This window comes from Coenobita brevimanus, chromosome 69 (assembly GCF_032717465.1).
Source record: "Coenobita brevimanus isolate Jiangsu-jjx chromosome 69, ASM3271746v2, whole genome shotgun sequence".
NCBI classification, from domain to species: Eukaryota; Metazoa; Arthropoda; class Malacostraca; order Decapoda; family Coenobitidae; genus Coenobita; species Coenobita brevimanus.
Window position 1 is genome coordinate 30,296,842 of NC_137022.1, and position 127,764 is coordinate 30,424,605.

The 127,764-nt window shown below is 40.8% G+C and overlaps 3 protein-coding genes and 1 long non-coding RNA gene across 8 annotated transcripts in view; 1 reads left to right on the forward strand and 3 right to left on the reverse strand.

Moving 5' to 3' along the window:
• Window positions 1–304, forward strand: part of LOC145406101 (SPRY domain-containing protein 3-like) — a 5,835-nt gene extending 5,531 nt beyond the window's left edge. The window contains exon 9 of the mRNA XM_080277299.1: window positions 170–304. Within this exon, the coding sequence (XP_080133425.1) occupies window positions 170–304 (135 nt within the window). The remainder of the gene's footprint in view (window positions 1–169) is intronic.
• Window positions 305–28,398: 28,094 nt separating this feature from the next.
• LOC145406203 (calcineurin subunit B type 2) lies at window positions 28,399–86,033 on the reverse strand. 5 transcript variants are annotated; one of them, XM_080277406.1, is made up of 6 exons: window positions 86,022–86,033; window positions 70,399–70,438; window positions 50,750–50,776; window positions 35,103–35,279; window positions 33,440–33,561; window positions 28,399–33,231 (listed from the first exon to the last, which is right to left on the reverse strand). In XM_080277406.1, exons 2-6 carry the CDS (start codon window positions 70,415–70,417, stop codon window positions 33,061–33,063), a joined length of 516 nt encoding a protein of 171 aa, XP_080133532.1. In that variant the 5' UTR covers window positions 70,418–70,438; window positions 86,022–86,033; the 3' UTR covers window positions 28,399–33,060. The 5 variants fall into 5 exon arrangements, with proteins under 5 accessions (XP_080133532.1, XP_080133529.1, XP_080133530.1 ...); XM_080277403.1 differs by lacking the exon at window positions 86,022–86,033 and adding an exon at window positions 74,335–74,438; XM_080277404.1 differs by lacking the exon at window positions 86,022–86,033 and adding an exon at window positions 73,022–73,105.
• A 4,407-nt stretch (window positions 86,034–90,440) lies between these two features.
• On the reverse strand, window positions 90,441–91,770 carry LOC145406074 (uncharacterized). The gene is made up of 2 exons (XR_013898499.1): window positions 91,216–91,770; window positions 90,441–90,837 (listed from the first exon to the last, which is right to left on the reverse strand). It is a non-coding gene; the product is annotated as an uncharacterized LOC145406074 (long non-coding RNA).
• A 1,324-nt stretch (window positions 91,771–93,094) lies between these two features.
• LOC145406179 (uncharacterized) lies at window positions 93,095–97,422 on the reverse strand. The gene is made up of 6 exons (XM_080277376.1): window positions 97,324–97,422; window positions 95,966–96,073; window positions 95,336–95,450; window positions 94,181–94,646; window positions 93,397–93,581; window positions 93,095–93,249 (listed from the first exon to the last, which is right to left on the reverse strand). The coding sequence occupies exons 1-6, from the start codon at window positions 97,420–97,422 to the stop codon at window positions 93,095–93,097; spliced, it is 1,128 nt and encodes a 375-aa protein (XP_080133502.1).
• Between the last annotated feature and the right edge of the window lie 30,342 nt (window positions 97,423–127,764).

The following is a 127,764-nucleotide window of genomic DNA, read 5'->3' on the forward strand; positions in this document are numbered from 1 at the left end:
TTGTTTGTGTGTAACACCACATGCCAGTGTTAATCTGTTGTTATGACTCGGCATTCAAGATTAAGAGATGGTAGTTTTAGGTCAGGTTTGAGTACAAAGAATACAGTTTGAAGAAAATACCCAAGTGAGCCAGCCTCAGCAAAAGAGTAAAAAAATTTTAAACCTGCAGGTATTCTTCACGCGGAATGGGCAAATGATTGGTCGGCGTGAGATTGACTTGCCACGTGGTGGGCTTTTCCCGAGCATCAGCATGGGCAGCATCAACGAGAGAGTCCGTGTTGACCTCAGACCCCTCTCAGGCTAGAACCTTCATAATCATATAGATCCACCCATTTCTTTGCCTATTTCTTTATCTCTTTCATTCACTCACCCACTAAAGTACATGGCTTTTTAGATTCGCCCATTCTCTTTGCCCATCTTTGTATCTCTGCCAGTCACTCCTTCCTCTTCATGATCCTATATATTTACCCATTTCTTTACGAGCCACACCCACTACAGTATGTGGTTCTGTAGATTCATCCACTTTTTTTGAGCAGTTCTTCATTTCTACCAGTCACTTACCACCATCTGCTTCTCTAGACTCACCCTCAACCTTGGCCCATTCTCTACCTCTGCTACTTACCCCCTGCTGCATAGTCCTGTGAATGCACCCTTAATTTTGACCCATTCTTTATCTCTGCAACTCACTTTCCTCTTACATTGTCCTTTAAGCTCACGTCCGCTATTAAGCTTTTCTTTTCCTCTTCCAGTCACTCCCGTCATGTACTGTAAATTCATCCAGTCTCGTAATGTATTTTTTTACCAGTCACTCACCCACTACGTGGTCCAGCATGTTCACCCACTCTCTTGTCCATTCAGTTCTTCTCCCAGTCACTCACCAGCTGTCTGGTTTTGTATACTCACCCTCTTCTTTGACCCATTCATTGTCTCTACCAGTTATGTTCTCTCTGTCACGGCCCTCTACCTCTGCTAGTCACTCACCCATTGCTTGGGCTTTGAGATGGATGCACTTTGTTGACCTGTTCCTTCTGCCAGTCACATACTGTTTGTCCATTCTTTACTTTCACCAGTTACCTTCCATCTGATGCTTTGGACTTATGCACTCTCTTGATTCATCCTTTATCTCTACCAGTTACTTGCCAAACGTCTCTGCATACCGGTATTTCTGTACTTATCACTCCTCTGGTTTACTAATTCATGTTGAGTGAGTGAGGGTTGAGGGGCTGAATTTCTAGTGTTCATTGTGTTGCCACTATTCTTTGGCCCATGGAATCCAGATGATGTCTCTCTGCCGCCCCCTCTTTTTTTTTTTTTTTTTTTCATGAATTTTGCTGGTACCATGTGATTGTATTCAACATGGGAAAAGTCCTTCTCACTGAACAGGTTGATGGATGTCAAGTGTAGCCTATCCAGTTTGAAAAAGTCCTCAGTGCTGACTGAATTCATCGGGAGGTGGCAAGCATCAGTTGAAAAAGATGTCTCTGTGCTTTGTGGGTTAATGTACATAGATGTACAGTGTTTCATATATACACACATATGGTATATAGTTTTACTACATGTACTGTATGCCCACCTACCCAGTCATATGTACTGTACAGAAGTGTATTGTATTCATACATTATACACTGCATCAGTTATATAAGAGTACACTAATGATATGCAGATAGATGTACCTATCAGTATATATGAAGTCTTATGCATTTGTTATAAATTATGTGCATAACCTACCTGCATATTACACTTGTATTAATGCTGTCCTGGTGTTTTGCATGGCCACACTAACACCCCAGCTGTATAGACAGTGTGGTGGTGACAGGCCATTCCATACAGTATGCGTTTCCTACTTAACATTATAAATCTGTGCCGTCATTGGTTCTTAAGTACTGTATTATATCATTTTGTGCATTACCTGTACTGTCTTCTGGAGGTTTTGTGGTTAAAATGCTCCATTCAGTGAGACATCCTTCCATAGGTTTGATTCACAAGAGATGAAGAGTTTTCTGTCCTATAATGTCACCAAGGGAACCTAGGCTGGTCATCTACCCTTAAATGTACTGAACTTTAGTAGCCTAGCTTCAGGCTCCCTATGCTTTTTTTTTTTTTTTTTTTTTTTTTTTTTTTTAAATCCTGTTTCCCCATGAGGAGCGGAGGAGCCTGGGGTTAGAAAAGTTGGTCATGACATTTAAGATGAGACTGACCAGCCTCACTTATCCCTGAGTGGCATTACATGAGCAGTAAACCCCAACCTTCCCGTGGATATAATCCCACACAGGCTTAGTCTGATTGGAGCACCTTAATTACCCACCAAACCACCAGTTGCCCTAATTTGGTTATATGGTTACCACCTAGCATGGTAAATGGTTTCCTGGTGCACAGGAAACCATTTGGCTTGTCACTCTGTGTAGAGTCACTCATAGGCAGAAAGATGGGGGAAGAATGAAGGAAAGAAAGAAAGAAATGGGAGTGTAGATGAATATTGCAAAAAAAAAAAAAAAAGTAAACTGGTTAGCATTACATATGAATGTATGTTCTGCCACAGTATGGTACATCTCTGTTTACAGAATAATTGTAGTTTTATCTGAATGTCTTTGAGATTCAGCTAGTCATCTACCCATATATATACAGTACTGAACTATGGTAGTCGATCCTTAAGCTCCCAAACCTTGAAGGGTGTAATATGAAATGTGACATTACTAGGACTGATACCACTTTATCTGTATGTACAATTGGAAACAAAAGTTCCATCACCTCTCTTGCATCCTTCTCCATGGACTTCGACAGTCACTCTCATGACCCCACATGTGGTAACAGATACCGATGACTGTTGGGCCACGGATCATGTAATCATTGTCATTCGCTTTGGATTCGCCACACTAATTTTCAAAGTCCTTGGAAAGAAAAGCAGGAGAGGTAGCACAATTTTTTTCAGATAGTACATTGTAAGTGTGGGTCATGAAATTATGTCATCATTGCAGGAAGTTGTTCATGTACTGGTCGAGGAATTCCATGCAACAAGGACAAGCCTCTTAGTTTGTGATATTTTTCTTTTCCCTTTGCCAACATAGGATCTTCATTCTTAATATACCACACTCTGTTTTCATCCGTTGTACTTGTATTCGACACCTTGAACATGAAAATTTTTTTTTAAAGTTATCAAAATTTTTGATAATATTCATTCATTCATCATCTTCATAAATCAGAGAATAAAGGAAACTTCAGATGTGCATAATCATCTCTTTCATACTGTACCATGTGTGAGGCTGCATTACAAGTTCTGGGAGAGAGAGGTTTGCACAGACAGTACTTACATCAGTACAGAGAGGAGGGTTTCTGTTCCCAGTATATCACCCTTTGTAGTTGCTTTTATAAAACAGGCAACACATGGGTAATAGTCTCTTTGCAGCCCCATTTATAATTACAGTACTGTATTATTAATAATAATGCTGTTCTGGGATTTTCCTTTTGTTTTAACCACAGCTGTCATCTAATGCACAATACAGCACCTTCAGAATAAAACAAAACTGATAATAATTACAGACAGTTCTTGAACTGGATTAAAGGGCTGTTTTAAGTGTTCAAACTTTGGCACATTTTCTGATAATTTAACTCAGGCTCTGGTGACCCATGTTTAGCTGAAGAAAATAGTCTGGTCTTGGTTGGAATAAAATACTGTACTAGAGTTGTCCCAATGATGCTAGGGTTGATGGTGACAATATTAACTCTCAGGCTGTTATACCATGTAGCTGAATAAAAAAGATTATTTGCTATCGCTGGAATAGGGAGTTATATATCGTGTGCTTACTCTTGTTGCATGGAGCACTCCTATGAACTCATAGCTTTACATAATGCTTGATTTCTTTGTATAGCTGTATTATTTTATGATTGCTGACTGTAGCAAAATATTAAGCCCTATACTCCACTGACATATGTTTGTTATTCTTGCTACCAGCAACTTATTTTATTCAAATTGGGGGATAAGTAGTGAACCACTTTATGAAGTATATAGCAATCATTTCAGTCCAAAATGTCTTCCAAGCTGAATAAAGTCTTCTGGTGGTAGGAGGAATAAATTACAATATATGCCATCACAGTGAAGAGGTCGGCAGATATTAATCCCTGTATACAGTATAAGGTAAGATGTAACCTGCAGATACGTGAAATTTCTCTATGGTACAAAGAGTTCCTCAAACTAGCGACAATATTGCCTCAGCGATAGGAGGCAGTGTCCAGATATTTGGTGGTTGTGCTTGATAGAAAATATGACTTAGGAGAAGGCACACATGCTTATTCATTAGTTTTCATTGCACTGAGCTTTATCATGAGTGGGAATATATGTGTGTACAGTTGTTGAGAAGGTGGAAAGATATAGTGGTGAGGTATATGATGTGGGTAGTGAGTTGCATAGAGGTTGTGCTTGATGGAAATATGATGTTGTATTTGGCACACATGCTTAATCATTAGTTTTCATTGCACAGAGTTATATTTTGATAGGAAATGTACACGGTGTCTCAGGACTTGATACACTAACTTCAGGATGTGATTCTTAGGCTGGCTTTGAGTAGAAAATGCTCTATCAACATGGGTCCAGTTTTCATCCATTGCGGAGCTACAGTTACTGATGACCATATAGGCGAAAATGGTTTCCTTCATGATTTACCCATAAGGTCATCAGTATCTAGTTCTGTAACTGTTAAGAATTTGACCCCTTGTTTTTAAAATCAAAATCATCCCAATATTCACCTCCTAGAGTTACGCCATCAAATCCTTGGATGCCCTTTATATGTGTAGAATTGTGGATGAGGTGGAATGATGGGGTAGACAGGTTTATGAATGAGAGTGATGTGAGTAGGAGAAAGGACAGCCAGATGGTAGAGGATAGGATGAGATGGAAGCAATTTGTTTGTTACCATCCCTTCCGGGATTAAGGCACCTGACTGGTTATTTAGATGCAGGCAATAGTGGTACAGTATATATTTTTTAGTTTCTTTAGCATAAAGTTAGGGTTTATAGGTAAGTAGAAAATTTACATTTTTTAAGTTAGTGAATTGTATTTTTTTTCTTTTTCCTTTATGGTTGCAAGAAGTAATCTCCTGTTATCACTACTGAATCACTGATACTGTTCTCTATTGACTCCATGTGTAAGTTTTAAGTCTGTCAATTGACTGTATCCATTGACCTCTTGAATCTGAGTGATGTACTAGTTTATTCTTACTGCTACCAAATTATTTTATTTGTCTCTTATTGTAGGAGTTTATTATGGCTGAATCTAACCTATACAAGTGCTGGAGAGGGACTCCTTCACATCGTGGCATCAGTATAATGGGGTGGCTCCACTGCCCAGTTACACAAACATCCATTATTTTCCTCCATGTCTCTGAAGAGGAGGAATTTGGACTGCATGAGGAGGGGAACTTCAGCCTGCAATCCACTGAGTTGACATTTCAGATGAACTTGGAGCAGCAACTACTGCTACTGTTACTCATAACCTCTTCACTTAGAAATGTGTATCCCAAGCAGAATAAAATCGTCATGAAATAATAAGAATAAAGGAGACATCCCCAGGCTCAGTGGTTAGTTAATTAGATGATATAAGGAGAACCAAGCATACCCATAGCATCAGCTATATCCTTCTGTATACTACATAGCTCTTTCAGTCTGAGGGTGTATTTTCCAGTCTACTCTTACTACATATAGATGATTTTATTCAGCTTAGGAGAGACTTTTTGAACAGTAATAATAGTAGTAGTTGCAGTCCCAGGCTCATATGAATGTGAACTCATTGGACTGCAGGCTGAAGTTGCTCTCCTCTCTCTAGTCCACCATTCTCATCTGCAGGGTCAGGGTGAGAGTAGAGCTGACTGGTTATATCAGTGCCACCACAAGAAGGTGTCCATCTCCAGCACCATTTTTTGAACAGGAGTTAGTTATCTCTCTCACTACACATGCTGTCTCTGAAAACAAGAACAAAATAATATCACGATGTTGGACTAAAGAGATTAGAGTGTTGCCTTCCCTGCTAAGCTGTTCAGTATGTTAGTCTGCTAATCTGTAATTGGTCAAGACATCAGAGTAATATTGGTCAACATTTGTACCAGTACTTATTAAATCAAAAAGGTTATAAATTGTTGTAATTTTAATAAACTTGTGCATGAACTTCAGAGTTACTAAAGAAGGTTAGGGTTAATATATTTTTTTAAACACGGTACTGTATAGTGCATGTCTGTCAGTGCGCTAGGTCAGTAGACAGTATACATGAGTAGTACGAGTATTTAAAATATCCTGTTCCACATATGAGGTGCTTCATGGAGTAAGTCGGTGTGCCAAAATTAAAATAAAGAAAACGGAGGATATAATACAGAATGTTGCACACTTGGCACCCTCAAAGTTCAACCACGGAACACCTCAAATTATTTTAATGGGACTGCTCTGTTGCCATGGGTAGAAAAATTCATTGTCTAACCTCCATTTTTTTTTTTAGTTTCTTGAGTTTGGCACGAGCCACGGTTGCGGTGGCTTGTATGGTGAATGACTGGGGCCTAGATTAGCCTTGTTCTGGATTACAGTAACTTCACATGGGGCCCCTTCACCTGAAAGGGGGTAACATGGGATTGGATTCTTAATTTCAGTGTAAAAAGCTTTGTTTGCTTGTATGTGTCATCCCTGTTCTCCTGTGGTGACACTCCATGCTACGCAATCTTTAGAAGCATTCTTAATCCCTAGCCTTTGTACAAGCCACAGTTTGTACTAATCAGTACCACCAAGGCAGCCAACTCATCTGCTCTTCCGTAGGCTCGGTTACAATATTTACAAACTATTCAAGACACACCAAGGTTATGTGGAGTTGATTCTTACAGTTCCTATCTCTGAAATTTTTATGTATCCAAACATTAAGCACCATGCATATTGAAACATCCGACCAAAGAATCTGAAAATGGCTCTCCATGTATATACTGTATCCCTGTCAGTAATGAGTACTGCAATAATGTAATGGCTTCAGAGTGTCACTTCATATTTTGGCATACTATCCATTCCAGGATGACATGCTGCATACTGTATTCCTCATTTTAACAATTACTGTGCCCAGGTGTTTGGGCAGTTTTTGGTAAGGGAGTACCATCTTATTCAAAAATTCCAAAAGAAATGAGGTGTTGTGTTACCTGGTGTATTTTTTTATCAATATTGGATACACTTATTCACTCTCATCTTAAATGTCAGGACCAACTTGCCTAACCCCGTACTCCTACACTCCTCATGGGGCAACATAGGACTGGATGATGGATGGATGGATACACTTAAGTTGAGTGGGTGTTTATATATATATATATATATATATTTTTTTTTTTATATACAGATGAACAGAGGAAGGAAAAACAAACTAAAAACAAAGTATATACATTACAGTTAATGAATAATGTCATAGTAACAAAGATGTTCTGTCCTTCTTGACAAGTATGTATATGCAAAGTAATGTTCAGAGTGTACAGTAGGTCACGAGCATCAGTATGTAAAATAATGGAATACTGTATACACAGAGTCTCTGTCGAAGAGACTTTCCACAGTAGTTGGTGTTAAACCTCATAGTAAATGGTGAACAGGAATGTTGGTTTGTGTTCATTATCAGATATTTGTTTTCCCGTTAAGTCCAGGTCTTAAACAGATCATATACTCTACTCGCTTTTACTGATATTATGCCTGTAGCATTATAGAAAGTAAGATGATGATGATGATGATGATGCTAATGACTATTTATATGGTACAGAGAAACTGTATGTAAGATGTATTTTTTTCTTACGAAGTAGAGGAAGCTAAAAAATTTTGTGTACTGTATATTGCCCTTCAAACAATGCTGATCCTGTAACCTGCTGCTGCTCTGTAAAATTCATGAATAATGATGGTAGTCATTACAACACTCATGCATTACAAAATGTGGCGCTAACCAGTTCTTCATCATGTCAGGTGTGGTGCCCAAGCTTTCCAATTTGACTTCTATACTCTTTCATTTGACTGCTAGAAAACTGTGTTATATGGTAAGGTATCTTGTCTGTCATGTTGTAGCACATTCACAGAAAGTTTATATTTTTCTAACCAGTGATGATGAGTTTATAAATGTTAGTAAAGTGTATATAAATATGTATGTATATGTGACTTTTAGTAAGTCATGCATGAGATTCTTTCTTACATGGGCTCCCTATTGCTTGCACAAATATTAGACAAGAGTAACAAGGGTATCTTGGATTCAACATGTTTAGATGGCTGAAAATGTGTTTTTGATTTTCAGGTGGTATTAGTATTTGGAATACTGAAGGTAGCCATCCAGAGACTACTAAAGAGTATACATTTTCACAATGTATATTTGCAGTATTCTTAAGCATTTGATTTAGATATATAAAAAATAAACCCTTAAACAATGACTACTTTGACCTAAGTTAAGCACATAAGGTGGGTGTGTATGATATAAAAATAGGAATTGCAGAATTTGATTAACAAATGCAAGTGGAAGGTGACATGTTCTGATTCTGCCTAAGTCCAGTACAATATATAACTTGTAGTTTTAGGCAAGACATATAGATACATATGCAAAAATCATATGCTGTACTGTAGAAAGCTTTTATTGCCTATTTTATCTCCACATTCATTTTAATTCTTCTTTGACCCCTTCAATCCAGTAATGCAATTTTTGTTTTACTCTTGCTCCTGTAAAATGATTTTGCTCAGTTTAGGGAGAGGTTTCAGGTTGTGAGGACAGTGTTAGTAGAGGCAGACCTTATGTGATATGGAAGGAAGGATTAGAACAGTGTATTGGCGAAAGAGGAGAAAGAGGGGTGTTTGAGAGAGTGAGTGGGATATGTGAGAATAAGGTAGCCTGGAAGCACTTCTTTCACAGCCATCCCCTGCCTAGGGATTTGTGGAAGGGAGCAAGACATTGGAGAAGATGATGATGATGATGGAGACTGTTTCTGACCCCATCACTGCAAATGGTCTGTCCAAAGCCTTATAAATCATCTAGAGATAACAAGAATAAATCAGCAAACCAGTTGACTGGATTGTAGGGGTTAAGAGACAGAAATGACAACTCAGGATGAAATGGTGAATGTCAATCAGATTAGCATACTCACTTAACTAAGGTAGTTAATTTGTGTAGCCATTTTGGCTACTTATGGTACAATTTTTTAAAATCTGTTTATAGTAACATGCATATGCAATATTGTTATCTTGACTGTAAAATTCAGCAACACTGTTGCACAGTGTTCAGTTTATTCCTTTTCTTTTCTTGCCATATTCATGAAAGCAAACCTGAATTATTTTGCTGTTTGAACTGTTAGAAATAATTTATTTGCAAACAAAGTATAGTCAATTCATTTGTTTGCAAAGTAATGAGTTATAAGTTAATATGCAGTGGGGATGAAGTGTACTTGTGAAGTGTACTATAGGAAACATTTTCATCAAAGTTCACATAGTGTGTTTAGTTAACTAATAAAGGGAGGTTAGGATCAGATGTCTATAATCTGATACATACTGTATATTCACTCCCACAGATATAACTATCAGAGCTGCAGTTATACATAAAGGTAAAATTGCCTACCATGTACAGTACTATCCACATCTGCAAGAGTTCAAGGTTTGCTGTTCTAGCTGTCATTGAAATGAATGGTGGTTGAGCCATATGAGTAAATATAGTCTCTTGACATGGAACTGAGATGTGACTACAGTATACCTCTATAATGTACATTGGAAATTGATTCCTATAATAAAGGCTGCACCCAGTTTAATACTGGAGAAATAAGGTTTACTGAGTGATGCTAGTTAAGGAATAGCATAAGGGCAGAACATAATATTAACCTCTTGAATCCAGTGACATAGTTTATTCTTGGCACCCCCAGGCATGAAATATTATATTCTGCCGGAGAGAGACTTTACAATGTAGGTGCGCAATATGCAGTTGGTCTCATTATTTTTCAGTGTGGGAGGCATCTCCTACATTGAATAAAATCATCTGGATAGCAAGAATAATATAAAAACTGTGTCACTGGACTGAAGTTGTTAAGAACTGATTATATAGTGAAGTTCCCAACTCTCAGAAGCAGTCTAATTACTTTTATTGCTACTTGCAGCAGAATGATGGTGGGATTAAAATGAATTTTATTTTGTTTTAGTGTATTTTGCTGTACTTAGCATTCAGTGTTACACTCTTAGATGTAATTGATATGTGACTGGATTTTGTTTTTTTTTTTTTTTTTTTTTTTTTAAGCCATACTGTTGAGTAGTTATTGAATGTTGTCAGCTCTTATTTGTTGATGGCGTGAGATATGAAAGGAATGGCAATGTATTCCATTATTTAATCTGTAGTGTAATGGTCCTGAGAGAGAGTTTCAAGTAATGGAGCCTTAAATCCAAATTATTGTTGCTGATGAATCAGGGCATAGCTGTTGGTGGAAAACAAACCTGTTTGTTGATATACCTGTAAGTCTTGTAAGAAAAAAATTAATGTTACCTGCATATTTTTCCATAACAGTAACTAGTATAGAATTAATAATATATGTTATACTGTAGAAGCATGGTCAGTTGTAACAGACAGATATAAAGTAGTGATTGAGATGGAGGGGAAGACTAAGGATGAGATGGAGGGATGGAGTGGAGAGGTATATGAGGGAGGGGACTTGAGTTGAAGGGAAGGCAGTCAGATGGCAGAGAACAGGGTGTTGTGGAGGTGATTTGTTTGTGGACATCCCTTACAGGATGAAAGTGTCGGGCAATATACACAGTGATAGATAGATAGATAGATAGATTATTAAACTATGTGCTTTACAGTGCACAGGCAAGTGAAAAAATTTAAGGTGTTATGAATGATCTGATATTATTTAACAACTGGAGTTATATACAGTACACAAATTGAGTTCCGTTAACCAGCAATACCATCCATTGTTGTTGGTGTCTGCCTTTTATAAAGATCCCACATTTAGTTTCCATTTAGCTGGACTGTGACAAGTACAGAATTCAAGTAAAGAAAGTAATCAAATGTTAGTCTTTATAGCCGTACAAGTCTCACTAAGTGGCCTGTTTTTTCCCTTACAGCTGCCTTGTGCCATGTTTATTAATTTCTGTGATATAACTTACGTTGTTGTGATATGTAATATAGTAATGTAATTTTCATGAGTATGGGCATTATAAGGGAAGTGCATTATAATTATTTTATTTATTTATTTTTTTATGGTCTTAGTTTTCTCTTAGTATATTGTAGTAGTAGCATTTTTTTTTTTCCTTTTTCTGCAGTAGAGGTTATCAGTTATTCTGTGCAGTGATCTCACTGAGAAGACTTATAACAGTGGTAATAACACAGTACAGTAAAACAGTGTCGTATTCTACAGGTAGGTGACACTGGAGGTGTCTGAACACCTTTTCCTTAGTAATTTATTCTGCACATTACACATTAATATCCATTTTGTAGGTTTATGATCCAGACTATGTTGATACTAAAAAGATGTAATTAAAATATACAAGATGTTAAAGTGTACTGCAATATACTTTTAACAACATACGTGAGAATGTTAAGGCGTAACATGCTAAATAAATTGCTAACTCATATGTGCGCTGGCCCTCCTATGTGTCCTTGAATACAATCCTTACTACCAAGAGAAACTCAGGGCAGTGTGTCTGTTGATGTGAGGTTGGTTTGCATAATGACCTTTGCACTACTTGCACTACTACCTACACTAGAGTACAGGCCTAACCATGTTGCATAAATGCATTTTGAAGCTTTCATTTAGCCATCATTAGCTCAGCATGGCTTTGGTTACATTGTACTCCCATTGAAATTAAGCTGTAAGCACTGTGAGAAAGCATTGCAGGTTGGTAAAAAACTTTGATAACTGCTTTACAATGAACTAAACTACAAAACAGAATACCGTATACAGTAATTAGCAAAATCAGAGTACTGTATCTTCTCACTTCTAGTATACTCTGAAACGTGATTTTTTTTTTTTTTTTTTTTTTTTAGGATTAATTTGGATGGTGTGTGTTTTCTCAGTATTGTTTGTACTGTATATGGAGTTTGTTTTATTAGTTTACGTATTTCATGCAGCACTGAATATCATTGTACAAAATTCTAATACTGATCCTTGAATATAACTAATTGCAGATGATGGCAGCAATGGATCTTTGCCCAGATACCAAGAGGCAAGCAAAATTTATTTTTTCAACATTCATGCAAACTGCTCTCATCAATCAATTCATGCACATGCCCAGCTCTTGTTCAGAATTTTAACTCACCAAAAGTTTGTGTTGTATGTGCTTAATTTATTAACATTTATCTTTTAAAATGTGTATCAGTCTGCAAAGCCTTGAATTTTTTTTTTTTTTTTTAATGCATTTTATTGTTTCAGAATAGTTTTGAAACCACTATAGTAGCTGTTTAAGAGTTTTAATGAGATTTTTGTATTTTTCTATGCAGATATTTTCAATTACAGCATTAGCCTGCCATAGTTGAATTTTCTATTACCCCAGATGTAAGTAGGGATGCTGTATTCTGATGTATAAGAGAGTACTTTGCAACATTCATTCTGTGTTACGTTTAATAGTAAATACAGTATTATGTGTCATTATGTAAGAGGGTAGGTATTATTTGCTGACTGTAAGACCTAGCCATAAGTTTTGTTACCAAAGTATGTTGCTGTACTTGCCTGTGTTCCTGAGCCTTGTCTCACAATAAATACAGTTGCTTTACAGTGACATGCTGTATCTCCCCTTGGCACCAAGTGTCTTCCTGTTTTAATCTATTTTTGGTGCTGCTTGACGAGTTTATTCTGGTTAAAAAAAAGGCCTCTTGTATTTAAACAGTAAACTTAGACTGCATCCAATGCTTCCTTTTCAAAAAGTCTGTGCTGAGCTGAATGTAATCATCATGTGATAGTTCAAGGAAAATGACATTCCCAGATTTGTTGGTTTAAAGCTGGATTTTAAGTGTTCATAAGGAAAACCCAGTAGAGAATCATATATATATATATATATATATATATTACATCTTGCACTTGAACTGCTATAGAAAAACATGTAGCAATGAATACATACAGAATTGGACACATATTGTTGTTGTTGATCAACCCCAGTCTGTCTGGCAGAGCAGACCCAGGCAAGCAAGCAGCTGCCCCTGTAGGGTTGTTCCATGCAGTGAATCGATGTCCCTTTGTGGCTGGCAGCACCTCAACCACAGTGAGGCACAGGGAATAGTGTAGAGGTTTGATTCCTGGATGGACACCTCATTTACATCTCCACCCAGTTAACAGGGGCACCATAGCAAGCTCTGCTTCACCCCTAATTTGGCAATATGGGCTACCACCTGATGTAAATGGTTTCCTGGTGCACAGGAAAACATTGAGTTGATCACTCAGTGTAGAGCCACCTGAAGGAAAAGAAGATTATAGTAAAAGCGACTATGAAATGAGTAGGAAGAGAGGAAGGCAGACAAAGTTAGAATGAGAAAGGGGAAGGAAGTAGACGGCACTACATCAAGTGAGTGGATGATGGGCACCTCCACCTACCACCTAATTGATATACAGTATTTAAGGGAAGAAAATAGAGGAATGCTACCCAACGAAAGCGAAGTGAGAATGAGATGTCAAGAGTACAATATCAGATACTTTATGGTGTAGTTTGTGGAAAAATTTGATTAAGGGAAGAAATGAAAGCTAAGTGATGATAAACACGACTGGATATGATGGTCTGCAGGGAAGGAATATGGACGGGAGCCCGTGCTGGGGAGGCATAGGACATACTGATTTGATATGAGTAGGGAGATTGTTTCTTTTTGTTGCCCTGTAAGTACCCTGAGAGTATGTGAGTGAAATACAAGTAAAGGCTCTTGGTGATTCTCAGTGTAATGTGATGGTAAAAAAGGACGAACTGGGGAGCATTATAAACACCAGTACATTGCGAGAAAAGAGCGAATGTGAAGAGGAAGTGTAAGGTGGCACAGGGAAGGAAGGTGACATGCATTATAATGGCCTTGATACTACACAAAAGTTCTGAGTTTCGAGACTTCAACAGATTTACATGAAGGTGCTTTAATGTGCACATCAACAAATGGGTATGAAACTGGTATAGAGTAAGTCAGAGTAGTGGAATGTGACTCATGATGAATGTACAGCACATGGAGTACGTTGAGTCCACTATCCCATTTTCAGAGAGTCGGGAAGTAGCTGAGTGTTTGAAAAGGACATGTGTGAGTTAGAGTATGGAAAGTGTTCCACACCCAAACTCACTGTTTTCATTGTTTCAGTTACCATAACCATACCTTGTGATTCGTAAACCAAAGAAAACGAATATGGGTAACTATAATATAATAAAAAACAGTATTGGCCTTAACAAACGCAGAAAACTGACTTATACACAAATAATCATGTATGTTTTACTAGTAGTTCGACGATAAATCATAGCAAGAACGTCATGATAACAACATGGTAGCCATATTATCACTATTATAGCCATAATTGCTGAAAAACGAGGACTATCAACCCATATGCCGATTCCCGCCAGCGCCGACCAATCAGGAAGTAGTTGTGACGTCACGACCAATCAGCGAGTAGCACTACTTTTGAGTAAGGAAGGATCTTATGTTGTGCTGTTGACGACTGAGAAAAAGCGGGCACGGAATTGTGAAACGCTCGCTCGGAGACGGACGATGCCGTCCGTAAAAATAATAAAAATTGTCGTTTTTGCCGATTTTTCTTTCAACCTAGAAGACTTTATTAGCTTTATTTTATACTAGTTAAGTATTCTTTTTATTCCTAATTGCATTAAACGAATAATAAGGGCTTTGGGGGTAAAATGAAAACAATCATGCTGAAAGAAGAGTTTTTATTTCCTTCAACGTCTTTTTCCATTTCCTTGCTTACCTACCCATCTCTCTGCACCCCTACCCATCATAGCATCCCTATCCATCTCCTATCATCCCTATCCATCTCCTATCATCCCTATCCATCTCCTATCCATCTCTCAGCATCCCTGCATCCCTACCCATCTTCAACCATCCTTATGAATCTCCCAGCATCCTTTTACCCATCTCATAGCATCCATTTCCATCTCCCAGCATCCCTATCAATTTTCAAGCATCCTCATCCATCTCCCGGCATCCCCACCAATTTCCTAGCATCCCTACCCATCTTCCGGCATCCCTAATCATCCTCTAGCATCCCTACCTATCTGCCAGCATCCCTATCCATCTGCCAGCACTTACCCATCTCCCGGCATCCCCACCCATCTAGCTTCCTTACCCATCCATCTCCCAGCATCCTTACCCATCTTCCAGCATCCTTACCCATCTCCCGGCATCCTTACCCATCTCCCGGCGTCCCTACCCATCTCTACACCCACCAGATCCCGGAAAGAATAAATCTACACCTTCATGGGTCATCTTAGAGAGAATCAGTCATCAATGAGCTGGGAAACACCAAGCCTTTCTCAGCTCAAGAATATCAGCTAGTGAAAGGGAAGTGTCCTGTAGAAGTTGAAACAGAGGAGAACTCCCAACTCCCAGCATTCTTGTTTATCTACCAGCATCCCGTCCCATCTTTATTCTTCTGTACCCATCTCCCACCAACCCTGCAGATCTACCAGCATCCCTACCCAACTCCCAGCATCCCTATCGATCTACCAGCATTCCAACCCACGTCTCAGCATCCCTACCCATCACTCAGCATCCCTACTTATCACCCAACACCTCTTTCGATCACCCAACATCCCCACCAAACTCACAGTATCCCCATAAATCCATCAGCATCATTTTCCTTATCCCTGCTTCCCTACCCATCTCCCAGCATATTACCCATATTCCAGCATCCTACCTCTCTCACATGATCCCTAACCATTTCCCAGCATCCTAACCCATCATCTCCCAGCATCCCAACTCGTCTCCCAGCTCCCAACTCGTCTGCAAGCATCCCAACCCGTCTCCCAGCATCCCAACCCATCTCCCAGAATCCCTACCTATCTCTCAGCATCTTTATCCATCTCCTAGGCCCTAGCATCTCTATCGCCTGGCCTACAGTACATACGCGACCCTTTATTGCTAGTACTGCTACCACCAGGACCACTACTCCAACTACTAGTGTCACATCTACTACTGCTGCACTACTACTGCTGCTGCTGCTACTGCTGCTGCTGCTACTGCTGCTGCTGTTACTGCTACTACTACTATTACTACTACTATTACTGCTGCTGCTGCATAATATCATTATTATCACCATTATTATTTTTATTCTTATTCTTATTATTATTACTATCATTTAACGATAAACGAGTCTCCAGTATAATTATTATATAAGACAATGAATGAATTTGTGTTTCATTTTGCACTTTATTATGCTCCTTTTATCTCATAGGACTGGATGAGCACACCGTATTTGTCTGAGGTTGTTTTTTTGCTTACCCTTACTCTGGGAAACGAACTGGGATGCGGGAAAGAGGTAGGGTGCTGGGAGTGTGGTAAGGGATGTTGCAAGAGAGAGAGGATTCTGGGTGCGTAGTTTAGATGTTACGAGGAAGATGGGGATGCAAGGAGGGGAGTGGGGATGCTGGAAGAGGGTTAAAGATGCTGCAAGAAGGGGTAGTGAGGGTGGGAGACGAATAAGGAGGCTGGCCAAGATTGGCCATGGGATGGGGGATGCAAGAAGAGGGCAGGGATGCTCGGAAAGGTATAAAGATGCTAGGAAAGAGGATGATCCGAAAGGAATGGGGATCTTGGGAGAGGGGTAGGGATGCTGGGAGATGGGTAGGGATGTTTGGAGATGAGTAGGGATGCTGGGAGATGGGTAAGGATGACTGAAGGTGGGTAGGGATGTTGGGAGATGGATAGGGACGCTGGGAGATGGGTAGGGATGCTGGGAGATGGATAGGGATGCTAGAAGATGGATAGGGATACTGGATGATGGGCAGGAATGCTGGGAGATGGATAAGGTTGCTTGGAGATGGGTAAGGATGCTTGGAGATGGGTAGGGATGCTGGAAGATGGGTAGGGATCTTAGGAGTTGGGTAGGGAAGCAAGGGGATGGAAAGGGATGCTGAAAGATTGGTAAGGATGCTGTGAGGGCCATTTTCTTAAAGGTGTCGTTGTCTTTCAGCAAGACATTTTCGTCCTAGCAACCCTGATTATTCATTTATCACTATTAAGAATAAACAACATACTTAACTGGAATAGTATAAAATTAATAAAGTCTTCTGGGTTGATAGAATAGCCGGAAAAACGACAGTTTTTAGCAAATAATTTTCTCAAGCATCGGACGGGGACGGACGGTCTCCCTGGGAGACGGAGCATTTCACGATTCCATGCGCGTTTTGTCTCAATCTTTAATAGGAAAACATAAAACCCTTCCTTAATCAAAAGTAGTGCTCCTCGCTGATTGGTCGTGCTGTCACACCTGGTTGCTGATTGGTCGGCTTTGGCGGGAAATCAGAATGCGAGTTGATAGTCCTCGTTTTTCAGTGATAATGGCCATAATAGTAATAATATGACTACAACATTGTTATCAGAACGTTCTTGCTATGATTTGTCGTTGAACCATCAGTAAAACATTCATGATTATCGGTGTACAAATAATAATTCTGCCTTTGTTTAATCCAGGACTGTCTTCATTATGTTTTAGTTACCCATAACCATGCTTTGTGATTTGTAAACCAAAGAAAATGAATATGGGTAACTATAATATAATAAAAAACAGTCCTGGCCTCAACAAACGCAGAAAACTGACTTATAAATAAATGATCATGTATGTTTTACAGGTGACTCGACGACAAATCATAGCAAGAACGTCATGATAACAACATGGTAGCCATATTATCACTATTATAGCCATAATTACTGAAAAACGAGGACTATCAACCCATATGCCGATTCCCGCCAGCGCCGACCAATCAGGAAGCAGTTGTGACGTCACGACCAATCAGCGAGTAGCACTACTTTTGAGTAAGGAAGGGTCTTATGTTGTGCTGTTGACAACCGAGAAAAAGCGGGCACGGAATTGTGACGTGTTCCATCTCCGCCGATTGATGCCTGCCATCCATAAAAAATAACTAAAATTGTCGTTTTCCGGTTATTCTTTCGACCCAGAAGACTTTATTAGCTTATGTTATCTGGGCTAAGTATACTTTTTATTCCTAATCGCTATCAGGGTTGCTATTTGGCAGTAGGATGAAAAAGAAGACGACGACTGTAATATCCCCACTAATCTTTCAGCATCTTTTTCCAACCCCTTGCTTCCCTACCCATCTCCCTGCATTCCTACCCATCTCTCGGCATCCCTATCCATCTCCCAGCATCCCTTCTATCCATTTCTCATCATCCCTACCCATCTTCAACCATCTTTATCAATTTCCCAGCATCCCTACCCATCTCCCAGCATCTCTACCCATCTCCCAGCATCCTTATCCATCTTCAAGCATTTTCATATATCTCCCGGCATCCCCATCCATCTCTTAGCATCCCTACCCATCTCCCAGCATCCCTACCCATCTTCTAGCATCCCTACATATCTCCCAGCATCCCTACCCATCTCCTAGCATCCTTACCCATCTCCTAGCATCGTTACCCATCTTCCACCATCCCTTTCCATCTCCCAGCATCCCCACCAAACTCACAGCATCCCCACAAATCCATCAGCATCCTTTACCATATATCCCTGTTTCCCTACCCATCTCCAAGCATCTTTACCCATCTTCCAGCATCCTACCTCTCTCCCAGGATCCCTAGCCATCTCCCAGCATCGCAACCCATCATCTCCCAGCATCCCAACCCATCATCTCCCAGCATCCCATCATCTCCCAGCATCTCAACTCGTCTCCCAACATCCCAACTCGTCTCCCAGCATCCCAACTCATCTCCAAGCATCCCAATTCATCTTCCAGCATCCCAACCCATCTTCCAGCATCCCTACCCATCTCCCAGAATCCCTACTTATCTCTCAGCATCTTTATCCACCTCCTAGGCCCTAGTATCTCTGTCTCCTGGCCTACATATGGGACCCTTTATTGCTAGTACTGCTACCACCAGCACCACTACTCCAACTACTAGTGTTACTTATACTACTGCTACGCTACTATTACTATTACTAATGCTGCTACTGCTACCAATACTACTACTATTATTACCACTATTACTGCTACTACTACTACTACTACTGCTGCTGTTACTGCTACAACTATTACAACTACTAGTACTAATACTACTACTATTACTACTGCACATTTTTTTTTATTATTATTATTATTATTATTATTATTATTATTATTATTGGAGATAAACGAGTCTCCAGTAGTTATATGACCATGCATAATTTTGTATTGTATTTTAATTGTACTTTATTGTACTTCTTTTATCTCACAGGACTGGATGAGCACACTGTATTATCTGAGGTTGTTGCTGTTTTGCATACCCTTACTCCGGGAAATGAACTGGGATACTGGGAAACGAACTGGGATGCTGGGAAAGAGGTAGGGTGCTGGGAGTATGATAAGGGATTTTGCGAGAGGGAGAAGGATTCTGGGAGGGTGGTCGAGATCATGAGGTGCTACGAGGAAGATGGGGATGCAAGGAGGGGAGTGGGGATGCTGGAAGAGGGTTAAAGATGCTGCAAGAAGGGTAGTGAGGGTGGGAGAAGAATGAGCAGGCTAGCCAAGGTTGGCCATGGGATGGGGATGCTAGAAGAGGGAAGGGATACTTGGAAAGGAATAAAGATGCTGGGAGAGGGGATGATGCAATAGGAATGGGGATCTTGGAAGAGGGGTAGGGATGCTGAGAGAGGGAATGGAATGGGGATGCTGGGAGATTTTTGTTTTTCAGTCGAGGAAAGACCTGCTAAATTAAAGAAGCTAATGTAAGATTTACTAAGATTTTCAATAAGAAAATTCGAAGACTTGAGACGTTCTACATTCAGGGTTGGTCACAAATTGCCTCCATGTCACCCTGTCCTCCTCTCCCATATATCTCTCAATCTCATCCTCAGTATCCCCTTCCCATTCCTTCCTTTACCTCACTCATGTACACTAATTCTCCATTCTCTTCACATGGCCAAACCAGCTCAGGGTACTTCTAATGCTTTCTTACACTTCCACAGCAGCACCACAGGGTTCCTTCACGTCCTCATTTATCTGTGTGTCTGTCCGAGTAATTCCACATGCTCCTTTCAGATAACTCATTTCCACTGCCCATAATCTTGACCTGTCATTTAAGGAAGGTCCAAGCTTCATATCCATGCATTTCAGTGAGGATCACAATACTGTCATGCATCGACTTATTTCGTGCTCTTTGATCACTTCCCTATTCCGTATCATTGCTCTCACTGAACCTGCAGTTTTTCTTCCCTACTGTGTCCTTTCATGCACTTCATCCTTTTAACTTCCATTGTTGCTCATCGCGTTACCTAGTATCTTAAGGCAACTACATTCTCCACTTCCTGTCCATCCTGCCTAACTATGGATTCAGTGACATCTTTTCTCTCAAGATCATTATTTTACACGTATCAGTAGCTACATTCACATGACTTCGTATCATACTTCCAAGCTAACTCACTAAGCCTTGCAACTCCCATTCATCTTAATACATTATCATCAGAAAACAACAGTACAAGTAATTTCCAAACCCTATCTTCCCACTACAGACATTCCCACTGCCCTGCCTAGTATCTTGGTGGTAGGTGGTAGCAACTATCATCCACCCCCTTGTTGTAGTGGTATCTACTTCTCCCCTCACCTATATCATTCTTTTTCTGTATCTGGCCTCCTCTCTTCCTAGTTCTCCGATCCTTTCTGCCACTCTTATTACTCCTTTCCACCTCAGGTGGCTCTGCACTGACAAGCCTGATGCTTTCATGTAATCCAGGTAACCATTTAACCAAACTATGGGGTGTTACGGAGCCAGTTATGGTGCCCCTGTTAAGTGGGTTGAGAGGCATGAATGTGGCATCCAGCCAGAATTCAATCCTCCACACTCTTCCCCACACCTCGCTGTGATGAGGTGCTATCCGACATCAGTTCATGGCACAGGATGGCCCTCCTGGGGCAACTGCTTGCCTGAGGTTGATGGATCTACTCAGCTAAACAGACTGGGGTTACTCAACAGCAACCTAGTATCTAATGTACTTAGTGTTTCTTTTGTAACACTACCCAGTAGGTTAAATTCTTAAGGAAAGGCAAAACAACAAAGTTCCAATTACAGTATAGCATTTAATGAAAACCTCTCTGATTGAACAAATACATCAAGAAGAATGTAAATATGGCCCAAATTATAGCCATTGTGTTGTATTGGGGCAGGAGTAGTGGGTATCATCCTTTGGGCAAAAGGAGGCAAAGGAATGGGGAGGAAGGGGTTACTCAAATAAACACAGACACTTTAACATTTAACGTTTTCACCCCGTTGTGAGTCTGAGAAGGAATGGGACAGGTGGATAACTAGTCATAAAGTTAGCCTCAACAGCAAGATAGTGCCCTTCTTTATTCCTGGTTCCTCCAGACAATTTTACTCAGCTCAGAGGGGACCTCTGTGGCAAATGGGTTAATGATGGCTTAAGGTAACCCCTCTCAATTCTATGTCATATTTTTCCATCTTACTCTTACTATTTGGACGATTTTATTCAACTAAAGAATGACCTCTCACTCTGGATGGGGTTAATTAAGACTATATCTGACCCTTTAGTTTGAAAAGATTATCCTAAGTTGACTATAATCTGGAAATATCAAGAATATGATAGAAAAGATGCTATTTAGTAAAGGGAGTAAAAGAGAATAAAACAGACCTTTAAATAAGAATGAATCAATGATGAGTACATCTAACCCCTCCAGCTGGAAGAGCCTCTTCTTAAGTGCAACAAAATCATCTGGTGGGAGCAATAGTGGTAAAAGCCAACACCATGCTGCAGAGGTTTTTCAAGTTGGGTTGAGGGGTGTGCTGATTAGAAATAACAATATTCTTAAGACTTGTTGCATCTGGAAAATATATATGTTCCACTGTAGCAATAAGGTTCAAAACTAAATTCTGCATTGGATTAGCTAACTGTCTGATCTATGCATTACTCTTGTCATACAGTCTGATCTGTAGTACTGTATGCATTTGTCTTGTCATTACCCTTCACCAGTGTTCAGAATAGATTTTTAAACTTTCTGCTGCATCACCTCTTAAACCTGAAGGGACAATATTTTTATTTTTGCTACTACTAGATGATTTTATTCAACTCTGGAAAGACCTCTTGTACTGAACTGGTGTAACGAGCCTATTCAACAATGTACTGTACTGTATTTATTATCATTATTCTTGCTATCTCCAAATACCTTACGAGGAGATTTTTCACTCTGGAGGGGGTTACATATAGCATGTCCTAAATTTTCTCTCTTCAGGGGGCTCTCCTAAACTGAAGAAACTCCTCTGGTAGCAGAAGGAATAAAGCAGAATTCATACCCTTAAGCTGAAGAGGTTAATCTCAACAAATAAATACAACCTTGTGACCTGTTTATTAATTCCTTTTAAAACTCCTTCAGACCAGGCATGTCTTTGTAGTCTTCCCACCTTCACATGATCCAGCTTCTGCTTTTCAAACTGGGTTATATAGAGCAATAGTACATGCCATATACTGTAATATGATAGACCTTTCCTGGGATAATTAAAATCATATGGTAGCAGCAAGAACAAAGTAGAATGGACATCACCGGGATTCAGGGATAGATTTTGATCCTTGGTTATATATAATTATTTTTCTTTAATAATATTTTGCCCTAGGCATACAGATTGCACTGCAATACAGGATTCAGTTTTAGTTCTTTGGTGCTGTATAATTACTTTATATATATATATATATATATATATATATATATAGATAGATAGATAGATAGATAGATAGATAGATAGACAGATAGACAGATAGAGAGATAGATAGATATAGATAGATAGATATAAAATATTTTGCCCTAAAAGAACACAATGTACACTGGTAATTCTACCATGTTACAATCTGTTGGCAGATTCACTAACAACTTTCCAAACAATACCCTCTTATAACTCAGATTATCATTACCAAGATTTAACTCCTTGAATCTGGATAAAGTCCATCTGGTTCACTCTTGCTGCTGCCAGATGATTTTATTCGAATTATGAATATGAAGGGGCTTGTTGAGGCTATATCTGACCTCTCAAAAATATAATAATAATAATAATAATAATAATAATAATAATAATAAAATCACATGCTGAATAAAAGTGTCAGATTAAGGCAAGAATAGCATCAGAAAAACATCCCCACACTCTGAGGGATAATCTAGCAGAACAGGGTTATAAGAGGCAGACCAAAAAAGACCTGGGACAAGGTCACGGAGTGTGACTGCAAGGATACGGGACTGAATAGGGAGGCTGCAGGAGATCAAGAAGTGTCAAACCACCATTAAGTGACCATGGCCGATACATGCAGATATGATGGAGCCTTTATAAATTATACAAACAAATTATATGAAGAGGAGACATGGAAAGACTCAGCATTCTTTTCTCACTGCCCTTCTTGTAAATCAAACCCTGTGAGGAAAACTACTGTGTTAAATGAGATTTGCTTTTGCAGGAGGATGAGGGAGGGAGTGCAGGATCTTGCCATGTCTCCTGTCTTCATATGTGGTGGTAATATGTAACCAGGCTGCTCAAATTCCTGGTTATACAATGTGCTTTAGCTACTTCCCTATCCCGCAAAAGGAGGATGGTGAACTGCAAGGGAAGATCAGCTTATGCCTGCAGTCCACTGGGTTCATGTTTCAGATAAACCTGTGGCTAAAACGACTACTACCTGTGTTACTACTCCCTCTCCAGCACCCATAAATGAGTTTTGAGGAAAAAAAATCATTCATCTGAGTTACAGGATGAGAAACAATCGTATAACTAAGTTACAAGATGTGAAACACTTCTAGATCTGAGTTACAAGATGGGAAATGATAGTATGTTTTGTGAATCTGCCCTGTGATTTCTCCACTGGTGACATACAGGCATCTCTTTGATAAATTTTGTACTTACATTCAAAATAAAAGTCTGGAGAACAATAAAACAAATAAGCTCGTAATGAAAGTCTAGTACGGTACGGTAGGATAAGACTTACAAACTCTATGAGGGCGGGAAAACAATACTCAGTGCCTGTTTCACAATGTCTAGGTTCCAAAACAAGCTTAACCCCTTCAATGTGAGAATGGCTTTCTTGCTCTTCTCTTGCTATCATTCTTTCACCTTAAACTGGCTCTAATTTTTGTATTTTTGTAGCTTATTTCACTTAACTCACAGCAGAATATGGCAATGCTGTGGATCTGCAGCACTTCCATGGTACTTCTTTGTGACCAGATTAATATTTCAGTGCTCATCTTTTGTAACGGATCATTAAAGATGTCGTGACAGATAATTCTGGGCCAAGTTAGGGTGAAATGGGTATACAGCACTTCCAGTCAATGTTATTCTGCACAAGAAGATATCTTTCGTACTGACGGGATTAAAGAAGACTACAATATGCCTACCCTCTACATTTCAGTTTCTCCTAAGCTGAATGAAATAATCTCGAGAAAGCATGAACAAAAACCGAAGAGATGCCGATGTGGTGCAGTGCCTAACCCTTTCATTACAAGGACGGTTTTCATTCCTGCTATCTCCAGGCGAGTTTATTCAGCTTGAGATTAAACTTCTGGATATACAGTAGTGTCCATTAACCCCTTACTATGGCACTATCTCCTATAACTGATTTTTCTTTTTTTATTCTTGCTACTTCCAACACAGTCTATTCAGTTTTAGGGGATACTGTACTATTCAAATTGGAGGGGTTAGATAGACTTTAGTAGTCTCAGTAATAACAATAACAACAGCACTAATAAAAATAATAATAATACAATGATACGTCTCCCTAAAACTGGGTACAGTACAATCCTGCCTTTTGCATAATTATAATAATTAAAAAAAGAAAAAAGCCATCCTCACACTGAGTGGATTAAATACAGTGGCTTACAAATTCTAGGCCCAAAAATAAATTCAAAATGCAAGTTTACAAAATGCTAGGCTTCTCAACTGTCTTTAAAAACAGTATCATAGCTCACAAAAATGCATAAAAGTTCAGAAAATGCAGATCCCGCAATGAGGTTCATTTTATACCATAGTATTTTCCTTTCCCTTTCTTCTCTCTCTCTCTCTCTCTCTCTCTTTTTTTTTTTTACAATACCATAGAATACAGTCAGTGAGTGTTATATGTCAATATCCTTTTTTGCTGGTAAGTCCTTGGAAAATAATATAAAAAAGACTGGGTGTATCACTTTTTAGGACAAGAAGAAGTAGAAAAGAAATGTTTTTTGTCCTTTCGTAGCTTATTTCATATAACTCAGTGGCAAAGAAAGATTATGCTATGGCTCTAAGTCCTTTCCACAGCATTTCTTTATGAGTAGTACTATACTCTGATGTTAACTTGTTGTAGTTCAGCATTCAAGAGGGAGAGATGTTATTTTTAGGCCATGATAAAAACGGTCTAGCAAAGGAACTTTAAAACATAAACCCTCTCGGGAACAATGACGCAAATTGTGTCATATCAGCGTTGGGCTGAAGAGTAACCGATGTCGCAATCTATGTCATTTTGGACAAAAATATTCACCAAAAATTGAGTTTTAGCAGGAAGTGTGCCAAACTTGGGTGGGTTACAGGGGAGGGTGTACATAATTCACATACATGTACATAATTTACATATATGTTAGTTACAAGTTCAACAATAATAAATGAACAAATCATACATTTTAGGCAATTTTTAAAGTTTTTGGCGATTTACTCAAAAACTATTATTTTTACCGAAATTTCAAAATCATCAGGAGAAAGCTTGTGAAATTCTGCATCTAGACGTGTGCTTTGCTCTTGCATAATGCAGGCAAAATTTTGTGCTAGGATTCTGGGAAGTTATTTGAAACTATTTTTACTCGAACAAGTTTATTCTCGAAATGGGACTTAGTGTGTACTGACGCCTTGCCTCATGGCTTCCTCAGAATACAATTGCTGAATATACACCATATTTCCTGTATATATAGCAGAATGCAGTGGGTGTATGAGGGGGGGTAGAGGTATTGGTAGTGGGTAGACTGGGTAAGGAATGTGAAGTCCTAGGAGGTACTGGATTACAGATCACATCACAAAGCCGAAGAGAAAGAAACGAAACAAGGGACAGGTGAAGTAGGAGGTCCTTTGGGAGAGGGAAGGAATGTTCGGTAAGGAATGAGATCATGGGGGAAGGGACTGCCAATTCCAGTGTGTGTGTGTGTGTGTGTGTGTGTGTGTGTGTGTGTGTGTGTGTGTGTGTGTGTGTGTGTGTGTGTGTGTGTGTGTGTGTGTGTGTGTGTGTGTGGTGTGGTGTGGTGTGGTGTGGTGTGGTGTGTGTGTGTGTGTGTGTGTGTGTGTGTGTGTGTGTGTGTGTGTGTGTGTGTGTGTGTGTGCATGCCAAGAAACAATTTCCTGAAATTGGCTGAAATGAGCATAAACCATAATTACTTTACTGACACCTTCTACAAGCAAAGTTTTGGAATGGCTAAAGGGTCACCACCAAGTGCTGTGTTAGCTAACCTCTTCATGGAATCATTCAACTCTGGGCCCTACAAGCGGTTCATCCCAAACACCGTCACGTGGCTGCAGTATGTCGATGACAAGTTGGTCATTGCACCCAGACATTTCGACATAAACAATCTTCGGGACAGACTTAATGAAGTGGAACCGTCAATTTAATGTTCCCTTGAAGAAAAAGCTGACAGTTGCTGGCCTTTCCTGGGTACCCTGCTCTATAGGACCGAAAATAACATGTACTGACAATAAATTGGCATTTAGAGTGCATAGGAATGCCACAAAAAGGAATTGCCCTGTTCAATATTATTCCAGCCATACGTTAGGATAAAGAAAAGTGTAAGTGTATTAACAGGGTTCTACCTCATAGCTTTGAGGATTTAGAGTGAAGATCATTTGAAAGAGGAATTCCAGTACATAGATAACACATTTTCTAAACTCAGGCATCCAAAATATATATTATCCAGTGCCAGAAAACATGGCAGGGCTATCCGAGAACGGGCAATGGCTGAGAAATCCAGTGATGTGACACGCATAATCCTGCCCAATTACAATACGAGCAACAACATTGCGTGGTTTTTAAGAAATTCAGGAACTGAGGTAGTTTTTGAGACAGACAGTGGGTGATCTGGTCAGACAAAAGGTACGAACCAGCAACACAGCTGAGAGAGATGTTTACGCCATTCTGTGTGCAGTATGTGATAAGATCAACACAGGACAAGATTTGAAAAAGAGAATAAAAGAACACAAATATGCAATGAGCCGGCACAACACTAACAATGCATCGGCAGCTCACAGATTTAATACAGGTCACGTAATGAAATGGGTAAATGTAAAAATTTTGTACAAGGAAGCAGACTTAAAAAGATCAAGCATCTTGAAGCAGCTTTTACAGCATGTTCCAATACCACTAAACAGAACAGCGGATCTTATCTCCTATCGAATTCTGTGGCCATATACTGTATACTGTCAATAGGAAATATTCCTCCCCCTCCCCCTAAACTCAAAACATCATCCCTCCTTCCTTCCCGTCCATCCCCATCCTCTCTCTCTTCACCCAGCTTCTTACCCACCTATACAACACTTGTGTGAGCATGTACACGCACACGTGTGCACACACACACACACACACACACACACACACACACACACACACACATACACACACACACACACTGGGATCAGCAGTCCCTTTCCCCATGACCTCACTTTCCTTATCCAACATTCCTTCCCTCTCCCAAAGAACTTCCCACTTCACCTGTCACTTGTTTCGTTTCTTTCTCTTCGGCTTTGTGATGTGATCTGTAATCCTTTACCTCCTGGGACCTCACCTTCCTTACCCAACCTACCCCTCTACCAATGCCTCTTCCCCCCACCCCTCATACCCCCACTGCCTTCTGCTATATATACAGGAAATACGGTGTATATTCAACAATTGTATTCTGAGGAAGCCACGAGGCAAAATGTCAATACACACTAAGTCCCACATTGGTGTTTCTTTCTCCAATATATCTATGAACAGTGAATCAAGTTTGTTCTCACTTTATTTCTGTAATTTTACTCATCAGTTTTGTGTGTTTCTATCAGCTTACCTTATAGTATAACCACCAGTGAAGATGATGGTAGACAATTTATATCAATATAATCAATTTCCGGGGGCAAATTTGGCTAAGGAATTGTGCACACTCAGATCATAGCTGGGTTCTCCGCCCTGTTCATGTCCCAAAAATTTATGGAAACCTTACGGTTCCCGAGATGGTTAAAGGTAGGTGGCTCATTTCCATTAGATGATATAAATGGGCTACATTAAATTAATCAAGGAACCTGACCAATTAGCTTTATAGTTAGCACATAAATTTACAAGGCAATTTTTCTACAATTTATCATGGACTCCAGATTGACTGACTGATTATTTAAGAAAGAGCATGGCAGCATAACAACAGACGTCAATAGCAAAAATCATTGTCAGTAAAGTGACTTCAAACAAGAACTTACTAAAATGTTTCTATTGAACTTTAACATTTCTACAGTTGACCCTAAGCTCCAATCTGACTCAAACTCTTGTGGGAATCTGTAGCTCCTGAACACAACTGGGACTGTATGTATGTATATTTTTTAAACAACCATGTACAGCATATGCATATTTATATATATATATATATTTATATTTATATATATATTATGTCAAAGGGGAGAGAGGAATCAATAATAATAAAAAACGGTAATAGCCAATTCCTTATTACCTCCTTGGAGATGTGGGGATCAAAGGCTGGGTTACCGAATAATAATGACAAATCGTCCTTAATATGTATATACAGAGATGCCGAAATGGCCTATGCTTGGCTGTGATACAAAAAGACTGAAAAGAATTATCAGTAGGGGGGCGCTCCATAGACATCACGGCCCTCGGGATGTAATCTACAGAAGCACTTCCTCACCACCTCTCCTTGGATGAAGATGGAGACCTGCGTAGCTTCCATACTGTTCGGAAATATGTGACGTGGTGGTAAACAGACAGTGGTGTGCCTTACTGTTCCATCAGAAGCATCGGTGCTTGGGGTTAGGCTACTCTGCCTGATAACTATGGCAAATGACCAGATGTTGGCCCTAATGGCATCATGTGAGCAATATACCCCAACCGACCTTTATGTGTGAACCTATTTTTGGCCACATCAGGATGGAACACTTAAGCTCACTAGACCACAAGGCATCCCTAACAAGACTGGTATCTGCCACCATGTCAGTTATTTCCTCAGGTCATGGGAAGCCTGTGGAGAGATGGCGGTGATTATCCCTCCATAGTAAGCCTCCTCCCACGCACTTATCGGCTGCGCACATACACACTCGCACACACACATGTAGATCTGAACTTTAGTAACAAGTCAAGTGATTCAACAATAACAAGGTGAAGGCGGTTAAGAGATGAGGGGAGGGGATGTTTTGGGAATGGGAATGGGAATGGAAAACTGGTTAAGAATGAGGAGTATGACAGGGAATGAAGATACAAATGAGGTCTGGGGGGAATGGATATGGGGTCTAATACGTAAGGGAATGGAAATACCAAATGTGATGAAGATGAGGGGCATGGCAGGAAATGGAGAGGAACCTAGGGAGAGTGGATGGTTAAGGAAATGAGCAACAAAGAAGAATGACACTGGGAAGGAAAGCAAAAACCTGCAAAAGAATTATGGAGGCTAAATGCATCAGGTGTTAAGAATATATCAAGGAAAGAAAGTCTAGAATATAAAAACCAGTTATAAGGAGCACAGCAAGGGAAGGAAGGAAATACAGTACAAGATAAATTATAAAGATAATGTATTGAAAAAATTCAAAAGAAAAAAAATTAAGAAATGGTGATATGAGAAAGAGGTACAACAAAAAGGGTACATAACTAAAAAAGAATTGGAAGAGAAAAAGAAGAAATATGGGGAAATACAGAAGAGCAACAAGTGCACCCCAGAAAAACATGAGACAGAAGAGGACTGGGTGAAAAAGATGACAGGGTATAAAGGAAAGGATAGAATATGATGGCACAGGGAGAGGAGAGATGTGGGAACTGGGAGAAAAGAGGACTGAGAGGATGCATGAATGAGAGGGGGATGGGAAGGGGAGAGGAAACGGAAAGAGGTAAGGGATACTCGACAGAAGAGGGAGGGTATAGGACATATGATGAAAGGGGAATTGGCAGGAAAGGGGAAGGGGCTAAGGGTAAGGAGATGGCTTTTGTTGGTGTAATAATGGACAGTGATATACGAACAAGAGTGAAGACTTCAGTCGTCTCCCACCACCACCTTCATCTGCAAATAAACACTCCCCAGAGCCTACATACTTACCTACCTACCTACCTAACTAATTACATGCCTACTTACCTAGCCTCTTTAGAACTTCATTTTATCTGGCTTACTGGTATGGTAGCAAACAATGTGTTTAAGTACATAATGTATGACTGTATTTGTCTGTGTGTATGGGTGTGGCTGTTTAAACAGTATGCAAAGTACTTATTAAAAAACAGCATAATTCAAATAGCAATCACTGGAAAAAACTTACATTCACACCAGAAAGTGTCTGAGGGAGGGAGGGAGGAAGGGAAGAGAAGTGTATATGGCAGGATAGGGATAAAGAGGAGAGGAAAAGAGCAGAGAGGAGGAGGGGAGGAAAGGAAAGGGTTCTGTGAGCACCAATTAAAACAAAACCTGAGAGCCACACACTTGCGTATACTGTATGCAGCTCATCAACACATGAATTATGAGCATTTTTATATCTCTTCAGTGAGATGTTGGTATATTATGACATTTATGAGGTAGGGCTTCAACAAAAAAAAAAATAATAATAATAAAAAAAATAATAATAATAATCGGGGGGAGAAGTCTGCATCGGTTACAAGAACAAACACATAAAACGTAAAGCAACTACCATAGTCTGTGATGATGGGAACATATAAGCAGATGATACCAAGTTGAACATCTGCATTACTACACTATAGGATTATCAGATACGGTTGCGAAATTTTTGCTCGTTTACATATCTGAAATACATTCATTAAATAACCAGACACAGGGCAAAATCTGTGGGCTGCGTGTATATTACAGGTACTCCACTTATTATTAACTGATAAGCACCATACTGTGTCCAGTATCAATATTCACCCCTTGGATGTGGCATGTCAGTTCTGAGGCATTTCCAGTAGCCTGTGGTGTGCCTTTCAGAACTGTGCTTACTCTTTTCAAACGTTCTCCTTTATCTTACGATGAAGTGTATATACAATTCACAAGTGGCCACAAATGGAGTGACACAAGCTTTGTCTCACATGGTGACAGCCAAAACCAACCCAAAACAAGGTGCTTAACATCCACTACTATGCCTGAACAAGGGCACTTAAGAAGTTCAAGATATCTTGAAGTGAATCCGGTCAAATTTCCAAAACTTCCCACACCACTGACCCACTATCTGGCCAGCATACTGTATTCCTGGGGGTTAAGGTGGTGGGTGTGTGTAAGGTCAGAACCAATTTTATTTTTCTATGGCTATTTTTTTAATGTGATTCCCCAAACATTTATTATTTATGATGCCTGATGCAGGGGTTCCTGGACTGTTGATTGTTTTCAGATTCAATCATGGCTGATCCAAACATCATAGTAAAGAGGTTAAACTCCACTGAGAAATACTGTGACAACTGCTCACATAACCAGCATATAACAAAACACATACAGGCTTTAAATAAGGTTAAATTACTGTAAATTTCTTGAATATAATGTTATATAAGTGAATCCATGAGTGGTTATCACCCGACGTTGCATAGAAACTACAGCCCTTCACGTACAAGGTAGAGGGGGGGGGAAAGGGGAGAAAGAGGGGGTAAGGGGGGTCCTGGATCAGACATTCCACAGCCTCCCTCGCCACCCCATGTACACACTAACAAGTACACATGCACATATCGGCCCTACATACTAAGAAGTACATGTGCACACATACACATCTACCCTTCCTCACGCAGAGTACAAAACACACCCTACACCAGAGTATCAAAAAGGGGAGATGAACAATCCCCACAGATGAACTGTCCTTTAAAAGTGATGCGGTGAAAAATCATAACTACCATCTTCCGCACATTTGCTCAGAAAAAAATACAAAATGATATAGGGAGCCTCCTTTGGCAAGCTCTGACAATGAGCCATCACCACTACCATCATCATCATTATGATCACTTCATGCACAAGCACACAGACACACATAAGTTACGTTGCACCTCAGGCCGACAGACAGACACCAGCGGCACCAGGACAGATAGAGTAAGAGACCAGAAGTGACACACATGCCAGCCACAGGGTCAGGCACACACATGGGGATATTAGTACAAATATGGACATAACTACAGGCTGTCCTCAGTGTTAATAATATGCTCTAAAATTCTAAAATATAAACTTTTTTTTCACAAACCTGGTACTGTAAACTGAATTAAATTAACAAATCAGGATTACAAGCACTAATGAAACTTTAGTATTCTGTAGGAAGTTTTTCTGTAATTTACTGGAGGATAATTAGCATGAATGGATGTCCATATGGGAAATTACAATGAGGTCTTATTGTCTAATATCCCTGGTGTGTGTCAGACGAAGTGGCACCAGGGGAAATGCAAGATTTGTCAGACATAACTCTCTCTTCAACTGTGAGCACCAGAACAGACCAAGCAGAGACGTCTAACTCTATACATCCTATACCTGCACAAAGTGGGTCAAGTCAACCCTTTTACAGCCTTGACCTGCCCATCACTGACATCTCAAGGAGTAATGTCAAGCCCTACAAGCCTTGACCTGTCCACTAACGACATACAGTGAATGTGGCCAAGCCAGTCCAGCCTTAACTTTCCCACGAATGGCACACACGACATACAGAGACGCAGACGCACCACCTATCAGCCCCAGAGACAGATGAAGGAAGGTGAGATGACAATGCAGCGGTGACGATGATACAGACACAAGGCCGCTCTATACGTCAACGACCATCTTCTTGTGGACATCAGTGTTGCCCACAACCGAGCAGAACTCGTCAAAGCTGATCTTGCCATCCTCATCCTTGTCAGCAAAGAGGATGGTCTTGTCAACAATCTGTTGCAGTTGTGTGTCTTTCAGGTTGTTGCCCACCATCATCTTCAGTACCTGTGGGAGTTATATCAGGTGTTTGGGCAGCATATACACTCTGTTCACTTAACTACCACAGGTCTAAAATCATCATCTCTCTCAATGGGTTCTGTGTTAAAGTTCAATATCACACCCTTATCATCATCATCACCATCCTGACACTTCCTTTATTTCCCAGCTAAGGATGAGGTGAGGTAGGACCCATCAGTTCACACTAAAAGGTTACCTGGAAGAGTTCCCCATTGGAGATATATCCATCATTGTCCATGTCGTAGATGCGGAAGGCAAAGCGCATCTTGCTCTCCTTGTCTCCCTTCACGCTGAACTGAGACATGCCTTGGATAAATTCTGTGGAGTTGAAGAATTGCTTATAGGCAATCTTGCTGAAATACAGTATATTTTAAGCCTATCTACCTATCTACCAATCTATCTACTGTCAGATGCCTTAACTTCGCAAGGGATGGCCACAAACAAATCACCTCCATGTCGCTTATCCTTTGCCATTTGATTGCCCTCCCTCCAACTCAGATCCCCTTCTTTCATATCTATCTCCACTCCATTCCTCCATCTCATCCTTGGTCTCCTCCTCCTCCTCACTCACATACACTGTTCTAGTCAGCCTCTCATTCTCTGTCCTCTCCACATGCTCAAAACACTTCAAAATATTTCTCTAAACACCTTCAATTACATTTCCATTCATGTTCATAACAACAGGGCTAGCCAGTGAACAATTAAGTTGCCAGCAAATATCCAGCAAGTGCAAGCTGTCTATTATCATTCATTCATGCAGATAAATGTGAACTTAATCTACCAAGAAATAAACTGAAACATTATAAATTTAATCAGTGGCATTTGCATACTTGAACTTGAACTTCAACATCATTCACAGACCTACCACTACTGTATATTCTTTCTACTCTAACTTGGGCCAAAATTTCCATATCCTCATATCAAAGGCTGAGTTGCCACAGTAAATCAATACAAATATATGGTGCTAGTCATAAACTGCAGTGGGAAGGATATACAGCCACAGCATTATCTTTTTCTACCGCTGAGTTGCATGAAATGTTGCAAAAAAAACAAAGAAGAAAATTTGTGTCAACTTACAGTGAAATCAAAATACAGCAGTCAGATTATTTGTTCACTCATATGTTTGAAACTCATTACTGTATGAACATTTTCTTATGCATAAAACAATTACGAGCTCTCTCAACTAACCATACACAACTCCAGCCACACTCGTTCCTTAAAATCCTACCATTTCTCTCAATCATTTTTCACAACTTTCTCATGGGTGAATTATACACATTAAAAGGAAAAATGTAATGGGCATACTATACCGTTATTCCTCACGATTGTTGATGATTTAACTTCAGGCTAACCTGAATGTGAACCCAGGGAACTGCAGCTGAAGATGCCCTTTATTCACAACCTACCATCCTCCTTCTATGGAACAGGGAGGAAGCTGAGGGAAATTTGTAAAGCAGGTCAATGAATTTACCTTATTTCTTTGCCACCATATGAAAGCATCCTTCTCCAGCTCCAACAATTCATGGTATGGCACTGTCCTATAAGGACATATTGCAGGTCAATCTCACTTTATGATCAACTATTATGAGTTCGTTCACTTTCACAATCTTAACATTTCAGCACTTTTTTAATACATGATCACCAATTTTATTTATACAATCATTATAACTTCCTATAAAGTGACATTTTTTGATAAACACCTGCCAGTTTCGTTCATACAATCCTTACGATTCCTACATTCGTTAAACAGTATACAGTTTTGTATGATCGGTCGTCAGCTGATCGGTTTTCCATGAGCACAACCTGATCATATAGTGAGGTTGACCTGTACTCATCCGACCACCCACACGAGACCTTACCCTTGAAGTCCACCTCTCCATTTCCATCGGCATCAAAGATATCTATGACACGTTGCACGAGCGGATTTTGCTGAAGCTCCGGCAGTGACATAAATTCCTCCACTGACAGGGACCCAGAATTGTCCAGGTCAAGCTTGCGGAACCGTTTGCCCAGCCGACGGATTTCATCGGCATCAACTGTGGGGCCGTGCAAGGAAAGACAAGGCAAGGCAAGGTTTGGTAAGGCAAAGTGCAGCAAGGTAAGGTAGGGCAGGGCAAGGTGGGGTTGGGCAGGGAAAGGCAGGGAAGGTTTGGGGTGGGGTAGGCAGGTTAGAGTAAGACAGGGCAGGGTAGGGTAAGGTAGGGTGTGGAAATGGGTTAGGATGAGGTTGGGTTGGGAAAGGTGGGGCAGAGATAGGTACAGAATGTGGCAAGAAGCAGGGTGGGATAGGAAGAGGCAAGGTAGGGCAGGGCATGAGGCAGGATGGGCCAGTATGGCATGGCATATGAGACAGACAGAGAGAGAGAGAGAGAGAGAGGAAAAGCAATGACAAATAAATAAAAGAATCAATTTAGGTTATGGGAAAGGAAAAACAAAATGGTATAAGTTGAGAATTAAGGGTCGTAGTAGGATGTGATAAGGTGATGATGGAGTGGTAGGGTGGGGTAAATTGGAGAAAAGGCAATTAGCAGGAACATTAGAGGTTGGAATTATTTGATGAGTTAGGTGGGGGTGGTGGAAGGCCGGCCCAGTTGACAAAGTCGAAGAACAACAAAACGGCAGGACGAGCCAGCACAGGTTGATGGCAGAGCAGGACGGTGATGGTGGCGGCCCGAGACGTGATGGCGATCCAGCGCACAGCGAGGGGGGGAAAAAAATCCGTGCAGAGATTAGTGAGGATGAGCCATTGGATGAAGCTGGTGTCAATGAGTCTCGGGGGAGAGCAGGGAGGTGAGGCAGGTGGGAAGTGGAAGGCTGCTACTCCCCTCCTCACACCCGCCACGTCCCTCCCCATGCCTGTCACCCCTACTCCTTCCCACATCACTACCGGCAGTGACGCTGGCAGGGGAAGTGAGGCAAGTAAGAGGAGGGGTTGCATATCCCAACCTGATGCTTAACACTCAGCCATGTCCACTCAGTTGGCCTCATAGATACACACAACAATTAAGACAAAAAATATGGTAACCTAAGTTCTAGACTTCCATTGTTTCAAATTATTTTCACAATGGTATTACTACTTCAAACTAAATAAAAACAGAGTAGTTAGCTTTGTTTTACTACATTAGAAAAGAGATTTTGAAAACCCATACTGTATTGCCTCAATACAGTGGAGTCTTCTCTATTTCATTCGTGTATCCCCCGAGACAACAGCTTAGAGGAGATCTCTAGGAATGAATGGGTCATAGACAATCCCAAGCAGCTCCTTCACTGCAGGAATGTCTTCCATATTTTATTTTATTCTTGCTACTTTTTTTTTTTTTTTTTTTTTTTTTGAGGTAACATCTACTAGTGAGGGGCCTTGGAAACAATCTCCATCATAATCAATTAATATGCCTCTATCTTACAGCCTTCTTGATCTTAGGGGAGGCACCAAATAGTGCTGTGGCAAGGCACAGTCTAAAATAACCCCAAAGTATGATAACTCCATATACAGCACTGTATTTACTCCCAGTCAATATTTCTTGGCTTAGGCGAAGCCCCTAGTACTGAAGGCATTTAAAAGGAAATTATGCGGCCTAGATTGGACACAGGAGGCCAACCAAGTGAGCATCAGCTGAGGAACCTATAAACGGGAAGACAGGCAGGCGGACAACAGCGGGCATACCAAGGGAGACTCATTGACGCATCATCCACGGCTCAATGGACTGTTCGGGAAGAGGGGGAGGTGGCGTCGGTTGAGACAGACGCGTATACAGAAAATATTAAAAGTGGCTACATTATTCACAAAAGGGGAAAAAAAAAATTCTTTTTTGTTATTTTTATTTACACTGGTGCAATAATCTCAGGCTCAGCTGCAGTTAAATCTAAGTATCAGCATCATTACCATTATTATTATTATATAGTATTACTATTATTATTATTCTTGTCATCACTATCACCCTACTTCCCATGTAACACATAAAGTTTGATAAAATACATTTGTGTGTCACAGATTCAAAATTATATGAGTGTACTGTATTGTACTTGGTTCTGCATTACTCAAAAACAAATTAGAAACACACTAACAGCAACAGCCACCTCCATACTGCCCCAGAACCATACAAAACAAATCAAACATTATTACCTTCAATTGGATGCTGTATGTTTCGTTTTATTCTTGCTATCTCCAGGCAATTTTAATTTAGCTTTGGATAACCCTTTTGAATGGGAGGGATTTGATATTGTCTTCATTCACCCCTTCACAGCAAGAGGCCTCACTGGAGCTAAATCGCCTGACTACAGAAAGAATAAAAATTAAACACCACCAATCTGAAGGGGTTACAAGGTTATAACTGCAGCTGAGTGATGAGATTCTAATATCTCTATGTTTTGACTGAGAGGAGATAAAATATTCATAGGTGTGGTAAATGTATATATAATAAAAAAAAATCTCTACTGAGGACAAACTGTATCACCAAAACGTAAATCTGACTGTTACCTATCTGGCTAGTTAGAATCATTTAAGAACTCCAATTGGTAGGCTGAATTTCATAACCAATCTTATGTTACTCTAAAATATCATTAGCAATTAACTGTTCCTTAAAATTTTATAACCAATCATGAATTACTTTAAAATTTCTTGTCAAATCAAATGTTATACTGGTACTAAAATTCCAAAAAGAAACGCTAGTTACTCTGAAACCCATTACCAATGACCTGTTACTTTAGAATTCAACAAATGATCATGTTACTTAACAACTCAGCCATTACTTCTAAAATTCCATGGTAGAGGAAGTGTGTCACTTCCGAAATAAAAAAATCAATAAATGTTCACGTTACTTTACTACTCAACTATTACTTCTAAAATCCCATGATAAACGTGTTACTTTTGAAATAAGATGTTTTATTACCCATAAAAACAACACAGTGCTTCTTAGGTTTCAATTCCTACAGTCCAATGACATTTTTATTTCATTCTTGCAATCTCCTGACAATTTTATTCAGCTCTGAGGTTTAGATATAGCCTTCACTTACTCTTTCACTACAAGAGGACTCACAAAAGCTGAATGAAACATATGGAGTTAGAAAGAATAAGTAAAACATCACCAGACTGAGTAGGGTAATGTTACTTGAACCCCCAGTAAAAATTAGTACAGTACTAAGTTTTCAAGTCCCTGTGATTCCTTACTTTACCAGCACCTGCACACACACAAATACTGTACTCTGCTTTGTTCCCTCTCTATGGGTACTAGTGCCGCCCCCATAGGTGCCTTTTACCAGGTGAGCGCTGGAGTCTCGAGCATCAAGTACTTCCGGCTTCTCACCAACAGGCAGCCTATCCTCTGCAATGCAACTTAGCAACATTGTTAGTAGCAACAGTAAGTGATGATACCAAACTGGATGGAAGGGTGGGGGGAGGGTGGGGGCATTGAGGGGATACGACAGGTGATCTGATTAACGGGTATACTGTAATCCAAGTGACTGAATATTTTGCAGCACATCTTCTTTACAATATATTCTGCATATTATGCCTCACTATCCTCTTGCAGGTTAATAATGCAAACTTTGTTATTATGAAAGTATATAGAACATACAAGCAAATGCTAAGGAATAATACACAAAATGAATCGCTTAGGGAAAAGACATTACAGAGACTTCTATGTCACTGAGAATACAATCCCAATGCAGGACAGCTCAGTGAGGTTTGAAGGGGGAAGGAAAAAGGTACAGGCTGAAAAATTTTGATAAACACTGTCCTTAGCATCACGAAGTTTTTGTCGAACTGATAAATGTTTTCCTTACTTAACATCATGAGGTTTTAGTATATAATTTCTGTACAGTACTACATCAGAATTTACCGTATTCTACTTGATGAATATTCTGTACTTAAGATCATGAGGATTTTGTAACTATACTTTACATAATGAGGATTCGGTAACTACTTTACATAACAATTATTTTATAACTGTAATTTACATAATGACGATTCAGTCTACTCGATAATGAAGTACTTTACTTCGCAAGGATCAGGTCAGCAAGTCTACCCAGCCAGATATAACTTTAATCAATATCATACAGATTTTCCTCACACCACAGAACTTGGTGACTTATCAAAAAATAAAAAAATAAAAAATAAATAAATAAGGCAATCTCTCCAGCTTTTTGGCCACACTGTGCTGTATGCTTCAATCTTTATAATGCAAAACCCCTCCACTCCAAGAACAGTTTTATTCTTACTATTTTCTGACATTTTTTCCTCATCTTGGAGGAGATTTTTTTCACTCTGGAGAAGTTAGATATAGCCTTCGTTAACTCCTTCACTATTAAATATCTAACTTGAGTTGAATAAAATCAGCTGGTGGTGGCAGAAATAAATTATACATTATTGGACAAAAACCGCTGATCAATAAGGTTAAATTCTGTATCAAGCCATTACATTTCTACTCACAGCACTGGCAACATTAACTCCTTCAGTAAGGTGACATTCTATATGTATACTCTCACAGCCTCTAAACTATTGCATTCAAGTTTGGTAAGATTTATCACAGTGAATGCATCAATACAGGCAATATCTAATTCTCCCAGTTTGAAAATCATTTCCTTGGCTGAATAAAATTATTAGAAGGTGGTAAGAATAAAATGAATAATACTGGTACATCGTTGGAATAAAGTGGCTAACCCCTTCATTCCATTTATTCACTTTTCATTTCATTTTGGCTAATGAAGAGATGGTTTTATACATCTTAGGAAAGACCTCTAGTACTGAAGGGGTCTATGAAGGCTTTATTTAACCCTTCTGGCTCATAAAAAATCTCTCCTAAGCTGAATAGAATCCTCATGAAGTAACATGAATAAATTATGTCACTGGAATGGAGAGGGTAACCAAATACAGTAAACATTAAATATGTCTATGAAATAAACCAGTTAATAAATATATTCTATAAACAAACCTCATATAAAAGCTGGAGAGAGGCCCATAATATTGCAAAAAGTTACTATAATTATTCAAGAGTAAAAATATATGTACAGTATATGTACAGAGCAAATAGTGAATAAAGATAAATTTGCTAGCACTTAATTGCAAATACTTTACAGTATATACACAACATATAAAGTTAAAAATCCAAAAGGCTGCACATGCAAGGCCAAGCAGTTCTCAAGGCTGTGGATGTTGTGGGAGGAACTCAGAAAATTAAAGGCATCCAATAATCCCTTCTCTCCAATGCCGTACTTTTTCATCTTGCTCTCTCCGTTGATTTTAATCAGCTTAGGAAAGATCTCTCATACTGATGGGGTTACTGAAGGCAATATGTAACCCCTTCTGCTTCAAAGACTCTCCTAAGCAAAATAAAATTGTCTGGGATGGAGAATAAAATAAATACATCATCAGATTTAAGGGATTGATGTTTTCAGTGCTATGATGTCTTTTCCTTATTCCTGCTGTCTCCTGGCAATTTTATTCAGTTTATGAAGAAAGATCCTCTCATATGGAAAACCAAATTTAATATCCTTATGAGAAATCTCTACTTACTTGAATAAAGTCAAACAGAAGTGGCAAGAACAAAATAAACAAGACATCATCATACTGAAGGGCTTGAACAGAACTAATGACACAACCCTGGTGTATGGGCATGATGATCTCAGTCTCAACCATACCCACTAATGTTGGAACAGTGCAGTGCAATTATTAGCTAAATGAAGCTTAGGTTATTTAAGTCAATGCACAAGCAAATCCCATTCTACTTAAATATATATATATATATATATATATATATATATATATATATATAAAATAAAAATCACATAACATCTGGCCCCCTTTGGTAAGTGTCTGTGGGGGTACGATGACAAAAAGACAGCTGAGCAAAATAAACAATCGAGAACTGCTTGTCCCTGGGCATTCAGGGTACCAAATACACTAAGTCCCAGAGGAGGTGGTATGCCCTCATGCCCTCTCTAACCATACACAATATTTAACCATCAACTGCAGACGCTTATAGGAGGGTGATGTGGAAAAACGCGAGTTAAGGACAAGCCTTTATTTCAGACCAGTTCTGCGGATGATTTTTGGCAATACCAGTCAAAATAAAACTTTATCCCAAGCTAGTATCTGTACATCGCCCTCCTGTAGCTGTCCTGGTGTCTCAACAACTGTAGACTGGTTGTAAATACACGGAAAAATGGCATGGGATATACAGTACAGCTCAACCATGCTGTAGGAAGCTCTACACAGCACTCATAAAGCAAGCTGAATAAAGTACACATATTTACAAGAACCATATAAGCCGTAAAACAAGCAAGCATGCAGGCAGGACATGAGACTGGGAAAAGAAAGAGCATAAATAATTCTGAGAGACAGTTGGCGAGGAGAGGGGGAGACTACACACAGGGAAATAAAGATCAGAGGAAATGGGTATGCTTCTCTAGGTTAAAATATGGCAGTACTTTCCCTACACAAAAATAATGAGAATAGGTTACAGGAGATCAGAAAGGAAGAAAAAGAATGCAAAAGTGACAAAGATAAGATTACACAAGTGCTATAAACATTAACAATGGAACAGAGCAATTAGGATCAAAATAGTACTGATGACTGACCAATTTCAGAGATAAAGAGTTAAGCAAAATGAACTCCCTAATCAAGAGGCTTCTGCTTACTCTAAGGTAAAGAAGGAGTTGAGAAAAGCCGCAGCAAAATAAAGACAGGGTTGTTCCTAGGAGAGTACATTAGAGAGACAGAGAAGTACAGATTACAGCGGAGAATAATGAAGTATAAAGGGGTACAGTGCCACCTTTTGATGTTTCAAGAGGAGATAGTAGATTAGGGGAAGATTATGAAGACATCCCCAGGCAAAAACTACCCTCAGAGAAGAATGAAGAGAAAGTTAGTGCCAAATAGAAGCAGAAACGAGAGAGAGGGAGATAGAAGTTACAATAAAATGGAGAAATATAGCAGAGAAAGTAAAAGCACCAGTAAAATCATGGGAGATATGTTACAATACACAACAGAAATTAAAACAGAGATGAAAATTAGAGGAAGAAGCATAAGAGAAAGGAAAGAAAGACAGAAAAATGTTACAAAATACAACTAAAGGGTGAAGTAAGCTGGAAAAAGGGAAAATACAGTAAGAAACAGGGAAAACAAGTCACAAAGACAAGTAAAAGAAATGAAGACACAAGCAACTAGACACTCCCAGACACAAGAAGACAAAAGATAGGAGGGAACATAACAACAATGATAACAACAACAGCAACAACACTGACAGCAAGAACAACGACAACATGAGGAGGGTGTAACCAAAACGAGGGTAGGGCCGGGACGGTGACAACAACAGCTACTGAGGGTTCGTAAATACTCCTGGAAACTCCCAAGTCTTTCAGGCCTATCCAGAAATCTCACAAAACTTGGGCCAGATTCACAAAGCAACTTGCTATACTTCTCCCCTCATAAATAAGATTCTATTCACAAGAAGGACAGAAGGCATGGGATGATTTTTAACCTATCCCTTCCTTCTCATCCTTGCCCCTCCTGCATATCAAATTTCAGTTACGACTGGAGAGTTATCATAAGTTAGTCTGTGAATCAACACCCTTATCTGTATACGTTATTTGGAAAAAAATGGAAAACCATGAAAATAATAATGCGAAAAAAAAAAAAAAAAAAAATCCCAAGAGAGTGAGGGAGGAGGGGGGAAGAGGAATCCCACACACGAACAAATGAATAATCTCTAATACAAATGTATAATCTCTCTGACAATCTGATGGCTTGTAAACATGACCCTAACAATCTACCAAACACAATATTAAAAAACAGATATATATATATATATATTTCTGCAAACTCAGCGCTAGTAAATGTTAACCGCACCCAGTATATACTGTTACAGAGCACCAGAACTGATGACTCAAAGTTAAAAATTTTAGTTCCGAGTGTTTACCTTTGTGGCTGGATTAATCAAACATGAAAAGCACACTGGTAATACACAACACTGAGAGATGTGAGAAAGAAGAGAGAGGGTGATGGGGGAGTGGAGAGAGGGAGAGTAAGACCAAGAGTGAGATGGACATGTGAGAGAAAGAAAGGGAGGAGAGAGAATGGATACTGGGTGCAGAGAGAGAGAGAGAGAGAGAGAGAGAGAGAGAGAGAGAGAAAAGCAAACAAGGCAGACAGTAGGACTGGTGAGGGAGATGGAAATGAGAGACAGTGTAGCAAGAAGGAGTGAACAGTGAGTGGGAGACAGAGAGGGGGTCAGGGAAGCAGAGAATGAGGAGTAAGGCAAGGAGAAAACATGAAAGACTAGGAATGGAGAGGGAGACCAACATGAGAGAGACAGTGGAGTGAGAGACAGCAGAGAGAGTGAGTGAGTGAGGGAAGAGGGGGAGAGGGAGAACTGAGAGTGGAGAGTGAGATGGAGAAGAGAAGCATAGAGAAACAGTAACATGAAAGAGAGGGGTGTGAGGAGGAGAGACTAAGAGAGGAGACAAGAGAGCGAGAAAGTGTGTAGAGTGAGATGGGGAGACGAACAGAGACACGAAAGAGAGCAGAAAGTGAGAGGGAGTGAAATAGAAAGGGAGACATGAGATTAATCAGTGTGAAAGGAAGCAAGAGGAAGGGGAAAAGAGAAGAGGCTGAGAATTAAGTGTGAGGGAGTAGAAGGGACATGACAGGGGAAAAGAGAGTAGGAAATGGAGGACAAGGAAGTAACAGAGAAGGAGGGAGGGAGGGAGAGAGAGAGAGAGAGAGAGAGAGAGAGAGAGAGAGAGAGAGAGAGGAAAAATAGTAGTATGCAACAAGAAAGAGGAAAGCAATGAGGAAAGAGAATACTGTGAGGAGATGGAGAAAGAGAAGCCAGAGAAGAAACAACATTGTAAAAAAGGGAGAAAAAAGAAAGAGTTGAGATGACAAGGCAAAAAAAAAAAAAGAGAGAGAAAATGACGAAATCTTTTCATTTTATTTATGAAGGCTCCAACATGCTTGCATGTGTCAGCCTTGGTCACCTAATGGCGGCTCTCCATGCTGCTCGATCTATGACGGCCTCCCTGTTCAGTCCCTTAACCCTGAGGTCACACTTAATGACCTCGTCCCACGTCTTTTTCAGTCTACCCCTCGCAACCCTACCCCCAATATTAATGCTACTCACTTTCTGCACCCAAATAATTATCATCCCCCATCCTCTTCACATGCCCAAACCAGCTCAATCCACCTCTCCTCATCACAACACCAATACACTCCAGTCCCACCCTACCTCTCATCTCTTCCAACGTAAACCCAGCCCCCCCAGGCCTTGCACGCAGGGATGCATTGCACATCCACTTAATCATTGTCATTTCTGTTCATTTGAGCCTTCGAATATCCTCTTCCTGTACTGCCCAGGTCTCACTACCATACAGTATTACACTCCTAACACATGCTGCATACAAAGATCCCTTAGCATGTAGGGAGAGCCCTCTCAATGTTAGGAGAGGCAACAGCTCCCTGAACTTCTTCCAACCACTTCTCGCCCTAGCCATAGAACTAGCTCCAGCCCCACCTCCTGCACATAACATGTCTTCCAAATAACAAAACTCTTCCACACACTCAAGAGACTCACCAGCAAGTTTAATCCTTTCATGCCTGACAATCTTCAGCTGCTCTCCTTGACATGCCACACACATAAACTCAGCATTATCTCGCAGTCTCCCTCTAATACCAATACATCTCTTATGCACCCTCTTATCACAAACACTGCACAAGATGGAATTACTTCCCACACCACTGTGGCAAATTGCATTTGGTCACTCTCCCTCTTCTTTGACAGTACCACCACCAACCCTAGATATCATCAAGGTAAGGGAAGAGACAGATGGAGGGAAGGAGAGATATATGGAGAGTGTAGAAGAGAGAGATGAGAAAAAGGGACAGGAGAGGGACATGAGGCAAGGGAGAAGGAAGAAGAGAACAGGGAGATGAGAAAAAGATGGGAGAGAGATATGTAAAGAGGGAGATGAAAACAGGGGCGGAGAGAAAAATAAGAGGGAAATACAAAAAAGGAGGGAGGGAACAGAAGCGGGGAGAGGAGGATGGGGAAAGGCAATGAGAGGTGAGGTAAAGTGGTCTGAGGGTGAATGTCTGCTTGGCTTTCAACATCCAATGGACAGGTGAGGCAGAGTGGTGTGAGAGTGAATGTCTGCTTGGCTTTCAACATACAATGGACAGGTGAGGCAGAGTGGTGTGAGAGTGAATGTCTGCTTGGCTTTCAACATCCAATGGACAGGTGAGGCAGAGTGATGTGAAGGTGAATGTCTGCTTGGCTTTCAACATCCAATGGAGATAAAGACTTTGGCAACAATGGACTGATTTACCATGAGCTAAATTTTATTTCAACACCTTCTGTGCCATGACACCTTGTTCAAATTCATTCTTGCTACTGCCAATTGATTTTACTCAGCCCTATTGAGAGATTATGCACAAAGAGGCTTAGAAACCTTCTCCAATAATTTATAACCTCTCTATAAAGCCCTTTGCTGTGAGGGATTTTGGTAAGCTGAATAATACCATCCAGCAGTAGCAGAACTGAATAAGAATAGACATCACTGTACTGGAGAGCTGAAAGATATGAAAGTACAGGCTATCTTACATTCTGAAATTTAGAATAACAAATAAATAAATAAATAAATGCTTTAGTCTTGTAGTACACCAGTAACACCCCAATAAATCTGATTAGTATTAACAGATGGTGCTGTGATTGGTTTATCAGATCTCTCAGTGATCATGACATTTTGTGATCTGACAAGGCCTCCAAAACCAAAATTAGTTTATATGAGTAACACAGTTCACAGTCATGTTGAACAGGTATCAGTTTCCAATATGAGTTCAAAATTATGTTCAACATCAAAGATTTCAGAAATAAGTTCAAAGTTATGTTCAACATCAATCACAGGTTTCTGAAATGAGTTCAATGTAATATTCAACAAAAATCACAGGTTCCAAAAGCGAATTCAAACGTTCAGCAACATTCACAGGTTTCAGAAATGTTCAAAGTTCTATTCAATGTCATTCACAGGTTTAAGAAATCAGTTCAATGTTATGTTGGACAAAAATCAAAGGTTTCAGAAACATAAATTGTCAGAGCAGAGAATTACACTGCTTCCAACTCTACCCATACAATTCTCCAGCAGATGTGTACGCAACAGTCAGATTCAAACATTCAGTCTGATGATGCATTTCTCCGCTTATTCTTGCTACCTCCAGATAATTTCATTCAAATTCTGAAGCACCACTACACTTTTTTTAAAAACTAATTTGGCTTAAAATTCCCATCTCTCCTGCTTGAATGCTGAGCTGTAAGAATAGACTGACACTAGATTAAGCTACTAGTCAAAAACAAGTGCTATGGAATGGATGTAGCACTATAGTACTGCCTTTTTCTTCAACTGAGTCAAAACAGTAGAATAGTGAAGGGGTTAATGAAGGTTATTGATCTGTACAATTCAAAACATGTCCTCCCAAGCTGAATAAAATTGTCTGGAGTTAGCAAGAAAAAAAAAAAAGTTATAAGACTGAATGGATTAAATCATTCCAAGCTGTTCATTTTTTCTTTATGGACCCTCCTCCTGCAGTCCACTCTCCTCCTTTCAGGGGATAGTAAGCTGTAAGGTGTTTGCATAACAGGCTACCCAGCAATGTCAGTGCCACTGCATGAAAGGCACCTCTTTCCAGCACTGAATCACAGGGGAAAGTGTTCTATAAACCCTCCTAAGCACACACGAATACAGTACAGTGCAAGCCAGTATGTATCTTTCATGAGGGAACAACAGGCACTCATATTATCATTAGCTTATGAGTCATAACAGCAGTTGTTTTTAACAATTTACACAGTATATATATATATATATATATTGTACTGTACTCTTGTGTGCTATTCATATTTTTTTCAGTGACATTAATGAAAAAAAAAAAAGAGGAATTAGAGAATTAAACTGGTAAGACAAGAGATGTTAGGAAGATCTCTTAGCTAGTAGGAAAGCAGCACAGTATCCCATACAGAACAACATTAGACCTCATTCTCTTCACAGATAGCTGGTTTTCTCATGTTATTCAATGGGTTATCTGATTAGCCATGGGCAAAGAAACCCTTCACAGAAGGCAATACTTGGACACTGAAAACGGTCTTCCTTTACCTTCATAATGAATCATTATCCTTTCAATTCATCATGGAGTATGTTGACAATACAGCATGTCCTTGTTAAAAGCAGAATTTTTTTTCCTTTATTTTTTTTTTATAAACTCCCCATTACAAGCAGATAAATTTTGCACTTTTTTTTTTTTTTTTTTTTCCATAGCAAATTATGGGAAAATTGCCTTTCAAAGTTCCATTTCTACCTGTACAGCTGATCTGCTAGTTTACCTCAACTGCTGGAGGAAGATGCCTTCATGTGGTAGCACTAACATAACCAGGGAAAACTGACCCATTATATAAATGTCCTTCAACTCCCTCCCCATCCCCCAAACAGAGGAAGGTGGACCGCAGGAAGAGATCAACCTCAGCCTGTAGTCCACTGGATTCACATTTCAGATAAACCTGGAGCTAAACACCACCCTAAATTACAGTTTCAGATATATGGATAGTTGTAGTAATTTAGATTTCATCCTTTACTAATAACAAGGACTGTCTGCATCATATAACTTACTGGATACTGGTGGTACCACACTGAGTGGGAGACTATGGGGTTCAAGTAGACATAAACCAATGATCAGACTAGTGATGAGGTTAATAACAGCAATCCTGAGGCACGGGTTATGAATTCCTTCCTGCTGCCTCCAGATCTTTTCATACAGCTTTTGGAAGACCTTCTAGAGTGAAGGGGTAAATGATGGCTAAATCTAACCCACTCAGTGCTAAAATTCTCACAAGAGTTAAATTAAAATAATCAGAAGGTCACAATACTGAAACAAAACATACATGACTGGATTGATGTGATCAGTAATGTCACCAGCAACAATAACCAACACACCCAGTAGATTTTCTTATCACTAGAGTCATTTGCCATTTTAACAAGAGTTGGAAGAGTGGAAGGGACACACCCGAGGGGCGGTGTGGCCTCACTAACATGCAGAGTGAGAGTGCAGACACAAACAAACACGTTGCATGCCACAATAACACGTACAAGTGCAAGAGATCCAGATTCCATTGTATCTTTGGTTAAGAAGAAAACAGAGTAAAAAACCAGAGTAAAACACTGGGAAAGAAGTTTTGGAGGTATGACGGGGTGGGGAGGAGTGGAGAGGGGTAGTGTGGGGGGACGTATCCTCGAGCAGGAGTCTGAGTGTTGGGTTTGCGTGTGGAAAGTACCACTCAATGCGCTGACATGACACTGGGATTAGGTACCAAAGAGACAACTGGCTATATTATTAAAACTAATTGCATGGAGGTGAAAAAAAAAAGACCCTCATTTTTTATAAACATTCATGGAACACCTGTAATAGTTAAATGTTCTCATCCTGCATCCCACATAACAAAGTAAAGTTAGTATTGGCACAGAAAACTCAAACGTGTTCTATCATCACCTCATGCTAGAGAAGCTATCACCAAACACTGGGGTCTTCTTCACACCTCAGTGCTCAAGGTTTCAATAATACAGCTCTGACTATGTTTCCAAATGTTCCAAATTTTCAAAGGGGGGTACCAGTATTCAAAGCACATTGTACAGTGTTTAATCAATACATCATCAAATAATCACAACAGTTCCCCTGCACAAGAATAAGTGTAAATATCTCTTGTAAGGAAAAGGATACTAACAAACAGAACACACACACAGACACACAGACACACACACACACACACACACACACACACACACACATACACACACACACACTCACAAATAAAAATCCTCAACCTCTACAATGGCAAACGACTACAGTATTATGAACTACCGTACAGTGTGGCATATTATGTAGCTATTTATCTGCCTTTTATATTTATGCATTTATCCGTAGCTACAGTACTGGTTCCATTTTTCTTTCACCACGTTCAAGTTTAAAAAAATAAATGAATAAATAAATCATAATTTGTTTATCAGCACCACATAATGCCTTCCCAAAAGTGATAAAGTGTGAATATTCTCAACCCGACCAATACAGTGACAGTTCTTTAACAGTAGCTTCTATTCTTTTTACCATCCGATGATTTGATTCTTCGTTGGACAGACCTCTTGTGGGGAAGGGGTTAAAAAAGACTATATTTAACCTCTCCAGTGTATATATAAACTCTCCTTTAATAAATAACATCATCATGAGAAGCAAGAACAAAAGTTTAAAATATATCATTGTAGTGAGGGGGTTAAAAATTCCCTGATTACATTCATCAATATCTTTCAAATCAAATTCAAACTCAAATTATCGTTTATAACAGACGCACAAACAAGCACTACTCTGTGTTCAACCATTTTTGATCAATAAATCCTGAGAAGTGTGGCAGGGTATGACTGAGTTTACGTACTGTGCTGCTTTTGACATACTGCCTGTGTAAATACTGAACTGGGTTTCTTCCCCCCCCCCCTCTCTCTCTCTCACACACACACACACACACACACACACACACACACACACACACACACACAGTCCAAAAACTTAAATGAATTTAAAGCAAAGTTTAACTGACTGAGACCTGGAGACGGGACTCCATGAGCATAACTCATTCCCTGTATATCACAACTAGGTAAATATAACTAGGTAACTACACACACACACACACACACACACACACACACACACACAGTGATCACCATGAAAAGATATGACATGAAGAGAGAGAGAAAGAGAGAGAGAGACAGAGACAGAGAGAGAGACAGACAGACAGAGAAATATTAACCACTGAAAAAATTAAAAGAATATTCAAGGCAAGATAACAAAATCACAAGAGGAACACCACTATGAGATGAATGATAATATAACACAGATGGAGGTGGAGGGGGGTAGTGAGAGGGGTGAGAATAATAGAGGCAGGGGAAGAGGTATATGCACGCACGCACGCACACACACACACACACACACACACACACACACACACACACACACACACACACACACACACAAGCACAGATGCACGCATGCACACATGGATGCACAGTACAATAACACCATGTCTTCCCAGGTTTACCCTATATATATATATATATATAAAAGTTATGGCAGTCAAAACCAGCAGCCATATTGATATAAAAATGTACATGTCATAGTGAGGATCTAAAGAGTCAAAACAAAAAGAAATAGAAAAAATGAATATATATAAGTAAAAGTTGCCAAAAGTAGAGGAGAGGGAAATATGCACATTTTTGTCAAGAGCTGTTGAGAAAGAGGCAACCCACCAAGCCACGGACAGTTGTAGTAACAATAATAAAAAACGGGAAGGAGGAGTGAGTAGGAGGTCAGTCATAGAAGAGCTGATCTGTCTCAGTGCCATCACGAGAAGAGAGAGAGAGAGAGTGAAAGAGAGAATGAGAGAAAGCATTCCACCATTGCCAAGTGTCAAAAGGAGACAACACTTACACATTTGGAAGCCGTAGTCAGAAGATGCTGCAAGGAACAAAAACAACAGCCATTGAGTCAACAACCAGAGGGGGAACACACCATCCACATCAACCGCAGAAACAACACTCAACTAGTGAAGGTAAAATGTCCCCCAAGCCACTGCCACCGCCACCACAGCCGTCAACACCACGGATGATGGGGGGTGGCGGCCGTGGCGGGTGTGGGGGGTAGGAGGTGGAGGTAATGGAGGTGGAGGGAGGGGTAGAGGCAGCTTGCAACATGGATGGAGTGGTGGCGTGGTGTTCGGGGAGGAGGTGGTGGTGAGGGAGGGGGAGGCCCTAGATCCTCTTGTTGATCTTATCTTAATCACTTCAATTCCATGACCTATTTTTCATCTTATTCTTTCCATCTCCAGACAATTCTACTCAAATTAGGGACGACTTTTTAAACTGTTTGGGTTAGAAACAGCATCCATTTACCCTTCACTACAATATGTCTCCCAAAAGCTGCAATCATCTGGAGGTGTCAAGAAAATGAAGAACATGTCACCAGAATGAAGGGATTAACACAGCTACCAGCACCTACAACTATCCTTCACAGCGTACCTATATTCTTTTCACAGTAACCTGGGCTTAAAACTGCCTTCCCTCCATCTGGAATGCTGACTAGAAATATGCTATACTTCTTTCACCTTAACTTGGGACAGATTTTCTTTTCCTTTTCCTGCTTCTTTCACGTAGCTCAGTAGTAAAAAACAATGCTTCTACATCCATTCCACAGCACTTCTTTATGAACAGTATCATATTCTCAAGTTAATCTATTGCTACAACTCTATATTTGACATGATGACCAGGCAATTTTAGGCCAAGTTACAGTAAAAGGAGTACTGCCATTAGGGAGTGCTATGGAGAGGATGTAGAGCCATACCATTGTTTTCTGCCATTTGGCTATGTGAAATTAGCTGCAAAAGGATGAAAATCTCCAAGTCAGAGTGAAAAACCAACAGTTACCTGCCTGTCTAATAACTATTACGGGACACAATTATTTATGTACAAGGGTTCATAACTAATCTCAATTCTATATATAATAACTATAACACATTTGTTCTAACTTGTCAGATCCCTAAATCCTCTCAGCTCAGTCAGTGGCTAAGCATGGTCATACTGGTGGACTGATTTGATTGATTACTAACCAAGGAGACTCATGCCCACCTGATGACAAAGGCTCACAAATTTCATGCAACTACAACTTAGTATTCTAGTTGTGGGAGTGGCCCAGTTCCATCAGGAAAAAACAAACCCATTATAACTACAATATGCTTTAACAAATATCTATCTGGTGCATCTGGGTGAGGAAAATTCTAAATCATACAACCAAGAATGTTTTTTTCATTGTCCACTTCCGCCAGAAAACAAAGACTATAATAATAATATATGGTATATAAAGTATACAGTATATATATATATATATATATATATATATATATATATATATATATATATATATACTGTAGTGTATTATACATTACTATGATATGCATCTGGATGAAGTCTACATCACAAACCCAAGAATATTTTTTTCCACTATCAAATCATATTGCCAAAATAAATATAGTTCTTTTACACTAACATGGTCCAGATTTTCATCCTTTTGTAGCTTATGTCACATAATTCAGAGGCAAAAAAAAAAGATAATGCTTTCAATTGCACCTCTTCATGACCAGCATAATAGTCTAATGTTAACCAACTGTTATAACTCAGTAATGAAAGAACAGCATTTTTTAGCCAAAAATAATGGGTATAATTTAAGCAAGCTTTAAGCTAATTTGGATTTAACCCCTTAGATCAGACTGAAGTTCATTTTAACCTATTCTTGCAAAATACTCATTTTACTCTAATGTGGCCCAAAATTGCCTTCTTTCTATCTTGAATGCTGAGGTATAGCAACAGACTAACACTTGAATATGCTGCTAGTCCTGAAAAAGTACTACATAAAGAATGCAGGGCCTCAGTACTGTCTTTTTCTGCCACTAGGCTACAGACACAGGCTACAAACAGATGAAAATATGAGCGAAGTTAGTGTAAACGAACTATACCACAAAATTTTACTCGACCTACGAAAGGCCACTGGTACTGAAGAAGTTTATCATGGCTAAATCTGACTCAGTCATTTGGTGGATGCAAGAATAATATGAAAAGTAAGTCAGGGAAGTGAGAGTGAAGGGGTTAACTATTCTTGTACCTCTGTAGTGTTTAAAGCTACTGTTTTTGTAACAGCGAATCAATGCACAGAAGAAACAACCTGAATCCAGTGGCATCTTTCTTTGCTGTACTCTTATTTTATACATACTGTTTTGTTATAGCAAACCATAACAAGAAATATGCCCCCGAATCTAGTGTCATCTTTCATTGCTGTATTCTTGCTATCTCCAGACAATTTTACTCAACTCTGGAAATGACTTTTGTACAGAAGGGGTTAATAAGGACTATCTTTAACCCCTCCAGCCTGACAATTCGTCTGACCTGCACATAAGCATCTGGATGTATATAAAAAAAAAATAAAAAAAAAAGTCACTGGATTCAATGGGTTAATATACACTATACTCATTTTTTCAGTCATTTTCACATAAGCAGCACTGTCAGAGGTTAAGAGGGAGAGTGTCTGTAGTAAGTAAGCAAGCAAGTAAGTAAGTAAGTGTGTGTGTGTGTGTGTGTGTGTGTGTGTGTGTGTGTGTGTGTGTGTGTGTGTGTGTGTGTGTGTGTGTGTGTGTGTGTGTGTGTGTGTGTGTGTGTGTGTGTGTGTGTGTGTGTGTGTGTGTGAGCACACACAGTTTGGTAACTCTTGTATGATGCTCACCACACACCAAACCACTGTGCGTTTGTTCTAACCTGACAAAGTTCCCTATTCCTTTTCAGCTCAAATGATGGCTTAGTGTAGTGGGACTGAAGGGTTGATTTAACTATGCTCTTTTAAACTGGCCTAAAATTGCCATCTTTTCACCTTCAATGCTGAGTTTTACCAACAGATTAACATCAGAATATGGTTCTCACAAGTTACAAAAGGGAAAAAATCTGGGCCAAGTTACAGTAAAAAGATTATAGTAATCAAGACTCATTCATACTTTATACCTAAATGTTGTAAAGTTCCATGCGTGACATCTTACTAATCAACTTCTAGGATGGACCGGTTCCATTAGAAGAAAACACATCGATTATAGTCATCATCTGAAAGTTTCCCTTAAAGTCTGTTTCAGTATTAAGCTGCTGATGTATTGACATCAGTATTGCACTGAAACTTGTATTTGATTCACCACGTTTCCCCCCCTCCCCCAACAACCACGAACTGCTGCTGAAAAGGGATGCCTTCACGTGGTGGTAGCGATATAAACGAGCAGCTCCTCTGCCTGGTTATAAAAACATCATCCAACTTCCCCCTTACCTCTGAAAGGAGGATGGTGGACTGCCAGAGAAGGACAACTTAAGCCTGCAATCCATTGGGTTCACATTTCAAATAAACCTGAGGCTACAACTGCTACTACTACTTCTACCATAAACAAGAAGCAAGTTTCATAGTTGTTTCCCTTATTTTGCTGTGGACAGACTGTACACCATACCATCAAATTTTCTATACTCTTTTTACTTTAACTTGGGCCAAAATTGTCGTTTCTCTATCTTGAATGCCGAGTTGTTACAAAAGATTAACACTAAAATGTGATGTAAGTCACAGAGAAATGCTACGGAATGGAAGTAGACTGGTACTAGTTCTATTTCTGCCACTGTGCTACAAAAGGAAGAAAATCTGAGCCAAGTTAACGTCAATGAACAACACAATCCTCACTCCCACAACACCACATTCACCACTCACTTCATGTACATTTTGCTTACTTTCACAATGTCAACATCACACCATAATTAACTCTACATAACACCTGATGGGAGTCATTTATGAACCTGATGCCACCTATCATAAACTTAACTCTGATGGAAATTATTACAGTGTATCTCTGAAATCAAGCCATCTACCAGAATCATTAAATTCACTTTAAACTATATTCTGATGGAATTTATATGTTTACATCTGAAATCCCAGTCAATGCCTACTGTCCTACTTAAATGCAAGCAATGGTCTTCTATTATATTAGGCTACCTAACTACCCTTATAGATACTGCATCATGCACTTTTCATGAGCTGCCCAAGATATCCAAACAATACCTTGACTAGGGGAGGTAATGCTTAACAGAACTTAGGGGAGGGAACTGTAGGTCATCCTCACACAACTCCCTTATTCTCCACCACTGCTCCCTCTCCTCCCTCACATACTACTCCACCTTTCCCTATCACACAACCAATACAAGGCTCATATAAAAATACATGAATGAGGGATAATGACGTACTGTCATTGAGGCTAATGCCCGCTGAGTGGTATCTGTGTGAGTAACGTAATATGGTGGAGATCAGTGTGAGGGCAGGGGTCGAGGGGCATACCACATCACTCCAAATGTGCACTGCTTTGGGACCAGGATCAGGACAAGGTATGGACAATGTGTTAACTCTTTGAATCTGATGATGTTTTCTTTATTTCACTCTTGTAATTTTCCGACAATATAACTTAGGAAAAATCTAGTGTTTTGAAGGGTTTAATTATGAGCATTATATGGTAACTGACCCCTCCAGTTTACAGAGTTTCTCCTAAGTTGAATAACACCGCTGGAGGGTTGTAAGAACACAGTAAAGAATGCATCATCACAGTACAAAGGTTAATAGGATGGGGTCAAGAATGGAGGAAAAATGGGTGGGTGTAGCATGGGAAAGATGTGGCATGATGTGGTAGGCATGGGCAGCATGAAGATGGCAAAGATGGAGTGTGGAAAGGTTGGGATGGATAGAGAAGATATGGAGGTGGAATGTAAGAGGCGTGAAAGTTTGGAGGGTAGAGGAATAAGGAGAAGGAATGTGCAGGATGCAATGGGGTACAAAAGGTTTCAGCAGGGTGTGGAGGGTTAGGAGGTATGAAGAAGGAATGTGTAGTGTGTGGCAAGATGTGGAAAGAAACAGATATGGAGAAGTAATGGGAAGTGTGTGGAGTGAGGAGACAGCACTTCACAGAAGGGAGGGTGTAGTACAATGAAAAGGGTATGAGGGTAGAGTGGGGTCAGGAGGATATGGCTGAGGCCAGAAGGTAGACAAAGGGATGATATGGGAGGGTGGTACAGGGTAAGGTTGGGTGATGAGGTTATGCGGCAGACAAAGGGATGGTGTGGGAGGGTGATAAGGGGTGTGGCAGGGGTGGGATGGGGTACAACAGGGGTGGAATGAGGTACAACAGGGGTGGGGTAAAGTACAATGGGGGTGGGGTGGGTTACAACAGAAGTGGGGTGGGGTACAGCCAGGGTGGGATGGGGTACAACAGGGATGGGATAGAGTGCAGTCGGGGTGGGGTGAGGTGTGGCAGGGTAGTATGGGGTGCTGCAGGGGTGGGGTGGGGTGGGGTACAGCAGGACTGGAACAGGGTATAGCAGGGGTGGAGTAGGTATGGCAGGGTGTGGTAGGGTATGGTGAGGCAAGGAGGTAACCCTTATGGTCTGTACCAGGTAGACTTTGCAACACAGCACACACTCCAACTTTTACAGTAAAATTAAAACACAACAAAAAAATTAAGCTTTAGGACACAAGGCCTTGGCTTGGCAATTTTAATTTATAAAAAGTAATAATAATAATAAGTACAACTGTATAATAATATATCCTAATACAATAACGACAAAAGCACTGTCAATGATGCAAACACTAAAAGAGACCCAGCTGAGGAACGCTTGCATTTGTGCGTGCCATTGCAAAGACTCCTGGTATGTGCAATCGCAGGCAAAAATCCTGTTGCCTAAACTGCTTTTCTCTCCATGTACTTTGAAAATTAACCCGTTCACTCTGATGTTTTTCTGTTCTCTTCTTGCTACCTCAAGACAGTTTTACCGAGCTTACAGAGAAAAATTACGTTGCGAAGAGGTGAATGGGCATGTACAGTACAGGTACTTCTAACCCTGTAACTACATGAGATTTTTCCAAAATTAACACAACTGTCTAAATGAAGAATTAATAAACTATCAAAATACTGTATGTCACAAGATTCAAGGGGTTAAGCTCATGAATCCACAACACCTCACATGAATCACTTTATCCCTTCCAGTCCAATGTTATTTTTCCACCTATTTTTGTTACCTGGATGATTTTTTTCAGCTTGAGAGACTTCTCAGATTGGAGGAGTTAGGTACAGCCTCCATTACATCTTTCACAACAAGAATGCTCTCTCAGACTGAAGGATATAATCTTGAGGTAGCACTGGTGACATATGGAGGTGTATGGTACTTAGGAGGACTCCTGGGCCTCAGGGAATTGGCTCTTAATGCCTATGCCAAGATGTACTACTACCAATACTACTACTACTACTACTACTACTAATAATAATAATAAAAATAAAACAAAATACATAACTAGACTGAAATGGTTAATAAGTTTCATCAACGTCAATCATTTTGGTTTCATCAGACCAAGTTTAGAAGTCCATAAAGGCTGAAGCAGGAAAGGCAACAGGACTACTGCTGACGATTATACTCTCTGGGCCATGAGTCTGCCTATTGTCCCACTACATTGACTTCACACTTAGGGCATGTCCCATCACTTTTCCTGCCTTATGCATCTTATCAAGAAGAATCACTTATGGGTAGAGAAACATACCATGCTTCTCTCAGTCTGGCACTGTTAGCCAGCAGATAAAAGTAAGAAGAGGTGAGACATTGGGCAAACTTTTGAACCTAATTATACACTGTGTATGCTCCTGTCCCTAAACATGAAACAAATTCTTCAATAAAACAAAATGGATGGCTGAAAAGATCCACATGGGGCACCACTCTTGGTTTTCTCCTGTATGCACATCGAAATCCACAAACATACATGTCCTCATGTGTGTAAAGACCTAGGGACTTTCACCTCCACTAACACACACACACACACACACACACACACACACACACACACACACACCAGGAGCAGCAAACAACACTCATATTCTTTTCTAGATCAACCCACTGAACCGAGGTAATTCCTTTTTAGTTTATTCTTGCTGTTACTTGATTATTTCATTCAACTTAGAAAAGATCTCATACTGAAAAGGTTAGTTAATGATATATCTAACCCCTCCAGTTTGAAAAGTCTATCCTAGGTTGAAAACAATTTTAAAAATGTCAAGAATACAATGAAGAAGGGATCACCGGGCTCGAGGAGGTCGGAAAAAAAAAACTGTCACAGCAAAACTAAACTGAAGTGATGATTGCAAATTATAAAACAAGGATGGAATGTTTACCTGGCAATACCCAGGGCACTCGACGTCAACAAAAAGAACTACACTCCATTTACTCTAACTTGGCCTAAAATTGCCATCTCTCCAACTTGAGTGCCGAGTTGTAGCAATAAATTAGAATATGTGGCTAGTTATAAAGAAGTGTTATGGAAAGGATGTACAGCCACTGCATTGCCTTCTTCTGCCACTCAACTATGTGAAATAAGCTGCATAAGGGCAAAAATCTCAGCCAGGTTTGAGTAAAAGAACTATAGTCATGCCAGAGGGCAAGCCTTGAACACAATATGACAATGATAAACAACGAGACTGGGGGGACAGGTAGTGCATCAGGTGCCAGTCTGGCTTTGACGACACAGACTCAATCTCCAGATATTTCATCCCCTTCAGGGTCAGAATGCCTTTCTTATAGTCTTTTCACTTTTACTTGGCCTAAAACTGCCACCTCTCCTTCCTCAATGCTGAGGTTTACAAGGAGATGAACACTAGAATATGATGCTAGTAACAAAGAGGTGCTCTGGAAAGGATGTTGGACTGCAGCTCTGTCTTCTTTTGCCAATGAGCAATGTGAAATATAAGAGGTCAAAAATCTGGGCCAAGTTAAGGTAAAATGGTATAGGTTATTCTTGTGACAGCCAGGTGATTATACTCAGCTTACAGGAGACATCTTGTGGTGAGGCAGTCAGACTCAATCTCCACTAACTGATTCACTTGTGGCCTCACCAAAGCAGATAAAGAACATCTACTGACAGTAAGAATAAACTGAAAAAGAAGTCACGATTCCGTGGGGGTTTAAAAACTGAATATGATCCGTTGTCCAAGGTCACATGCAGGATGGCCACACACATTCTACACCCACCTCAAAAAAAATAATGCAGCAACCTCTGGTGAAGGGCTAAATGACCATACTGCTTACAGAAAAGTGAAAAGAAAGAAAAGAAATTGAAAAATATCGCCGAGGACTAAAAACTTATCTTAGCTGCAAAAAGGCAAGAGTCTTTGTGGCAAGAAAATGAGAGGAAAAAAAAAAATTTATATACAAGAAGTCTACTGTCTCATCTAGCTGGCCTCATGGTTACTCTCTGGGCTTGGTGCCCTGTGCACAAACAACACAGCACTTAAGGTTCTCTGTTTGAAAGTCATGCCAAGTCACCCAGACAACTCACACACTAATTACCTCACTGATCAGAAAACTACACTAAGTCCCCACTATATGCAGCCTGTATTTATATGCCCTCTTTTGCAATCATCCTGTAGTGGTAGTAGTAGTTGTAGCCCCATGTTCATCTGAAATCTGAACCCAGTGGACTGCAGAATGAAGTTACTTCCTTCTACAGCCCACCATCCTTCATATGGGGGATAAGGAGAGGAGTGAGGGATGTTTATATCACCAGGCAACTCCAATGCCCAGTTATACTGGTGCCACCACAAGAAGGCATCCCTCACCAGCAATTATGTTCACAGTATATTTTATATTCATACTACATATATATATATATATATATATATATATATATATATATATATATATATATATATCCATCATCCAATCCTATGTTGCCCCACAAGGAGCACAGGAGCCCAGGGACAAGGAAAGTTGGTACTGGCATATACGATGAGAGTAGTCAGCCTCACTCATCCCTGAGTGGCATTACATGAGCAATAAACCCCAACCACCCCTTGGATATAAACCTGTGTGTGTGTGTGTGTGTGTATATATATATATATATATATATATATGTATCATCCAATCCTATGTTGCCCCATGAGGAGCATAGGAGTCCAGGGCTAGGCAAGTTGGTCCTGACATTTAAGATGAGAGTGCCCAGCATCACATATTCCTGAGTGGCATTACGTGAGCAGTAAACCCCAACCACCCCTTTGATATAACCCTTCACCAGCTCAATCCGATTGGAGCACTGTAATTACCCACTAACCCACCAGGTGCCAATATTTGGTTATATGGTTACCACCCAGCATAGTAAATGGTTTCCTGGTGTACAGGAAGCCATTTGGTTTGTCACTCATTGTAGAGTCACCCACAGGCAGAAGGAGGAGGAAAGAATGAAGGAAAGAAAGACAGAAGAGGGAGTGTAAAGTCATCTGCAGGCAGAAGGACAAGGAAAGAATGAAGGAAAGAAAGACAGGAGAGGATAGAAGGAAAGAAGGATGGAGGAGAGGAAAGGACAGACACCTGAGGGCAACACTACATCAAGTGAGTGGATGGTGAGTGTGAGACTGACGAGAAGAGTGTATGTGAGTGAGGTGGAGGGGGAGAGGGGGGGGGCCAAGGATGATATGGAAGGATGGAGTGGAGAGATATATGAGAGAGGGGGGTGTGAGTTGGGACCAGGGCAGTGAAATGGCAGGGGACAGGGCGACGTGGAGGCGATTTATTTGTGGCCACCCCATATGGGATTAAGGCGTCTGGCAATATACATATACTGTATATATATATGCTTATTAAGTTTAACTGCCATATATCACCTTCAATCCAATGACATTTTTCGTTTATTCTTGCTCTCCCCACATGATTTCATTCAAATTTGAAGAGACTTTTGGAACTGGAGGGGTTTGATGTAGCCTTCATTAATTCAGCATTATAGCCCTCTTCTTGGCTGAACAGAATCATCTGGAAATGGCAAGAATAAAACAGAAAAATACATCACTGGATTTTAAAAATTAGGCTGACTTCCCGTTTTCACCAATTTCCAGTACTGTACCAGTTGTATGGAATACATATTTTAAAATAAATCCTTGGCATATAATGAGGACTTACTGTATATTATGTCCACTTTAACTTGGTCTAAAACTGTCATCTCTCTATCTTGAATGCTGAACTGTGACTAGAGATTAGAAGCAGTTGCAGTTGTAGCCCCAGATTCATCTGAAATATGAACCCAGTGGGCTTTTGGCTGAAGTTCCCCTCCTCCGGCAGTCCACTATCCTTTTTTTGGGGGGATAGGAAGGGATATTTGTACAACTAAACAGTGGGGCCACCCAGTTATATTGGTGCCACTGCACAAAGGCATCCCTCTCCAGCACCAAACTAAAGATTGACAAAGGAATATAATATCAGTCACGAAAAAGTGTTATGAAAATGATCTTTAGCCACAGAATTGTCTTATTCTGTCACTGAGCAATGAGAAACAAGCAGAGAAATAACAGAACTCTTTGCCAAGTTACAGTGGATGAAAAAAGACACCATGAACTTCTAAATACCCCGTGAATTTCTGAGGAACAAATACGTTCAGCACCAGCAAAAGATCTGTTTCTCCCCCCAACCGTCTGTTACCCATAACATCATATTAGTCTGGATAAAGTTGCCATGTACTTACTGTACTGTGTTTGGGTGGATAGATAGTTACCTTTACATACCTGTTATTTTTTATCAAAAACATTAATACTGTATTAACAATCTTATGAGCTAATGAGTGGACATAGGAGGAATGGAACTTTTGAGGGTAACTGCATCTGATCAATGCTGAAAATTGACCAATGAAAACTATAAGCATTCCTGGTGAAGAATAAATATTGGAAAAGGCTCAGCCACCAAAAATTCCAGTTCTCTAATGAAAACAAGAAACTTCCTACTTCAAAATGGAATGTTCCTCATATGCTACTGACCTAAACTCATAACCTAAACTGTAATCTTGTTTAGCTTTCTAAGAGGCTTCGGAGATTTCCTAACATCTCTTCACAAGTGATTTATTCTGCACATTTTACCTCAATATCTTCCTGTATGTTACTGATGCAAGCTATTTCAATACTGTTTTAGAGTGATATAAATAACATACAGTATAAGAGAATGTAAAGAGTAATAAGAAAAATATATCAACCTTACACCTCAATTTCCTCCTATATGTTACTGGTACAAACTGTCTCCATATTAAAATGATATAACATACAAGAGAATAGTTAGGTGTAAGATGCAAAATCAATCACTACAGAAAGGTGCTAAGAGCCCCTACCGCCACTCAGACTAAGGCCCCTTGTGGCACGATCATTTGGGAGTTCCGCTGGGGTGACTTCGAAGGCGGGAGCGGGAGGAGGGAAGGAGGGACTAAAAGAAAGACAATTATAACAAAACCGAAACCAAAGTAATGAATCTACCAGTGACATCCCTCCTGAAACCAATATACTTAGGAGTTCCATAGGAGCTGAAGATACAATATTAATCACTCCAGCATGAGGACAGTGCATATTCTTTCATTCTGGCTTTTTTCAGATCATTTTATTCAGCCTTGGAGAGATTCTTGGAAGTGGAGGGGTTAATGATGACTATATCTAACCCCTCAGGTTTAGAGAACATATCCCAAGCTGAATATACATCCGAACATAGCAAGAATGTGAAAATGACGCACCTGGGCCAAAGGGATCAACGAGAATCAAAGAGTATACACTATTAAGGTGAGCCGGCATTGCAGTACTGTACGGGTCTACAACCTGGCCAACACACTCAAGCCAGCTATGTATTTACACACATGCTCGGCCATAGATAAAGAAAGAAAAAATATAATAATAATAAAAAAGGAACAGGGGGTGGGGAGAGGCAGCCCAAATTCTGAGGCAGGGACACCGGTGGTTGGTGCCTGCAAAATTTTAAAAGCTTAAATACCAGCTTGTAAAATGGGGGGAAGGGGGGAGGGATTTTTAAAATCAATATAAACATCTACCATGAAAAAAGACACTGGGATGTGGAAATAAATAATACATCACTGATCTATGATGGAGAAACAATGGTGATAATAGCAATGATAATAGTAGCAGCAAATTTTTAAGTCATCAAGGGAGCTGAGAAATAAGACAAAGCACTTGGCAAAGATGTGAAATTCAGATCTCAAAGTTGGGATGCCAAAGTTCTGATCTCAACGTTAAGATCTCACAGTTCAGATATCAAAGTTAGGGTGTCAAAGTTAAGATTTCAAAGCTCAGATATCAGAATACAGTTTTCAGAGTTGGGGTGTCAAAGTTAAGATTTAAAAGCTCAGATATCAGTATACAGTTTTCAAAGTTGGGGTGTCAAAGTTAAGATTTCATAGTTGGGGTGTCAACGTAAAGATTTCAAAGCTTAGATATCAGAATACAGCTTTCAAAGTTGGGGTATCTAGTTATGAATTCAAAGTTGGGGTGTCAAAGTTAAGAATTCAAAGCAGAAATACCAAAGTTATGGTCTCAATCTTATAGTTTATATATGAAAGTTAAAGTCTCATAGTGCAGAAATCAAAGTCAGGTAACTCTATCAGTGCCATGACATCTTTTGGCTTACTCCTACTACCTCAATGGTGTTTTATTCAGCTTAGGCAAAACCTCTCATGATGAAGGGGTTAAACGAGATCGTCTGCAAACCCTTGACCAACAGGCTTCCTAAGCTGGATCAAATAATTCAAGAATAAAACAATTCTGAGGCAGTATGAACAAATCAAAAGCCATCAACTTAAGTAAGGGGTTAACCTCTCCAATTGGCTGGGATATTATCTAACTATTCTTTGCTACAACAGATGATCTCTTTATTCAACTTAGGAGGGCTTTCTAGTACTGAACAGGCTAATCAAGACTGCATCTAATTCCTCTGGTTTGAAACCTTTCTCCTTGGATGAGGAAAAACAGTATGAAGGTGGTAGAAGAATGTGACTAAAAACATGTGCTTTTAAATTTTTCTTTCCAACAAAGACAACTTTTTCTTAAACTCAATTTAGGAGGCCTTTCTAACAGTGAAAAGGTTAACTAAGACTCATCTAAATCCACTCATTTAAAAGTCTCTCCTTGGATGAATAAAGACTGAAAGCAGCACAAGAATAAATAAAAAATACGCCACTGAATTGAAGAGGTTAAGATCATGAGGACGGGAGGAGGGATGAGTAAGACTGGTTATCGGATAAAGTGGGGAAGTCAGAATCTGGGCCACAGCTTCTGCAGTATCAGTTGCCTGGTAAGAAGCAGCCAGCTAGCTCTCTTATCACTATTACAGTACTTGTTTAGGGCTGTGGGTCATATTGTTGCCGGTTATGGTCGTCCCTCAAACCTGTGTGAACCTGCATTAGCACTATTTCTTCTTTGTCTTCAACCATTTTTTTTAATTCAAGCTGCTACCCAATGATTTTATTCAACTTCTGACACATTTTGGGGCTTAGTAGGGTTTGACAAAGGCTTCATTTACCCCTCCACAACAAGAAGTATTCCTTAAGCATAATAAAATCAACTGGCGATAGCGCAAAGTAAAAAATATATATATAATAAACATAAATAAAAAATGTCACCAGAATGAAGAGGTTAACACATTCTGACTGGCAACATCTTTTCATAGTAATTCTCTCTGATACCAGATGATTTTATTTAACTTAACAAAGGCCTCTCATACTAAAAGGGTTTATTAATGCCATACCTAACCCATACAAGTTCAAAAAGTCTATCCTGAGCTGAATAAAATCACCAGGACATGGCAATAAAATAAAACCAATGCCTCCAGGGTGAATAGATGACAACGGTTCCCAAACACCTCCTCCTTACATGCTTATCTTATTTTTTTTTTAATTACTTTTTTTAATGCAAGGAAGGAACCAAATGCAAAAGGCACATAATAATTGTTCCAAGGAAAAAAAAAAATGCAAAAAGTCAAATTAAAGATGTGTTCATTCTAAGATTTCTGGACACATTCCATTTAACTCTCTTCCTATCCTCCAAAAAGGGGATGGTGAGCTACAGGAGGACAGTTTCAGCCTGCAGTCCAGTGGGTTCATGTTAAGACGAGGCTAAGGTTGCTCCTGCTGCTGCTGCTGCTACTACTATTCCTACTACTACTACTACTGCCCCTTGAACCTGGTATCACGAGGAGGATAACTTCAGCCTGCAGTTCACTGAGTTCACATTCAGAAGAGCCTGGTGTTGCAACTACTACTACTACTATCCCTTGAACTTGGTGTCATACTGTACTGGGTTATTCTGAACTCCACATCTGGGCTAAGACTGCTAATACATATCTCCTATAATATACTTAACTATCTCTTAGGGACTTAGCCTCCTCATTTTCCCCTGCAAACATGTGTGTGGATGGACCCTGTTCAGACCCTAGCGAGGTGCTGTCTGCCACAGGACGGCAGTTGCTTGCTTATGGTTGATGGGGTTGCTAGGCCAGACAAACAGAAGCTGAGTAACAACAACCCCAATTTACGTACTGTACCAATCGTTTCTAAGACATTACCATATTCTGCAACACATCCTCAAAATATAACAAAGACTTACCGAATTTACATCACTTTAATATGAACCCAAACTAAATACTGTATACTACCTGTACTGTAATAACCGAAAATGTTCCTGTGACAGATACAGAAAAAGACTAGTAACAAAGAGGTGCTTGGCAGTCTCCTAAGCTTTAGAGAATGCAACAGTAGAGCCTGTATTCTCTAGAGCTTAGGCAGCCTTCTGGTTCCTCTTCCTTGATAAGTTATCTCAGTAAATTGAGTAATCCATATACAATGCTCCTCTTCCACTCAACTCAGCCATTTCCTTTGCATTGCAGGGATGGCTTAGTCTGTGTTATCATTTTCTACCCTTTATCATTTATTCACTTCCTATTCCAACTGCCTTACTCACGCTCACACCAGCTGACTGAGCTGTCCTGGGAATACTGTACATAAGACACTGCCAGGTGAGTTTCAGATGGAGTGCTACCTACAGACCATCCTGTACAGCATAGTCATTTTCTAGGGTTGCCATTTTGTGGTTTCCTGACTATGTCTGAGACATTAGTTGCAGTTATGAGGTGATCCTTAACCAAACATAGCTAGCATACATTCCAGCAATTCTAGCTTATTTCTCAGCAATTTTCTGGAGAGCTATGTGCCTGGTGACATTCTAACCTCTTTTGACAGCAAGCTTTGCAACCTTTGTGAAATGTTTTTGGTTGTTCATTATTTCTGCCTACATGTTAGCTATACAATCTATGTTAATATTAGTAGCAGTAACAGTAGTAGTTGCAACCCCAGGCTCATCTAAACACGAGCCCAGTGTACTGGATACTGAAATTACACTTCACTTGCAGTCCATCCTCCTCCTTTTGGGGGACAGGGGCCATTTATATAATCAGGCAGTGGAGCCACCCAGTCATATTGGTGCCATCACATGAACGTATCCCTCTCCAGCACCTGCATCTATGTTATAAAGGCATAAAGGACACATCAAAGTTTTGTTTCCTTTATAAAGGCTCCATCATGCTTGCAAGCATCGGCCTTGGTCAACTAATGATGGCTCTCAATGCTCTTTGATTTCTAGGAGACTTCTGATTCCGTTCTTTATAAGTGTATTATGCAAAAATATAACTAGGAAAGAGGTGCTGGGGAGTCTTGATAACCGACAATAATACAACCCTAGGACAGTGGGGTGGTCATGGAGGGGGGATAGGGGGCAGGGCTATTCCATTTAACCCCTACAGACAGATAACATCACTTCTATTTTATTCATGTGGTTGCTGGACAATTTTATTCAGCTTAGGGGAGATCTCTCAGGATGAAGGTGTTAATGAAGACTACCAGTATATTTAACTCCTCCATTCTGAAAAGCCTCTCCTAAGCTGAATAAAATCATCTGGAAATACCATGAATAAAACACATGAGACATTATCACAAAGTAGAGGTTAATTATGATTAAATTTGGCAAAAGATAATATACTTTTAATACATATAAGTATATATTTCATATCTTTATGGTTTAGTAATAACATTCCACTTGGTCTACAAACTTTGGTCAGTTGTAAAATTAAACAAAATCAATGTACCATAACTACCATTCTAAGGCTACATGGAAGGCCCTAGGGGTTGCTTTCTACCTCAGCCTCCGATAAAGCAAATTAAACAAATAAATAAAAAAAATACAGTTAAACCAAACTTGTCAAAAAAGAAAGGAAAAAAAAAAGGACATACACTCTAGAAAGTACCTATTACACAGCACAGTTCCTAGACATGGCAAATTACTGTACTATGAATGGTAATACGTACATTGATCTGTCCCTAGTCATTCATCCGTGGTAGCAGAGAAATAATATCTTATAGAATCTGCAATTTCCTATTACAATACAGTGAATTAAGGGACACAGACACACACACAAAAATGCTTTTTTTTTTTTTTTTTTTTTTTTTTTTTTTTTTTTTAAACATCAAATTCCATAAAAACAATGCTACAGTTATTCTAATATTCCACCTGAGTACTCAATCAACCCCTTCAACCCAATGATGTCTTTTTTCATTTTCATTCCTGCTGCTGCCTGATGATTAATCCAGCTTACAAATACCCCATGACAGTGATGCAGTCAATGGAGGCTGGAACCTGCATTCTCATCAACTGGCCATTTGTGAGTTTGGGGATACAAGTTGGAAATATCATCATTAATAATACTTTCATATTACCACAAATCATGCTTAAAGTACAAAAATATAATGTGAAAACAGCACTGACATTATATCAGCTACTTCCTGAACAAAATTATGCTTTTAATTAGCCATTAAAATAAGGAAAGTACCATATCAAAGATGGTCCATCTTTTCACCGAGTTTGAGGAACTGCTTCTTATTATCCTTATTTACAGCTAAATCAATGCATAATATTGTTCATTAAGTACCTGTACGTGAAATTATGTCAAAAAGGTATTTTCACACAATATTCATCTAATTTAAATGCTATCTGTGCTAAGAGTAAGAAAATTATCAATGTTCCTATTTCCATCTTTCTTGTAATCCAAACCTCATAAGTTGACAATTAAGGAGGCTCTGTAGCATTTTTCCCAATGAGTTTATTCTTGTATTTAATTCATTAATATTTTCCTGTATGTTACTTTTGCATAGCATGTCAATACTGTACTAAAAACACATATGGCAAATATCATACAAGAGAATATTAAGGTGCAGTATATGCAAAATAAACTGCTACAGAAGAAGTGCTACAAAGCTTCCTAAGATGGTGAGAACATGGGGCCATCTCTAACCACGTCTAATTCCATGAGTCTCCCTGAGGTAATTAAAATTTATCTGGAGGGATCAGATGCTTTAACATATCGAGCCCAAGGATGTCTTTTTCATTTTTATTCTATCTTCTGATGATTTTACTCAGCTTAGCAGAGATTTTTTTTGTAGCAGTTAACCTTAGGTTCATCTGAATTGTGAACCTGGTGGACTGCAGAACAAAACTGCCTTTCCTCTGCAGCCATCATCCTTCTTTTAGTGGATAGGGAGGGGAGCGAGGGAAATTTGTATAACCAGGTGGTGAAGCTGCCCAGCTATGTAAGTGACACCATGTGAAGGCAACCCTCTCTAATACCAGACTGTTCTGAAGTAGCAGAATCAGATACAGCATTAATAAACCCCTTCAATGCATCTGAGAAGCTTTGCCCAAGTTGAATAAAACTGTCTGGCGGCAGCAGCAGGAATAAAGTACAAGGACATCAACTGGACTTGAGGGGTTTGAATTACTTGGTCCCACAACACACCTGGCACTGAATGTGATTTTGAATTGTCATACAACTTCTGTACGGCTCAGTCAAAAAAATGCTGAATGTTTTCTACTATGGGAATCCAAGAAAAAAGACAACTATAAAATAAAAGTGAGCTGTGCTTCTACTGAAAATAAAATGCACCTCAATCAGGAAGGAAAAGAAATAATTGACAGGCATCTTCTCTAAGTTACGTGAGAGTTTGAGAACAGAGAAAGTAACTGTTATTCTAATCTGACGACCACTGTCTAAAACTTGTTATTATAAATAAATAACCCCCTTGAATCCCATGACGTAGGCTGTACTGTATTTCATTCCTGCTACCTCCAGATGATTCTGCTTAGCTTTGGAGTGATCATCCGCAATCACTGGGTTAGAATCAGTCTCTATTAACCTTTCACAGCCTGATCTATCTCCCTAAGCTGAATAAAACCATCTGAAGGTAGCAAGGTTAAAATATATTGTACGTCATTGAACTGTAGGGGTTAAAGTCAATTATTAATCATGAAGAAATCAATCAAAAAAGGCTGACCAATCCAGCATTTTTTGGACTGGATCGGCATTAAATTGTGGCAAAAGCGAAGACCCCCCAGAGGCAGTGTGGGGGTGAGTGTGGAGTGCCGTGTGTCAGATGTACAACACAAGTACGGCACGGCTTGGCACGGCAACACAGCTAGCTCCTCGCACTACAGCACAAGCTGACCTCAACCTCTTCAATCTGGTGATGTACTGTAAACTTCATTCCATTCCTGCTACTGTACCACCAGACAACTTTATTCAGCTCAGGAGAGACAATTCAAACTAGGGAAGTTGGACACATCCACCATTAACCCCTTTACTACGGGAAGTCTCCTTTAAGGTGCATAAAATCATCTAGTTGCAGCAAGAATACATTCAACACATCATCTGACTGAAGGGGTTAACCCCTTGACTCTAGCAGCATATATTTAACCTTACTCATGCCAACTCCAAATGATCTGATTCAACTTTGGGGAGTGAAGGTGGTACTTATGTTGTTGTGGCTCCAGGCTCATCTGAACATGAGCCTGGTAAAGTGCATGCTGAAGATACCTTTCTCAAAAAAATCCACTATCCTCCATTTGGAACACAGGGAAGAATAATAATATTACTGTATAATACTATTACCATACATCAGTGCCATTATGTGAAGGCATCCCCCTCCAGCACAGAGTGATGGGGTAAATAAAAGCTAAATCTAACCGTTCTAGTTCAAAAAGACTCTCCAAAAGTTGAATAAAATCATGTGGAGATACCAAGAATAAAATGAAAAATGTATCATCAGATTCAAGGGGTTTAGAAACACAACATGGAAAGTGTTAACATCAGCACACATTCCTTGTCCACTTCCTCCCTCCATCTCTCTCCTCTCTCCCTCCCAGGAGCTGGAGGGGAGAGAGTGGGGAGGGGGGGAAGAGGGTGGAGGAGAGTTTGAGCGAGAGCGCTAATAATCCGAATGCCTGATCAACACAGCTGCTCTGGGGACGGCACGGCGCCACAATCTACGCCATATGACATCTTTTTTAACGCCTTCAATCTAGCAAGGTATTTTCCACTCTATTCTTATTTACTGATGATTTTATTCAGCTTATGAGAGATTTTTCAAACTAGCAGAGTTAGATGTAGCCATAACCAATTTCTTCTATACTACAGATGAATATTGCTGAATAAAATCATCTGGCTGGGGTGAATAAGATGGAAAAGCCGTCACCATATGGAAGGGGTTAAATGCACCTAAACACGACAATTAAAAAAACAGGTTAAACAAAGTGATACTGTAACTATATATGACGCATTCAGGTGACAAACAGTACTTACAGTTGGAGCACATCTCCATCGGAAGCGATGCCTCGTTTCCCTGCAAGAGAAGGTGACACCAATTACCATACCTGACCTACTCTAACACTGGCCAAGATATACAAACAAACCTATCGCCAATTATCAGTCTAAACTGCGATTTGTTTTTGCAGGAAAGACAAGGAGAAAATTCCCACTTTTTTATCATCACATTCCTTAAGCCGTACCTACGGTTGTCTGTTTACGGCGTAATGGAAGAATCTTACTTAATGAACTGAATGGTGGATTTTGTTTACCAACTTCCTAACTGGATGCTAGGTTAGAGGAGAGTTTAAAATGTTCCTGTGACTTTTACCATCTTTATAAAATCAAACTTTGTTAACAGACAAGAATTCTCATGAGCTACTTTTTTTTTCCTTTTTGCAGGAAGGGCATGGAAAGGTGTGAGCAATAACTTCCAGTGTCTCTTTTTCTTCCTGCGGATCAAAACATGAGTTGTGATGTACAGTACTGTAATATAGATCATAGGTGTGTTTGTGTATCTTGGCCCTGACATTAAATTTCTCTCTCCCTCTCTCCATCTTTATTGGTGAGCTGTAAGACAAGATTAACACGAGAATGTGATGCTAATAATTAAGAAGTGCTAGGGAAAGGATTTAAAACTGTAGTACTGTACATTACTGTCTTTTTCTGCCACCGAGCTCTGTGAAATAAGCTGCAAAAGAACTAAAATTTTGGCCTGGTTAAAGTAAAAGGGCTACCTATCTGTAGCCAGATGCTTTAATCCCCTATGGGGTAGCCACAAACAAATCACCCCCATGTTGCCCTGCTCCTCTGTCATTTGGCTGCCCTCCCTCCAACTCACACCCCCTCTCTCATATTTCTCTCCACTCCATCTCATAAGTGAATGTTTAATAATAAGTGTACTGTATATTGAATGGGGCCACCACTAGTAGCTGGGGCCACCACTAGGATGAGTTCAAAAAGCAAATGAATGAGGCTGGTATGGGATACTGACTAGGAAAGTGTAAATGAAAGACCAGGAGAGAGACTGAGGATGAGGAGGAGGTATATGAATGAGGGTGGTTATGAAATACTGAATACAAGTGTACCTGTATATAAATAAGGGGGGAGGGAGACAGGATGCTATGAAGAGGTAGATGTGCTTTGATCACCTAATGCTGGTTTTCCATGCCACTTTAACACTACAAGCCTCTCTATTCAGTCCCTTACCCCTGAGGTCACACACTACCGTAGTACCTCATCCCATGTTTTTTCCGATTTGCCCTTCACACCTCTACCCTCAACAGTCACACCTCTCACCCTTTGAACCTAGTTGTCATCCTCCTAACATCACACCACACTCATATCAAATGGACTTCCTGATTTTACTTCACTGATACTTTTTTTTCATACTTATTTCAGTACTGCACACACACACACACACACTTGAATATTATGAACTCTCTCAGTAGCCTAATTCTGCTATCACAATTCTAAGTAACTCACAATAACATTGGTATGGTATCTGGTACATGCTTCCCATAGTAAATTAACTCAGTAAATGTACACTTTATTTGAGACAGCAGAAGGACCTTACCAAAAAAATTCATATTCCTCCAGTTCATTTTCTGCATTTTTCTATTTTCAGGGTGGTAAATCACCTTTAACTGAGGAATCAAATTCCCACTGTTTTTTATCATCACATTCCTTAAGCCGTACCTACGGTTGTCTGTTTACGGCGTAATGGAAGAATCTTACTTAATGTACTGAATGGTGGATTTTGTTTACCAACTTCCTAGCTGGATGCTAGGTTAGGTTAGGTTACGTTAGATTAATTTATTAGATACAGTTAAGCTAGGTAAGGTTACATTTAGTTAAACACTTAGGTTAGGACAGTTCCTGCTGCCATTATGCCAGACAAATCAAATGAGCTGACACAGTGGAACATAGCTAAAAACAATGGGAGAAGACAAATTTCATATGAAACGATTACCGTACCAGTAGGCTATACTGTATACCACCCCAAACATAATAAATATCATATAACAGACTATCAGGAAGAAAAATTGATTTGGTAAGATGTTTCAACTGCCTCAGATAAAGCATATGTTTACCATTAAATCAACCACAAATTTAAGTGGGCTATTTTTTGTAATCGAATCTCACTTACTCTGGGGAGCTCTCTGACAATCAAGTAACTATGGTAATTGGGATTCTGATTACTGCATTTATGATACATTAATTCTTGTATTGTGCTCTGAATGAATTAAATTACATTCTAATTATACAAAAAGCTTGTTAAACTATAGTTTTTAACTTAAAGCATTTCACGTCATTAAAGACCCCGAGTTGCTGTAAACGAGTTATGCATTATTTTATCGCACCCAGGCCGCTAACTTGATGCCAGCGACCATACGGCATGATAAAGTGAGCATGAAGTGTCAGAGTGCCATGGGGATGTGACAAGAGGGAGGAAACAGGTGATATGAGCAAGCATTGATTTCTTGGTCACCCAGTCCCTGCCCTCGAAAACATTCACTTCAACCTAATATCCTGGCCTTACCACGCTCACAATAATTCAGTACTCAGGCTCACATGGTAGCTGGATCCCTCCTGTGCAATCTGGGATGATAAGACTCACCATTGTGTTAGATTTTAGTGGTTAATTGGTGAAAAAGAAAAAAACAATGACGGCGAGCACTGTGGTCTCTCCCCTGCTGGTCTGCTACTCTCGCAACATGTGTAGGTGTCTTACTATCAACACTTACGGAAACCTTATCAAGTACTCTAAGATCAAGTGGATTTTCATATTACCGGCACTAAACAGGTCATTGATAATTCATGCATAAAGCTAATACAAAAAAATAAGGTGATGGGAATTATATATCTATAAGATAATGAGAAACTGTTCATATATCAGATACACGTTTAGTCATAGTAATCAACATACATGTTTTATTTCTTATTACTTAGTTTACAATGAAATGAAAAATAAGCGTTTTATTATGTGAGCTATATAGAAGACATTGAAAAAGACATCTGGCGCATATTGTAAGAGCCCAGGAGCCTGCGCTGTGTTGTGGGCTGACGCGGTGTTGCCAGATGGGACCGCACAGGCGCACTACACTAATAATAAATATATACATGAATGCACCACAAGTAGTCGGGCATATTCTTGGTCATCTTACTCTTCGTCACCATTGCGTTTATGCCAGATAATTCGAAAGCTCCAGAAAAACAAGTATATTCCCTCTAGAGGAGACAACTGCAACCCCTTTGCACCTGTAATTAGTTGGTATCGATAAGTTAAGCAATATTAGCGATAAATGTTTTCAGTAAAAAGTGCTAGTTTTCATTTCCATATAGACGTCTCTTAACATGTCACTAAACCTCACCAGTCACTGGGGTTTCATTGCATATCCGGGTTAAAATATTGATTTTTAAAGAGGGCAGGAACCTCTTTAACCTACAAATAATATAAAGTGAGTTGTCAAAGACGAAATTATAGGTAAAAGAGCAATTAAAACTCAAGATGACAAGCCCAGGTGAAACATACGCATGCAGCTAAAGCGTTTCCTAGTTCTCTCTCTCTCTCTCTCTCTCTCTCTCTCTCTCCGTGACCTGGTGGAGTAAAGATGTAGCAATGAAGCGACCTTAGAGGGCTGCTTTCACCTCCCTCCCCCGCTCCCTCCTTCCTCCTTTCCTTTCCACTCCTTCCACACCCACCTAGCCCACGCATTCACACCACTTACCCACCTACACCCTTCCACACCTAGTTACTCCCATCACACCCACCTACACTTCTACCCACCTATTTATACCCATCCAAACCACCACACCCACCAACACCCACCACACCCACTACACCCACCTACATCCACTACACCCTCCTACACCCATCTACACCCACCTACATCCATCTACACCCACCACACCCACCTACTGTATACTCACCTGTTTCGACCGAGGCATGGTGGAGGTGAGACAGACAGACAGACAGACAGACTTGGGCAAGGTGGCTGTATGTTTGTATGTCTGTGCTTGGGAGACTAGCTGTGGGAAGCAAAAATAAGACGAAAAAAATAATAAATCTAAGCCAGGATATAAGAAAATTAAATAATAATAATAACCAAGGCACATATTCTCGTTAATTAAGGAGGTTCTCTAACACTTAGTGACTTTTTGCCTAGGACGCATTATTAATCTCTTGCATGTTCCTTATGCAATGTATAACAACGTTAATAAGACCCGAATGGCACAAAGAATATAGTATGGTGCAGTGTACAAAATGTCACCAAGGGAGAGGCGATAGAAGGCCTCCTAAGCAGGATGACCAGGCTTGGCATTTTTAGGCCAAATTGGTCTTTTTGAAGGGCTGTTGGCCTAAAAAAAAAAATACAGTTTAAGGCCAAATGCTATTTGGCTTTAAAAATGGCCTTTTTCAACCCAATAAAGCTCACGGTCCCAGTTTGGAGACTGTTTTTCTGCTTATATTTTTTTCTTAACACTAAATAAATTAGTCATGTAAAACTTCAATGATAATGGTAAAACATGTATGCTTAATATTTTGACACAGAATGTTTTAGGTTTGTAGCCCATGTCAGTCACGTACTCGGTTCACTCTTCACAAAGACCTTCTTAGGGGTAAGTTGGATTTCTGGCTTTGCTCTTGTTTGTACTAGTTTTATCATTGGAAACAATTTATAATCCAACTTGAAGTTTATAGTGCATGTGCCTTTGTGTGTCGTCATAAGAAAAACAGCTATAATTATGATGTGTACCATTATAACTGAATTATAGACATATATGAGCTGTCACACCAAGCTAAAATTACTTTTTCAAGTAAATGAAACTTGTACAGATATTCAGGGTAAGAGAACTGATGAGTATTCATTTGCTGAAATTGGAATTCCTTTAAAAGTTGACCAGCTGAAAAAATATTTAGTTATTTCAGCAGCAAGATGGCCGGTGTGTATGTCTGGCACTTTAATTGTTCTATGAAGTTATATTAATGTGTTTAAAAACAAGCATTATTATGGAAATAAAAAATAGAAACCGTTTGGCCTTTTTTGGCATATTTCTCTGACGAATTTGGCATTTTATCATGGAGTCAACCTGGCAGCCCTGCTCCCAGGTCAACCAGAATTCGATTCCAAAGACGAGATTCGCAAAATAGGCTACACTGTATGGCATCTGCCCTTTCAGTGGCGTAGCTGCTGCAGTCTCCACAAATGGGGGACCAAGGTGGGGTCAAGGCCTCATTGGTGGGTGGAAGGGGGGCACATTAGACGCACTCTGTAAAGGTGTTCACTCGATTTCACATAAATTTCATGGCACAGTGTGCACGCATCAGAATATTCAATGGGCGGCGGCGTAGCTATAAGGTTTAAAAACTAGGATGGCCAAGGGGTGTCAAGTCTAGTTACGGGGTGGATCAAGAAGTCTCTGCGGAGGTTGGGGATATTTCCTCGGAAATTTGGGGTGGCCACAAGTGGCTGCAGGCATATTTCAGATGTGGTCAGTGCCACCCATTGTCCCCCTCCTCCCAATTCGGGGGGGGGGGGCAATGGGGGGTTGTCCAGGGACTGACTAGGGGGGGGGCAATGGGGGGTTGTCCAGGGACTGACTAGGGGGGAGGTCTCCCTACGGTCCCCCAGCTACACCACTGGTTAACATCAGGCTTTACAGAAAGGACAAGGAAAGCAGCGTGTTGAACCATCCCTTGTTCCTTGTTCTTCCCGCAGTACCAAACAGATTAAGGTAAAAAATCCCAAGCTGTTTTGCGAATTTCAGTACACCTTAACAAACAGTACAAAGGAAACCATGACATTTGTAATGCAAGGTTGTGATAAAACAAAATTACACACATGGTTAAAAAATCAGAAATACGGAAAATATGTAGCTAGAAAAAAACTTTGAAAAATATGGACCTTAGGCTACACTACAAAATAAAAACAAAGACAAACACACACACACACACACACACACACACACACACACACACACACACACACACACACACACACACACACACACACACTCTATCTATCTATCTATCTATTGTCAGACGCCATAATCCCGTACGGGGTGGCCATTTGACTCTGAGTTATTTGTTTTACAGGGAGGGGCACTAACCCTCCACCAACCCACTTGACACGTAGGGAGCACGTATGGTTTGGTTATATGGTTACCACCCAGCGTTGTAAATGGTTTCTTGGCTTACAGGAAACCATTTGGCTTGTCACTCAATGTAAAGCCACCTGTAACGGAAAGAAAAGCAATAAGTAGTGACAGGAAAGATGGGAGAAATAGGAAGAGAGGAGGGCAGGCACAGAAAAAGAATGATAAAGGCTAAGGAAGAAGTAGGCAGCACTACATCAAGTGAGTGGATGATGGTCGCCACCACCTACCACTTCACACACACACACACACACACACACACACACACACACACACACACACACACACACACACACACACACACACACACACACACACACACACATATTCAGTGTATTCAGTGTAAAATTACTGATACCATGATTATTTAATGTGTATACGTTAATATATGACGCATATTTATTTGTTCTTGCAGTTAAAAAGCGTTATGTACACAACATCTGGGGACGGACATACACACATCATCATCATCATCATCATCGTCATCATCATCATCATCATTATCATCATCCAGATCTCGTTTCCCACCTGAGGACGGAATCTATCTATCTATCTATAGCCCGACGCCCTAATCCCGCAAAGGGTGGCCGCAGACAAAACGCCTCCAAGTCACTCTGTCACCCACCATTTGACTCCCCTCCCCCCAACTCACCCCCCCCTCCCTCATATACCTCTCAACTCCATCCCTCCACCTCATCCTCGGTCTACCCCTCCCTCTCCCTCCCTCCACCTCACCCACATACACCCTCTTAGTCAGTCTTTCACTCTCCATCCTCTCCACATGTCCAAACCACCTCAGTGTATTTCTCCTAATCTTTTCAACCACATCCACATCTACCCCACAACGTTCCTTCACTTCTTCATTCGTCAACCTGTCCCTCCATGTCACTCCACATGCTCCTCTCAAGTAACTCAAGTAAAAAAAAAAAAAAGAAACGAACAGAAAAAAGAAAGAAAGATAGAAAGAGAACTAGCAAAAGTCTGTTCAGTTAACTGGGCCACACTCTCATTCACTCACCATTCAAGACCCGGGAATCCTGACTATAAACATCCCCACTTACACGCTTCACATGGGTTAATAAACAGACCTAACAAAGCTTAGATTAATTCTCTGCCTTCTGTCCATCTATCTATCTATCTGTCTGTCTATCTACCTACTTACCTATCTGTCTGTCTGTCAGTCTGTCTATCTAGACCTATATTTTTATTTACTTTAACTTGGCCCAGATTTCAGTCCTTAAATTTCACGTAACTTTGTTGTAGGAAAAGAAAACTGCGGTTCCGCATCCTTTACATAGTACTCCTTCGTGACTAGCATCATTTTAGTGTTAACCCACTGTTACAATGCAACATGCAAGATGATAAGACACTTTAAGGTCAGGTTAGAGTAGCAGAGAAGACACTTTTAGGTCAGATTAGAGCAGAAGTATATAATTATATGGAAGGGAAATCACCATATTTGATCATCAATTCATCAGTGCTCTGGGATGATTTGATAGTCTATGGTATTAACACTCCATGTTTTACTCTTCGACTAATTTGGGTGTGCTCGAGGAACGCCGTCAAATGGTGGCAACGATATGACCAGGCAGCTCCACTGCCTGGTTATACAAACGACCTTCAGTTCCCTTCATATTCCCCGACAGGAAGTTGGTGAACTGCAGAAGGGCAACTTAATGGTGGAGCCATGGGGCGGGGAAGAGGGGGAGTCCGGGCCCTCCAGTAAGACCCTTATACTGTACTATACTGAATATTTGGCAATTTGACAACAAACATGCGTGCATGGTAACTTCTGAATGAAAGGAGAAGCCACCAAAGCAGGTAACGCATCACCAAATCTTGCAACGACGAAGTACAGTCACTTTGATAGTAGTAGTAGTCGTATAACAGTAGCAGAGGCCCTGGGTTCATCTGAAATGTAAACTCAGTGGACTGCTGGCCGTAGTTGTCTTTTACGTGCAGTCCACCATCTTCCTTTTCCGGGGACAAGGCGGAACTGAATGACGTTTGTATAATTGGGCAGTCAAGCCGCCTTGTCATATCGGCGCCACCACGTGAAGGCGTCCCTTTGTTGCACCGAAGAACGTCTTTGAAATATAATGGTAGGAAATCTTAACTCAGTGTAAGAAAATGGCATTATCAGGGCAACTATTACAAAATGAAATGCCACTCATCTTATTTGCAATTATATTTTCACCGTCATGTTTCTGATCCATGTCAAGCGCACATCCCCGCCATTCATATACCTCACCACGCCGTTCCTCCATTACATCCTCGGTCTCCCAGTTCCCCTCCCACGCTACACCTCCCTCGCACACACTCTCCTAATCAGTCTCTCATTCCCCATTCTCTCCACTTGGCCAGGTCATCTCAAGGCACTTTTTCTAACCAACACATCCACATCATCACCACGACGATCCTTCATTTCATCATTTGTCTGGCTGTCTCTCCACGTAACGTCACATACTCTTTCACATAACTCATCTCCATTCATATCACATTTTACTTGAGTCCTTCCAACAGTGTCCAAGCTTTATCTTCATCAGTTCTGCCTAAATCTATCACATGACTTAATCCCGTAAGGAGTGGCCACAAACGAATCGCCTCCATGTCACCCTATCCTGCGCTAACAGGCTACCTTCTCACCAACACATTCGCCCTATTAAATATTACGCCAGAACCAACTTAATTTTTGGCTGACTGACACTTGTTTAGATTTTGAGAGAGAGAGAGAGAGGGGGGGGGGAGTACATGAGTGGTATGAGGGAGTATGAGAAATGGAGGTGAGAGAGAGAGGTGTGCTGTGTGGTATGCCAGGGAAAGAGAGGCTATTAATATACCCACACCTGTCACACCACTCTTGCCGTAGCCTATCCACACCACCCACACCTACACCACATACACCACCCTCAGTATTCACACCCACAACACACACTATACACCACAACGCACCTCACCATCATAACACCACACCCACATAACACCACACTACACCTCACCCTGATAACACCACACTACACCACACCCACTTCACACCACACCACACTCTCATAACACCACACTACACCACACCACACCATACCCATAGCATACCACACCCACAGCACACCACACCACACCCATACCACATCATACCACACCACACCACATTATTACGTACTGTAGCTATTTTGTTTACACGATAAACGATTTTTCCCGTTAACTAGTACATACCTCCTTCGTTAAATGGCTACGAACACCCTCACATAATTTAATATAATCTCAGAAGCAGTAAAAGAAGGGCAGATACGGCCTTGATATCTTAGTTCATGTGATATTTTGGGAGCGTGCCCCCCCCTTGATTCTTGGTGGGTCAGTCCCCCTCCCAAAATTGAAACGATCAGAAATGGGGGAAAGTGGGCGCCGGGATTTCATTCAAGCTTCTCAGAACAATTTGTTTTGTTTCTTGATAATGTCTAATTTTTAGGGAGTCAGCTCCACTCTAACTTATAAAGGATACAGAATTGAGGAAGGGGGGTAGATATTGCATGGATACTTGCATCTCAGTACACTTTGTAGAATGAGCCCCCATCCGTTAACTACTACTACTATTATTTCTACTACTACATCTATTACTACTACTACTACTACCGCTGCTGCTACTACTACTACTACCGCTACTACTACTTTCATCACCAAATATAACGTCTTATTTCTATGCCTGGGGGTCACCTTCCTTGAGCTAAGTATACTCCCTCGTGCTTGAGAATGACGTTCATAAACCGCAGTAAGGCTCCGATGGCTGTGTGCAACTGTTTGACCTCACAGTGGCCCACTTGGAGTGCAGTATATTGGTATATTTCCCAGCCATGTTTGTAAATAGGCATCCCCGTTGGTTATTTTGAGAAAGCTGTAGAAAACGAGTGGAATTTTAAGGTACGCTACTCTTTAAGGAGGTTCTAAGCTTTTCCATATTATTTCCCTCTGATTTTGTTCTTGTACGATGCTGTTCCTTGTTTTTCAGCCACACATGTATTTCTGTTTACTTAGAGTTTTGCACTGATCAGCTCTCTCGAGGGTGTGTTTGTAATTATACGAACGAAACAGGTCCGTGGGGGATAATCACGTTGAGGCCAGTGCTAAATCTGTCACTTCTTGGCTCCCCTCACCTCACCTGTGTCGGAACTCACTTTATCACACTTTTTTATATTTATACACATGGGGGGGGAAGGGAAGTCTCAGTGTGTGGGGCAGTACAGACACACACACACACACACACACACACACACACACACACACACACACACACACACACACACACACACACACACACACACACACACACAATATGCGTTCCTTTGCGAATTTCATGGCTACCGTGTTGACTTGGGCGAGATCGCGAGGTTATATTTATTTTGACTGGTGCTTATGTTTGGCCTTGGTCCTCTTTGTTTATACTCCACTCTCCCTCCTGTGTAAAGCTGTTTTGTAAAACCTAAAAACTAAGTTGTTTCTATTCATAATATCCAACATTAAGACTTTTTAATACGTTACTGGGCTGGATTAAACCCATTTTGTACACAAAGTTAGACATCAACTTATTTAGACATTAAAATAAATAGTCTGAGTTCTTGGATTTAAGCAGCATTCTTGCCTGGCCAACAATATTGCGTTGGAAGATTTATTTGGATGCAGTCGAGTTATTATTAGGACGATTCAAACAATATAAACAATGTTTTCAAAAACTGACTAGCCTTTACAATGGTCCCTGTTGACCTCAGTGGCCTACAGCCTCGAAATCCTTGTGTGTGTGTGTGTGTGTGTGTGTGTGTGTGTGTGTGTGTGTGTGTGTGTGTGTGCAGGGAGTGGGGTGGCTGATGATGATTCCTGGATTCTATATCATCCTGTCTCGTAGATGGGAATATGGGTTGGGATCAGTGGCGTTGCTAGGACTTATAAAATGGGATGGCCAAACATACAGGTATTAGGGTATGGCCGTGGGAGGTGTCCAAAGGTATCCCCCGGAATTTGGGGTGGCCACTGGGATGGCCAGACAATTTTCAGGGGTGGCCAGTGCCACCCTGGCTTCCTCTCTGGCTACACCACTGATTGGGATGATGATGATGATGATGATGATGATGAACGCTTGAAATAAAATAAACGCTTTGCTTGTCCCTCTACACACTACTGTTGCCTTGGTGTGCTGACGTCAATGGTGGGGTAGTAAATATGCCGTATTCTGCTTGGCACGATGTGCACCGCCTCGTAGCGACGTATTTTCTCTTCAGGTCCTTCAATATCCGATAGACTCCTTTTATTCTAACTTGGTGCTGCAGAGGGACGCCTTCATGTGGTGGCAACAATATACCTGGGTGAATTCACTGCCCGGTTATACAGACGTCCCTCAACTCCCTCCTTACACTCCAAAAGGAGGACAATGGGCTTCAGGAGAGGACAGATTCCGCCTGCAATCCACTAAACTCACCACCAAGACGATAAAGTTACCCTCGACTTTTAGCGATGGCGATGGTAAACATAAGAGTGAAAAGACCTGGGTTCGAATCCTGGCAGAGCAGTAAACAAATAAATAAATATATAAATAAAATAACTAACCCACTGATATCAGTCACACGGGTTGGGAGAGTTGGAGGGAATCTCTCGGTGTGTGTGTGTGTGTGTGTGTGTGTGTGTGTGTGTGAAGTTAGACGAATTCAAAGGGCGCCCAAGTCTCCAGATACCGCCTTCTCTTACCCGCAGAACAGCCAGTGTAAACAAACTCTTCTCCCTCTTCCTTTTTCTTTGGCCTGGGTGACACGTGCAGCACAACATGAGGGGGAGTGTGAGATAAAACAAATGCCTCTCTATCTTATCCAAGCTCTTTGGCGGGGTTCACTTCATTTTAATATCAAACTTCAACCATTGCAATGTTTTTCCAACAGGTGTCCATCGTTTAGTTCTTTTTCAGTTTCCAGCATACTCTCCCAGTCAAATCCTGAATCATCTGTAAGAATTTATTCGGCCTTTATTCAGCTTCCAACTTACTCAGCCCTGTTCTTCCGTAACTGCAGTCATCATCCATTCCTTATTAATTTTCAGCTTTTTCTCAAACTTAGTCCTGCAGTATCAAACGTCTTTTCCATCATCCTCATTCATCATCCAAAATACTCCCGTGTTTTCTATTTTATCATCGCTAAACTGGAGACCTTTACTATACTCCTGTTTACCTTCCATTATATACTCTTCCATCAGATCTTGGTTTAACTACGGTCACATTCATCCTTTTCAACTTTTCACTCTACACACACCTCCGTTTTAACCTGGCGAAATTGCAGTCTTTTATTACTTTTTTTTTTTCCCCTTCCACCCAAGGGTATAGCCAAAGGTGAGAGGGTGGGGTAAGGGGTGGGAGGATCTATCTCTTTGGCCCCCGTTCATACATTTACTGTATTTACGGGGCTTTTTGTGACTAATAGAAGTCTCTGATACAACTCCCTTCATCTAAGAGATATGTGTGTGATGACTCGACAGCTGTGCGTGTATAAAACGAGTGTGTAAGGTGTATAGAGGCATGTATGACAACTCTGTGTGTGTGTGTGTGTGTGTGTGTGTGTGTGTGTGAGAGAGAGAGAGGGGGGGGGGAGCTATGACATAACTACCAGTAAGGGTATGAGTAATGTACAAGGTGTCCGTGGGGGAAAAAAATCAGAATGCAGGAGTAAATTCTTAAGATTTTTTTTTTTTTTTCATTCATTGCCAGACGCCATGTATCCCAAACGGGGTGGCCAACGGCTTAGAGTTAATTGTTTTACAGGGAGGGGAACTAATCCTCCACCAACTCCACCAATTCTTAAGATGCTACATCAAAATGCGCCCAGATCTCAGCCGTTTGAAGCTAAAAATACTGATAGTCGTATGGAAAGATATTCGGTAAATAAATTAGAAAAAAAAAGGAATATGGTATGAAATTACGTGAGACAGGTGTGTGGGGTATATGTATGTGACAGGGTGGACATGTGCAAGTATAACAGAAGTGAGTGAAGGAGCGTTGCTGGTGTAAATATAGAGTAGTAACGGGGCCGGGTTAGATGCCAGATTGTTTTTATAGCGACACTATTGATGCTCACTTGTCACCCCTCTCACACCCGCTTGATACATTGAGATTTCCCCCACCTGCTCTTAGTATAAAATATTTATTGATTTTACCTAGGCAGACTATGGGGAAAACACAAGAGGTCGCCACAGTTATCATCATCATCATCATCAGTCATACCCCACATACTGTATACACATTTAAATCACCAGCACCCGTTTCCTATCATTATCTCGTTTGACCCACGCCTTACATTCATACGGTACATTCGGCACCACTTTGACTTTCTGTCTATGTCTATCTACCTACTTACCTGCCTATCTATCTGTGTATAGCCAGACGCCTTAATCCCGTGAGGGGTGGCCACAGACAAACAGCCTCCACGTCGTCCTGTCCTCTGCCATTTGGTTGCCCTTCCTCATAATATCAATCCTTCTTTTTCATCCTTAGTCTCCCCTTCCTCCCACCCCCACTCTCTATCCACCTCACATACACTCTCCAAGTCAGTCTCTCATACATATCTCTTATTACCCTAACAAACGTTTTTTGTTTTGTTTTTTTCCATATGCCCATCAATGCCCCACAGTACCTTTACCCCTTTTCCTTTAATTAGGCTAATTTCAAATCCCTGTGTTCCAACTGCTGCTTTGTACACTCCAAATACCTCCAGCAGTTTCATATCTGCTGTTCTGTACACGTTCAAACTGCGTTCTACATGTCCTGAAAGGCAAGTGACCCGTATCTCAGAGGAGCTCCACTTTCTGTCACTGGAGAATGTGGGCGAGGTGGATTAACAGTGAGAAGTGACACAGAGACAGAGGTGTGGAAGTAGACACAATAAGGTGAAGAGGGCTGAGTAGGGTGTGTTATGGTGATCTGGCCATATGGGGAGAAGGAGCATAAAGAAAAGTGAACAGCAGAAGACCCGATTTTTCTCTCGGAACTGTTTATTAAAAAAGAGGACCATGATACCTAAATCCCTGAGCTGGAGGTAAGGGCAGCAAAGCAAGAATGGATGATGAGGGACTGATAAAGTCTACATATCGGAAGTGGTGAGAGGGAAAGAAAGGTGTAAGTTAGACCAAGGAGGAGGTGGAAGCATAGTGTGCACGTTTGAATGAGAGGTTTGAATATCCAAAGGAGTGTGTGTATGTACGAAAGGGGCAGATGTGGAATGAAGTGGGTAAGTTAAACCAAGAAGGTGGAAGATGGTGAGAAAGTCTGAATCTGTCTGAATATCGAGGAGGGTGAAAGGCGGATATAAAGCAGGCAAATCAAAATGATGTGGTATATGAAGGATGACTCACTGACAATGATTTACAGTAGACAACAGGTGATGCGTCTAGGGTAAATCGCAGACTTATGAGCAGGTAATGGCCGTCTACGGTGTTTCAAACTTACTGTGGTATAGACAGATACAGACGACAGATGAAAGACTAAATGTGAGTATGTCAGACTGTTTTTCTCCGCATTCGGGAGCCATTACGCTGGGGTGGGTAACAGCAAGCAAAAACTAAAGAAACAAATATATTAATCCTAGTCCTTAGAATCAGTTATTTATCGATCATTTACCCATTTAATTAATCATGTATGGTATTTATAAGACTGAGATACTTAGAAATCTGTGATAAATGTTTAATAAAGTATTAGTAAATAACTGATAATGTGGAAGTTTTGAAGACAGGTACTCACCACCACGGAGGGTTGTTAGTGTACGGTAATTAGTGGTTTACGTACGTCATTATGATGGCTAGGTTCGATGATTATTGGACATTATGGAAGGTGGGATGGGGGTGGGTTGGGTGAGGGGGTGGGTGGGGAGGGGTAGGTAAGAAATGAAGCGGAGTGAGGTGAGGTGGGATGGAGTGCGGTGATTTGGGGTCAGGTGAGGTGGAATGAGTAAAAAAGTGGAGTGAGGCAAGGATGGGTGATCTGGGGTGGTGTGAGGTGGGGTGGGATTGAGTGTGTAAGGAGTGAAGTGGAGTGCGGTGGAGTGAGGTGGGATGGATGAGAAGGATTGGGAAGCTGTAAGGTGGGATGATACAGAGTGATGTGAAATGGGATGAGGTGGGGTGGGGTGGGGGTCAGACGGCATGGGATGGGAGAGGTGAGTTGAGATGATAATGAGCATGGTGGGGTGATGGGGTGGGATGGGAGAGGTGATTTGAGATGACAATGGATGAGGTGTGGCGTGCAAGGTGTGAGATGAGGTGGGGTGATTTGAAGTGGGGTGAGGACAGGTAAGGTGGGAGAAATCGGAGTAATGTGAGGTGGGGTGGGGTGATGCGAAGTGTGAGAAGTAGGGTACGGAGTAAGGTGTGGGAGGTAGGGTGTGGGGTGAGATGTGAAAGGTGGGTGGGGTGTGTGGTGAGATGGGGTGAACACAACACACCTTATGGACGCACCCTGGCAGACTGGCTAAACTAACTCACTGCCACCTTCCCTAACCCCTCCCATCTCCCTCCCTCTCTCCATATATCCCTCCCCGCCACACTTCCCATCCCCTTTTCCCTCCTTCTCTTACCTTCCCTCCACTTCTCTCCATATATCCCTCCCTTCCACATCTTCCCTCACCCTCCCCTCCCTCGCTCTTCTCTCCCATTCTCCCCTCTCCTCTACCCCCCCTCTCTCTCACCCTTCCCCTCCCATTTTACCTTTAAATATCGCCCCTCTCCTCCCCTTCTCCATATATTCATCCTCTCATCCCTCCCTCTCCCATCCCCTCCATCTAATCCCTCACCTTTTCCCCTCCCCCTCCCCTTCTCCCTACATCTGGCCCTTCACACCTTCCCTTCACCTCCCTGGCCTCCATCCTCCCCTTCTTTTACCCTTCTCCCTTTCCTATCCCTCCCTCCCTCACCTTCTCAACTTTTAAACCCACATTTGATATCTGTCTTAATGGGCCGTATTCTTGTCAGTTGAGGAAGCTCCCTAGCAGCTCTTCCTAAGCGATTTATTTTGTTTATTACACCTTACTGTCCTCTTCTGTTGCATAAATCCTTCCAGTGTCGCTATACCCTGCATAAATATCACACAAAAGGATATTAACCACCCATATCGAAAAATAAATCTCTCGGGAGTAGGTGTTAGGGACCCTTCTTAAATGACGAGAGTACAGGCCAATGATCCTTGCACAATCAAAGGCATAAGACTGTTGCAACTTCACTATAACTAACTCTCCCCTCCCCTGCTCCCCCTCCTTCCTCCCCGCACCCATCCCCTCCTGTTCTGACCTCTCCTCCCCGTCCCCTTCTTCCCTCTCTCTCTCTCCCTCCCTCCCTTCCTCTGCTGACCTCTCCTTCCTCCTTCACATTTCCCTGCTTTGCTCACCTTTGACCCCAACAAAGGAAACTCATTAACCTCCAAGTTGGCCCTGCGTGTTAAAAATGTTTATACCTCAAAAATAATATTAACAACTTTATCATCACTAAGGGCAGTATTCTCGGTGGTTTAATAGACTTTCGTAACACCTCTTCACCGGCAATTTATTTTGCCTGCTCCTCTCAACCAAAGACGTCATGACATTGAAAAGGTTAATTACTTGGCAAGAAATTAATAAAATACTTTCGTCTTTTTGCAGCTTATTTCCCGTAGCTCAGTGGCAGAATAAGTCAATACTATGGCTGTGCACCCTTTCCACAGCACTTCTTCGTAACTAGCATCATATTCGAGTCATTCTCTCAATACAACGCAACGCTTGATGGAGAGCTGGTAATCGGACGTCGTTAAAGTGAAGAGAGTACGGTACATTTCCAAACAATTATCTGTTTTTAAGGTTAGGGGGCAATTGTAGTGAAGGGAAAAATAAAGGCTATATCTAACCCACCCACCCCCTTTGAAAATTTTCCTAAGCTGAATAAAATCGTCTGGAGATAACAAGGATGAACTAAAAATACGTTGCCGGCACACACACACTAATGGGGGTTAACCGTGATTCTATTGGAGAGAGAGAGAGAGAGAGAGAGAGAGAGAGAGAGAGAGACTACGTGCCAAAGAATATATATACTTGGCATATTGATACATTAAGCTGAAGGTGAGGAAGAGGGTGGTGAGGGTGTGGGTGTGGTATGGGTGTAAGGGTGAGGGTGTGGCTGAGGATAATGAACGTGTGAGTGTGAGTGTGGGTGTGGATAGTGAATGTGTAAGTGTGGATGTGGATGTGGGTGGTGTGTGTGGATGTTGGCATGGGTGTGAGTGGTACAGGTTTGGGTGTGGGTGGTGAGGGTGTGTGTGGGTGCTTTGTGATGTGGGTGTGGGTGGTGAGTGTGGATGTGGGTGTGGATATGGGTGGTTAGGCTGTGGATGTGGAAATGGGTGGTTAGGATGTGGATGAGGATATGGGTAGTGAGGATATGGATGTGGATACGGTGGTTAGGATGTGGATATGGATACGAGTGGTGAGGAAGCAGATGTGGATATGGGTGGGTAGGATGTGGATATGGGTGGTGAGGGGGTGGATGTGGGTATGGGTGGTGAGGGTGTGGATGTGGATATGGATGGTGAGGGTATGGATGTGGATATGGGTGGTTAGGATGTGGATATGGGTGGTGAGGGTATGGATGTGGATATGGGTGGTAAAGGTATGGATTGGATATGGGTGGTGAGGGTGTGGATGTGGATATGGGTGGTGGGGGTGTGGATGTGGATACAGGTAATGAGGGTATGGTTGTGGATGTGGATATGGGTGGTTAGGATGTGGATATGGGTGGTGAGGGTGTGGATGTGGATATGAGTAGTGAGGCTAGGGATGTGGATATGGGTGGTGAGGATGTGGATGTGGACATGGATGGTGAGGATGTGGATGTGGACATGGATGGTGAGGATGTGGATATGGGTGGTGAGGGTGTGGATGTGGATGGTGAGGGTGTGGATGTGGGTGGTGACAATGAGGATGTGGATGGTGAGGTTGTAAGTGGAGTGGGTGTACTTGTAGGTATGAGTGGTGAAGGTGTGGATGTGGGTGACAACACATAGATGTGGATGGTGAGGGTGTGGATGTGGATGGTGAGGTTGTAGGTGTAGGTATTAAATTTTTCCACCATAAATAAAGTTGTTGACATCTTTGCATACTCAATTACAATACTGTGGCTGCAAGGTTCAGAGGGGTTTGGGACAGAATTAAAGATGTCGATCAGTTCTATATTCCCCCTTTGAGATGAATGGTAGCAGGTTAGTATATTGGAGTCCACCAAATTTAACCCCTTCAGTCCAGTGATGCATTTTGCCACTCTTACTTGCTACCTCCAAGGCTATTTGATTCACCTTTGCAGAGACTTCAAACTGGATGGGTCAGATACAACCTTCATTATCCCCTTCAATACTAGGCCTTTTCTTATATTAAACTGCTTAAAGGTAGCAAGAAGAAATCAAACTATGTCACTGGAATGAAGGGGTTAAGGGTAGATGATCAGTCTATTCCTCTTGGTGGCCTTGCATAACTTGAATAAAAATCTATTGACCTATAGCCAGATGCCTCAAATGAATAAAAATACTCTTTAGAAATGCAGTTTATTTGATCACATAAAGTAATGTACTGTACAGAATGCAATGACTCTATTTCTTATTTTGCTGAGAATACAGTAAAACAAACTTTGTAACATATATGATCCAGATCCATTACACACTTCAGTTCTTTCTCAGACTGGTAAGAGTCTTGGATAAAGTTTGTCTTGTCCAAGTTGACATAGCTGTACAATTGACGACATGGAACTATAATTGTTTCATGTTAACTTGACCTAAATTTTTGTCCTTTTACTGCTTATTTCATGCAGCACAGTGGCAGAAAAAGAGACTGCTATGGTTCTACATCTTTTCCAGAGCACCTCTTCATGATCAGCATTACATTCTGCAGTAGTGTTGTGATTGCCCTTTCCTCTCTTCCTTCCTGTTCTGTCCCTCTTTCCTTCATTCTTTCCTCTTCCTTCTGTCTGTGGGTGACTCTACACTGAGTGACAAGCCAGATGGTTTCCTGTACACCACGAAACCATTTACTACATTGGGTAGTAACCATATAACTTAATTATGGCGCCTGGTGGTTTGGTGTGTACTTAAGGTGCTCCAATTGGATTAGGCCGGTGCAGGTTTATATCCGTGGTTAGGGCTTACTGCTCATGTAATGCCACTGAAGGATGAGTGAGGCTGGTGACTCTCATATTTAATGTTAGGACCAACTTGCCTAGCCCCAGGCTCCAACGCTACTCATGGGGCAAAACAGGATTCGATGATGAATGAATGAATGTACGTTCACCTCTTATTTCAACTCAGAATTCAAGATAGACAGATAACAATTCTAGGCTATGTGAGAGTAAAAAGAGTAAACCATAGTAGATTGTTCTAGAAGACTGGGAACTGGCCAATACAGACTGTCTGCCTTAATTAAATGGATCAGTCAGAGAATGTAAGTGGCCTAAACAATCTCATTTCTATTTCTGTGTACTGAATGAATGCAAAACTTCTCAGTTTTAATATATAGAAAAAATTGTCACTCACTTCATATAAAATCCTAAAGTTATTTTCATTATACATAAAACTTAACTAATTCACTGGCCATATAACTTAATTAAGTTTCAGGTTGTACAAAAACTCAAGTCACTTCAATTCTGCACTAAAACTAAAAAAAATCATATTCACTATTCACTGCTTAGAGTGCATAACAATTCTCATTATGAACAAAATTTAAATGACTTTCAGAATGTGCAAAATCAAAGGTCACTTTTAATAACAATAAAATCTAAAAAAAAAAACACTATGCAGTACACAAAAATTCAGTTTTCTTTAATATGCATAAAAACATAAAAAGACCTTTACTATGTAGGAAAACTTACAGCAACTTTCACTACTGTTGCTGTCTTTCATCTGTATCACCATCTTGCTCCCACAGTCACTACTATGATGGTTGTGTTCAGTAAATCCTTGTTGTTGCTGCTGTTGTTGTGGCCCTTGATTAATCTGAACATGAACCTGGTATACTGCAGGTTGATGCTGCCCTCCTAATGCAGACCACCATCCTCCATTATGGTGACACAAGGGAGGTGCGGGACATTTGTATAACCAGGCAATAGAGCTGGCTGGTTATATCAATGTCACTATGTGATGACACCCGCTACAACATCGTCTTTGCAACATGGACCAAATCAGACACGGCAATGGAAGCTCCATAACACCTCTTTCTACTTGATAATACAAGGTGTCCCAGGAGGAAAGGACATCTATCTATCTATAGCCCAACGCCCTAATCCTGCAAAGGGTGGCCGCAGACAAAACGCCTCCAAGTCGCTCTGTCACCCACCATTTGACTACCCTCCCCCCAACTCACCCCCCCCCTCCCTCATATACCTCTCAACTCCATCCCTCCACCTCATCCTTGGTCTACCTCTCCCTCTCCCTCCTCCCACCTCACCCACATACACCCTCTTAGTCAGTCTTTCATTCTCCATTCTCTCCACATGTCCAAACCACCTCAGTGTATTTCTCCTAATCTTCTCAACCACATCCACATCCACCCCACAGCGTTCCTTCACTTCTTCATTCGTCAACCCGTCCCTCCACGTCACTCCACATGCTCCTCTCAAGTAACTCATTTCCACTGCTGTCACTCTTGATAGATGAAGGACTTCTGAGTCAGTAATGCTATATCAATGTGGATCCACATCTCAGCCATTACTGAGCTACAGTTATTGATGACCTTGTGGGCATAACTGGTATCCCTCATAAGCTGCCCATAAGAACATCAGACTCAGTAGCTCCATAATGGTTGAGATTTGGACCCATGTGGAAATAGCATTCTTTACACAGAATACCCTCATCTTATATTCCCTTTCCTCCTGGGACTCTCTGTCTTTCGCAAATTACACCTTAACATTCTCCCTTATGCTATTCATGTTGTTTTAAATCTACAAAGTTGTTGTTGAGTAACCGCAGTTTGTCTGGCAGACCATACCCATCAACTGCAGGCAAGCAACCATCCATGCAGAGCTGTCCCATGCAGTAATCACAGTTTGGGAAAGTGACTGACTGTACTTGTTATTTCATTTCCCATCCATTTCATATTCCCACAGATATTTCAAAATTTTGCTTTGTCTCATCTAGGATTACAGTGTTATGATGATGATGAAGCCACGATGATAATTATCAACAATGGCAATGATGATGATGATGACGATGATGATGATGATGATGATGACGATGATGATGATGACGATGATGATGATGATGATGATGATGACGATGATGATGATGACGATGACAATGATGACGATGATGATGACTGATGATGATGAGGACTGATGATGATGACGACGATGATGATGATGATGATGATGATGATGACAATGACAATGATGACGATGATGATGATGACAATGACAATGATGATGATGAGGACTGATGATGATGAGGACAATAATGATGATGATGTAGTTACTTCAAGAAAAAAAATTCACTGAGTTGAGATAATAAAAATAAATTTACAATGAAAGGTTAGGGCGCTCACTATCCACTCACTCGATGCAGTGCTGCTCTCAGGTGGCTACCCTTTCCTCTCTTCCTACCTTCTTTATTTCCTCTTCATTCTGTCTGCGGGCGACTCTACACTGAGTGATAAGCCAAATGGTTTGCTGGACACCAGGAAACCATTTACTATGCTGGGTGGTAACTATATAACCAAACTATGGCGCCTGGTGGCTTAGTGGGTAATGAAGCCGCTCCAACCAGATTGAGCCTGTGTCGGTTTATATCCAAGGGATGGTTGGGGTTATTGTTCATGTAATGCCACTCAGGGATGAGTGAGGCTGGTCACTCGTCTTAAATGTCAGGACCAACTTGCCTAGCCCTGGGCTCCTACTTTCCTTAAGGAGCAACACAGGATTAGATGATGTATGTATGTATGATTAAAAAAAAAAAAAAAAAAAAAGGGGGGGGCAGTTTTAAGAAATAAATAAGAAAAAGGTGCTATTCCCCCCCCCCCAATCGACAACACAATACAATAATTTGTTAATGTTCATCATCATCATCATCATCATCTAATCCAGTGTTGCCCCATGAGAAGCATAGAAGTCTGGGGCTAGGCAAGTTGGTCTTGACATTTAAGATGAGAATGACCAGCATCACTCATCCCTGAGCAGCATTACATGAGCAATAAACCCTAACACCCCTTGGATATAAACCAGCACTGGCTCAATCCGACTGGAACGCCTTATTTGCCCACTATATCACCAGGCGTCATAATTTGGTTATATAGTTATCACCCAGCATAGTAAATGGTTTCCGATGTACAGGAAACCGTTTGGCTTGTCACTCAGTGTAGACCCACCCGTAGACAGAAGGAGGAAGAAAGAATGAAGGAAAGAAAGACAGAAGAGGAAGAAGGAAGGAAGGAAAGAAGAGAGGAAAGGGCAATTGCCTGACAGCAGCACTATGTTGAAGAAGAAAAAAATAAGGAAGAAGAAGTGTTATGAGTTGAGATGATTACAACTTTTTCATTTTGTTCCATCCATATAACTTGAAGAGTGGTGGTGGGTTCCTCTTCATCTGGCTGAGTGTGGCGCATTGTGAGGAGAGGGTTGGAGTGCGACAAGGATAGCCCGTCTTGTCACCAATCTTGCACAGAGCTAGGTGACGGGCTGAAATGCAGGCACCAGAATTGTTAAAAAAAAAAAAAAAATAGAAAAGATTATCAAAAGGAATCATCATCATAAAATAGAATCATCATCATCATCAAAAAGAGAATCACTGTAACCACAAAATAAAACCAAGTTATTATAACTTACCGAGGGCATTGCCACTAACGTTGCTGTGGCCACATAGGCAGCGTAGGTGGCAGTGCAGGGGGATGGGAGGCCCGATTGCAAAGTAGCGTTGCTTGTTGCCAGAGGGGTGGAAGGCAGACCAATGGCGACTCATCATGTTGCGGCAGGACGTGGCATAAACACACTTGTGGCACTTCACATATGCTCTGTAAAATTATGGTAAAGAAAATATAGGGTGGTCCATATTTAACACTCCTTCCATTCAGCCAGGCAATTTCTCATGTGTTGCAGTGACAGCTCAGATAGTGTTCTCAGTGTCTACTCTGTATTATTTATTCATTTCCTACTCCCACAGCCACATCCAGGCCCACACCAGCAGACTGAACCATCCCTAAAACATGATGATAATGCCCAGTGAGTTTCTAGTGGAGCGATTTTTATGGATAATCCATTAGTTCTAGTTATAATTCTCCAGAACTATGACAGAAGATAAAATACAAACAGTCTTCTTATAAGCTGCTACTTGTTGTTATTTTTTATATTCCACATGGCAAAGGTACATTTATGGCACTTCACATATGCTCTGTAAAATCATGGCAAAGAAAATACACTTAGATTTCATTGCAAGTTGCCTGCTGACATCCTTTTTCTTACTGTATATTGTATTGTACACTAATGGCACTTCACACATGCTCTGCAAGATTATGGCATTCATCATCATCATCATGGCAACAATGACGATAATCTCAATGACTAAGACAAAAAAAAAAAAGAAAGAAAAAGAAAAAAGTGTGACGTGACATACGGAAAGTGTTGCTCTAAGGTGAGATTGGCGTCACACTCAATGCAGTAGAAGGCTTGGTCAGAGTTGTCATCAGAGTTGGGGTTGACCGTAAGGTTAAGGGAGGTGACGACAGAGAAGGTAGTGGATGACGGTGGCTGGCTCCGATCCACCTCATGGGAGATGAGTACTGAATTGCTGGAGTTGACTGTTGCCTTGTTGGAGTTGACTACTGACTTGCCGTAGGCACATGACACCTGACTAGGGTTGACTGTCACCTCAGAGGAATTGACTGTTCCTTTCCTGGAGGTGCATGGCACCTCATTGGAGTCAACTGTCACCGAGTTAACTACTGTCTTGCTGGAGGTGCATGACACCTCACTGAAGTTGGGTGATTGTTTGTCTACAACATTCACTGGGGACCCAACAAGCCTGTTGCGTTTGGACAAGAAGGTTTCCTTAAACTCCCAAGGCTTGAATCGTTTCAACCCTGGGAGAGAGAGATATGGGTAAAAGTCACAGCCAATCACAATTTATTTTTTAACAGTAGCAGCCAATACCATTTCATTTTTTAACTGCAACAACTAATTCCATTTTCCCCGTATGAGGTGATGGAGCAAAAGGTTACATTACTATCAGGGGAGACGATCAGCCTACTTCCTCTGGTGACATTACATGAGCCAAAAACCTCTTGTCACCTCTGGGAATCAAATTTATGGAAAGCTATTACTCCAACAAAGGAAATCTAGATACTAGGTCATCAAGCACCATTCATAAATGGCTTCCTTATTTCCTTGAAACCAGATCACATACATTTTAGCTGATTACTGCTGCTAAGATTCCCCCCCCCCACCCACCTAAAAGAGGCCACTTAAGTTTATAAAGTCTATCCTATGCTGAATAAAATTACAAGGGGATGGCAAAACCAGAATGACAAAATGTTCCTATGTTCAATGTGTTAATCATCAAGTCCTCCTCATTAGTCATCTTTTTATATTGGTTTATCTATTTACATATATATATATTACTATTTTGTATTTTTATGTTCACTAATTTCACTCATTTATTTTCTTTTCTGCAAATAATATCTATAACCTGGAGACTTGCTTTATAGTTTACTCAAGCTATCTTCATATGACTTGAAATGGATTACACGGAACCATCTGGCTCGCCACTCACCTTCACAATTTGCCCGTGAGACATGGTCCTCTCTCTGGTGCTTGGCATAGAGGTCTGAGGTTTGGGAAAACTCCAGGACACATCGGTGGCACTTTCTCCGATGCACCAGATGATACTGTAGTGAGAGGGTTGGGGCACAAAAATATTAATCCACTAAGCCTGGCTATGTTCATCCAATAAAAAAATTATTTGGAACTTTTGTGGTGTGACACAAAGTGACAAACAGACTAAGAATTTCAAATTACCAACATGACCAAATGAACACCATTTAACTTCTAAGAATCATTAAGATATTAATACAACTCTACATCCTCTTTGCCAGAACTCCCTGTGAATAGCACAACATTCTAGTGTTAATCTCTTGCTACAAGGAAAGATGGCAATTTTAAGCCAAATAGTAGCAGCCAAAGTTGCAGCCCAGGTTCATCCAAAATATGAAGACAATGGACTGCAGAATGATGCCGTACTTCTTCTGCAGTCCATCATCATTCTTTCTGGAGTCAGGGAGGGAACTAGAGGATGTTTGTGTAACTAGGCAACTCCATTGCCTGGTTATATCAATGTCATCACATGGAGGCATCCCTCACCAGCAGCCAAGTTTGCATAAATGGAGTACAGGACACAACGTACCCTGAGGTGGCAGGATACACGGATGGAGAAAGTGGATGCATTGTGTTCGCTGATGGTCCAGATGCAGAGGCAAAAGTGACACTGCACGTAGGGGGTGTTGGAATGAGCCTGTAGATATAAGTAATACACATGTGTACTGTATATGTATGTATGTGTATGTATATACAGGATATGTATGTATAAATATAAATAAATATATATATATATATATATAATATCTATCTATCTATCTATTGCCAGATGCCATAATCTATATATATATATATATATATATATATATATATATATATACATACAGTGGAGTCTCTTTTATCCGAAAATCATGGGACTTTCAAAGTTTTGTTTAATCGATTTTTTCGGATAAAAGATATTGTAATAATATGTAGGATACAAAGGAACAGTATTGTACTCACCTATCACCCATTTCTGGCGATGTCTAGCTCAGAACCACCACCAGCACCCCAAAAGCCACTCAACATCACCAAAACACTTAATACACTGTAGTAACTATGTATGTAACGGGGCTTTTGTAACTGTAATTGAAACTGTCAACTTAAATAAATCTTCACTCAAATAAACTTAAATAAATCTTCACTCAATTAAATTTAAATAAACCTTCACCAAAACAATTATGTAATTCACTGTAAGCAATTCAAACAAATAAAGTCTTAAACCTAACTGTTTTTTCATATTTTCTGTTTCCTTATTCAATCATTTCCACATCATCTCCCACATCATCCAAATCTTCCGAGGTGGTGGACGCAGGTGAGGGAGTGGGGGATTTCCTAGCAGGGGATATATATGCAGTCGTAAACTAACGCTAGTGACGCAAAACAAGCCCACCGTGTTTGAATTTTCAGAGAGATTTCAGATTTTTGCGGTTAATCGAAATGAGAATGTTTTAGTAAAACTTACGGTTAATGGCATATTACGGTTAAAAGAATTTTGGATAAAAGAGACTCCACTGTATGTGTGTATACATATATATATATATATATATATATATATATATATATATATACTCTCATCTTAAATGTCAGGACCAACTTGTCTAGCCCCGGGCTCCTATGCTCCTCATGGGGCAACATAGGACTGGATGATGGATGGATGGATGGACAGATAATAATAATAACAGTAGTAAAGGTTAGTATTTAAAAAAAATAAAAATAAATTAGAAAGTACACAACACTTGGGAAAAAAAAAAAAAGGCTAGTTATTCCCACAACTGTAAAAATACCCTGCCAAATACTTATAATAATGATGATGATGTGTGCACTGCTGAGAAATAAGGTGACAGAAAGGGTTAGAATGACAAAGAAGGTGTTGATGATGATGATGATGTGCGACACTCAACTGACCTTCCTGAAGTGATCGATGATACCAAAGAAGAATGAAGTGGCGAAGTGGCAGATGTGACATCGGTAGGGCAGCTCAGCCTCACAGTGCACAGATGACATGTGTTGGTACAATTGTTTCGTGTCGTTCTGGTGCTGTGAGCAGATCCTACACCACCTGTTACCTTGGTATATGTTAAGGTGTGCCTGAAATATATCCAGTTAACTATTAATATCTATTTACCTACCTATCTATCTGCCTATTCACCTATCTATCTATGCTTGTAGCTGATGTGATATGCCTTGCTCCTTGTGCATGCACTGTTGTGGGCCTGCAACCACAGTTGTTAATTAGGTTTATCTGTTTACCTACCTATCTATCTGGCTGTCTAACTACCTATTAATCTATCTATGCTTGGAGCAGATGTAGAATGACTTGTTGCCTTGCTATATGCTGTAGTAGGCCTGCAATGACACCACTTATCTATCTATAGCATTAATAACCACAATATTAAGAATCTAATTAATGGCTGTGTGTATCATTTAGTAAAGGCCGACAATCATTTTACTCACCACTCTCTCATGGAATGTTCGCCGGCCATTGGTGGTAAAGTGTGCAAGGCAGTAGGTACAGCAAAGGGCCTTGTCAGAGGATCGGTTACTGCTGATGTGACCCTTCATGTGGTCATAGAACACGATGTTGTTTGCCATGACGCTCTGCGAATGTTACCAAGGATCATAATTTTGTCACTTACTCTCTCTCTGTATCTAGTTATCTGTCTATCTATCTACTGCCAGACTCCTTAGTCCCATAAGTGGTGGTCACAAACGAATCACCTACATGTCTCCCTGACCTCTGCCAATTACTTATATATCTAGGTATTTATCTATTGCCAGACACTTTAATCCCTTACAGGGTAGTCAAAAACAAAATGCCTCCATGTCACTCTGTCCTCCTCCCATCAAGTTGCCATATCTCCAACAGAAGCCCCTCTTCCAGATATCTCTCCATCCCATCCCTTCATTACATTCTTGGTCTTCCCCTCCTCCTCCTTCCCTCTATCTCACTCACATACACTCTCCTAGTCAGTCTCTCATTCTCCATGCTCTCCACAGTGCCAGATCATCTCAAAGCATTTCTTGTGACACTTTCAATCACATCCAAATCAACAACACAATGCTCTCTTACTTCCACATTTGTCTGCCTGATCTCTAAGTAATTCCACATGTTCCTCTCAGATAACTATTTCCACTGCACTCACTCTTGACTTGAGTCCTTCCAACAGGGTCCGAGTTTCATGTTTATACATTAAAGTGAGGATCACAACAATGTCAAATAGTGATTTTTAGCTTCCATACTCACCTCCACATTATGATTCTGAGATGAGATGCTTGAAGTTCTTTATTATTGATTCCTTGTCATAACTCAGATCTGTTTTTGCAGGAAGGACATGAAATAGAATTTTCCATGTCTCATTCTTTCCAGGAAAGAAACTTAGTTATGAGAGAAAAACCATCATAAAAATGTGCTTCTTTTGGCGAGATGGACAAAGAAATGATTGTAGAGACTAGTGACATCTCAGATTCTTCCTGGAAAAACAAATCAAGGGTATAACAGAGGACTGATTGTAAGTATGTTTGAGAACCCTGCCTTTGTATTGTTCAGTGACGTACCTGACACAGGTGGCACTGGAAGACGAAAGCATTGAACTTCCGTCCCAGTGTGCGGTTGCCGGGGATGAAGCCATAGTAAAAGGTCTCCAGGGACATCAACTTGGGTACACTGGTTTGGTTGTGGTCACTCTTACGTTTCTCAGACATTGTTTCAGCCATGAGCTCATCGGTGAGTCTACAGAGAGTTTGGACTGGTAAATGTGAGGCTATGTGTGGAGTCATGATTCTGCAGTCTTGGACAGTGAGTGAATGGGAGTGTGGCTTATTCAACTGGGCAAAATTTGGCTAGTATATCATTCTTATCAGGTCTTTTTGTCTATCTGGATCCTACCTCAACCAGTCTGAACATGGAAAACGAGGCTGGGTGATGACAATGATGAAGATGATGATGATGATGATGATGATGATGATGATAGATGATGATGATGATGATGATGATGATGATGCAAGCTTTAAGAGATATAGTTTTTATTACTTAGTTTCTCCCTCTATCATTTTTTTTTTCTTTTCTTTTTTTATCTGGCTCTCTATACCCTAACACACCCTAGTCTTAGAGAGGGAAAAATGATGATGATGATCATCATCATCATCATACTTGCAGTATTTATTTTCATAAGTAAGTTTTGTATGATAATTTTCATCTCCAAGTAACAGGAATAAACTGAACACACACACACACACACACACACACACATATTTAGAGAGAGAGAGAGAGAAAGACACACACACACACACACACACACACACACACACACATACACACACGCAGTGATCTCTTTCTAATCGAGCTCTTGGCTACAGCATCCTTCATTATCACTGCTGGATGGATGTTTGCACTCCTCCCATTACTGTGCAGTTTTTTACTAAAATACTTTGTTATCGGGCAGCTGAGCTGGTTTTTGCCAACAATGATGGCTCAAAATCTGTGATTTCTGATGGCTTCAAGGATTTAAAAATGATGCCCTATTAGAGGAGTTAATCCCAGGTGGTGTAGACCATTAACTCTCCACCCCCTAGCCTCAGAACCCCATACCTCAAGAACATCTCAGGTCTCTCTATGGTATGTGTTGCTTCCTTATTGTGCCCTTTTCATCACTTTCTATTAACCAAACCATGCATATGTGTGTATATGATACTTATCATAACATTATGTATGTATTTAGTGGGTCTAAATAAATTATTTTATGAGGATAAATCTCGACTTACAAGCGGGATCCCTGGTACCAATTAGGACATCCCATAGGTTCTGTGGTTTCGTTATCACAAAATTTCATCATCACAGACTAAGCACGGGACTGATTATGCAATAACCAAGGGATCACTGTATATCACCAGACTGAATAATTTGATAAAGCAACAGTATAATACACTATTTCAATCTATTCATAGTAGCTACTTTAATTTTTGTTTGGTCTAACTACTTAGAAAAGTTTCTTCTATGCTGAACAAATTTGTCTGGAAATCTATCTATCCATACCCATATGCCTAAATCTGGGAAGGGGTGGCCACAATGAATAGCCATCATTTCACCCAGTCCTTCACCATCAGGTTGTCCTCTCTCTAACTCACACCCTCCTCTCTGCTATATCTCTCCATCTCATTCTTGGTCTTCTCTTCCCCCTTCCCCTCACTCACATACAATCTACTAGTTAGTTTCTCATACTCCATTCTCTCAACATGGCTAAAACATCTCTAGGTTCTTCTTTAATAAATAATTAAAATAAAAAAGACTGAAGAGGGTTAACCAATCAACAGAATACATTACAATATTTACCACTCTCTGGAATGTTTTTGTATTTTCGTGTGTGCAGTGGAGCTGCTTGGTTACACAAACATCCCTCAACTCCTCCCCAATCCCCCTATGAGAAACATGGTGGACTGCAAGAAAATGACAATTTCAGCCTTCACGTCACTGGGTTCACATTTAGATGAGCCTGCGGTTGCAAGTACCGCACTGCTGCTACTACTACTGGTTCTATTACTACTACTACTACTACTACTCCAGCTACTATTACTACTTACTCCTCTAGCAAATGCGTCCGTTTTTTCAGCGTGTGCAGTCCCACCAATGACTGAAGACTCTTCTTCTTCCACTGGTTGCCTTGGTTGAACGTTTTTGACATCTCCTGACCTGAGACAAACGTGCGATGAATTTGGGGGTCCCAAACGGTCAACTCGACCTCATCTTGATCTGAAGCAGTGTGGTTAATCACTTGGCTTGGCTCTCTCGACTCAGTATTATCTTGATCTGACACAGTGTAGTCTTGATTTGACTCAGTATGGTTGATTTCTTGATCTGGTATTCTCAACTCAACATTATCTTGATTTGATGCAAGGTAGACAAAGTCTGGATTTGATGCAGTGTAGTTAAAGCTTTTATCTGGTACTCTTGACTTAACAGTACCTTGATCTGACACAGTAAGGTTAATTTTTTGATCTGACACTGCCAACTCAACTGTATCTTGATCTGACTCAAGTCCTTGATCTGACACAATAAGGTTAATTCTTTGATCTGACACTCCCAACTCAACTGTATCTTGATCTGACACAAGTCCTTGATCCAACACTTTTGACTTAACAGTATCTTGATTTGACACAGTGTAGTTAAATCCTTGGTCAGTTCTTGACTCAGCATTCTCCCTCTCTGATTTGATGTAGACACACTCCTTGTCTGACATTTCGGTCTTAATCTGCTGGTCTGGGACTCTTGTGGATTCAATGATATTGGTCTGGTCTGACGTAACTAGCAGTGTCTGGTTTGGCATGGTTTGGTTGGTATAGATGGTATGGTTAGGGCTTTGGCTGGTATGGATGGTATGGTTAGGAATGGTTTGGTTGATATGGGTGACATGGTTTGGATGAGCTTTGCTGGTAGGGATGGTGTGGTTTGCTTGTATTTGGTTGGTATGTTCCGCTTGTACTTGGTTGGTAGAGAAGGAATGATTTGGCACAGCTCGGTTGGCACTCGTGGTATTGTCTGCTGGCTCCACTGTGGGGATGTCACTGAGTAGAGCACCAATCTGTGAAAGGTATTAACATTCTATATAGCAATCCATTAGAGTCCAGCCACTCTAACCTGGAAAAGTTCCCTAACCCCTAGTGGCTCAGGTGATGGCTTATTGTACTCAGAGTGGAGGGTTAATCTGACTAGTAACCAAGACCAACCTGTAAGAACCACTAGTATTTTATAAGGTTATGTGATACTATAGTGCATTCACTCTAACTTGGCAAAGATCCCTAAACCATTTCTGTTCAGCGGATAGCCAAGTACTGTATAGTCAGACTGGAGATTGGACTTGACTAGTCACCAAGGAGAATCATTCCTGCCTCTTAACTATGGCTGATTGAATTTCATGCAACCATTATATTCAAGCTGTGGAGGTGGCCCAGTTCTGTCTGATGTAAACAAACTGAGTATAACCTCTCTACTACTACGACTTATTTACATACACTCTGTCCATGTTTAAAACTGTTTCACTTGAATTTTTTCAACAGTAATAAATCTCACACAAAAACAGGTACAGCAACAAGAATAAATTAAACAAGGATTGTCCCTTGCATTTCAGGGGAGTCTACTTTCCTCTATTTTCTCCCATCTTTCCTGTCTCCTTTCATTACTTTCCTTTCCAATTAAAGTAACTGTACACTGAGTGACAAGCCCAATGGTTTCTTGATACCAAGGAATCCATTCATAACATGCAGTGGTAATTATATAACCAAGTAACGGGATGATGTGGAGCCAACTGCGATGACCCTGTTGACAGAGTGGAGAGACCAAACATTCACAAGCCTCTCCTCGTCTAGCTGTGGCAAGGTGCTGCTCACCATAAGGGAACATCAGTTAACAGCATGGGACAGCCCTGCAGGAGTAACTGTTTGTCTGTGGTTGATTGATCTTCTTGGCCGGAGAGACTGAGGATACTTAACAACAACAACAACAACAACAAGCAAATTATGAGTCTCGGCTCTCGCTAAACCACATCTCAGGCCTGGGGTCAACTCACCTCCGGGGTAACCTCTATGCTCTCGACTGCAGAGGTGGCATTGCATTGCATCTGCCAGACACTATCTTCTAAAGGATCAAAACGATCCTTGTTGCGGGTGTATACTTGAGTCTCTGAAAATCTTGGGGTGAAAGACTTCAAGGCCATATATGGGGAGTCCATGGTGAGTGGTAAATCATACTGGCAAGATTGCTGGGGGTAGTTGGCAACGTGTTCCAGCAGATGGAGCAACCCACTGCCAACTGCAAACAGGAAGAGGAGAAGGAGACGGTTTACGATTATATTTTTGGTGGCTATTGAGATTTCAAGATTTCTTAGTGGCTGAGGAGAAGAAAGCTGCTTAAGATTATATTCTTAGGAGGTTTCAGAGACGTCATGAATATATGCAGCTTTGATGATTTCGTGAAACATCCTTTTAAGCAATTTATTGGTTGTATTTTAAGTGGCTGTGGAGATTCATGACACTTACTGTATTTCTTACCAATATATAGGCTGAATTCTAAGTGGCTTTGGAGATCTTAGGACACATATTTCTTAGCAGTTTATCACCATCACCACCATTCCTGATGCCTTTCCTTCCCTGCTAATGATCGTGTGAGGTTAATCACAAGCCAACTTACCCTCTGCCTCCATTGTGGTGAGACTCTTGATGTGAGACAACATATTGATGAACGAGATGGCGCCATACTGACCATAACGCTCTCGCCAACACAGCTCATTCAACACAAGCTGTACCTCACTCTCACTCAACTTCACCAGTGGCTTCTGCAGAGAAAAATGAATGCAGAGAGTCCTTGTCATTTGTTGGAGTTTTTACAATCTTCTGTTATTAAGTGAGGCATGGAGGATGGTACTGGACAGCAAAAGTAGCTTACAGTGCAGGCCCAAGCTCACTATGCATTCAACTATTACGTGATCATTTGTTCACACAATCTCCGCATTGCAGCACACATTTTTTCTGTATATGATCATCAATTTCACCTATGTGATTCCTATGACCCCCTACGATGCCCAGTTTTTCGATATACAATTGCCAATTTCACTCATACGATTGCAATAATCCCTGCATTCAACAACTGATCAACTGTTACCCAATCATTTTTCCAGGCACCTATCCTGATCGTATAGCAAGGTTGTCCTGGCTTAAATCCTCAAATACGATCAGGTTACACTAATGGAAAACCGACTAGATACAATCGTATACTGAATGTAGGCAACATTGCGATCATACAAACAATGGGAATTGTATAAGTGGCAATGGCAATCAAGTACATATATATATATATATCATCCAATCCTATGTCATCCCATGAGAAGCATAGGAGCCTGGGGCTAGGCAAGTTGGTCCTGACATTTAACATGAGAGTGACCAGCCTCACTCATCCTGTATATATAAAAGTGATAAGGCCATAGGCTATATGCGAACAATCGTATGGCAGGGTTTCAAAATACATCTCCATCTTATCCCACTATCTCATCCTCGGTCCTCCCATCTCCCTCCCACCCAAATTTCACATATACTCTCCTACTCAACTTCTCATCCTCTACTCTCTCCACTAGACCAAACCACCTAAAGCAACTTCTCAAAGTCGTTTCCAGTACATCCGCAGGAACACCACATTCCATCACATCCTCATTTGTTTATGTCTCTCCATGTAACTCCACAAGGTCCTCTCAGATGACTCATTTACTACTTCAGTCAATAAAATGGCTCTCTCTATAAGGTTAAGTAAAATCTAAAATTAGGAAATATGTGAGTGGATTTTATCTTTATTCATTTATTTATTTGTGGTAGATGGGGGCACTCACCATCCACTCACTTGATGTAGTACTGCTCTGGGGTGTCTGCCCTTTCCTCTCCTCTCTCCATTCCTTCCTTCCTCTTCTGTCTTTCTTTACTTCATTCTTTCCTCGTCTTTCTGCCTACAGGTGACTTTACACTCCCTCTTTTGTCTTTCTTTCTTTCATTCTTTCCTCTTCCTTCTGCCTATGGGTGACTACAATGAGTGACAAGCCTAATGGTTTCCTGTACACCAGGAAACCATTTACTACGCTGGGTGGTAACCATATAACCAAATTATGGTACCTGGTGGTTTAGTGGGTAATTACAGCACTCCAATCGGATTGAGCCGGTGAAGGTTTATATCAAAGGGGTGGTTGGAGTTACTGCTCATGTAATGCCACTCAGGGATGAGTGAGGCTGGTCACTCTCATCTTAAATGTCAGAACCAAATTGCCTAGCCTCGGGCTTCTACGCTTCTTGGGGCAACGTAGAATTGGATGATGAATGGATGGACGGATTATTTATTTACCGTATGTAAGGTGGGGCCATGATTCTCAAGGCTTGAACGATCAGCAGAATGACTGAATGGACCATTTCACTGTACAGTATTTTCTTTTTCCTTATTTCTGAATCCTACTGCTGCCATCCCCCCCCCCCCTTTTTTTTTGGTGGAAATGAAGTTATGTTGATGATGATGATCATGGTGTGGTAGTGGTGGTGAATAGGACACCACAAGCAGAAAAATTGGTCACAGGGCAGTTTATCCTTAGTCTTACCTGTATCAACTTCAATACGTGATTCTTGAGGTAGAATACGATGTTTGCATTGGTCAGCCAACTGCCCGTTTCACCCTTCTGAACTCTGTTCTTCTTACCATCACACAAGTGTACCTGAAAACAATACATTACTTTCATTTTCTGATGTAATCTACAAATGATACCATGTTTACAGAATCCATGTGTTAGGGTTGACCATGGTACTGCAGGTCGATGAACTGCAAGCTAAAGCAAGTGTCAAAACCAGCTAACTACTTCCCAAGAGTTACTGGAAGCTGCTGGAAAAAATGAAACTTGGGATGTGTAAAATGATTTGTAACAACGTGAGAGTCTCAGCTTGGACTTTGACTCATATACAGTCAATCACAAGAAGATCAAGTGACTGTGTCCAGGACTGAATGTTTCCTGCCTAAGTGTGATGATTGCATGGTCAGCTACCAAGCTTGAAACATCTGAATCTCATGGTAGTACCTTCCAGGGTCTATGGTAGCCTTCCATTACTATCTATAACTTTAATTTTGCATTATAATAATAAAAAAAAATTTAAATCTATTTTTCTTTTTATATATCCTTGTAATAAGTTGTCTTTACTGATGTTCTTCCTTGCTACTGGCACTGGAAAGGGAGACCTTCACATGGTAGCTCCAATATGACTAGGTGGCTCCACTGTCTAGTTATACAACTGTTCCTCAGTTCACTCCCTATCCTCTAAAAGGAGGACTGTGGACTATAGGAGAATGGTAATTTCTGCCTTAAGTCCACTGGGTTTACAACCTGATATGCCTAGGGCTGCAACTACTACTACTAATTCTTGCTATTAAGCTGACATCAAACTAAAGAATACTGGTAACTGTTTTATTCTCAATAATGGTATTCTGTTACCCATCCCTGCCTTATAATGAACACTGCCTGTACTATTTTACTCTTACCTTAGGGTAGTTCATGGATGGCAGGGTCTTGGCATTCCATGGCCAGTCACACACAATTTAGGCAATCAGGTGTATATACTCCCATCACGTATTGCAGCTAAAAAACAGCCACAAATGTTTAATTTATCAACAACTTAATGTTATGGTAGCAAGTGATATTCTTCTGGCTGAACTTGGTGTAGTCTATGGAGTAGTAGAAGTAGCTGAGTAATGCAAACCCAGTGGACTGCAGGCTGAAGCTACCCTTCTCTGGCAGTCCACCATCTTTCGAGGGAAAGGCAATGGATCTTTCTAGTTATATTAGTGCCACTAAGGGAAGGCATTCCTCTCCAGCACTGTAGTTCATGGACCACAAGCAAAATAATAGTAACATATTAGCTAGAACACAATGGAAACAGATGTCCTCAGGCTACAGAGAATTATCAGGGGTACCTGTATTTAAAATGATAACTGGCTCTACTCTTTTCCCTTACCTTGCTATAGTTCATGGATCGTAGGGCATCAGCAATCCATGGCTGATCACATATAACCTGGGCAGCCGGATCCACAACCTCCAACAAACACTGCAGAACGGATGGATCAACTTCGGGTCTTTGTGACGGGTTTGACTGGTGGCTCGAGAAGAACAAACGATAGGACATGGTGTAGAAGTCATACACTCCAACAACAACACCCTTCTGAAATTTTACAATGCAATATCATCACCATCATCATCTCTGATGCCTTGCTCCCCCATAATCTTAACCCCTTCATCATCATCATCATCATCATCTCTGATGCCTTGCTACCCCATAATCTTAACTCCTTCATCACCACAATCATCATCATCTCTGGTGTCTTGCTCCCACAATGTGAACCACTTCATCATTATCTCTTATGCCTTGCTCTATCCTGGGAACCCCTTGAAAGGGGATGGGTGTGACTGATGCACCTCCAGGCTACTTTATTCACATCTTTCTCACTCTCAAAAAAACTCCTCTTCCTCTTCCTTTCCTTTCACCAATATACATTGTTCCATTCTTTTCTTCCATACTACATAAGAAGTGCCTCTAACAACACTGCCCTCATCTCACTTTCAGATTTTCTTTGGCACCCTATCCATGTGCATTTTTTGTCTGTCCATATCCCTTCACTATGAAATAAAAAACAGCCAATCACATTTTACCCTCTTTCTGGTGGCAAGGCCCAAGGCTATTTAACTGCAGTCCAATACATGTAACAGTAGAGACTAAGGAAGCATGATGTCAATTCTATGTACAGTATTTACCAACCAATCCAACCCTATCCTGGCATCCTCTCCACCACCACCCACATCTAAAGGCCCTTCCACATGATCACCAGGCACTTGTGTCCAAACATGCTACTCAACAGTAGTAGTAGTGGTAGTTGTTCCCTTGGCAGTCTGGCCGAACAGCCCCGAGTCCCTAAGGAAGGCCACAGCCAAGATTCAACAGTTTTGAGGCATGGTGACAAAATGCACTATAAACAGTGGACCAAGAGCGGAGATGGTGCTTCATTTCATTACATCTACACAATCATTTTCCAAGCAGTTTTCATTACCATACTCCAACACCACAGATGCCCAATGATGCGTGCAAGGGCCTTAACCCAACATATCCATATCTGTTCTCAATCACCCCTGAGGAACAAAATAGCCTCGTGAATCTTACCAAACTCTCAATATCAATGATGCCGACACTAACTGATGAACTTCGTTTGCCAAAGTTGCATATCTGGTTCTGGACGATGATGGTGCACACCGCTCGCAGGTATCGGTACAACTGACTGACATACATCCTCTTAATCTGCAACCAATCAGCCACATGTGAGTTCTAGGTTACAAGGAAATAAAAAATATTGATAGTGATAATTTTCCATTGTATTAATATAAACCACAGAGATAAATATCAAGTGAAAATATTTTTGACATAACATCAAGTACAACAGACCCTCGCTTTAATAGGCTACAGTAATAGGAAGGCGGTCGAATCCGATAAAGACAATAATCTGTATATCAGATGATCCCACCGAGGTGGGATGACAATTATGATAACATTAACCAAAATGGCAGACAAGGAGTGGATGATGGATGAATAGATTAAAAAAAAAAAACTGACAATGATGACACTAAAATTTAAGACATACATTACACCCACATACCCACCTGCACTATAGAATCCATTTTCAAAGCAGTGGTGTAGCAGGACCAATAGTAGATGACCCTGAGGATGGAGGTGGGGGACACGTCTTCACTCGGTATGCATGCAAAGAAGCAGTTGTTGGAGTTCCTTAGCTTCTTGTTGCGACAGCACTGGAGGTCCCACATGTACATGTCAATCGTCGCTGGCCCAGAGTTGGTTGTGATCTCCTGTGTGGACAGTGGAGAAAATAAAGCATAGTCAGATCTCAATAATCTCTTAAAGCAGGGTGATATGTGGTTTCTCCACAGTTACCGAAATCATATGGAGGCAGCAAGAATTACCGTAAAAGAACAAATACATTATTGCACTGCACAAGTTAAAGCTGAAAAGAATGTGACCTCTACAGTCAAAAAGTGTATTAAAAATGGCTTTGGAGATTCTGTAACACCTCTTTCTTAATGATTTACTGTATTTCACACATTACAGCTCACTGTGCTCTTGTGTGTTACTGATGCAATCTATGTCAATATTTTATCTATCTATCTACCATCATACATCTTACTCTCATTAGGGTTGGCCACAAACTGTCTATATAACTCTGTCTTCAGCCATCTGGCTGCCCTTTCTCCAACTCACACCCTCCTCTTTCATACTGTATAGCTCTCCATCTCATCCTTCCACTTCATTCTCTGCCTCCTCTTCCCCTTTCCTCTCTCCTCCTCACTCACATACACTCTCCTAATAACCCTCCTAAACTGGTGAGAGTATAAGACACAAAGCAGGATCTTGTGCGAATGACAAACATTTACTGGGATACTGGTCATGGCGCGGGACGTCCTGCAATGTTGCCGGCAGTACTGGTAGGCGGGTAGAAGGCCAGATGACAGCATCCATGCCACGAATTGGTGAGGATCATTCCTCACCACACGCTTCAGCATCATACCTGTAGGTAACACTCGGTCAGTCACCATCCATGCCACAAATGGATGCAGATCACAGCTCACCACACAGTTCAGCATATTATCTGTACATAACACATATACAGTCGGTCTTTACAGCATTCACATTACGAACAGGTGTGGATCACAGCTCACCATATGTTTTAGCATATTACCTGGTACCATCCACTCAACTGATGTAGTGCTGCCTACTTCTTCCTCCATCTTTATCAATCTATTTCTCTGTCAGCTCTCATCTTTTCCTTCTTCTCCCATTCCTTCCTGTCACTTTTTATTACTCTTCTTTCCACTTCAGGTGACTCTACATTAAGTGTCAAGTCTAATGGTTTCCTTTAACCCAGGAAACCATTTACAATGCTGACTGGTAACCATATAACCAGGCTACAGGTGAAGTTTAGCCTTCTATGGTGCCTCTGTTACCTGGTTGGGGTGTTGCAAATGTAGTATCCATCCAGTAAACACACCTCAACACTCTTCCCCACACCTCACTGTGGTGAGGAGCTGTCTACCACAGGAAAGCATCCATTCAGTATGCAGGAGAGCCCTACATGGGCAACTGCTTGAGTGGGGTTGATGGGTCTGCTCAGCCACAAAGACTGTGGTATTCAACAACAACAGCAACCTGCAGGTAGCATGCATGCACAGTAAGTCTTTGTATATATTTTGTCTCTTTTGCCTTTTTTTCTCTTTAAGAGAATGTCCTTGTTATATCAAAGTGTCTTGATTTCATCCCAACTTAAGTGTGGGGTAAAAGGGGAAAAAAATTGCGAACATTATAAAACTTATTGGCATTCTTTCACAGCTGCTAAATTTAAACTTCTACAAAGGAATTTAAAAAAAAAAATTACAGTGCTGACATTCTTTCAGAACTATTCGTTCTGATACATAAAAAATAAACACAACAGAACTTACTAGCATTCCTTCTGAGCTGCTCATTCTGATCTTCTATACACAAATAAATAAATAAGATACAAACACACACATACACATCAGAAAGAGAAAAGGACCTAGGTATGATTGACAATAACAGACTATCTCCGGCTGACCACATCAGTGAGAAGGTACGGAACATGTATACAGTACATTGCTTGCCAATATGAAAACAGCGTTTACATACATAAATGAAGACATGCTAAGAAAGATAATAACATCATTCATCAGACCAACCCTGGAGTATGCATCAGTAGTCTGGAGTCCTCATCTCAAAAAACACGTAGACAAGATTGAAAAAGTTCAAAGGGCCACTACAAGATGGGTACCAAGCTTAAAGGATCTAAGCTACGAAGAAAGACTAAATAAACTGAATCTACCAACACTACAGGAGAGAAGGAAAAGAGGTGATATGATTATGCTATATAAAAGCATATCAGGGAAGGAGAAAAAAGACATAAATGATTACTTAACGTATGGGGAAGCATCAGCAAGAGGACACTGCAAATAACTGCATGAAAAGAGAGGTGATAAAGACGTAAGGAAATTTAGTTTCCTAAATAGAGCAATTGATCAGTGGAATGCACTACCGAATGAAATAGTGTGTGCCAAAACAATTCACAAATTTAAGGATATGTATGATAAATATGGTTTAAGACACGGGACAGTACGAGCTTGACTCATTCCTGTAAAGATACAATTAGGTAAAAACACACACACACACACACACACACACACACAGAAAACTTACTGGCATTCTTTCTGAGCTGCTCATTCTTATCTTTCTTCTCAGTGGCCTTGGGGCGGGCAAACACATGGAGCATCGGGAATTTGTATGGTCCGATTTCAGACTTTTTTACTATCTTGGTGCCATCGGTGATGCCATCGCTGAAGTGCAAGGAAATAATATCAGGGTTTATTTATCTATTTATATCTATCATCCAATCCTTTTTTGTTCCATCACGAGTATCTATCTATCAATCTATCTACTGTATTTATATCTCTCTATCATCCAATCTTCTTTGCCCTACTAAGAGTGTATGGCCCTGGAGCGAGGCTACTCAGTCTCAAAACTTAAGGCACTGATGACCAGTCTCACTCACCCCCAAGTGGCATTATGTGAACTACAGTATAAACTCCAACCAACCCTTGGATGTAAGTCCATACTGGCCCTATCTTGTTGATGTACCATAATCCACTAGACCCCCCAGCATTAGTCTATTTTTCTATCTATTGCCACATAGGGTATCTTAAACCTTGGGCAGGTAACAATAAGCAAATCACATCAACAGGGAAAAAAAAAAGGTCACTCTAATTTTACTGCCTTTGAGGTATAGGCAGCCAGAACTAGGCTAACATACTCGAATTCATTTAAGGTAGATGACAAGGCTACTCTCTTTGGTTACAGACTAACTGGGGGAAGCCTGATCCAATAAAGCCGATAGTCCATCATATCCAACGAACTAATTGGGAGGAAGCCTGATCCGATAAAGCCGATAGTCCATCATATCCAACGGACTAATTGGGAGGAAGCCTGAGCTGATAAAGCCGATAGTCCATTATATCCAATGGTCCCCTCCTGAGGTGGGTTTTCATGCACTTGTTCAAAAATAAATGAGTACAAGAGCATGTTCTAGTAATAAAAATTAGAACTACAGTATATGGTACCCATTTTACACTAACTTGACATATAATTTCACGCTTTTGTAGCTTATCTCACATCCATGTCATGTAACCTCTTCATGACTATAGTAATACAGAATTATTATAGTCTGTTATTACTACTCAGCAATCACAATGGGAAGGGTGCAATATCAGGCTAGGTGGGAGTAAAAGGTGTAGGAAACATGCACTGCACCGTATTTAACAGACACCGTTAGTTATAGGTGACAGAATCTCGGTGGTCTTCTCGTGTCTGTTAAATCAAACATCTGGTCTATTGAGGTCCGTTACAGCAAGGGTCTACTGTATACATACAGTACGTACATACGTACATCTATATATATATATACAAAATCATTATCATCATCTAATCCAGTGTTGCCCCATGAGGAGCCTAGGAGCCTGGGACTAGGCAAGTTAGTCCTGACATTTAAAATGAGAGTGACCAGCCTCATGCATCCCTGAGTGGCATTACGTAAGCAATAAACCCCAAGCACCCCTTGGACATAAACTTGCTCTGGCTCAATCTGATTGAACATATATGTAAATATATATATGTATACAGTATGTATGTATGTTGTTTCTTCTGCCTATGGGTGACTACACTGAGTGGCAAGCTGAATGGTTTCGTGCACACCAGGAAACCACTTACTGTGCTGGGTGGTAACTACATAATCAAAGTATGGTGCCTGGTTGTTTAGTGGGTAATTGCGGCACTTCAATCAGATTGACCCGGTGAAGGTTTATATCCAAGGGATGGTTGGGGTTTATTGCTCATGTAATGCCACTCAGAGATGAGTGAGGCTGGTCACTCTCTCTCTTAAATGTCAGGACCAACTTGCCTAGCCCCGGGCTCGTACGCTCCTCATGGGGCAACGTAGGATTGGATGATGGATGGATGTGTATACATATATGCAGCGTGGAGAGCCGCCATTAGGTGACCAAGGCCGACACATGCAAGCATGTTGGAGCCTTTAAAAACGAAAACGATCCATCCATCCATCCATCATCCAATTCTACGTTGCCCCAAGAAGCGTAGAAGCCCGAGGCTAGGCAATTTGGTCCTGACATTTAAGATGAAGAGTGACCAACCTCACTCGTCCCTGAGTGGCATTACATGAGCAATAACCCCAACCACCCCTTGGATATAAACCTTCACCGGCTCAATCCGATTGGAGTGCTGTAATTACCCACTAAACCACCAGGCGCCATAACTTGGTTAGATGGTTACCACCCAGCATAGTAAATGGTTTCCTGGTGTACAGGAAACCATTAGGCTGGTCACCCAGTGTAAAGTCACCCATAGGCAGAAGGAAGAGGAAAGAATGAAAGAAAGAAAGACAAAAGAGGGAGTGTAAAGTCAACCGTAGGCAGAAGGACGAGGAAAGAATGAAGTAAAGAAAGACAGAAGAGGAAGGAAGGAATGGAGAGAGATATATATACAGTATATACTGTATACATATCATACTTCTTCAATAGCATTACGTGAAAAAATACCCCCCTGATGGCACGGGGGGAGGGGGGGGAAGTCACCTCTTGCATGCAAGATGTCACTCCAACCAGGGTATTCCAAACATAGCTCTGTTCACTGTTACAACAGTAGTAGTAGTTGTAGCTTCAGGTTTATCTGGACATGAACCTAATGGACTGCAGATTGAGGTGGTCCTCCTCCTCCTGTAGCTCACTATCCTGTGGGACATTTGCTTAATCTGGCAATGGAGCAGCCCAGTTATAATGGTGCCAATACATGAAGGCATCCACTCCAGCACTAGATGAGAAATAGACAGCAATATAATCCTTCCACTTACCCGTCACTGGACTGACTGGAGGCTTCAGGTAAATGATCAGAAAGACTGGTGAAGCTAGCAGCCGTCTTCTGACTGGCAGTGATGGGTCTATGGCCAATGATAAAAGGTTCATGATTTGCGGATACCGGTTCAAGATCGGCTGTCACTGGTTTGTGATTTACAGTTACTGGCTCTGAATTAGCTTGTTCAAGATCAGCTGTGATGATCTCATGGCTAGCAATGGATGGTTCATCACTGACCATGGCTTGGTGATGACTGACCATAACTGGCTGCTGACTAGCTGAAACTGAGACATGGCTGGTGCTTCTAACATCCTCACTGGGGCTTGCAGGTGAGGTCTGAAAGAGGAACATGGAGAGTAATGACATTAGTGTTGCAAGGCCGTGCATAAATTATAGAGAGTGGCCTTATATAATGTTCCAATTCCACTCCACCGGATGATTTCTCGTGTGTTGTGAGGACAGCTGTCAGTGTTATCAGTATCTACTCAGCATCATATATTCATTTCCTCCTCCTACTGCCACTGCCATGCACAAATTAGAAATTTGCTGACTGAGCAGAATATGGTCCTATGAATAAAGAATAAAAAATATCTGGCGGTGAGGAAGAAATATTAACCATGGTGAAGGTGTCTGGCTGAGTCACAAATGCTGCTCTCCTGCACACTCCATTGTTGGCTCCACACTGCACATGTACACCAGCAACACCACAATCACCCACACTGCCATAACCAATCTTCTGCAAAGGATAGTACTGTATATTACAACTTTTCAAAATCATCATCATCATCACTTTCATCATCATTAGCATCATCATAATCATTATCATCCAATGAAATGGGCCACACAATCATCATCATCATCATCATCACCACCACCACTACCTACAATACCTGCTCCTTCCTGCGAATATTTACCTCCATCAACGAGCTGACAACTTCAGCATAATGGTCGACTTTGCGGAGTTGTGCCTCGGACAGCACGTCACTCTCACACTCCAGCACCAGATTCTCACGTTTTCTTGTACTCAATTTGGATCTGGATATAATCGAGCAAAACATCCTGCTTGGCTGACAGGAGTGTGTTTTGATGCCTTGAGTGGCATGCATTTCTCTGTGCTGATTGGAGTACGATTTGATGGGCTTCATGGACTGCTGGCTGCACTGAGGAGGGTCTGGGGGGTCAAAGGGAGATGTTTTCATGTCCACTGACTCTCCTTCAGCTTGCCTTATGGGACTGAGTGCAAAAGCCAAATTGGGCATCAAACTCCCTTCTCCAGGTAACTGTTCTCTTCTTCGTCCAGTCAACAGAGACTTCAATAATGATCCTGCAAATTAAGAATAGATAGAATAGATAGACAGATAAAGATTGATGAATAGACATGAATATCTATAAAACAGTTGTGTTATTCATGAAAAACATAAAAGCACATTATGTTGTTGAGAAAATTGTAACAAATAAAACTAAAACTTTGCATGTTGTTAGCGTATTATCTTTCATCGACAGTAATCTTCTCTTTAGCAGTTTTATATCACATGATTAAACTGCATCAAGCAAGCTGTACAAAATTCCTAATGTTGCTGCATATATCTATCCCTATAAATTACAGTAACCTGGACAGTTTCCTATTCTTTCATTGGGAAACGGCTGCACTGTGAAAATAAAGCTGCACAGTATGAGAAAAATATCAGTGTATTGTATTGATGAGGAAATATAAAACTGGACTAAGTGTACCAGAAAGTACTTCAAACTTTAGAATATTAATTACCCTCTTCCCATATGATTAAAGAGATAATTATGAAATCAGACTATGTGTACAGTACTTCAAACAAAATATTCCTTACCACTACTTGCAGCTGCCACTTCCTGAGCAATGTTTTGATACATTGTGTCTTGTGGTGAGAATATATCATTAACAGTTTCACTATTCTGTTGCTTAGTAAGCGGACTAAAATGAGAAACATCTTGACCTGGTAGAATCTGCAATGGTAAAATACCATCAGCTACTTCACTATTCTGTTGCTCCATGACCAGAGCAATATTTTGACTTGACATACCTTGCTGGGAGAAGACAACATTAACAACTTCACTACTTCGTTGCTCCATGGCCTGACTCAGCTGAGCAGTATCTTGATTAGGTGTGTCTTGCAGCAGACTAGTACTATTAACAGCTTCACTACTGTGTTCCTTGGTGACTTGATAAAGATGACCAATATCTTGTTTCAATGTATCTTGCTGGGGGAAGATAGCACTGACAGCTTCACTGTTTTGTTGCTTGGCAATCTGACTGAGCTGAGCAATATCTTGATTCTGTGTGCTTTGTTGGGGGGAGATAACATTGGCATCTTCACAATTATTTTCGTCGTTGACCTGAGTGAGTTGAACATCTTCAGATGGTGAAACCAACTGGGGGAAGGTACCACTAACAATTTCGTTACTACATTGCTCTGTGGATTGACTGAGACCTTGCTCAAGACGAGGTTTCTTGCTGCTAGGGCCAGCTTCTGAAAAACCACGCCCTGATCTCTTACCAAGATTCAGCGTTGGAGCCCAGCCTACATCTTCTGTTTCCAGCAGTTTCGCAGATTTACCTGTTAAACAAATGATGCTTTACTTAAATCATCCAACACCTTACTGTTACTGAATGCTTCAGATCGAGGAAGGTAAAGTCACTCAAAAAAGTACCGTATAGTAGCTATGTCCTCACTAAATAAGGTGGACATTCCAATATATCACAACTTTTTCCATATACCATCTATCTATTGCCAGATGCCTTAATTCCATACGGGGTGGCCACAAACAAATCGCCTCCACGTTGCCCTGTCCCCCACCATTTCACTGTCCTGCTCCCAACTCCCAACTCACACACCTAATATACAGTATCTCTAATTTGAAGGGAACTGGTAAATCACCATTATAGGTGGCAAGGAAACTTTAAACAGGCTATTTTTCTGTAAATTACAATGGATTAAAAACAAACATGAGCATAAGACAGGTGACATACAAGTACTTTCTTTACTTTTTTCCTCCCTAAAACTTTACAGATTCTGTATGGTATCGGAAAAATAATCACCAATAACTCCTTTTGTGTGTGTGTGTGTGTGTGTGTGTGTGTGTGTGTGTGTGCTGTTATTATTAGTAAGCACAAATAAGGAGGTTTATAATCCCTTCAATCCAAGGATGTATTAACCTATTTTGCTCTTGCAACTTCTAGATGGTTTTATTCAGTTTTGGGGAGACCTCTTGTAGGGAAGAAGTTAATGAAGGCTACATCTATTCCTTACAGTTAAAACAGCCTCTCTCGTGAGCTACGGAAAATTATCGGACGGTGCTACACTAAATATAGAAAACAGGTCATTGTATGAAAGGGGATAAGAAGTGAAATACTGTACACTATATATTTTCAAAAACATTTGTTCTGGAAAAAAAATGCCAATTCCAATATCAGTCATTCAACTTAGCACTCAAGATGGAGATACAATTTTTGGAAAAATCAGAGTAAAAACACTACATACATCACTGCTGTAATTTAAAGTACCATACCTCAGTACCCAACCATAACCCAAGTAACTCACCACAGCAGTTCAGTCTCTACACATACTTAGGATTAGTTTTTCTTTTTTCTATTTGCTAATGCACGTAAATAAAACTAGAATGACCTACCGGTATGGCCTAGTACTGAACAGGTTAACAAAGGGTGTATGTAATCCCTCCATTTCCAAAACGTCTGCCTGGCTGAATTCAAATGGTGTGCAAATGGCAAAAACACATTAAAGAAAAAAAATGTGGTGGAAATTAATGATTACAACGTTAAAAATTCTTGAGCTTTCCTCATTTCTCTCTTATGCTGACACAACCATACAAAAATTACTCAGATAACTTACATGACATTATTCCTCTCTAATGATTAGGCTGACAACTTGGGAAGTAAAACAGCTGACAGAGTAAATAATGAAGGATACAAAGCCAAAACATAAACTACTTCCTCCCCGCTTATCCTTATTACGCGAGATAACGTTTTCTGTTGTCATGTCAGGCTGCATGGCCCACTAACTATTATATTCTCTCTCTCTCTCTCTCTCTCTCTCTCTCTACACACACACAAATACCGCTCTATTGTGTTGGTCATCGCATTTCTTTATTTCTCTTAATTTGTGCACAAGGACACATTTTTTCCCCCCATAACCTGCTCATGATTCGGTAGTAAGTAGCCTAGGCTACTTAGTTCCCTACGTTTTTCTCTGCTGTATTAGTCATTATAATTTCTACTAGTTCTTCTTAATCATTTCTTCGTAATAATTATTCTTATAGCTTTGCCAAATAATAGGAGAGAGTAAATTTTATGACCATTAACAGTGGCGTGCAGAAGTCCACAGACAATGTGATCATGGTCGGGCCAAATCCTATTCTGGGGGGCTGGGGGTGTGGCACTGTTATACTTTGTGCACACATCAAATAATCCAAAACTTCAAATGGAGACTGCCAATGAGGGTCCAAAGGTTTCATTGGGGGAGGGGGGTTAACCCAATTCCCACAGGCCCCCTCTCCCCTCGTAGATACGATACACCACTGCCGGTGACCTTTTCATGTTCGGACAACTCTACCGCTACGTGTTGAACGAACATATTGCTCAGCTCAATCAGATCGCCAAGTAAAGTGTGCTTTGTGAGAGCGTGACGAGCGAGGGAGCGTTTGTACCATCATAATTTCATCTTGGTGTAATCATAATTTCATCTTGGTGTATCATCATAATTTCATCTTGGTGTAAACTTTCAGGAGCTAAAATATTTCCTTTCTCACGTGCCAGCGATTTTATTCAGTTGAGAGTGCATCAAGGACTCCTAAGCAAATATTAGGAACTTAAAGAGTGTTAATCAGTGGCGTATCCACCAGACCTCGATGGGTAGGAGTGGGGGGGGGAGAGGCAAGACGAGGCCAAATCCTTTTTTGGGGAGGGAATCACAATGCCACACATTGTAGAAGGGTTGTTGGTCATCCAGTGAGGAAAATTATCGTTTTTGAAGCACAATAGGCCAAAGGTCAAGGTTACAAGGCGGGGTCAAAGTTGATCTTACCCTGTGATCTTGACCTCTGATGATCTGTTGGTCTATTGAGTGATATCTTTCCTCACTTAGTGACCTTCAACTCTTTCATCAAGTTTGGGTAACATCGAGCAAAAACTGAGTTACCTCATGGCTAGAACTACCATGAGAACAGTTTCGGCAGTGAGATAATTCAATTTTTATCCGAATTTAACAAAACTTGTCGGATGAGTTGAGGAGCATACGGTGAGGAAACCTTTTTCAGATCAATAGGTCAAAGGTCAAGGTCACAGAATAAGATCAAGCTTGGCATTGTCCTGTGACCGTGACCTTTAACCTGATGTTCTAAAAAAAAATCGTTACTGGTTAACCCTCCACCCTTCCACCATGTTTAATTTAAACTGGATCAAAACTGTTTATGTTATATATATATATATATATATATATATATATATATATATATATATATATATATATATATATATATATATATATATATATATATATATATATATATATGATAGCCGGAACTATTATCACGGTAGTTTCAACTGTGAGATAAAGTTTTTATTCAATTTTAACAAAATTTTGTGGAAGGCTTGAGGTCCAGTAAGGAATCCTATGGGTGCTGAGAAGAGTGGATCAAACTGCAAGTTCATAGGTCAACTGGGGATGTTGGGTGGGAGAGCGACACATTAGGCTTGTATTCTTCATTTTCTGTAACGTCTGGGGCTACACAGTACCCAGACTCTCTGAAGATGGCTTCTGTGTTGCCCGAAACGTTAAAGCAAATTAAGAATTCCAGCTCTAACCTGTGCCTCTCTCCCATCCAACATTTGCACTTGTCAGAGAAAAAATACAGGTTCTCTCTTCTCTTCATTTGCACTTGTCGTAATGGATCATCTTCACAGGGTTATGTCAACCTGCCTCTCTCCCCCACCCATTATTTCCTTGTTATAATAAGCGTTTATCTAACCACGCTTTATGCACCTAAGACAATTACATCTCACGGTTTAATTCCTGCATCTGATAACACAAGGGCCCGTATCCTCGTCGGATAAGAAGGCTCCCTAACACCTCTTCCTCACCGATTGATTTTTACTATTACACCCTATTAGCATTTTCCGTGATATTTAGATCCTTTACTGCCGCCATGCTATGCACATATAATACACAAAAAGGTATTTTAACTAACCACATCCAAAACTAAATCGCTGAGGAAGAGGTGCTAGAGAGCTTCCTTAACTATTGAGAATACAGGTCAAGGTGACATCGTCTAATTATCATCTTATCTTATCTTTGTCCTCTGTCTCTACCCCCCCCACCACCACCACCAGGGTGTTGGAGACGTGTACCTTCACTTGGTGGCACCGACATGGCCGAGTGATGGAGCTGCCCAGTTAAACAAACGTCCCTCAGCCCCCTCCCTATTCCCCGAAAGAAGGATGGTATACTGCAGAGGGGTTGCGGGAAGAATGTCGAGCCATAGTACAGTATTGTCCTTTTCTGCCACTGAACTACAAGAAAAGAGCTGCAAAAGGACGAAAATCTGAACTAGGTTAAGGTAAAAGAGCTATAGCTATGATGAAATATAAAGAAAATGATGAATGGATGTAGTGTGCTTTCATTTTAACCTGGCGGAGATTATCTTTATGCAGCTAACTTCGCGTAGTTCAGCGACAGAATCCGACAGTACTCCTGCGGCTCAACACCCTCTCCACAACACTTCTTCGTGACTAGCACCGCGTTCTAGTGTTGATCTCTTGTTGTAACCCTGCATTCAAGATGGAGGGATAGCAGATTTGCTCCTATACCCCTTTGACTCTAAACTAGCCTAAAATTATAATCTTTCCATGCTGCTAGTCACGAAAGTGTTTTGGAAAGACTGTAGAGCTTCAGCATTGTCCTTTTCTGCCAATGAAATGCAAGAAATAAGTTGCAAAAGGACGAAAATCTGGTCCAGGTTAAGATGAAGGAAGTGTGTTTAAAGTGACCAAGGGACTGTACCGTGTTTATCTTGCTTTGCCTTTAAATAACAGGTTATCGGCAACAAGTGTACGCACAGGCTCTCTCTCTCTCTCTCTCTCTCTCTCTCCCATTAGTCCGGATCTGTAGTAGTAGTAGTAGATGTATAATGTAATAGTCGTAGCAGCAAGCTCTAGCTCGTACGGATATCAACATGAACTCTGTAGACTGGAGGACAAAGCTACTACTTTCTTCTGTATAGTGCGCCATCCTCTTGTCGGGGATAGGGACTGAGGGATGTTTGTATAACCAAGCAGCTCCACCGCCCTGTCATATCCGTGCCACCACAAGAAGGCGTCCCTCTCCAGCACCTGATAACAATCTCTGGTGACTGAGGGTGGAGCTGCTGTGTACAACGTAACAATATTGATTTTAACTGGCGCGTCTGGAATTTAAGGCCCGGACATTCTATGAATACACCCTGTATAGTCTACACTGGCTTGGCCTCTCTCTCTCTCTCTCTCTCTCTCTCTCTCTCTCCTATATATCATCTGTACTTGTCGTCGGGAAGGAAGCCCTCTAACAGCTTTTCCTTAACGATTTATTTTTGAATATGGGTGGTTAATATCGTTTTACATGTTTATGCAGAGTTATGGCGATATTGGAAGACTTTATGTAATACAGAAGAGGACCGTAAGCTGTAGTAAGCAAACTAAATCGCTTAGGGGAAGGTGTTAGGGAGCTTCCTAAGCCGACGAGAATGACCTATAATTGCCATCTTTCCACCAGGAGTTCTGAACTGTAGGAATGTATAAGTACTAGAATAGGATGCTAGTCACAAAGAAGTGCTATGGAAAGGAAGAAGAGCCGTAGCATTATTCTGCCATTTAGCCATGTGAAATAAGCTACAAAAGGACGAAGATCGAGGCCAAGTTAGTGTTAAAGGAGTATAGTAAAGATCGAAGCCGTTTTTCTTCACACGAGGGAAATACAAATCTTGGGAAGCTTGCTAAACACCTTTTCCTGAGCGATTTATTAGCCTAATACACCCTATGATTCTCTTGTGTATCATTTATGTCATCAGTGTATTGAAAAAAAATGCACATAGTCATTGCAAGGATTTAAAAAAAAAAAAAAAAGAGGAAAAGGAAATGGAAAGGTTAAGGGGTCTATCTATCTATCTATATACCTAGGCTGCTTCCCCCAAGGAAAGGGAGGTAGCCGAGACAGGACGACTCACTCTCCATTTACTCATCCATTCAAACACATTCATTTGCATCTTAGCCCCAAAGGGGAGAACGGACAGATCCTCACCGCACCACACCGCACAAGGGTCAACTGGGCAATGCAATCAGTGACATCCGCAGCAGGGCCCGACAGCAGAACTGGTTTACCCCTGCCACATCATAACAGACCCATCCCCTTACCCGCACCTGACCTGACTAGCTGATCAGACCAAATGCGGGAGAATATCCCCTCAGGGCTGCGTCATCACTTATTCATTCACAATTTCTCTCCATTTATTTCTGTCACGCACAGCCACTCTTCCTTGCTCAACAGACATCCCTCTCGCATCCAGCGCTCTCTTCACACTGTCCATCCATCCTATTCGTGGTCTTCCTCTCAGCCTTACACCTCTCACATCAGATCTAGTTATCTTTTTCACCAATCGCTCATTATCCATTCTCTCCATATGTCCAAACCATTGCCAAGAATAGTAATGGAGTGACTGGGCTTGTATTCTTGCTGGATAAGGAGGCTTCCTAACACCTCTTCCCAAGCGATTTATTTTTCTCATTACACCTTACCGGCCTCCTTTGTGTTACTTAAATCATTCTAATATCACCATACTTAGCATATATTGCGTACAAAACGATATTAGCCAGCCGTATCAAAAAATAAGTCGGAGAGGATGAGGTGCTAGGGAGCCTCCTTAATATCCCCTGGTTTGCTTTTTTTTTTTTTTTTTTTTTTTTTACATGGAGATAACGTGCATGGGTAACACACAAGAATATAGTAACGGAGCAGATTAAGAAATAAATCGGCAAGGAAAAGGTGTTAGTGAGCTTCCTAACAGTACTAGAATACCGCTCCGTCCTAACTTTGGTTTCTTTTTCCAGGAGGAACGAGAGACAAGGTAAGACACTATTCCCCTTCCTTGCTCTTCCTGCATTAAAAAAATAACTTAAGATATTTTTTTCGTAGTTAATGCTTGTTTTTGCCGGAAGAGGAAGAGAGGTAGGAATAATTTTGCATCTCTTTTGTCCTTGTGAAAACAAGTAACATTTAGGACACGCTTTTATTCCTGTAGGTCAAGAAGGCTCCCTAACATCTCTTCCTCACTTAATTATTTTTGGATATGGCTGGCTAGTATCGTTTTGTGTATAACTGATGTATATTATGTTGATACTGGAAGGCTTAAGTAACACAGAAGAGGACGGGAAAGTGTAATAAACAAAATAAATCGTTTAGGAAGAAGAGTCAGTAACCTTCTTAACCACCCTTGATCGTAATTAAGCTTGAAAATTCCACCCCAGATAAATGTTTCAGGTGTGACCAGTGTCCCCCCTCCCACCCGTCACCCCTCTGGCTACGCCCCTGAAATTACATAAAATAACTTAAAAGGAAATATTAATATCCACCTATCTATCTATCTGTAGCCAGATTTCTTCATCCCGCTTGGGGTGGCCCTGTCTCCTGCCATTTCGCTCCCCTCCCCCGAACATACACCCCCTCTCTCAAATATCTCTCTACTCCATCCCTCCATCTCATCTTCGGTCTCCCCCTCCTCTGCCCTCTCCACCTTACTTACATACACACTCCTAGTTAGTCTCTCACTCTCCATCCTCTCCACATAATATAACGGAAAATATTAATGTAGGCTGCCACATAAAAGTAAGCTAATAAGGATGGGTTCTAGAGAGCCATCTTACCCAGCGAAAATATGGACCTTGGTTAGTTTAAATAGAGATAATGCTAATTAGAACGTACCCTATATTTACTTCCTTAAGCTAGAGTACTTTTTTTCTTTTTCATTCGAAGCTTATTTTTATTTCTATGGGACTATTTTTCAGCTACGGAGAGATGCACAGGTGTTAATGAAGGCTGTGTATCACCCCTCCAATTTGAAAACTCTCTTGGGCTGTTTAAATTCCCCCCGTCGCATCATTATTACATTACAAAAGCCCACATAATAAAGGAGGGAAGGAGGAACGGGGAGGAGCAGGGGAGCATGCGCATAGGGAAGCTGGCAAGAGGATGGGAGTTGCATTGGCTTGCCGTGATAGTCTCCCTCCGACTGTCGTGAAGTGCAGTGCAGGTCATCCCCTTCTCTAAACCTCCCTTCAGTGGCATCCTGGTCCCACACGGAGCTGAGGGAAAGAAGGGATGAGGAAGACATAAGGTAGGCCATTTTGTGCTAGTCTCCCCTTCAAACAATACTTACTAGGCGCGTCTGAAAATAGGCTACTCTCTTTAGCCTTCCACCCAGGCAATGTTAGGCTACTCCGGTACATGAATCTGATATACAAACAAATGTACTATAAAATTTCGTTGTATGTGTACTCCATGTCCTTCTCTGATCCAAGTGCTCTTCTTCTGCAGGTCTGCAATAAAATATTTCCATTGTCTGAGAGGCAGCCCAGGCAACGTTAGGTCCCCGGTACAGAGATGGATTTCAGAACAAATGAAAGATAATATCCCGTCATATAAGTACCCTGTGCCACCGGTCCGGCTACGCTTTTCCTGTACTGTACGTCTAAAAATAAAATCTCTCTCTCTCTCTCTCTCTCTCTCTCTCTCTCTCTCTCTCTCTCTCTCTCTCTCTCTCTCTCTCTCTCTTTCTAAGATGTACAGGAGAATAATAGTGCAGAAGCATCACATATATCATTTATTTTTCTTTAGCATCGCTTCCACAGCAATTTATTTTTTTTAGTACCACAATTATAGCAATTTATTTTCTCGTAGCCTAATTCCATGGCGATTTATTTTCCCTTAGCGCCTCTTCATGGCAATTCATTTTCCCTAACACCTCTTCATAGCAATTTATTTTCTAGTAGCACCTCTTCCATAGCAATTTATTTTCCAGTAGTACCTCTTCCATAGCAATTTATTATCCCGTAGCACCTTTTCCATAGCAATTTATTTTCCCGTAGCACCTCTTCCATAGCGATTTATTTCCTCCAACAGATCTTTAATATCATCGTCTTCGTAACCGACGCAAAATGAGTTAATATTATGTAACCGTACGAGAATTTTTAAGGTAGTCTGTAAAAGATAAATCGCTTAGGGAGAGGCGTTACGCAGACTTCAAATGCTGCCTAGAATACGACGCTGTATCATATAGTTTGATGATATTTGTTTTACATGAAATATCCTTTACAGATACAGATAATTCTCTCTCTCTCTCTCTCTCTCTCTCTCTCTCACACACACACACACACACACACACACACACACACACACACACACACACACACACAAAGCCTTTAATTGATTTACACAGGGCTTATCAGGGGACTTTAGATAAGGTTTTATTTGCCGTAGTTTGTACGCCTTATCTATCCATATATCTCACTATCTATCTGTCTATTCATCCATCCATCTATCTATCTATCCATCTATATATCCTCCCATCTATCTATATATCTATCAATAGTCAGACGCCTTAATCCCACAAGAGCTGGCCACAAACGTATCGCCTCCATGTCACCCTGTCCACTGACATTTCGATGCCCTCCCCTCGACTTTCACCCCCCTCTCTCAAATATCTCTCTACTTCATCCCTCCATCTCGTCCTCGGTCTCCCCCTTCTCCACCTCACTCACACACACTCTCCTATAGTCAGTCTCACTCTCCATCCTCCCCATATGGCCAAACCAATGTCGATATTTTGAAATTCCTCGTAACCCAAAATTCGAAAATGGACGATAGAGGCGGGAAAGGCGACCGATTTTTATTTATTTATTTATTATTATTATTATTATTATTATTATTATTATTATTATTATTATTTGCATTTGGCTCTACGCTGATGAATTTTGATTGAAGCGGATATGTGTTTTTCTTTCTTCTCGATCGTGACTGTCTATAAATGTGCACACGACCTTCTTGCACACACACACACACACACACACACACACACACACACACACACACACACACACACACACACACACACACACACACACTTTCTGGTCACTTATAAGCTTGTTTGTGAGGGGACACGCACATGCATACACCCTAGCTTGTTTTGTGAACGGAAAATAATTGAACCCCGTGTATTGGAGATGTATGTATGTATGTATGTATAGCTCCTGTATGAACATATTGTTATGTAGGTATATTCGATATACGTGTGTGCGTATGTAGTGTTGTATATTTGTGAAAAAGTTACTACATGGCAGTATTGTGATACCAACTCTAACGTATGGGAGTGAAGCTTGGACATTGTTGGAAGGACACAAGTCAAGAGTGAGAGCAGTGGAAATGAGTTATTGAAGAGGAGCCTGTGGAGTCACATGGAGAGACAGGCTGACGAATGAAGATATAAAGGAGCGTTGTGGTGTGGATGTGGATGTGATAGGAAGTGTTATGAGGAACACACTGAGGTGGTTTGGCCATGTGGAGAGGATGGAGGGTGAAAGACTGACGAAGAGAGTGTATGTGAGTGAGGTGGAGGGGGGAAGAGGGAGGGGGAGGCCGAGGATGAGATGGAGGGATGGGGTGGAGAGGTATATGAGAGAGGGGTGTGTGAGTTGGGAGCAGGGCAGTGAAATGGCGGGGGACAGGACGACGTGGAGGCGATTTGCTTGTTGCCACCCCAAACGGGATTGAGGCGTCTGGCAATAGATAGATAGATAGTATATTTGTTGCGTTGAATGGTGCGTCTATCTATCTATCTATTGCCAGACGCCATAATCCCGTACGGGGTGGCCATTTGACTCTGAGTTATATGTTTTACAGAGAGGGGCACTAACCCTCCACCAACCCACTTGACACGTAGTGAGCACGTATGGTTTGGTTATATGGTGTATGTATATACTGGTGTACTGTATGTATATTTCGATGCATGTAGTGTTGCATGTTCTGATGAATGTGTGCATGTGTGAAGTGTTGGATATTTAGATGCGTTTAGTGCGTAATTACGGCGCTCCAATCGAACTGAGTCTATGCTGGATTATATCCAAGGGGTGGTTGGGGTTTATTGCTCACGTAATGCCACTCAGGGATGAGTGAGGCTGATCACTCTCATCTTAAAAGTCAGGACCAACTTGCCTAGCCCCGGGCTCCTACGCTCATCATGGGGCAAGTTGGGAAACATAGGATTGAATGATGGATGGATGGATGTGGGTAGTGCTGTATATATCAGTGAATGTGTGTGTATAAGTGTAGTGTTGTGTATATTGATGCTTGTGTATGTAGTGTATGTATGTATGTATATAATTATATATGTATGAATATACGTATCACCATGCCCACCACCAAACAGCAGTCTCAGTGCAATCGATGCAACGTAGCCCATCGCATGTCACCAATGGGCACCAAGCCTGAACCGTCCATACTGAATACATGCTAGGGACTGTCACATGCAGGACGGGTAATGGGGAAGTATTAGGTCGGTGGGTCTTGTGGAATAATCACAAGTTTCGCTAAGTTAGTCCTCTCTCTCTCTCTCTCTCTCTCTCTCTCTCTCTCTGCTTAATTCACACTTCATATAGAACTGCAGATGTCCACACCAAATAAAAAAGAAGTTTACAGCCTATAATTAATGATGACAAATTTGCTCAGGTGA

Excerpts from the sequence above, each read along its gene's own strand:
- LOC145406179 (XM_080277376.1), bottom strand. The coding sequence starts at position 97,422 with ATGTCATCTGTGCACTGTGAGGCTGAGCTGCCCTACCGATGTCACATC. Across the intron at positions 95,451-95,965 it reads GTGTATCCTGCCACCTCAGG|TATCATCTGGTGCATCGGAG; the intron begins GTACGTTGTGTC and ends CTCTCACTACAG. Across the intron at positions 93,582-94,180 it reads ACCTTAGAGCAACACTTTCC|AGCATATGTGAAGTGCCACA; the intron begins GTATGTCACGTC and ends ATAATTTTACAG.
- LOC145406203 (XM_080277403.1), bottom strand. Across the intron at positions 50,777-70,398 it reads GATGGAGATGTGCTCCAACT|CATCTTCTGACTACGGCTTC; the intron begins GTAAGTACTGTT and ends TGTTCCTTGCAG. Across the intron at positions 33,232-33,439 it reads CCAATGGGGAACTCTTCCAG|GTACTGAAGATGATGGTGGG; the intron begins GTAACCTTTTAG and ends TAACTCCCACAG.